Below are 144,179 nucleotides of genomic sequence, written 5' to 3'. Positions count from 1 at the left end.
GTGGCTGACCTCTGTCCAAGCTCACTCCTTTACAGGGACAGGCAGGATAATTTAACAGATATTGTTACAGAAGAGTGGGATAACATATTCGTGAGTGTCCAAGTGACTGAAGAGCTTAATGCGTAAGCGCTTGGGAGCAAAAATCTGTTTGGTACTTGCTTTTTCCTCCTGTTGACCAAGGGAGCGTATTTGACCCTGTTCTGTGACAGGTTCAAAGTCACTTTGAAAAAGGGGCAATGGAAGGTGTCGAAATGGTCCACGAAGGTTTTAACATTGTGATTTCTCTGAGAAGTACACAAGATTTCTCCTCAGTCCATGGATATACCATGACTGATTTGTTTTATCAACAGCTGGTCGAATTTTCCATTTTTCATCAGCTTTTTTCTTACTGCTTTAACTTTTGAACCTTCTTATCACCTCTAACTGACTGTGTTTTGGGGGATTTGAAATGAAATTTCAACACCACTCTTTTTCAAGAAAAAGCAGTGCTGTTATTTTAGCAGCCTTGAAGACATACAGTTATTACTGCCATAACACAGCAATGGAAAAATATGACTTTACTTGAACCCTTCTCTCTGTTTGTTTTTACTATCACTTTAAATCTTCTTGGGATTTAAGGATTTCTGAAAACCTTCCATGTGTGCAGCCACTGGTAGGAGCCTTTGCTCTGGTGTGGTAGAAAAATGATTTTTTTTCCAAATCAGGTTAGTAGCTGTGATAGGAAAACCAAGAAGTGGGAAAGGGGAGAGGTTGGCACACGCTCTTCTCCCTCTCCAGCTCCAGTGCGTCAGCCCCTGCCTTCAGCTTTGCAATGTGAACACATTTTGTTGTAGTGTGAAAGTGTTGCACGAAGCAAACCCGTTTGTTGGTATGAATATGCCTGGTGGTATTTTACATGAATCCTATGGTTTGTATTGCATTTGTAGGACGGAGGCTGGTTTCAATTCATTAGCCTTTCATTAAGACTATTCCATGGGGCTTTATTCACTGTTGCCTTTAAGCTGTGAGGGACTGAAATAAATGAGAATCCTGGAATATCAAAAGAAGGTTAACACAAGGATTAAGCATTTCCTTGTTTAGCAGAGAAGTGATAAAATCATTGTGAGAGTACGGAAAGAAAATTACAGAATGCAAATTGTAAGTCCTAAATGTCTAGCCTCGTTTGGGAGCCTGTATATAGAGGAGCCATGTGGTTATCCTGCTTTGAAGTCTCAAACACCTGAAAATTACTGCTGCAAGGGGGTCTACTGCTGTCCTGCTCAGTAACGCTGAGGCTGTGCGCACACAGTGGTAGGGAAAAAGAGTTTTATTCATGGGAGAGATATTAAAGATCAGACTCTGGCATTGCAAATTTAAGGTCTGCTGTTTGGTTTTTCAGAACACTTTAGACAAATAATGTCAGGATTGATTTAGCAGAGCTGATCCTGCCTTGGGGAAGGGAAGGGAGTAACTGACCTTGTAGGATCTCTTCCCGCTCTCCTTTCTACGATACTGTTATCATTCTGGTCCTCTGGGACCCAAAACTGCGCAGCATTTTGCATCTCAAAGTCAGCCTGAGAGAAGGTTACTAAAGGCAGAACGGGTTCAGCCAAGAGTATGAGAGATGCATTTGCAGAAGTTATTGATGTATTATTATTGGACATCATTAACTTGAGCTTTTAACCATAAGAAACGTACCTGAAAGGCTTCATGGCCTCTTTCTCTTCCCTGGTCAACAATGGCTTCAGAACATATACGGAAAATAACTCAATAAAGCCCTTTACTCCCCATCTCTGTAACAGGTGCAGTAGGGTAACGGGTTAACAATGCGACATGTACTTTACAGCCTCCCTTCACTTCCCACTGGCTGCCACGTGTTCCCCTGTCCCTGTATTACACGGAGAGGACAGCCCCTAGCTGCCACCTCTCCACTGCTACCAGAGCTATGCCAATTAAATAGACTTTTCTGTATTTATTATGGAAGAGCTTCTTATACCTAGTGACATTTCTGCTGACTGCTGTTAAAATCCCCTCTGCTTTAAAGTCAGAAGCTGCATCTTAGAGTGACAAACAAAACTGTTACTGAAGAAAATGTCTCCTGAAGTGTTGAATATAAAATTGTTTAATGGTAAAAAATACAGTCTGCAAAGGTATACTGGGAAAATGGACTAAAAGGAGAAATCAGATTTAATGTACTCTGTTTTTTGCTCTTTGCAGTTAAAGGCATTGATAATGCAGAGTTAGTGAGAAGGGTAAGAAAACTCAGGGGAGACACAAACACCAGCAGAAACACCTTGGGGAAAAAAAGAGCCGAAGGGTTTCAGAAAAATGTTCTTTCTCTTACTTTTTAATTCTGCTTATTGTTTGTTGTGGGGTTTTTTTTAGAAACAATACATTTCTTTCTTTTATCTCCTCCCCTTTCTTCTTTTTCATCTTCTTTCTTAAATTTCTCATTAGTTTCTGCTATAGAATTGTGGAAGATCAAATGTTGTCAGCCTGCACTGACAAATACCTATCTGCAAACGTTATATAATTCATCCCAGCCCCAAATCAGGTTAGTGCAGAAATAGCGCTTTACACCTTTGAACTGCCAATCATGCAGCAAAAAGCAGCCGCTGGCATCGTGTGCCATGCCAGGGTTTTGCCAGCACAGTCAGAAGACATAGCACTAAGTTGGGGATGTAGAAATGAGGCAAAGCTCGTGCCTAGATGTGTTGTTGCAGCCATGCTTATCCTATATCACGTTGAAAGTCCTATACCAATTTATCAACTCTGAATCCATTGCACCCGGAATCTCCTTTTTCATGATGACAGAGGTGGGGTTTTTGGTTTTTTTTTTTTTTGCATCTGAAATTCATTAGAATAAAACAGTGACTAAGCTTTGTAAGAGTGTATTGTTTCTGGGGCAGACTCGTGCTGGCAGGTCTCCTCTTCAGGCTCGCATTGCCCTGGCTTCTGTGGTGCTCTCAGGTAAAGGGACTGGCTCTGTAACGGTCCTTATAAACGAGGAGCATGAAGCTCCTTCCAAGCTCCATTCACTCAAGATATTGCTCTGCTCTCAAGCTACTCTCTTTTAATGAACTTGCCATGACTTCAGTAGATTTACCCATGGGTCAGAAAGGGCTAAATTATGTCCCTTTCTGACAGTCTGGTGCTATACTGGGAGATTTCATTTCAGAGTTTCAAAGATCACATCCAATAATTAGTCTTAACTTTTCTAGCTCTCCATTGAATCTGTCATTTTTCCTGGCTCGCACTGGGGCATAGCAGGGAGACTTCTCAGTCACAGATGTGTAATCTCATTAAATACGATGGGCCAGATTTTCAGCTACAGCTATCGGGTGCATTTGATTCGGGCGACAGGTTGCATTTGCAGCAGCATAGGGTGCAGTTTAGGCTGACTATGGAGATGCTCATCCTATGCGTTACATGCAGGAGCAGCTATGGTAGTTGGTGCATTCAAAACAGTCCACCTCAGTGAATGGGGGACCTGCCAACATTCAGCTTTTTAAATAATTCATGGGTCTACTGATAATTGCTATTTCAATATTTCTGTCTCATTTATTCTACAAGAAAGGCTGACAGGGCTGCAGCTTGATTTTTCTTGGTTAGACAAAAAAGCGTTTTCTGGTTACATAGCATCCCTAGGGAATCCCTCAAAACCAGACAGGGATGCTCATTATTTTCCACTGGCCAGGACCACTGGTCTGTGTTAAGACAGCTTATTGTTTCTGTGTTTACTGTCAGAGAAGAGTTTGTTTTGTCTTATTTTAAATCTCCTTGAAGCCCATGCATAAACATTTACCTGTTGCTAGGTGTAACCTAAATAAGAATTGAGCCTCTGGTATGCTATGGGAATAAGATGGAAATACCGCACTGAGGATGCAAGCAAACAAAAATAGGATTATTGATCTCTTGAATGTATGTGTTTGTCTACTGGACCTCCTACCGTGAAATAAGGAAATCTGAGCAAATGCACACACCTGAATCTGTCCCCATTGCTACTTATCTTTGATAATTTGGTTTCTAATATGGTAGGGTAGCAGCAGTAAAATATATTAGAAAACAAAAATATAAGTGAGAGCTGCAATGAATTCAAAACTCTTGGAGATGATGTAATCTGCAGAACGAAATGTGTAAAAGTAAAAGGTCATCTCCCAAAATGGGAGTCTAGTTGCAACTGAGGAGTTAGAGAGAAAATAAGAAAAGTGTTTTCTACAGAAGTAATCCAGGGAAAACATACGCTACAACTTTTTTGGAGGCCAAGCACTAATTTAATCACAGGAGATGAAATTTCTCCTTTTTCACTGCAGGACATGGAAAGATTACTGGCTCATTTATTTCAGGGTTTAAGTGCATATGCATAGATCATATTTTATTTTCCAGATGCTTCCTACAAGCGGGATATTTCCACCTGCTGCATGGTAGAGGCCTGAAGATGGTTCAGGAAAGCAGCCATCTCCAGTCTGAAACAAGAGGAGGCCTTGGCGGGGCTGGTTTGGTGAAGGTCTAGATTTCCAAATATTTCAGTTTTGCTTGCTCTGTTACATACCGAGTGCAGAGCAAAGGGGACCTGCTTTTCTCTTTCCTGTTTCTGTGTGTTTGGTGCCCTTGCTTCTCGGGAGTCACTAGAGAATTATTAGGTAACAAATACATATATATATATACACACACATATATATACGCACACGCACACATATAGAGATATAGCCTCATTAAATGAAGAGGGACTAAGTAATTGCACATTATTGGCTTAGCTGGCTTCTGAACATAGAGCTGTATTGCTTTCAGATCTGGGGGAAACCCAGCTTTGGACGTATGCTTTGCCTGCAGGTCTTCTCCAACATGAAGGAGCTGCCTTTACCGTGGGGTTACAATTTGGTGCTTCTGGTCTGGTCAAAGCACATTTATGAGAATAAAAAACATGGCGCAAGTGCTGTTTTATGAGGTACCCATAAGCTCCTTAGTGCAGAAAGCAGGAGGAAGCTGATGGACACCATTGGGATACTCAGAAGTAAAAAACCAGTGACATGTATTTAAGACTGAAGAGTGCTAAAGGGAGACAGGAGAAAAGAGAGAGAAAGAGCGAACGTGGCTGATTCCTCAGTGCTAATCTTCCTCAGATAGTGTAAAGGAGTTAAAGGGAAATTCAACCACTTGAAAAGGAAGTTTCAAATAGGGTTACCAAAGGCTGTTCAGGAGGCAGATGAAAGAAAGTGAGAACCGGCAGAGCAACGCCCCAGTCCATGCTCCACTCAAGGGGATGCTAATGTGGCTCTCAGCTATTCAAAGCCAAAGAAGCAATAGATGGAGGGGGCTGTATTCCTGGGGGAGGGATCTTCATGAAGAAGAGAAAATGTCTCTATATTACTCATGAAACCAACCACTTTGTGCAATTTATTCAAGCAAAAGGCATAGAGGAAGGAAACTGGAAATTAGAATATGCAGCCATAAAGAGCAAAGAACAGGTCAAATCTATTTTTAGTTTCCATAAAATTATGGTCCTATTTAATGGAGGAAAAAGTGGTAAATTCCTTCTCGCCATCAGGGATGAAGGAAAGCTCGAACCTTTCTCTCTTGCTTCTCATTTTCTGACTAAAATCTCTTTTTTCCTCCTGTTTTCCGCTGTCTCTGTTTGTCCAGTCCCGATCTAAGAAATGAGTACCTGCTGGCTTTTTGTTATGTGCTAATGGTGTTTTCTCTACTGTTTATAAGAAAAGGTGGAAATGGCCCTTCCTGCAGACAGTTTACAGTCTGTGGGACAGGCAGCACAAGACACAGCACCCACCTGGAATAACTAGGGAGCTCATTTCTTCTTTTCATCCTCGTTATTGAGTGCTTGGGTCGGTTTATTGCAGGTGTCAGGAATTAGGCCATTTTCAACGTGGGGTAAGGAACAGACTGACACAAAAACCATGAGGGAGGTTTAGATTGGACATTAGGAGAAATTTCTTTACTGAAAGAGTGGTCAGGCCTTGGAACGGCTGCCCAGGGAAGTGGTGGAGTCACCATCCCTGGGGGTATTTAAAAGACGTGTAGATGAGGCGCTTAGGGACATGGTGTAGTGGGCATGGTGTGTTGGGTTGACGGTTGGACTCGATGATCTTAGAGGTCTTTTCCAACTTGAATGATTCTATGATTCTATTCTATGATGGGCATATAGCAGGAAACAGAATTGTGAGAAAAGTGGGAGTGTGACTCTGAAATATCCATAGGGCGTTTAGCAGAGGGGATGGAAGGAGGAGTCTGCAAGACAGCACTGCTGCTGCCCTGGACATGCACCCCTTGGGGACCAGAAGAGGCTTCCTGGGGATGGAAAGAGCTGAGGTGGCTTCAGGACTCCTTACCTCTTGCTTCTGTGCAATCATCTCTCTTAGCACTATGCTGCTGCATTTGGCTTTTCAACACAGTAACTTTGTAATTTTTTTTGAATTTTGATATGAGAACATCTCTTCATATGACTCAAATGCCTGTCCCGCAAAGATTGTGTCAAAATCTAATTAAGAATAATTACCCTATCAAATGTCTGCATCATTCATTCCTGTAATTTGGTTTGCAAGGCTCAAAGATTTCTGCTGAAAGACGTGTAAAATGATCTAGGTTTTTGATATTTGCCTTCAAAATCTTTACTGTGATGTTTTGAATACAGAATCTCTGCAGTCAAAATCTATAACGGTAATTGACTCTGAACGGTTGTACTATTAGTAGCACTATCAGCATTACAGAAACATTTACATGCCCTGCCTATGGGGACTACTATGTTATGCACCATAATAAAATCTGGTGAGGAGATACCTGCAGGAGCTGTGTGCATCCAGCACTGGTTGCAGCCCGTGGCATTGGCAGCTCAGATGGGGCAAAACCCCTCCGGGTTTGGGCAAGGCAAGCGGGATCGCAAAGCTCGTGGCCACATGGGGTCCCTCCTTTGCTGCTTCTCATTCCCATTTTTGCTTCAATTCCTGCCGAGCCCCTGAGTCGTTTTGCTTGAATGCATCTGGGTCAGCTTTTGCCCTCAATTAGATGTTGGTTCAATTCTTGGTTTAAGCAGGTTTTCATGAGAACAGCTGAGGGCAGAAACTGGCCCCAGAAAGCTGCTGGAAGAACATTTACTTGTGTATTATATAAGCAGAGGGGGCAGAAAGGACAGTAATCACAAGAGCAACTCTCTTCCCTGCCTTGGTGAAACAAACATCTTTTCTTCTAGGACAAAACCATTACTTTTTATGTAGCAAATGGGGCTGTTTTGTTGTTTTAATGGATTTATAAATTGAATTTGTTATTAGCAGTGACTCCACTATTGTGATGTTAAATGGCAGGAAATTGGCCTGCTGTGTTGCAGCCACCTCTCATTATAAGTACCTTTCCCCCTCTTCTAAGAGGGTGAGTTTTGAAAACCCATGAACAAGGATGTCATAGAGAATCTGATTCAGTTCAGTTTAAAAGCTAAATTAGAGCAATTGATCATTTCATTCTGGTGATCAGAGACTCCCAGTGGAAAATTCTGAAACATCTGTAATAGCCAGACTTGCAGAATTAACAGTAAGTGAATCAGAACTCTTTGGAAACTTATTTTTCAGCTCACTGGCAGTTATGAATGTCATAATAATAATTTCAAAAATTTTCAAAAATAGCTTCAAGTCAAACTAAAATGGAAGGTCTCGGTTTGATTGCAAGAACATTTTTTAAAAATAAAAGAAAAAGGACATTTCTAAGTGAAAAGCCACATGGAATTGAAAGACAAATCCAAGTCTTTATTGAAGAACATTGATAGAGGTGTTTAGACTACTCAAAAGAGTTTTTTGCTTCTATTTTCAACATGGGACTTGGCGCTATAGGCACACTTCTGTGACATGATTTGAAGTACCTTTATACTTCACAAACCAGACAACTTGCCAAAATATGTTATTTCACGAAGATAATGTTTCCTGAAGTCCAGCAGAGATCACTGATTCACTTTGTTATTATTAGTCATTATTTCTTGAAAGGAAACACTTGTGAACGGATAGATGCTCTGCATAGGTTGAATCTTGAAGACTTTTTTAGACAAAGTTTCCGCGGCGTTGCCCCACTGCAAAAGAGCCATGCATTTACTGAGCCCAGAGAGCTACTTAATGGCATTATCAGAGCAACGGGCTCCTCTGTGAGAGACGTACATTATGGCAAGGACAGCAGTAAGGTCGGTCTAGAAAACTCTGTGAGCCAAAATCTCCTTTAGGCAAGGAACATATTGCAGAAAAGTCAGGGGCAAACTTCAATGAAAATATCAGCAGAACAGTTGAAAAACCAAAAACTAGTGAGGAAATCTTCCATAATGGATTCATCTGGAATTGCAACTAATGTATTGTTCTGGTACTCAGTAAAAGAAACCTCAACTTCATATTTATTATATTTTCCTTTGCACATATGGTTTTCATAGGTGCTGGAATGAAAATATGAAGACAAGCCTATAAACCCCTCTATATTTAAAGTTAATAAAAGAAATCTCACTGGCTTGCCATGAAAAAAAAAATCATGTCCTGCTAATCTTTACTTTTTGTCCTTTTTTATATTATTTTACTTTCTTGGGCAGTTTTTGTTTTAAACCAGTTCCCAGTAAATGGCTATTCATCATACCAAAACTGCACGTGGTTTCAGCTGACACTGACATTAACAGTCTCAGACTCCATAGCGCTAAGACATGAAAAAAACAGAAATAAAACTTACCTCTTAGCTGAGCAAGCTTGCGGCTACTATATTAGATATGCACAAATGCTACCAGGATGACACTTATTTCAGTGTTAATAATGAGCTCAAACATTTTGTAGCTTCTTGCTACATGCCTCAAAGGCTTTTGAATCTAAGATGGCATTTTTTAAAAGAAAAAAAATAACAAGTCTTCATGTTGAAAACAAATTGATAACATGACCTGAGTACTTTCTAACAGCTCTGAAACTGGAGGACACAGAAGTCATAGCGTGCATTTATCTTAGCCACCTTTTCTCTAAAGAAAACTCTTTTTACCTCTCTCTTGCTCTTCCATAGGTTTATAACTTTAAAACTCATTGGCCAATTCCAACCAAAGTTTACGAGGAAGAAGAGCAGAAGTCTCACAAATGGTTATGTTGATAGAAAGTTCATAAAACTAAGCACATGAAAGTAAGTGACCCGCTAGAAAAGTCCAACCCAAATTCAAGACTCCAGTAAGTATTTTTACTAGATACCAAAAATCCTGTTTTGGCAAGCTTGATCAATGGAGCTGGGGAAGAGGCTCCACTGATATCTCTGTCAATCCACCACAAGATACAAATCAGTATGAAACAAAACTTTATTGGGTCTTCAAACAGTGTGGCCCTGAAAACAGTATGTATTACTGTTCTGCAGGTCTTGTGGGTTTTTTCCTTTTTTTTCCTCTTTTTTTTTTTGAAGTAGATAATCTCATTATATTTCTGGGTATTGTGAATGTTTAGGATTGGAATGTTTTCTGATTAAAATCACAAAACAATTTCAATCTACCAAGCTTTCCATCCAACAAGCTTCTCAGGAAATACGCCTGCAATTAGAATTAATTTACCGAATGAAATCAGCTCTGTAGCAAGCAGGGCTTTCACAGCCATGGGCCATCCATCTCAAACACAAAATGCAGCCATATCGTCATAACGTGATGCAGGTTTGGAGAGAAAAATATTTACTAAGGAGAAGGGAAATTATAGCATTTCTCTGAGTTAAAAGAAATGTATGTAAATAAAGATACCCTCTGCTTCCATAACCCAATTATAATATTGATGTGCATGATCTGAAAATTATATGCTGTGAAAATAACATATTGTCACAGATAGGCATCTGACTGACTCTCCTTGATTTCAGACACATGTAGGATAATTACATTCTCCAACATAGATCTTAATTTGAATTGTTCCAGAAGAAAAGCCTTTATTTCTAGAAAGCTATTTTAATCCTAGGGCACAATATAAACAAAGCCTGTGAGAGGGCGATAGCAGCAGCTCCACTGGGTGAAAATGAACCTGCAGAGGAAGGACTGAGACCTGTTCTTGTGCCTCAGAGCACGGTCCAAGAGGCAGCGCCTGGCCCGTTTCCTCACGCGGTGGGGAGCACCAGTATTTGCACTGGTAGAAGCCACATGGTATGAATAAGATTTGGGGAAGAACGGTCTGTATCATATTGTTCGACGCTAACCTGCAAGGTGAAAACGCCGTGATAGAAGGCATGAGTGTGCTTTTCACCAGGCCATCTGTGAGATAACCTGCGCGAGCTCAGTCACAGGGGCATTGCTAGGAAGTTTTTGTGGGTCTGAACATGCTGACGGCCTGTGCACCCATCGGTAAACATCAGGCCCAGTTGCAAGGAGTGAGTTTCCATGCAAAAAAATGCACACAATAAATACATTAACTCTAATTTTAACGAATTGCCATTATCAGTTCTTTGTGTTTGGGGCGAGGGAAAGCTTTCCTTTCAGATTTTGTATTCACACCCTGGAAACATGGGCCAAATACTGCTGTTACTTTGTTAAAAAATCTTTTTAGTGGAAAGCAGAAATAGTTGCAAACATTCCCAAACAAACTAACCTGACAAATGGTGATGTAAATAACAGGATTTCTGACTTCCAGTGCATCTATCAGCTGCCTGCAGCCCCACGGAGGGGCCAGCTCCCCGCTGCCACATGTCTGGCAACTGATACCTTGAAGACTGCCACTGTTTAGACAGATTTTGTTGAAGGTAAGCACTGAGCTCAAAATTTAGTGAGAAAAAGAAATGGGTCTATGCAATGTATTTCATCTCATTTCATTTCATCTTCTATGCAATGTATTTCATTAACATTATTTCTTTAGGATAAGGGGCTAAAAAAGAAGCGATGGTAATATACTGTCATTATCCCTTGTGTGCATGCATCCTCAGACACACAGGCAATGGAGGAAGTGAGGATTAAACCAAAATACTGTCACCCACAATTATGGGGATATTCTGATTTTTATCAAAGCCCGGTGCTTGTGTGGGAATTCAGTCTGTCAGGCTGTATTTCGGTCTTAGTGGTTTCAGCTCGCCAGCTTGCTAAGGCTGAAGAGGTTTTTTTAAATGGAGGAATAAGAAAATTAGTTTGTGCTATTACTATCAGACATCACAGTAAAGCTGAGAAAGTGTCTTCTGTAGGCTTATTCAGTTTTTGTGGTAATTTTGCAGACAGCTTTATATAAGCATATCTGAGCTACTATTTTATTTGCAAGGCTGGATAGGACTGTGTATTTTCTGACTATGGCAAAGAAAACCTTGAGAAATTAAATGTGTTAACCTGACTTTTTCTGAACATTGTTGATATTGCCAAATTATACCTTTTGGTGAACAAGCTGAAAGTTCAGCATGTCCCCTGAGTTTTTCTAAAGCTCTTTTAAAGCACCACCTTTCTGTTCCCCAGAGGCGACTGGCTGTGAAGTTAATGTATGACAAATTTGGGAATGACTCATCAGCTGTTTGTTATTGTGCATATATTGTATATTCATTACCCTCGCCATACAAGCAGTTTCCAGATCTAGCATGCAGTTGTGAGTCAAGCTGATATTTTGAAACGAGGGAGTTTTGTTCGGAAAATGAGCGTGCCGGTGGTACCGTGCACTGACAAAAGGCTGATTCTTCCAGCAGCTCAGGAGAGAAGCTGCCGCATAATAAGTTGCCACTGTTTGAACTCAGGAGAAAAAAGCATCCCAAGAACCTAATAAGAATATTCAATTCACCGCTTTTATAGACAGGCCTGACTCATATGCACGTTCAAGCCTTAAAAGTGCAGGTTGAGCTCAGTTATTTGAAAGATTCAATTGTAATTCAAATCAAAAGAATAATTTGAATAAATAACTCCAAAGTTGTTGCCCGCTCAAGCACTACGGCAGGACTTGTGGCTGCCTGAATCTCTCTACATAGGATGTGTCTTTCCATCTCCTCTGAGAATTTTACTTCCTTCCTATGTGGAAAACCACTCGATAGTTAACATAGCTGTGGCAGAGAGTATCGGTTTGGTTGGTTCGCTCTACGTTAAAGCAGAGGTCATGTGGACCTCATGGCAGGAGGGGGAGACCTCCTTCCCTTGGAGAGTTACGGGACTTGCTCAAGAGTGAGCAAGAAAATGGGAGATTGCGGCGAGGTGCAGGTAGCAGCTGGGCCTATTTCATAAGGGATGGGTGAAATTTCCCATTAACGGGTGGGAATCATGTATATTTTTGTTGCAACTCAGATTATTATGGAGGTGGCTGGAAAGGACAAGCTGCCTGCACAGCTGCAGTGGGTGGGGAGCGGTGCTGTCCAGAGGGTACAGGGAAGTAATACAAAGCTCATGCACCAGGGTGCAGGACGAGGCCTGTGCTTTCTGATGTGTCACCTTATCTTGGAATTCAAGTGGTAATTTCCTACTTTCAGTTTCCCAAGAAAATGTTCTGTGATCAAGGTTGGACTCAAATGCTGAAGTCCTTTTTGAACTCAGTCCTCTTTGAACTGTGTGACCTCTAATGAAAGCTGGGGAAGTTTAGATAGGAAAACAGCTTATCTTTTCCTTCTCCTTGCTGGATGGATGCCTTTATTTTGTTTCGGATCATCCAGCTTTATTTTTGCTAGGGAAATTTTATTTATTCAGCTTTCAAATGTTTGGTCAGCTTATTAATTTTTCATATGCAGGAGCTTTGAATATTTCTCTTTGAAATGCCATAAATAACCTCCTGTTTTTCTCTGGGCAATGTACTCGGCTCTTCAATTATGACCTTCTCCCAAAAGTTGCCTAGAAAAATTCTCCGGCTCGTGGGTGTCAGGTGGGACTGCTGCAATTTGTGAAGTTCCCATTACAAATACAAAGGGATGGACACGCAATATTTAGCGTGTGAAGGATGTGTGCCTGGGAGAGCACCCAAGACCACAGTGGTCAGAGGGGAAAACCTCCTCTGCTCTAATGTCTTCCTTCTTGTCTAGCCTTGCTGTCCTTGCAAATCTGCCCTCATCAGTGCCACGCTAAATTGAAAATAATCCACTTGAACCCATGGAGCTGCAGAGACGGTAACATAAGGAAAGTGGATCTCCTTCTCCTTTGGCTGAGGATGAACTGTCTCTACTGTCGCTTTAGTTCGGTTATCGTTTTGTTTCCTACTGTTACTATTGCTTTATCCTCTGGTGTTGCTTTAACAGGCACAGGCATTTTGCTCTTTAGGGCAAATTCTCTGTGATGCTGAAAGTGAACTAAATGTGGAGGTTTTTTGCTTTGTTTCTTGTATATAGTATTTTTCTTGCTTTGCTTCAGGCTTGCTTCCAGTTTTTTTCCGGTATGAAGAATGTAGAAACAGCACCAGCATGGACTTGCTCTCCTTGCTTTCCATCAGACCACATACTGCCCCCTCCTTACAAACTTTTTTGGCTGAATTTACCTTTTCCATCTTCTCTAGCCTTCATTTAATATTAATCCTGAATTATTTTTTTCTTTAGTTGTTCTCTAACCGGAGTAATTTTATTTCACCCAACACCTTCCATTATACTGCTATTTTCTAAGTTTCATATCCTCCTTTTTGAGTTCAAATCTGCTGGCTGCAGGCTCCAGCTGCCTCATATAGTGAAAAAATGAAGGTTCTCTCTCGTTACATGGTATGAGTCGCCATTTCCTCCACTCCCCATAACCTGTTCCTCCAGGCAATTCATTTCACACATCTTTACCTTTGGAAGTTGGGAACTGTGTTATAGATCAGCGATTATTTATTGACTTGTGTCCTGTTATTATTTTGATAGACGTGTTTCAATGTATTGCACACCCACCCCAGGTATTTTCTCTTACCGGTTTATTACCTCTGTGAGCTTTCTCTTCGGTGTTTTACAGCACTCCTCTCCAGGTGGTGGCTGAGCTGCAAGTGCGGGGGAAACCATGCCTCGTAGAAAGCAGTAGGATATTGGTGGTTGATGTTCAGGCAGCAGAATACCAAGGGCATCTTCGTACAGGAACAAGATGACTAATAAGCTTTTTAAAAGTGCCTGCGTGACTTAATGTACCAGCTCATGTCTGTGTTCAAAAGTATTTGGAAGCCTCGAGTCCCCTGACTTTCAACTGCTTATGTCATTTATGTGCTTTTGTTGCTTGTACTTGGTTATTCTTAAAAATTAGACAAGACCAGAGGCTCATGATCCACAGTTGAAGGAGCTGATGTAAGCCTGAAAGTGTTCCCTGATTTTACCATTAACGCTTTTTCACATCATCGGCATAGAAACTGAGGAAGCGGAGACAAAGCTGCAGCTCCAAGCACCTAGACAGAGCAGAGGGAGTCCAAGCTGGTGAGCTTTTTTAGGTGTGAGACATTGCAATAGCGGTTGCCAGCCCTAAAAATAAATCCCTTGATATTTTGTGGGTTTTTTTTGTTTTTGTTTTTTTGTTTTTTTTTTTAAAATGCTGGTTCCTGAGTTCTCCTGCATCAATGCAGCTCTGCAGAGCAGGCTGTGCTTTCCTTGTGCGTGGTGAAGGAGAAGGGAGTGTGCAAACATCCTCCTCTGAGGCTCCAACACACCGCAAAAATATGTTTTGGTCACTGTGTCAGAATTTCTAGATAATATCTGCAAATTTTGGCAATATACCAGTAAATTCAGTACCATCCCACCACAACAGAAATTTTGTATGCAGACATAGACTTTACTAGGATATAATTGGTACCTATTGCTCTACTTTCAAAATACTGCATTCAAATACATTTTCATGGAAAAAGAAACTGATGAATCTTCAATACCAGGAGAGTCTGAGACCATCGACAGACTTTTAATGGGCTGCATTTCTTCTCTTGCAGTGCTGCTAAAACATGGTCTTGCCCAGGGGGGCACTCAGGAGCCAATACATCCATTTAGAAAAATGAGTTTGTGGTACCAGTGGAGCAAAGTATGGAAGAAAGAAAAAACTGGTGCTTAAAAACCCTGCTGTGTATTCAGAAAACAGACTGAAGGAGGTAGGCAATGATACAGCACAGGAAAATTAGGCGTTCAAAACTGAGCACTGTGTGTGTGCTGGAGCTGGTGAGCTGGAGCCTCCTACTTAGGGGGGCCTGTAGCTTCAAAGCTTTGTGAAGGGATCGTGAGGGCAGAGGTAGAAATATTAGCTGATATGTTGTTCCAGAAGGGCTACATTATTCTTACAGGACATATCAGTTAATGGCACTTAACTATGCATTGACAAATACAAGGGCAAAAATATTAAGTCTGTATTTATTAAAAATATTAAGTCTGTGTTTATCACCTTGCAGCCAAAGATCTCAGATGCTATGGCAATATAAATGAATTCAGTCCAACAATACCAGATGTGAGATACAGTACTTGTGGCCCAGTTTAGTACTTTACAACACTTCTTTAGTAAAATGTTTAGCTCATAGAAAAATGGCCTTAAAAATCTGGAAAGATATGGTTGACATAAACTTGATTCTATGATTTTAAGGCCCTATCTTTAATTTTAGTTTTTCTAATAATTTTAAATAGCTCTTACATTATATTTAATCTCTCTGTATCTTGCTGTTTTGTGGGGCTTTGTGGTGTTTTTCAATTTGTACATATGTTTGGAACCGAAGGAAGGGTTGGAAAAATTCCCCAGCACAGAAATGTTTTGGACACATTTTGAGGTTCTCTTTCTCTCCTGACTACCATACACACCTCAGCGTCTTCTTTTGGCTTTCCAGATACCGAGACATTCTTGCAATTCATTTTGTACATTTGTCCACAGCCTAAAAAAAATTCCATGCATTCTTTTTTTACAACCCAAACCATACAGGTGGCTGGTAGCTTGGTTAGACACTTTGGATCGACAAAGTAAGTCAGCTCACAAAAGGTGCTGCATTAACCATAGCTACAGAGCTGTTCTCACATAGTGTCCATGTAAAGCTGGTCTGTCTAGACAGCAAACATGCCTTGAATCTCAGTAAATGATATCATCATTCAAAGAAAAAAAATCCTGAATAATTTTGCTGCTCTTTTATTAATTCAGATGTCATTCCTGTTTTAATTCACATATTCCCAGCTAATGTTTAATTAAAACAGGTATTCTGGGGTAGCTGGTTTTAATTTTCTTCTAGCTGTGCTTCAATTTCTGTTGTTGCTTCACTGCTGATTTTACTTTCACAATTGATTGGAAAGGTTTATTCTTCCTTTAATGTTAATCTTTAAATACTTGCTCGCAATAGGAGCTCTCAAATGCTTATTATATTGGACTACGTGATGAGAAACAGTCTGCAGTGCTGGATCTGGTGGATGATCTCCTTCCGCTATATATATCTCCACACAGACACATATGCTGTCAATATTTTTGCTACCTGTTGTACGTTATCATTTTTATAATTGTTTCTTTCATCACAAAACTACCAGATATCACAGGAGCCGCACGAAGTAGCCATCAAGAAGAGATTGTTTCCTTGGTAGCTGTATCAAACGGTCATCTGTCTTTGGCGCAGTAAGTCACTGAACAACGCCACCACTCAGAAGGCTCTTTTTCCTGTGAATATGGATTAGGAATGAATTTAGGCACATGGAAGCTGTATTATTAAGCTGCCGTGTCATCATAGTCCAGTGATTTCCTATTTTCTGTCAGCAAATTTAATGTGCGTCATGCTGACTAAAATACAAATTGGAAAGCATAACACAAGCAACACACAAAAGTTACCTGGAACTAGTTAAAAAACAAAGGGAAATAAGAATGGGTGCCATGATTAAGACTACTGCAACATTGTTCACTTGTGATAATATGGCATATTTTTTCATTTTATCTTCATTAGAATGCCTACCATAATTTATTATGAATACCCACGATAAAGTTGGATGAAGAAGCAACTGAAATTCATCAAGATATTTTTTCCTTTCAAACCACTTCGTTTAATAACACATGCATCTAAGTCACCCTCAGTTTAGGGCCAAATTGCCCCGATCCTTAAAAATCACAATTGAGGGGGCCTTGCCCCCCCTTTCCCCCAGGAAGGACAGTGGGGCTTAAACAGTGCTGGGCACCAGTTAATGACGCTCCAGCTCAAGGCCAGGGGTTCGCCCTGGTTTGCAGTGGTTCAGTGAGGGGAAGACCTATTAGGCTGTGAAACTGCGATACTTGCAGTAAAACTGCAAAAAATCCCCACGGGGATAGATAACATATTTTCAAAACTTAGTTATAATAGCTTTATTTTTAACAGAACTTGGGGTAGGAAAAGCAAGACATTTATTAAGAATTGTTGTCTTGGCATTTTTTTAGCGTTTTACCTTAATTGTGGTGTCTCAAATGGCAAATTCAAAGGCAAAAATGTCATTTTATATTAAAATCTTGATCAGCCAACAGTCCAAACTCCTCCCCAGGGTGACTTTCATAGCGTTATGCCAGGAGCAGATTTGATTAGTCTCAAGAAAGGATAAAAAACCCCAAAGGTCTGATTACCTCAGTGTTATACTCATTTGCAACTCTTTCAAAGTCTCCCCTTCCTTAACAGTGGTTTGGAAAGTTCAGACCTGGGATGAAGGTGACAGCTCCCTGCTCCGAGAAGGTCTTTTTGTTTGTCACTTCGATGGCCAGTTCATCATCTTTTTCCCTGGGTGTGAGATCACCAAGTGAAAGTTAAAAGCACTGTTTCCCCTTTAGTCTCCATAGCGCTGGATGGATACAAGCTTTTCCCATTCTTTAGTTTGAAAAATGGATAGCTTTGACATCTGAGTCTGAATTATACTAACTGTGGTAACGATTCAGCAATCTTGTTACTAATGCTCAGATCATTCACAGAAATGTCAATAGTCTCTCCGCGACTTCCCTTTCAGAAGGGTAAAAAAATGTTCTGATTAAATGAAACCCCAATGGCCCCACAACTAGTCCTTTGCACACTTTAACAGCCAAAATGGAGCGCTCTTGGTGTGTTTCTTGCACGCTTTGTGTTCCCAAATCTGACTGCAGCAGAAACATGGCACTTGACCTTTTGCTGTTTCATGCTTGTATCTATAAAGCTGCCAGGTTGTCCGGAGAGGAACCCAGGAAGCTGTTCGTGTTTTTCAGAGGTGGAGTGGCCAGAGGCAGCCGGGATGAGAGCTGAAGGACCGAGGAATATTTATGAATACTTGAGAGTCTGAGTTCTTCATTCCTGAAATCAACTGAAAAGAGCCTGGAGATAGTGGTATGTAGAAGAGAGTGGTTAGAAAACAGAAAATGTAAGCAGTAGGGAAGAAATGTAAAGCAAAACCTTTTGTTTGGTGCTCATGAAATATCGGAATAAATTCCGATACATTGTGTCTATGTGCTTAGGAAAATATAAACAGTATAAAGTCACACCAGGCAGCCCTCCTCATTGTTCTGATGGGGGACAAGGAAGGGAGTGGAGGGGGGGATACTTCAAGGTCATCACCTAAGACCTGCTCTACAAATGGGAACCTTCCTATTAAAGCAAACGTCAACCTGGATGTCAGATAACAATGAAGGTGAACTGCAAAACAGCTTCATTTCTCAAGCGAATTTTATCTCCTTCAGATTTTGTTTGGGGTGGATTGCTCCAAGTGAAAAGGATTGCCTACCCTGCAACTGAACCGAACTAACGAAGCAAAGTGCCAATGCAAATAGGAAGGCATTATCTCATAGCTGAGGCTTTACTAAACACCAAAGGGACTCAGGAACTTGCTCTTTAGGGTCATTGAAGAATTTATCTACAACCAGGAATGAATCAAATGGTTGCAAAATTCCTGTCCGAATTCCTACATGGATGTAGTTTGAGTAAGCTTGATCTTTATAACAAAAATCATGGAACCATCCAGCACGAACAGACCTCAGGATGTTACCGAGCCCCAGGGAAGCATTTATTTTACTTGTGTCATCCTGACAGACATCTTTCTAACCTGTTAAAGACACATAAAGACTTCACAGCTGTCTGTCTCGGTGATTCACTGTTCTTACAATTAGGAAGTTTTTTCCTAGTATCTCCCTCGAATTTTCTTTTCTGCAGTTTTAGTCTATTACTCTTCGGCCTCTGGGCTGACGAGTGCTGATGCCTACAGACCACTCCCTGGCAAGGCTGGAGTGGCTGCCTCTTTGAATTTTGGTGGTCTTTCCTTTGACTAAAGCATGTGATAAAGAGAGTGAGGTTAGCATCTAAATTTAATCTCTTTTAGGTGTGTAATGCACATAGGGAAAAGGCATTATTTAAGCAAGATAAGCTGTTGGCTGTTATTTAAGTGATCCTAGGAAAATCTTTGATTTCTGTAAAGAAGAATGAAAGCTCCAGCACAGTTAAATACAAGGACTGGTGAACACTGCACGAGTGAGCATCACTTACTGTAAATATTATAGCTTCTTCTAACAGCGTGAGATAGTTTATGTGTCTTTCATCCCTGCAGACGTACTTTAACTTATTACATGTTAAAAGGTCAAATATGCTTTTTTGTTTGTCATTATGTAGATCCTTGCAGTTCTTTTGTAAATGCAACAATCTAAATAATTCATAAAAGCAGAGACGCCAGCTGTCGGTGCCACAACCAGGTAAGTCCTAATTCATGACAGTCTTCTCTTTCTTGAAGACCACAAAGGATGTAGCTGTGCACTAACTACGCCAAGTTGTGGTACGTTGCTGGAGGCTTGTTTGAATTTCAGAGTAAATCTTGCAGTTGAAGACAAGAATAAAATAGGTAGAGAAAAAATATTGATCAAAGGGAATTTTCCTCTTGACATAATCTGGAAAGCGCACTTTAGATGCTTAATTAGGATCAAACCAGGCAGAAATTGTATTGGAAAAAAATTATTGACGGTGTATCTAAAAATGGGAAGACTGTGCCTCTTGTAGGAGCAAGTTTGGGGATGTCAAGCATAGCAAAAATCAATGCCATAATAAGATAGACTGACGGCATATCAGAATAGCTGCTGTTATTCACTGCCTCACGTGGAACCTGACAGTCAGCACATATTTGAGAGTGTCAACTGTTCCTGAAGTTACAAACATTTTTATCTGAAATGACTGTTGTTTTTGAGAAGGAGCTTGGCCTCCTTCTCAGCAACGATGTTAAAGCAGCTGGGATTCACTCCTAGCCTGTCCCTGGCATTGTTTTATCTTTGGAGAAGCTGTTGTGGCAGAGAGTGCTTTTGCTGGAAATCCGTCTTGAAAGTTATGAGCTGCCTGGAGCTGTCTGTTCTAGAGTTTTGGACCTGTCTCCTAGAGCACAATCCAGTGACAAAAATCTGCAGAATCAAAAATTCTGGAGGTCAGTGGCAGTCTTTCACTCTCTTTACAGGAAGGCCTATATGCTCTTCAGCTGCAAGATCTTAATCTTAACACACTGAAAGACATAGTATTGCTGGATGAGCTAACTGACTGGGGCTTATCAGTCTGTGATTTTTCCTGCTCTCTCAAGTCTGTGCAGGTCTAACCATAAAGGAATCTGGAATAGCAATAGGAACAATGTAAATTCTATTTTTTACCTCCTCTGAATAATAGGGAAAAGGTAATTTCCAACTGCCAGGACTGATTAGCACAGTTTGACTGCAAACTTACAGCAGCTGTTATATTATCCAGGTTTTGTGTACTTCGTGTCTATTTGCATACAGATTTGACAATGTAATTGTATAGTGACATAAAGCACATTGAAAGAAAAAAACGTGAGTAAATCCAGAGAAAAGAGTTCTTGCAATCTGCTTCTGTATTTCAATCAAAATTAAAAATCTACCATTTTGCAGCAGAAGTTGACTTTTTTATTCCATAGAGCATACTTGGCCAGCTAGAAGCCTTGGAGCCAAATTTACTCTATCTCTTGTAACGTAGACCCCAAGTAAACCCAGGGTACTGAGTGAGTGAAGGTCACATCACCTGTAATTCAGCATTGAACGATATGCTTTACATAATAAAAAATAATCCCCAAGTGAGGAAAACATGAAGAAAATGAATGTAACTGCATCTACTGTTAGTGTGTTTTATTTAGAAAATTGTAACAACTTTTCACATTGTACAAGCCGACCCATTCTGCATCGGTATGAGACTCAAAACCGAGCGGGGCTTTGACTTTAAGATGGCAGCCCGTCTCTGCTAGCACTGGAAGCAACACACATTTTAATACTGACTGCAGTGGAACCAGGACTTACGGCAATCACGACTGCGTTTGAAAAATTTCCTCTCCCTGTCTGCCCTACTTTTCTATTTCATCATAATTTTAAAGCCTCAGCATCAGGCTGATTTTGGAGGCATTTAGCAGCCAAGGGACTATGTTTGATAGGAAAATATACTGGGGAGAGAGAAAAAGCTGACTGTTTCTCTTGAAATTCTGTCCTAAGTTATGATTTCTGTTAGAATCATAATATTAGTCTGAGATGAAGTAAAAAGAAATGGGTTAACAATCTTTGGAAAGATTAACACATCTGGAAGGGAGCATAATTTTTTTTTCTGCTTCATTTAAGGCTACCTGATTTAGAATTAAAAAAAGATACACCCACGAAAAATCATCATCCTTTCTGGTACATGTCTTATTTCCCTTTTTTTCTTATGTAAACAGTTTGGTGCTGAAAATGTCTCCCATGAATCCTGGTACCATTTCTTATGGTTAATGGCAAGGTTCGTCTAAGCTGGTGATCCCAGAAAGCAGATTTTGCAGGAATACTGGTGCATCCCTGCGGAGGTCGATGAGAACTGCCTGAGGCCAACTGTAACTGCAAGGTCAGGGTCAGCTGGTGGGAGTGTGCTGCCCAGGGGGAGCAGAAGTAAATTAATTTATGAAATTGTGTCAAGTGCTGTTAACAACAGCTTTCCACACATACAACTGAAGTAGGGAGAACCAAATTTAAAGATGAATTAGATGCTTTGAACCTGTCTCTTATTTAAAATTAATGACCCATCTGTTCCTTGGCTAACACCCTGACAAGCGTTTTGACCAGTTACATGACAAAGATGCTAATATGAATCAGCAGAATCTCTTCAACCAGGCAGAGTATTGGAAACGGTTTCTTTTTCTGTGTTTCCCATTCATTTTAAATATCACTCCCACCACACTAGAGATGTCAAATAAGTGACAGGCAGGAGATGAAAAGAAAAAAATAAAGCCAGACTAGGAGTAAGTGTTAATTAAAACAGGATTTGGAATAATCAGAATGTTCTCCTTTCATATCTGTTGCATATAAACCTTCATTTAAGACCCATTTTGATTTGATTTACGTGGCTATTCATAATGATTTCTGGTGGATATTTCACTGTGATAAAGTGTCTGTAGTGTAATCTATCCTCGATAAAACTTTGTCACTTGTCGTAAGTCACTGACGGCACTTCTGCGCTGCCATCGATGTTCTGATCTCACAAACTTGACATTAACATATGTATGCTGAGAATTATGGCTTATGACTTGGAAATAAGTGTGTTGTACACTACCTATCTGTTGACAATCGTGGGAATGAAAGTAACTGATGCCCCCCAAACCACGTTTCTTTTCCTTTGAATTAGCTAGCAGTTTTCAGAAGTGGTTGACAGTCTTAACTTTTAGGAAAAAGAAACCACATTAATATTTACGGTATTGCTCAGGAGAAAAATATCTAATTGGTTACTGAGTAGAATTTGATCTCAAATTGATATGACTTTTAGTTTCTCTGTCTACAAACATACATACACGTTTGTGTGTACATATAGATATGTAGAGATATAGCTATAGATATTTTGGAGTGATGTGCACGTGTACGTATAGATATCTAGATGTGTGTGTTTGTGTGTATGTATGCCTGTGTACACATACCTCCAGGATGCATTCCTATTTATCATTTAAATATTTAATAGAAAGAGTTATGCAATTTCCCATCAGTCTAGAAGCCTCCTTTGATCTGAGATAGTTGCTGCCAGTTGTTGCAAATTATTTTGGAAGCTTTGTGAGCTATACATATCAAGCTATGATAACTCTAGCTTATTTTTATATCATTAAAATGTTTAAGCCCTCAAGATCTGTTAAGCTGGTGTTTTGTTTTTGTTTCCACAAATTAAATCCCCCTTGAAAAAGCTAATTTATCAACCGAAGTGGATCATCACACAGAGCATTAAGACCGTAAGTGGTAATAGCAAACAACAATGTTAAAATTTAGTCACCAGTTTCCCTTGTGATTTGTTTTATTTTACAGCTTCCGCGTAACTTCATCTCACTCGACACACAGCCTTGTGAAGGACCGGATTTACTTCCTCGCCGACACCTGCTGTGGCAGCAGCAGCAGCGATGGGGAAGACAAAATTACCATCATCCACTAGTGACTCTTCAGTGGAAGGTGCTGACTGGAGTCTTCCGGCAAGTGGCTTCTGGTGAGATTAATTTTTTTCCCTGACCCCCTCCCCGCCCCCCATCTGAGATCCAAATCCAAATTGTAGTGACTATAAAGTGTGTTTTCTATAGTTCATCTTCAGTTTTACAGCTAGTGCTGTGGTTCAACAGCAAGTTGGGAGCTAGAATGTAAATATTGGCTTTTTCTTCCTGGGACACGTGTACTTTGATAGAGTAATTTATTTTTATAGGATTCTAGTTTGACGTACTCTTTTAAAAAGGAGTGAACTGACTGAATGATTCCCTTTCTCCTATTCAGGAAGGCCTCACAGTACCAATTCTGGGTTGAACAACGTGCTCCAGTGAGCAGCATCCCACCACGGGCACGTCTGGAGTGAAAAGCTTTACCTAGGTAGGAAAAAAGCCTAAAACCCTTACCAAGGTTAGGAAAGGAAGGGAGACAGTAGTACGTCATTCTCATTTTACCAGGAGTTCAGCCAGGACGGGAAAGGAAGCAGCCAAACAAGTATGAAACACTGTAATAATCTAATATTTAGGGTTTGGGAAAAAAAATATTGCAAGTTTTCACTGAAATTTTTTACCAAGCAACTCTCCAAAGTGTTTGTTGGGTGGCGTTAGCAGAATTATATCCTTTGGTGTTCTCAGTATTGGGAGGACTGAACAGAAGGCATGTGAGATTCTTGGCAGGGAAATTTCCTAGAGTATTTACAAACCCATCTAATTTTTCAGCATTTCTATTCGCATATTTTTTGGAAAATTGTTGGTGCTCCCCAAAGCATTGCATTGGCTCTTCACTTGCAGAATAACAACATTGCACAAAATGAGGTAAGCCCAGAAAAACGTATTAACAGTCTTAAAAATGGCAGATTTTCCCATTCGCTGTGATTGATCTACCTGAAGTGGATGAACTGAAGAGTCAAGGTGGGAGGTTTTAGTAAATATTAGAAACATTAAAATGCACAAATAACTTTTGCTGTAATGCAAACTTGGTACGCTGTGCCTGAATGACAGAAATCAGGGGAATGAATCCAGTGGGTTTTCTCTCTTTTTTTAAAATAGCCAGTCATTGGTGGCGGTGGTGAACTTTTAACTCCCAGGCAAAGATTAAAAAAATCCAATCTTCTTTTAGATGCATTCCAACATCAAACACTTTGGTTACTTCCATCCTGCTTTTCTCAGTCTAAAACTTAGAAGACCTTTGTGCTTCCAACATATCTGGTATTATCTCAGTCTCGTTTGAGCTGGTGAAACTCTCGAGGAGAGTCTTGGTGCCATTTTTTGCCTACTCTGGGGTCCTGCTTTGGGTTCTGGTGCGATTTTTATTATCAAAGGAAAGGAAAACACATTTGTTTAGCAAACTGTGACAGAGAACAGACTCACTGTTTCCTGATCTCTGAAATACAAATTTAAACATGACAAATGTGTCCCTTCTTATTGCCTTTACCCAGGGATGAGGGACAGTAAGGTAAATGCAAGGTAAGTAAAGGCAAATGTAACTGAACCCAAATATCAGCTGTCTGTTGTTTCTGCAGCACTTTGCAAATTCGTATCTATCTAGATTTATTTATTTGTATAAAATAAAAATTGTGAACTCAGCCTCAACCCAACCCAATTCTAAAAATACTCATTTGGGTTTTTCCTTAGAAAGCCCTGTATGTAATTTTGAACTTAGGCTATTTTCCACTCCCTTTCCTGTTATCCTTCTTCTAAATGATGCCTGTTAAACTGATGAAGGTCCTCGATTGTAATGACTGCCTTGCTGAAAAGGAAAATTTTCTCCTATTACTTGCGATGGGGATTCAGTTGTCATCCGTGAGTCACTGTCAGTGCAGTCTTCCCTCTTTGTAGCCCCCTTATTCCCGTGGGCAGAATCCAGCATCTCTTCATCACATTTTATTATATTCTGTTGCACTCGCTGGAGCCCACTTCAGGAGGTGTGGCCCTAGTTTCTTTAAAGGATCTAGATTTTCATTATATTGTAAGAAGTTGCAGACAATTTTTACAGCATTTCAATGCAGCCTTAATTGGATGTGCAAAATGCAAGTGTAATTACAGTCGTGGAGGAAGCTCTACACAAATAGTTTGGCTATTTAGGGGCATAATTATCCAGATTGTATTCACAAGAATAGTAGCTATATATACAAATCAGTCCAAATGCTTTCTAAATAGCTTCTTCTAGTCCTCCTAACCTTTTTCATTACGGAGCTGCAATGAAAAACATCTTGAATGGCATCCACGGATGCAACTTGCCTTGCTGAGACTTTGTGCAGGAAACTTAGAAGCAGCACACAGTCTTTTGAGACAAAAAAAAAAGACTGAAAATCCACCAAAGCTTTTTGTGTGTGGAGACTTGAACTTTGAGAAGGTCCTCTGTGACCGCAGGAGGCCCCCATTCGGATGCAGGTGCAAGGAGGTGGCACAGCACTGACCAAGCCTGTGGGGTGGATGTGCCTAGTGACGCAGGGCAATGGAAGTTTTTAGATCCATTCCATTTTCCTGTATTGATGGAAATGACAGTTTGAGGTTAAGGCATGGTCCACTTACCTAAGTGAAATACATTTCTTTAAGTCTTAATTATGTCGTCTTCTGCAAGTACACTAAAACGCTCACAAAAAAATTAGACTATTTTCAAACTTATACCACAATATCTCTTTGAAAGCTCTAGACCAAAGAGTATCATTCAAATACAATTTCTACCTCAGGACACAATTGGAAAATACATATAATTTACATGGTTTGACCAGCTCCTTTTCATAAAGCAGCCCACCCAAAAAAGGATTATTTTATTTAAAGAGGAGAAAAAAGGATCCAAGAAATCCAGAATAAATACCAAACACAGACTGACAGGGCAGGCATGAGCTTATCTATGCAAAGCCACAGATGTCCCCCTGGTTCTGCTCAAACAAGCTTTCCCCTGGACACGTGTGGAGCCAGTGCTTCACACGAGGGTTTTAATGGCAAGAAGATGAAACCTTTTCAAGGCTTTGGGATATGAAATGGTTATATGACTGGTTTTTGTCAGTATTATTAGCTGGGGGAAGAAGGGCTGGAAATGACTGAGGAAAAAATAAAAGAAAGAAAGGAGGCATTAAAAGAAGATGCAAAATATGGAAAAAAGAAAAAAAAGGGTAAAAAAGGTTCTTATAGGAAAAGATTGGTCAGAAGGAGCCAGAGGGCTGTGGGTGTATGGCTGCGGGTGGGAATGTGCACACACCTGTGTGTTTTACTTGTCTTGTTAGTTAAATGACAGCCCAGCTTTTATGTTAAGACCATAAACAGAAAAATTAAGTCTGGAAGACAAAATTTTGGAGCAGTGGAAATTTCTTCCTTGGTAGCGTTTTACCTCCAAATATGTATAAAAATGGTGGTAAAGAAGTTAGAGTTGTCATGCAATCCGTTATTCTGAAATCTTCACTCACTTCCACTGATGGATTGACTGTGCTTCTCTCGGGCTTTATGCAAGAAAGCGCACACTATCGCAGTTGCGCTAAGTGTCTGGGTTTTCTGTTTGTATAAGCCTTAGCTATAACATTATCAAATAGTACTAAAAATAGGAGAAGAACCTTCCTGACTGTAATGTTCATCAGTTAAATCAGAGGATGTAGTGACTGTGAGTTGTAAGAACATTTTGAATATGTCTATTTTTTAATGTTTATTTTCTGTGGGCCTTATTCTGATATGGCAGTGATGTAAATTAATTGACTCCAACAGCCAGATTTATAATAAGAATAGTGCAATTAGGTGAACGCCTTCTGATAGCCAAAAAAGTGTTAAAACCTTCAGAGAATGACTAAATGATCCATTATGTTTTGGCAACTGGAAACTCATTTCCTACCTGCTGTTCATTTTGTGGTCGCTATGAACCAATTATTTCAGATAATGTGGGAAACAGTCCATTTATGAGAATCCATCAAGAAATCATTATTCCACTAGAAGCAATGTACTGTTTTCTAAACAGAATTGGAGGGTATGGATTCAAAAATATGTTCTGGCTTTCTTTAGCCTCTTTTTTGAGGGGGAGGGATAAGGAGGAAGGGGCTGGAGGGCTGTCACCACGCTCTCCAGAACCTTTATGGACCAGTTGTCTTGGCTAAGACACGGTGGCTGAGGGTGTAGTACAGCATAGAGCATTTTATACTACCCCCAGCCAGAGGTTACAGCAGCACGGTCAAGAGACCGAAAGTGCTGACACCGGAGCAGAAGTTCTGCTCCTCAACAGCAGCTTGGGCTGTTACATATGATATATATATTTAGCTAGCTACAACATCTACATCTATCTCATCTATTTACAAAATACACCCCATTTGTTGTTACTGTTGCATGCTGGGGGAAAAAAAAAAGACCTGGCTCTGAAAACCAGAAATAGGAAACCTATCAAGTCTAAATTGCTAAGAAGGAGGGCAAAACCACGCTGTGCTCCAGCCCAGGCACGACTCGGCTGGGCGAACTGGATTATCATCTAAATGACAAGGTCACCAAGAAACTAATGCTGTCATATTTCTTTCGCTGTACTATGCTGTAGTAATTTTTTTGAATTGTTGCTTTATTGTGATGGATATCTCATGATTTAGTATCGGCGAGCTGTGTGGCAGAAATAGCTGGTCAGGTGTATAGGGATGCATGGGACAGGACCTGGGCACCCCCTGCTTCCTAGCCAAATTCCTGCTCTGATTTTGGATACCACTTTCTATCATTGTTTATTTATTTTTACAAACAAGTTATGAACCAAAATATTCCAGATGCATTTTCTTTCTAGAAAGCTGTAACTCTTATTGACTTCCCCCCTTCAGTCCAATTGATTTCTTTAAGTCAAAGTATCTCCCTGGTAACATGGTGGCTAACAGTAATGTGGATCCCGTGTCATTTGTTAGCGGAGTGTCTCCTCTGTGTGGAGCTGACCATTAAAACTCGTGGTTAATAGGATGGGGTGACAGTACATAAAAAGAAGTGATAGTTATCTTTTCCTCATCTCTTCAACATTGCCAAAGAACAAGTAAAGTAGGAAATTTTTGCCTCAAACCAAAAACAGACTCTGAAAAAAAAGGATTACAGAAAAAAGTTACATAGGTTAAAGCTCCCGCTCTTATTAGCTGCTACTTCAAGAAGCTCGACACATTGCTGTAAAAATCACAGAAAATCTCCTCATTATTGCCGTTTCTCATTTTTGTTGCTGTAGCTCGGAGAGGCCTCTGCCAGAAGTTGGTCGTCGTTCCTGCATATGAGCACAGCAGATGAGTATTTCTTCCCGGTTTCCTCATCGAGTGGAAGAACAAGTGAGGAAGCAAACAAACCCCAAACTTACACCTGGGCTTTAGTTTACCCATAAGAGAGCTCCTGTTCGAACTGTGCATCTATCCCTTGGGTGTAAAACAGAGCTGTGCATGGGACAAAGGTCAAAAGCTCGTGTTGGTACAACCGGGCACTGAAACTGGACGAGTGCTTATGCAAAACCAGCGAGAGCCGGCAGGTTTGTCTTCTCTGCTCTCGGATTTGTTCCTTTGTGCTGCGTGCTTTCTGTCTCTCAGGCTTTAAACTGAAGGAGCTGCATGCTGTAATGTTTTTTTACCCAAGATCCATTGCTTGCTGGGGCCAATGCTCCAAACGTGTCCCTCTCACACTTTCAGCAAAGTGTGCCCCAGGCTGCGTTGCCAGGGTGGATCTGGTACCCTCCTGCTCTCACATGAGTGCATGTAGTGAATACTTACCGACTGTTTTTTCCCGTATCTTGATACAGGGATGAATACACTGGTTTGCTGCTGGAGGGACTCCTCGCTAAACTTCGCTAAACCATGACCAGAATGATTACAGGCCTCCCTGTGCCACCGAGGGCTTTAATCAGTACAAAGTGGCACTGCTAGAAACCTTCCCGAAGGTAAATCAAGGCAATGCAGCAACTCAGTCATTCACTACCTCTGTTATTAACTGAAAGCTCACTGAATTGTTTTTTTTTTTAGGCTACTGCTTCGTGATTCTGCTATTTTAACAGCCTGAGAAGTCGGCTGTGCCCTGGGGCTGTGGCGACGGGATCGCAGCAGCTGACCTCTGGATGTGTGCAAGGTATCGGGTACAGCTGAACAAAACACTGTGGTTTTGAGACCTTGGGATTTAACTTTGACTGAAGAGGATTAGGGATCTGCTTCATTCTAGTGCAAGCCCTGAATAAAAGCGAGTGCAGGTAAAGCCTCTGTAGAGTCACATGGGAAACCAAATAATTATACAGTAAGAAATGTGCTGGAATACCTTTTTTCTAGAGAAATCCACTGCTAAGCATAAATACCTCTAATGATACTCAGAACAGGATTATGTTGTCTGCCATCCTGGAAGAAGTGCAACAGCCAGGCTGAGACAAAAAAATAAAATGAAAAATTCAGTGATGAACGCATGCCTTCCTGAAAGTGTTTTCTCAGAAGAGGCAACACACTCAGGTACAGGCCACAGCCGACAGCCCCTCAAGGGCAACGCATAACCCCCTAAAGGCTCCTTTCACTCATGGCAACAGGACTCCGGTGAGGCCCTTGAAAACAGGGTTAATGTGTTTATCCATGTGCTGACCCAGAAAGTACTAATCTTAGTAGCTGGAATACAGTGTTTCCTCATACATTTGTTTCTCCTCCTAATAAATTGGTTCTTTTAACAGAAGAAAAAAAGATGAACCTACATACCATGCTTTCCTCAGAAATCAAACCCAATTGCTGTTAGGGTTTCCTGTCTGAATCCATAGTTTGCACACACATACTCAGCTAGAACAAGAAATGCATGCACAAATAAAACAAGAAATTAAACCTTTTTTAGGATGTTCCCCCTTCCCTTTGAATAATTTTTGTCTTTAATTTGGTAAAATAAATGTATAGTGCCTTACCACTTCATTTTTCTCCAAGAAAACTTCATTTTCGTGTGGATGTGAATTATGTGTTGTTGTAGGGAAGCTCCTTGATAAAAGCCAGTTGTTTAAAGGTCACAATTACTGCTGAAGAAATCCTATAGAACCTAAAGAACGGTTTTGTGCAGATTAAGAGAGTATTTCCTGAAGAAATAGGCTACAGTTCCAAATGAAGCAGATTTTGGTGCTTTTAAATTTTTTTTTTTATTTTAGAGTACCAGTAACTTCTATCTGCAAAAGCAGGTAAGGAAACAGAGTGGCGAGGAACATATGTCACCAGTGCATACGTTCAGCACAAGATTTACAGCACTTTCAAGCTGTGAACACAGTCCAGGTCAGTAACAAAAATTTCCCAAAGCTCTTACCAAATCCAGGCGCTGGGACTGCCACCTGAGAGCAGGTATCACAAAAATTTCCTTTTCAGCCCAACACAGAACAAACCCAAGGTGTTGGAACCAGCAATACCCGCAAAACAAAAATGGTCCTTCCTGGTCCTAGAGTGTCTCTCTTAGGGCATACGCGTGGTGCTTTTCCCCTTTGGGTGGTGCGCGTTGATTTTGTGTCACTCTAGAAGTGCTGAATTTGGTTGTTAGCAAGGCAAGGAGAGGAGCGTAACTTCCCAGGACATCTTAGCCCAAAACCATTATGGGGAGCTAATGCAACATCTGGAGCAAAAATGCATTAACCTCAGGTCTATCACTGCGTACAGGCTGAAGTGTCCTCACCAGCCGGTTCCTACCAGCTGGCTGCCCTTTCCCGGCAGAAGACACTATCTTTATTGATAACAGGCAAATGTATGGATTGGGTATTGCAGTTGTATCCTAAAGAAAAGGGAAGAAACTGTCTATAAATGCTTCAAGTTATCACTCAGGATGAGCAGAAGGGAACAAAACTTTATTTTGAAAGCGGTCCAGAGAAGACAGCGTAGCTCACGCTGCTTCAGCTGCGAGGTAAGTTATACTGGGCCCTACATCACCTCTGAATATGTGATGGGTGCCCAGCTCACCTAAATACTTCCATTTTGGGAGAAAAATACTACTCTCAGTCTGTTGGGGCCTCACAGTGGGGATACCAGCATCTCTAGCTTGCGGAGATGAATGCAATGGCTTGTTTAGTCAGAGGGATTAAGCAATCTCTGAATTTGGCCTTTGCTGTCAGGACTTCATAGGCCAGCGTCCTTTTCTTTCAGGAAGAACATTCCTCATAAATCAGTCCTCTCCTAAAGGACGTAGGAAAAATACAATATTATCTCAATTAAACAAAAGTGTTTTTCTGCAGATCTATCACTCCAAATGGAACAGAATGACAGCCAGATCGATGTATGTCCTGTAATTCAGAAACAGCATTCAAAAATGTTTCATCTAGATTAAAGCCCTATTCCTCCTGCCAGTGTCATTTTCAATTTACGGCTGGGGAAGAGTGGCTGAGGTGGGGGGGGTGCGTGTGTTGCAATTAACTATTACTGATTAGTCACCCATGTTCTTTTCTTTGTTTATCTCGCACGAACAATGTCAGGTATCTGATCCAAACAGAATCCAAACAAACAGATCCGTTCCAGAATCGCTGGAATGCTGCACAAAACGTTGGTGTGTTGATAAATGCCTGGGTTTTTTCCTTCTTGGCAAGTCAGGCTAGTACAAAGATGGGTGAAGGAAAGGATAACCATATATAACGTGATTTCAGAGAGCAGGTGGATGGGCAATTCTCAACACAGATTGTAAACCCCGTGCCATTTTAATGTGTCGTTATAGTAATGGGAGATTTATGCTAGCAGTACTTGCTGTTTTTTTGCCAAAAGCACACATTGCCTGAATTGAGACTATTGATGTAGTGCTCTCATCATTTAAGGTGCATTAGAGAGACTGTAAGAAGAGAAATGTGGAGAGGGACATTGGGATGCTATTAGTGAATTGCATATGAAATTAAATGGGAAATGAGCAAAAGGCCATCTCATTGTAGCACAAAACTTGTGTCTCTGCATGAAAATAAAATCCTTATTCCATTTGCACTTTGCATGTTGGTAATTTGCACAGCACCGAGTGGCATTATTCATTCAGCGTGGCTAATATTATTTATGGCGTTTTGAAAAAGGCTATTTAATTGCCCATAGATATCATAATCTCTCTATTAAATATCCCCCAAATGGCGACCCAAACAGCATGAACGGTGTAACGTTCTGCTGATGGCCTCTGCTATTGGCTTTCTCCACTTCATTTTTATATATTATAAAAATGTATTTTTTAATATGCAATGTTTACATATATAAATATAAGGACGGATGGAAGGAAGAAATGACAGAGGGAAGGAAGGCAGGATGGACAGGATGGAATGAAATAAGGTCTGAAGGACAGAAGGAAGGCAGGATGGACAGATGGAAGGATGGAAAAACAGAAGGAAGGTAGAATGGACAGACAGAAGGATGGAAGGTTTGAAAGAAGGATAGAACGAGGGAAGGAAAGAGACAGAGGGAATGACAGACAGAGGGATGGAAGCATGGACAGAATGATCGAGGGAAGGAAAGAAGGATGGAAGCAAAGCAGGACCGATGGAAGGACAGCTAGAAGGACAGACAGACAAAAGGTTGAAGGAATAACAGACAGAAGGTCAGATGATGGAAAGGAGAGAAGGAAGGATGGATGAAAGGATGGAGGAACAGAGGGACAAACCTAGGAACAGGTGGATGAAAGGAAGGAAGGCCAGGAGGGATGGAAGGACAGGTGGATGGAAGGCTGAAAGGAAGGAACAAAGGACGGACGGATAGAAGAAAAGAAGCATGGATGGAAGGAGGGAAGAAGGGCAGGATGGATGGGAAGAAGGACACTGAAGGGCAGACAGAAGGAAGACTCAGAAGGGCAGATGATAGGAAGAGCAGACAGAAGGTAAGCACGTGTGGAAGGATGGAAGAATGGATGTAAGGATGGATGGAAGGCTGGAAGCAAAGGAGGAGGACAGAAGGAAGTACAGATGTATGGACACACCGAAGGATGGATGCAAGGAACAAAGGATGGAAGAAAGGAAGGAAAGATGGATAGGCAGCCAGACAGAAGGAAGAAAGGACAGAAGGTGGAATGGAAGGATGGATGGATGGAAGGAAAGGACAGACAGGACAGGCAGAAGGCTAGAAGGAAGGATGCATGTATGGAAGGACGAACAGAAGGAAGACAGACAAAAGGAAAGAATGAAGCTGGAAGCATGGAAGGCAGGCTGGATGAAAAGCCGGAAGGAAGGACAGAAGAAAAGAATACTGGATGGACAGATGGATGGGAAAGAATGACAGATGGCAGGAAAGATGGACGGATGGAAGGACGAACATAGGGACAGAAGCAAGGAATGCCAGCAGGGTGGATGAAAGGAAGGCAGGCAGGAGAGAAGGAAGTTAAGACAGACAAAAGAAAGGAAGGACGGATGGAAGGACTGAAGGAAGGAAGGACAGACGAAGGATGGATGGAAGGATAAATGGAAAAGATGGAAGGATGACTGACGGTAGGAAAGATGGATAGAAGGAAGGACAGGGGAAGTAACAGGCAGAAGGATGGAACACAGGATGAAAGGATAGAAGGGAAGGCTGGACGGAAAAGAAGGATGGAAGTACAGACAGAAGGATGAAAGGAAGTGGAAGGAATGACAGACAGAAAGAAGAACAGGAAGGACAGGTGAATGGAAGGATGGATGGTAGGAAGGGCAAAGTACAGATGGAATGAAGGATGGAAGGATGGACAGCTGAACAGAAGAACAGGAGGGACGGAAGAGAAGAGGGAAGGACGGATTGGAAAAAAGGACATACAGATGGACGGAAGGGTGTAAGGAAGGAAAGAAGTATGGATGTACAAAAGGACAGATGGAAGGAAGGAAGGAAAGAATGCCTGATAGACAGATGGATAGAAAGAATGAGATAGAAGGAAGGAAGCACAGGTGGAAGGATGGAAAGAGATAAGATGACTGGAAGGATGGCAGGAGGGAAGGACACACGGAAGTAAGGAAGGAAAGATGTATGGACGGATGGAAGGATTGAAGGAAGGACAGATGGAGGGATGGATGGAAGAGCAGAAGCAAGGGTGGATGAACGAAGGAGAGATACATGGAATGATGGACACAGATGCAAGGAAGGAAAGACAGGCAAAAGGAAGGATGGAAGGAAGGAAGAAGGACAGAAGGAAGGATGGATGGATGGAACAAAGGAACGTCAGACAAATGGAAGGAGAAATGGTGGGGGGGAAGAAGGATGGACGGATGTACAGAAAGACAAATGGAAGGAGAAATGGTGGGGGGGAAGAAGGATGGACGGATGTACAGAAAGACAAATGGAAGGAAGTACAGAAGGATGGATAGAAGGACAGAAAGAAGGAAGGAAGGATGAATGGAAAATGGAATGAAAAGTGGTAAGAAGGAAAGATGGAAAATAAATGGAAGGATGGCAGGATGGATGGACAGACAGACAGAAGAACAGAAGTCAGGATGGAAGGACAGAAGTATGAGTGCAAGGAATAAAGGACAGAAAAAAGGAAGTAGGAATGGACAAACAGAAGGACGGAAGATTGGAAGGAGAGAAGGAAGGAAGGACAGGTGGGAAATAAGTACAGATGGAAGGAAGGAGAGAGATGTAAGGGTGGAAGAAAGGACAGAAGGACGGAGTAAGGGAATGATGGATGGAAAGAAGGAATGAATGAAGGCCAGAAGGAAGAACAGAAGGATGGAATGATGCATGAACAGAAGGACGGATGGTAGGAAGAGCAGAAGGATGTAAGGAAGGTAGAATGGATGGAAAGAAGGATGGATGGACAGAAGGATGAATGGAATGATGGACAAAAGAACACACAGGCGGATGGAAAGAACAACAGATAAAGGGAAGGATGAGCGGAAGGAAAAAAGGACAGAGGGAAAGCATGGATGGAAGGGTGGAAAGACAGATGAAGGAAGGATGGAAGTATCAATGGATGAAGGAAGGATGGAGGGAAGGACAGAAGGAAGGACAGACAGATGGAAGGTTTGGAAGGAAGGAAGGATGGAAAGAAGGATAGAAAAGAAGAATGATCGACAGATGGGAAGGAAAAAAAGATGGACGGCAATAAGGACATATGGAAGAAAGATGGAAAGGCGGGCGGATGGAGGAACAGAAGGAATGACTGAGAGACAGATGGAAGACAGAAGGATGGATGTAAGAATGGTAGAACAAAGGGATGGAACAACGGAGGAATGTAAGGATGGACAGACAGATGGAAGCATGGACAAAAAAGGATGGAAGGATAGAAGAACTGACATAAGGACAGAAGGATGGACAGATGGAAGGAAAGATGAAGGGAAGAATGGAAGGAAGGATGGAAGGACAGAAGACCCGAGAGAAGGACAAAAGGATGGTTGGAAGCAGGGAAGAAAAATAGAAGAAAAATGAAAGTAGGGAAGATGAAGACCTGTTGTTCAGCGGGTTCCTCAGCCCTGTAGGTCCTGCACCACTCCAGTCTGATGACAGCATGGAAGACGTGCTCATTCTTCTTGTGATACTTCAAATGACTTAAAAGGAGCATGTGCTCTGAGCTACGAGTAGGCAAGATGAATCACCTGAACTTTTCTCATCTTTCTTCTGTGCTGTATTCACAAGTATTCTCACAAATTAACAAAGCCACATTATCACAAAGCGTTAATGGGAAGGTTGTGCAAAGTGTTTCAGCACTGAGTAGTTTCAGTACCGTATCTGTCATACGAGAGGCATTTCCTCTTGTATAGTGCAACACAAAAATGGTTTCAGCAGAGAATAAGCCAGAAAAAATACTTGCTGTCTATGCCACAAGCATTACTTCCCCCCAACAAAACCAGAACTTTGGCAATCGTTATAACAGGTCAAAGCCGCCCATGAGAGCTGGTGTCAGAGTTTGCAAAGGAAAACTTGGATCCTGGCCTAAAGAACCTGAACGTGCTTTTTAAATGTACATTGTAATTCATCTGATGGATGGTCTAGTGAGAGCGAGAATGACCTAGTTGCTTCGGCACTGAACCTGGCTCTGGAGAGCTGGGTTTAGTTCACAGCTCAGCCATAGGCTAAAATATTGGACATGACGTGTGCCCTCTTTTCCCTTCTGTAACAAGAGATTATTAGTTCAGTACTTCACACTGCTGAGAAAAGACAGAATTCATTAACCTCCGTGTGTTCTCAGATACTCTGATCACGAAGGTCACATATAAATTACTGTATAAAAGTAACTAGCTATTTTAGTGGGTTAGTCTAGAAGTTAACACACCACAAAATATTCACATTAAAATGAGTAGCTGGCATTAGATCTGGTATTAGTACCTTGGAGAAATTAAAGAACTACCCCCTTTCCTTCACAAGCACCTTCATTTGACATTTGCTCTTTTGCATTTGGCTATGTCAAAGATGCACTGTAGTTATAAGTCCTGATCCATAGTTCTCTATAATCACAATTTATTGTGATTTTAATCGCACCCAATTCCTGCAGAGATCTTGCTACCTGTCAACAAACACAACAGAAAAGTGCTTTTGAACCCGAATGCCAAGTTCACAGTTGTCAGAAACTAGCCGACCTGCTGAAGCGAGAAATGTTCCGCACTCTGTTAGAGGGGGCACTTGTCCCCCTGGAAGTACACCGAGATACACAAACCCCTCTAGCAACAGTTTTGTGGGGCTTTCCTCTAAATAGGTGTTTAAGCAGATAAAACAGATTGTTTCCCGGCAAATGGCAGTACCGACTCAGGCTAAAGTTTATCCAATACTAAAAGGTGAACCAACATTTTCCACCCCAGCAGAGTTTCTCCCCAGTCTCCCTCCTCTTTACAGAGTGTTGAAATCCAAAACTCTTAATCTAATTAAACCTTGAACTTTGGTTAGCTTGTTTCTACCTCTGCTTTACATTTTACAGTTAGGCAATTTCTGTGAATGGGTCAAATCAAAACATGAAGCAGCATGCAGCGTGTCCAAACATGAACAGAATTATGTCCATTTTTATTTCAAGTACCACAGAGAGGAAAGGCAAGGAAAGTGCTAGCATTAAAGAATGTTTTTTAAACATTTTTATTCCAATAATGGTATCTCGACTTTTTTTCCTCCCATTAATGACCGTCCTCCCAGTTCTGTCTTTTTGCTGTGCTGTTGTTTGAAAAAGTAAGAATGAGTCCCCAAATCAAAAATAAAACAAGAAGACAAAAAACATCCAGAGGGATGGTCCTCGACATGTTGCTGCTAATCGCTCTGCCTCACGCCCAGAGAGCAGTGGCTATTATAACCTTCAACTGTCTGCGGAAGCTTATGCTGAATCAAACATAATCATATAGTTTTCGCATAAAAATACCATCCTTCACTGAAGAAAAACACGGCAGTGCTCCCCAAAGTCTGAAGAAGTTCTAAAGACATTCTGAGCATTGCATGAGAAATCTGAAAAGATTTTTGTATAAATACAAAAGATTGTATTTATATCCATTGAGATGTAAGGCACATACATGTTCAATTTCACACACATTTGTACTCTTTTAGGTTAAACACCCTGTGGTGGTGTCCTCATCTCATTATAACCATTAGCCACTCTCCATGTGACCTGCAGTATGTTTAGCTACATTTGTTTTTTTCCAGCAGATGATTTTCCAATTAAAGCCAATTAAGTCTCTAACCTGACTTCATTGCAATTTTTAATGTCTTGCAATTTTACTTTCTTACTGAAAGCACCACTCATGGGATTGCATGTTATGGGATTGCAGAGCAATTCCATTTTTATGAAAAAGAAAATCTTTGAAGACATCATTGTGCAAAGATTGAAATGATGAATGCAAAAAGCTAAACATCCCAACACTTCTTATTTTTTAAAACCTCATGAGTTTTTGATGCTTCTCATGATTTAATGCTTGAAGTAGAGGGATTGATGAAGACATCAGACCAGAGCCTAGTTGTAGGGATTGCTATATCCAAAACGCTGAAGGAAAGCACTTTTCTACCTGTTTTTTGAACTGTTTTTGGTCTATATTGGGGTGGGGAGACATTTTTAACCAAAAACTCTTCTGCTGTGAGTAACTATTCAATTAACATAATTTAACAATCATTCCATGTACAGGAGTTTCCCAAGAGGAAAAAATGACCACACAGGAGACAAGGCAAATTAGTGATGTATTCTGGCCGTAGGTGCTGCAGGACGAGCACCTGGGGCTGGACTTCCCTTTCCGTGTGTCCCACGCACCGGTGCAGTTGCTCAGCCATCAGTCTTTCTGTTTTCCCCAAACCCAGAAGAGTTAGAGCGTGAAACACAGCTGCTGCCGAAGGCACAGCGAGCAGCACCTTGCGATCGTATAAAATGGTTATGATTTACTTTAACAACAGCGGCAAATGCATCCATAGCACTTAACTGTGCAATACCCACCTCATGCCCGTGCAAACAATGACACAGAAAGAGTTCAACGGGAAAAACAAAAAAATACACGTAAAAGAGATTTGATCAAAAGTTTCTCACTGGTCTCACTCAAAAGCACTTTAACCTCAAGTAAGGACCTACTGCCCACTTGCTTACACGTACAATCTCAGTGAAACACAGACTGCACACTAGAAGTTGCCACGGAAACTGGATTCATTTATGATGCTACATGTTGATTATTGCAATCTGTTTATTTTTCTCCACCCACATATACCTTAGAATTAGCGTTGTCCTTTGTGGTCTAATTACCACTATGGCATTACCATTCAGGACATGGAAGTGGATTTGCTACCTGAATCAAAGCTTGAGCCCCTCTCATTTTTAAAGCAAGACATCAAAACATCTTCAAAACTACTTCGTTGGTAGCTTACTTCAAATTTCTTTTTTCCATGCTGATAGCCAAAATATTCAGTAGCAGATCTAGTTGAAGTGCATAAATACAACATTCCTAAACTGTGCTCTCTCTTCAAAACTGGAAGAATGCAAGGAAAAATTTTGAAAGCAATTAATTCCCCTTGCTGTTTTCTTGATTCATGAGTCTCAACATATAGGGCACTGGCTACACAATCCCAGTCCCTTTAAATTCAGTGGGAGTTTTTATTATTGACCTCAGTAAAGCTGAGATTTCAACTGCATTTTAGGGAGGTCACCAGCTCCCTATTTACAGTCAACTGGAGTTGGATTACAGTGTCCCAGAGCAGCTGAACTGCTGAGATGCCTTCAGTCTGTGCTAGCCCGATTGATAGCTCATGTTTTTGGCTAAGTCTCCAGGCTACACAGATTAGAACTGCTCCATAGTTTGTAAATGGACAGCTTTTGAATCTTGGGTTTTGGTGAGTATTACCAAAGAGTTCCAGATTTAAATCTTATTCCTGATTTTTTTTCCCCTAGTTTGGTCATAGCTCTATGCATAATTTGCAATGACCTTTGAATGAGATAGCCAAATGAGCTAGCACAGCTGAGAGTGATTATTTTTCCCTTCAGTGTAGCTGTCAGAATGGTTTTTTTGATCTCTGGGTGTGTTTTCATTTCTCCACTTGTTTTCCAAATGATACGAGAAATGTACCACATGACAGAATGATGGAGGAAATTAAATTAATAGAAAATGAAAAGCATGAGCTGTTTTACCTCAAGAAGGAGACTACCTTGCATTTATTTTAACTGCAACTTGGAGTGTTTTGAATGTATGAAATCCTCCCCTGCGTCTCCTCCCCTCTCCTCCCCTCCTTTCTTCGGAAAATCTAAGTCTAGAAAATCTTGGATATCTGATCTACCTGTAAAACTTGAGATATGTCCAAATAAATACCATGGATCTCAGCAAACCTGAACCTTCTGATGAATTTTGACAAACATCCTATCCTGCACCTCATGATGTTGGTCGAAATTAAACTGTAGGTTGGTTTTTCCAAACTTTGAGAGAGTTTTACCTGACTGGTAAACAGCAGTAGTTCCTTCCAAGCCATGTGATGCGTCTTGGTCGAGATGGATTGTGGCTTCAAGAGTAATCTTGTGGCTGGGGCTGATCTTAATAAAGAACAATTAAATAGAATCTGGCAAAGCAGCAAAAAAAGACACTCTCTTAGAGAAATGGGTGTGTCATCAGCTCAAAAATTCCACAGAGGCTCAGAAATATTCCCAGGATAACAAATGTGAAAGATACTCTAAATATACTCAAAAGTTTAAGTACAGGGAGATACAGGACACAAAATGAAAGGCCACAAGAGCAGGGGCTGACAGAACTTGGTTGCATTTGTGACCTCCTCTTCTTGCATTTTAAAGCTGAAAGATACCGAGATACTTACCTGTGTCTTCAAAAGCACAAGTCTGCATCTGGACCTCACTAGAACCAATGGCAACAATTGGTTTTACTGCAACGGCACAAAATAGATACAAGGAAAGTATTTTTTCCTGATGAGCTACTGGGGAGCAAAGGATCCACTGCTGAAAATGGATTTTACATCTGATAATGATCAATAGCTAGTGAGAGCACTCAGATAAAGAGCGAGCTTAAAACCAGTCTCAGGGTGGCACAGCATGCAGCCAGACAAAAAGCATGCCTGCCCATGAGGAGCAGAGACACCTCCAAAACCAGCAAACACACACAGAGAGGTAGATCTGCAATAAAAAAAAAAGGCTTTTTTTTTTCCCCTCAATTCCTCCCAGGTTCAAAAATGGCTCAACCAAAAATGAAACTATATAGTATAGCTCGAATTCTGCTGTCCCATCCGGGATCGTGACAGATGAACCTGGAAAAAACCAGCATGATCATTTTGGCAACACGAGCGCGATGAAGCAAACGAACCATCCCTTTGCTTTGCATGCAGAAATAAATACTGTTGGCAGAAAAAAGAAAATGTAACTGAACGTGGTGGTGCAGTCTGTCCTGGAGGTGTATTTCCCGCGGTCCCACCGAGCCTCTGAGTACATATTAAGGAATAGCGGCAGGTGCGTGCAGGTCATTTGACCTGCTGTAACGATTCTGGCAGCTGGAGAGCTACGCAAGGACTGAAAAAGTGAATTCTGTAACAGTAAGGCACAGTTGACTAAAGTGCATAGTTTTGTGGAATTGAGCTAGTTTATCGGATTTTAAGTGGTTTTAAAAATTGAATATTAGCAGGTGATCATTATACAGATACAAGTTCAATTAACTAGCTGGAGAGCTGACAGTTTTTAGTACAGATATTCTTATACTTCTATTTTTTTCCTACTGCTGCTTAAACCTAACAAAAATGATTGAAGCCTACTTGTTCCAACCCACACAAGTAACTTTTTTTAAACTGATTTTGTAGAGCCACTTAGATCAAATTTCTTACTTCTATACACACCGATAACCCTCTCAGGAGACTAATTAGCATGGGAAGAAAGATCAGCAGTGACATCGTTCATACAGTGGATCCGAACTCTGAAGTCAGTGAGGTGCAGCCAGGGTTTTTGACAGAGGACTCCTCTAAGATCTTGCATAAAGTTGCAGAGGTGAGAGGTGAAGGGAGGCGTAGGGTGTTGCAGCAGAGCTGACCTGCTCTCAGGAGGCAATGCTCACCGAGGACACCCACCTGAGCAAGACAGTGATAACTAAAAGTACGAAGTGCCTGAATCACATATCGTGATATGGTGACAGGAGATTAATAAGCACTATGACTTAGATTTGTTCCCTGTCCCCTTTACGCTAGTAAAAAGTACAAATTCATTTAAATCAGAACAACGGCACAGAGATCAATGTTCTGAGGTGTTTTCAAAGCTAAATATTTATTTCAGAGACTTTCCCCTCCTGAATGAGGGTACTGGTTCCCTGGTCCTCTTTAGAAATTGGATTAATTCCATCCCAAGCAAAGAATTTACCCCAAAACCTTTATTTAATCTCATAGGAAAATCTCAGCCAATGTCTTCCACAAGGTTCTATGAGCTCACTCTGTCATCTCTCTAGCAGCCTTCTAGAAAATATTAGAAAGCACATCCACGCATACCCTTCAAAACTCAAACCTGATGGTCGATTAAAAAAGGAAAAAAGAGGAGTTTGCAGAAAAAGAAAGAATATCTTTGCTTGTTGACAGCAATAAAATGTAGCTTGTCACCAGAGTTGATATGTTGTATTAATGGCTCTTTTGTGAAAACACAGAGCTGAATGTTATAAATATTGATGTGAGCACACTGCTTTTGGAAGTGTGTGATAGATGAAACTTTTTAAGGTTAATACAAAATTGTCTTCAGTGTTTCTCCAACTTGAAATTCAAATGTTCCCTTTTAATTGGAAGCCATTACACTTACCAGGAACAGTTTTTGCAGCTGATGCAGCGGATAGAGCAGGGAAAAATATTCCTACCTACATGTGATAGCCAGAGCTGTCACCATGCATAAGGAACAAAACTGAGGGACAGATCGCCAAATGAGCTGGAGTGTTAATGTATGTTGTAGTGTATTTGGGCTTTTTTATTTTTTGGTATGGAACTATCTTGATGCTCACAGTGACAGCTTGGTTGCCGTGGTTACCTGTGAGCCAGCCTCTACCTCTGTCTGAGGAGCCAGTGTACGGTTTCTCCTCTATACTGGATGTGTCCACATGGGCATTCCCTTCAACAACTCAGCAGAGGCTGTGGGATCAAGTATCACAAATCAGCATCCAACACTTCGTACGTGTTTACAGGGAAAAGGATGTAACAGCACTCCCAATACAGAAACAAAAAAATACATCACCCCACCCTCACCAGCCTTTAAAAGTTGTTCAGAATTTCCTTCTACATGGAAAATGTTAGTTCTTTTGTGGAAGGTGAGGCTAGACAGACTCTCTCTGATGTAAATATCGAAGTCTCCCTTAAGAGCTCCCAAGCCTATGTGCCACTTCCCGTGCCCATCAAATTGCTGCTCCCCTACTCAGGGAGCTGCAGTTGGTCCATTCCGGCACATGCTCTGGGGTGACAGGTAAATAGGGCTCGCTGAAAAAAATGCATGTGCCAAAAAAGTAATTTAAATCCAGGAGAGAGGGAGCTAAAAAGGTAGTGCATGTCCACAAATAACACCAGCTGCTGCCATAAAGGGGCCAAATTAAAAAATAAATAAAATTAGTTTTAGTTAGGATATAAAGCAATGAGGGATTTTCAGCAACCCACCGTGTAGGGACTGCATTAGGATAAAGTAAGGGAGTCCCTCTCCTCCAGTCCTGTATGGGCACAAGCCTCTTTCAAGGTCAGTGAAAGTGTCGCAAGCAAAAAAAACCCAGAAAAACAGAAACCCCACCCCACTTCAAACATTTGCGATACTGTCAAAGAATAGGGGGGGAAGAAACAATTTTCTATTCGCTTTGCAGACGGGAACCACGGCACAGGTAGCTGGTCATGACTCACCTTGCGTCCTGACACCACCACATTCTGATCAGCACACCCGCGAATTGAACGGGGGGGAACAGAGATGTACAGCACCATCCAGCGAAGCTGCAGTGTGGCGGCAGCGGCAGCAATACTGCTCCACAGAACGCCCCCATATGATTTGCGTTAGTTCTATCATTCATGAAAAATAAAAGAAAGAAAATCAAAATAACCCAAGGAAGTGAATGAGAGACACAAATTTGCAGGAAATTCTACAAAACCAATGAGCAGTTTTGACTTGTCCCACTGCACTGCATTACACTAGAATTTGAAGGTCACAAGCAATTTTAGGCTATGATTACTGGTTTTTAACAGATAAATTCTACCTTATAATTTAGCAAAGGTAATGCATGTTGTTTTGAAAAGGTGAAAAGCACAACGGTAAAAAGGAGTCTTCCATTTGTCAGATGCCATTTCACAGCTCACAAATGGGACACTGAAAGATGGAGTGATTTGGCCAAGTTCGTAGAGGAATCTGTAACAGAGCGGGAGACTGAGACCACACCATATGATTCCTTTGCTGATATTTGAGCTGCAAGAGCCAAAGCTCCACCTGAAGTGACTTGGAGAAGAGGATGAATAGCAGATCTGTAGTGGAACAAGCACACTGGAAAAATAAATGGCAAAATAGCTTTAAAAAGTACTTATAACTGAAGAAAGAAGGGCAACATGTTTCAGGTGTTGATGGGCATCGGCTTTATACAGGGGATTGCTCCAGGATTTCTGAGCAAGATATATATTAGGGAGTACAGCCAGCAGAAATAACAGATCACACAGATTGAACAGGCTTGGGGTGTGAGGGGATTCTCAACATCCAAACAAAAGGAAAAAATGCAGAACCTAAGCCAGAAGTACTTGACAGACAGGGAAAGATTGTGTATAAAAGGTTTTAGCTTTTCTACATTTAGGACAGAGGAATGTGAGGAACACCAGTACTCCTTCTCATGCTTCAGTTATAGTAACTCACATAACTTATGCTTAATGCTAATATAATGCTATACATTATACAGCATGTATATGGCATGGGAGAGACACGAGCAAATAAACACTCTTACTTACATCACACAAGAATTTGGAGACCGTGACCAAGATTAGGAACCATGGTCTAGACTGTTCCAAGAAAGACTATAAACTGGTGTCAAGCAGGTTTGAAAGAGCCAGTGTCATAATTTCACTGAAATGTAGAATATAATCTCCCTCTGAGAAAAATATATTTAGAATACTGGGAGGCAAAATCCAGCCCTAGTATATAAATGGGAAAATCCAGTTATTTTATCCTCTCCGTGGGTATGACAAAACGTTTGTTGGCTAGATTAGGTGAATTTGTCTAAGAATCTGCTATTACTAGTATAAATGGTAAGGTTTTGTTTAACTGCAAGACACAAGTAAAAAAACCAGCATTTCCAGAACAACAGCAGTAAAGAAAAAGGCACTCCAGGTCCGGAAAAACATGAGTTTTCTGAAGTTTGTCTTCAAGCGACATTATTGAAATACACATTCAGGACTTAATCCCAAAACTCTGTTTTCCAAATGGTGGTGTAGTGTAAGAACAAAAGACCTGAATTTTAAATTGGCATGTACTTTAAAGAAAAGTTTGACTGCAAAGATATAACAGATAAATACAGAGGGGAAAATGCCAGAAAACAAACTCCTTGACCTAATTCCATAACAGAGGAAACAGGCACAATGCAGTGTTTTAAAAATGCAGGAATATTCCAACAAGGACTTACTCCTACCTGCAACTATCCTCAATCCAGCTATCGAGCTAGGTGCTGTAAATCTTGGCAGTGTCGTATTGTACTTTTCTACGGTACTCAGATAAAGAAATCAATACATTTTATTCAAACAAAAGCCACGCCACACGTTTATAGGACTGTTGCAGATTTGAGAATTGGACCCAGAGGCAAATAAATAACATAGCCCAGGATGTTACTTGTGCAGCGTAACTCCATGAGCAGACCAACGCTTTTAGCCAACTGCAGTAAGGACAGGAAGCCAGGCAGAGATAAGCAAATCTTTATTTCTTAGATTTCCTCTGCCTTGCAGGTTGAAACAGCACCCAGGAGCTAGAATTAACTTTAAAGGCAATCCCTACTGCCCCAGGATTTTATCACTTGGTTTGTCAGACTCCAGGACATGCATTTTAATCACATTTGTAAGGGGCAAGGACCAAGCTTACTGAGTGGTAAAGTAAACCAGCAGCTTTCACAGTTGGAACCACTAACTTAGCTGTGTCAAATTATTTAAAACCTAAATGTTTGCTTCCCCTAATTTTAACAGTTTGGGGGAGAGGCTGATCCCTGTAAATGTTCATTAGGAGACAGGAGGCTCAGTCCAGCAAGGCCCCCTCCCTTGTCCTGACTTTCAGTCCCTGATTCAAGGATTATTTCTCGAAACACCCCCACAATTCTTCTTTCAGCCATCATTTCTTTTGCTTTTTCTGGTCCACAAAACTTGGATTTCTTTAAATAGCCCTGCTTCCCAGCACTCTTCTAGGTACGTGAGTCCAAACCACATGGGCTCAAGAGGAAGCCAAATCCTGCCTTCCTGTGGTTTGAGTGGTTGCTCTAACCACTGCTCACTGCAGAGAAACCTGAGCAACCATCAACCTCCTCCCATCTTTAAAAAACTAAACCCAAAATAATTATACAAGTTTTAAAAAGTGAGGCAGAATTCCTTTCATGTAACACTGAGGAAGCTGGCAGAAGTGAGCGAGCGTGTGAACTGTGTGGCGAGGAGAGCTCAGATGGTTACTGGTTCAGCCTCTTCAGCTTTGAAATTTATGGCTATAGACATCATAAAGATCCTTGTGGCCATCATTCTGCAAACTTCTTGTTCAGCTCTGATTTATAGGTTGACTAAATCCAAGCAAAACAGCAAAACAGTAAACGGAATCTGTGGGGGAATTTACTGCTTCAGTTTAGGTTAGGGTTTTTAATAGTTATTTACCTTTATACTTTAGATAAAGATTTGTGAGTAGCCAATTACCCAAGGCAGCATGAGTAGCTTTGAAAGCTGAGTTCAATGCATGAGCTACCCTTAGAAAGTACTGCCTTATTTTCTGATAGAAGATGCTACAGTTAAATATAGAGGCCAGGGCCCATATTTTAAAGTGGGGAAAAAACGATCAAGATAATCCACATAGAACATAGCTTTTGAGGATAAAAGCTTCCCAAAAGAAGAGCGAGAGAGCATTACTGTATATTTGTATAAAGCCAGGGCTAGGTTTTTTGCGGACTCCATTGAAGCTGTGCCAATTTACACCAGCTGAAAAACCACCTCTAAAGAGTTCATTAAACCTCTGTCTCACTAGCGTATTGCTGCAGGTTTTGAACATTTGTTCATCTGAAGGATTCATTATTCTCTTAATCCAAAATGGTACCTTGGATTTTAAGACTGGGTGTGAAATGTTGATGTTACCTGCACCAGCTCTTTTCCCCACATTTAAACGCACCGCCGTATTCCCTGCAGAGCCTGGAAAATTGCAAATGTCTATCCAGCAGGGATGTGGCTAGAGCAAAGGGACCCAAGATACAAACTGGAGGAGGCTGCTCAGCAGGGCTTTCTACAGCCCCATCTGTTTTTTGGGCTCCTGAGCTGGGCTCAGCTGCCCCTCAGAACAAAGGGCTTTTTATCGCTGCCAGGTTGGGTTTTTTGCTAAACTCATAGTAAAGTCAGGTGAATAATTTACACTGAGTTTTGATTGATTTTGTGTCTTTTTCAGTTTGTCAGGGAGCAAGGAACCAATTGTAGTTCCTCATTAGAAATCACTTCTGCTTAATTCCTGCAACTACTTTGAAAGCAACTCAAATTCAAGACACTAAATTTCAAACAAACCTTGTTGATGAGATGCTCCAGTCACAAGATATATATCCAGCTGGGTGAGCATAACTTTGCATTTTCCTCGTGGTTGGTGCCTGAGCAGTTATGAACTAGGAAACAATTGTCTAAATAATCTGCAATACTCCAACGTTTGTTGCTTTTAGGTCACTGATAAAAAAGGGTTTGCCATTACAATTTAATAGCCCTCACAAAGTAACCAGAAAAGGGACATGAACCCTTAGCACTAGAAAGGACCATGAATTTCCCAGGTTCTAGTCACTTACCTTTCTTCAGCCCCTCTTGTCTCCTTAGACCAGTGCCTAACACTCTCCTGTTGCTGCCACGGTATGTCTTGTCAGCCTGCAGTAGCTATAGAAAATAAAAGGTTTAAAACCTTTTAGGATCAAAGCATTAGGCATTTATATGTTAGCATACATTAACATTAGGCATCAAGCATATGTAGCTGATGACACAGAAACTCCCAGAGTTATACTGAAATTAGCCTCAATTATTTTGCAGATTATTGTCATGACAATATACATTTGCTGAGCAGACAGTCACAGTTTGTAGGGAACGGTACAGTCTAGCACTTACATTCACACATCTTGCTTGAAGATCCACAGCCACACTAATGCTTTACTGGTGGATATTTAGTATCCCAGTCATAGCTAAGGTTATTATATATCCACACCCACAGCCTGACTTTTCATCCACACTCTAAAGGAATTTTTCTACTTTTGATTTCACATATGGGCCACATCCAGAAATAACATTATGATAAAGTTAGGGAGATTTTGGAGATTTGGGACATGGTGAGACAGCACATAAATATTAAGCCTGCGTTTATAAAATACAGGTAACAGTAAACTATTACAGTAATCCCTTCTAGTCTTAAACTCTCCTATTTCTTCCAAGAAATTTAAAAATATACTTCAAGTCAGAGTAATTAAAGGTTGAATATTCTTTGTCATATTTTTCTCTCCACTTTCAGAAGAGGCTATCCTGCAAGCAAGTTGGATGAGATTTTTTGCCACACTTCTGTCCCCTCCTTGATCTCAGCGAGTGCTGCAGGAATTCTGCATCTCTGTACATTTTGAAATCTGGACTTACATTTTGTCTTCTCTGTCGCTGGAAGAGGATCTCCCATCTCTGTAGCAAAACCCAGTGCGATGCTTCAAAAGCAGTGCCTGTGCTGCCACCCTTGCAGTGCAGCTACCCCGGCACGTTCTTCCTTCAACATCACACAGCAGTTCAGCCCGGGGATTAAAGGGGCTGTATGTCTACTCTGTCCTGGAGGAAATTTCCTCCCAAACACTTGAAGTTCACACTTGAAGTTCAAGCTGATATTATCCATTTTTTGTCTGTCAGTTAACCGTGCAAAGTATCTTCTGATCACCTGCTGTAGAGATTAATACATTAATGAACAATTGTATTCCTCTGCAGATGTCAAACTGAGTTTCAAGTATTTATGACATATTATATGCAATATTGCCCAGCCTCAGAAGTCAAGAATTTGTGCTACCGTAAGGTAATAAGCTATTGAATTCCACTCGGGGAAAGCTCTGCTGTGCTGAAGTAGAGAGAGGAAAAAGAAAAAAATAAAAAAAAAATAGAAATCATGCTTTTCAAACAAAAAAGAGTTTGATAGATATCCACCAGAAAGCTTTTAGTCTTTCATATATATTATGACTTGGTATTTTGCTTGTCTTTTCTTTCATTATCTACAATATATTATTCAGGGAAAGGCTGTTCATTTTGGAAAAGTGAAATGCAATATTGAAAAGGTTAGAGACTTCGTCTAACTGTGCCATCCCCATTAGCTTACTATCTGAGTGCTAAGCATATGTTATAAATAATGCATAACTTAATCCCTCTGCATTTTTTGAAAAAAACCCAAGGTACTACAAAATAACAGGAGGGAAGAGAAACACATTTCCGTAAATACATCCAACTACTATAAACTACCCAATCAATAACTTTTGTAATACACTGAGCTGAACAAATGATGGTTAGTGAATAATTTAATGAGTTTTGGCAGTTTCTACTCCAGAACGGACTGTGAACAGTTTAGATTTTCCCCAGCACATTTGTTCTACTAAATTTCTTCTAAATAATTTGTACGAACAATTATTGGTCTTTAGAGCATTTGTGAGCACTTCACAGTGTCCATGATTAAATTTGAGCTCTTTCAGACAGTTTTAATTGCGTGCATCAATCAAATAGCATAATTTCCTCTTCTTGACATAACCCTACAGACTAAGTATCTTTTTTTCTAATTTGTAATCCACCACCTAATCCAGAGTGTTGATTACTAATCTCTATGATTTGTATACTTGGGTTTGCACCAACATTTAGGGACATGCTAATCTCTAAACTAGTTAATTGCTTTCCTGAATAAAGATAGGTACAATAATAGCTTTATGAGTCTCTGAATTAGTTTTTTTAGGTCATTCGAAAGTTATAGTGTTAATTTAAAAAGTTACTGCCCCCATCTGTCCACTTTCTTCACTCCAATTAAAAAACAAGGGACTCGGTACAAACTGGCACTGATCATTGGTTTAAGGTAATATATGCGTAAGTGAAGCTGCTGATGTATAGGCACATACCTGATTCTGCCATCCAAATACAGCACCTACAATAACTACTTTGTTATGATTCATGGTAGCATAGACAGTGAGGGATGCAGAGTTTTAACTCACTATAGCTAAACAGGAGAGAAGTCTCTCATACAAATAACCCCTCTGAAATATTCAACCTGATTCAAAACCTCCCTCTCTCATTTCTCCGTTACTCTAGTAAGGTCCCATTCATCAGGGACAACAGCAGGTCAACAGCTTTTCAAGTGGGTGGGAAGTACTCAAACCCCCTTAAATCACGTTTTAGGAATCTAACAGTCTTTGTGCCTGTCCATAGGGTACTAAATCCATTTTAAATCTGAACAAAGTCTCTATGGCAAAGGCTCAACAGCTGGGAAGCCAGCTGAGCATTGCTCATTGCCGTATTACTTTTTCATCAAGTTGCCTTACAGAGCTCTCCCAGAGATGCCATGACAATCTAGTCCAAAATGTGACAGTATGATAGGTTGAAGGACTGCAAGATAACACAGAACTCAGCTTTTATCAATACAAATAATATAAGATGAAAAAACATTCCTTTCCTAACACAATGGACATTCAATTTGATAAAGACAGTGTGGGGTAACGGGTCAAGGAAGATGCTTCAGGAAAAGAAGGAACAAATATTAAGTATAAAAGCTGAAATATCAAGATGAATATTCACAGAAAATGTGGCATTGAATATCTGAAGATGAGAATGGATGTTGTAATAATAGCTTTTTAGAGGAGGAGAAATATTTGTTGATATTGTCAATGTGTATTTCACAAAAATATGCTACACTCCAACTGGCAAATTCAAACTAAAGTTACATTTCTAAAACTAGGCAGGTTTTGGCCAGTTATTGCAATACTTCTAATCTTCCTTCCCCCAGATTCACCATTAATAAATCAAGAATATTCGGATTATGTAGGACAACAGTGATAGGAAAGGAAAAGGAAGTCAAGGGTTTTTTTGTCTTTGGAAATCTTGTGCTCTTTAATTCAGTAACTTTGTGAGTCAACACTGAACACACAAAATTCGGAACAGAGCTAAACAGTAGCAGGATTTTCTCCTTTTAGGTATGAATTCTGTTAAGGTCAGCAATGATGAAAAATTCTTCAAAGTGTTGCTTAAGTGTGGTAGGCAGAGAGAAACGAGGCAGCAAATGGATACCCACATCAATATTGACTTCTTTGTTGGCAGCCTCAGCCATGTGACAGCCCTTGAGACTGAACTAAGATAGCAGAGATATCTATACACATACACACATATACGTTGGCATTACTTTGCAAGTTTCTTGAAGCCAAAGCCAACATCAATTGATGGGCCAGCACAGGTCAGCTTGCAATACCCCTCTCTGATAGGCGAGAAGAACGAGTATTTCTTGACCTGTGACCCTGGATATTTTACTGAATATAGCACTCACATTCAAGACATTTTCATCTAACCAGATTTACAGATCCTCTTCTCAGTTCTACAGAACATGGACAAGTCGAGTGATGTTAATGATGTTACATAGGTGTAACACAATATAAACAAAATGGTGCAAAAAAAGGAATAAAGACTGTTTTGAGAGTGGCCCCTCTTGAAAAATTCCATTATATTTAAAGTCTTAATGGTAATAGAAATTTATAGATGACTATTGCCCATTATCAACAGCTAAGAAAATTACTCAGACATGCACATTAATAGGATCTCAATTTTAGTTGACTTTGGACAATTGTCTCATTGCTCCTTTCAGCGTACGTTTTAGTGCATTAGTACATCAAGTGTTTCTTATCTGCTGTATGTTCGCTATTGTTTCCAATGATGTGTGAAATTGGAGACTGACTGACATTTTCTTCAGTAAACTTGCATTCTTGGAGGATCAAAATACTGACAGCCTGATTTTATAATTGTAACTCCATCTTGTTTCGTGCCTTAGGGCTGTCATTTAAATTTTACTTCAGGATTATGTTATACCACTTATAGCTTTTCTTCAGTAATACATTGAGTGAAGTTGCCTTTGGACCCTGTTCACTAGAGCTGGCTGAAGCTTTTCAGATTAAATGTTTTCCAACTTAATGTTTTTCACTGAAAAATGCCCCTGTCTCTAAATCTAAATTTTCCCCAGATTTATGCATTTTTGATGAACTCTTGCAAGAGACAAAACTTACATTCAGGTGTTTTGTTTAGGGAAAAAAATTCCTGTTTCTGTCTTACGGGAATGAAAATTAAATGGCTCAATTATTCATTTCAAAGCAGCCCTTCCTTCTAAAGCTTGTAAACTACTTTTCAGTGGAGGAGAGGAAAAAAATGGAATATATTTATTGAACTAAAGCAACTGAAAGAAATTAGTATCGTAGGGAGGGGTTTTGTTTGTTTGTTTTCTGCCCAATTCAGAGCAGATACAATTTTTCAACAAGCTTTGCTGTTCACGCACCAGATGGCTTTATTTTTCCAATACTTTATTTTCCTCACACACATTTTCACTGCAAGTATTTTGCACACAGCAGCAGGATATGTATGCTTTTTATTAATCTGCAAGATATTCAACTATACACTAAGTCATCTTGGCATCTGATCAAAATAGTAGGGAATAGCAGGAACAGCCAGATTATCCCTATTCAGCAATTATTATAGCTACAAAAAGATCTATTTGCCAACTAAATACTTTAAAGAGAAGTAAATTCAATTAATAAATTAAAAATGGGTATCAGCATCTTACTGAATTCCTGGAGCGTTTCCCCATTTAGCGAGCAGTTGATTGTCATACTTCTAAGAACGCAGTAAGTTTGTAGGTTAGACAGATCACTTTGGCCGAATTAAGCATGCGGAGAAAATACTCAGCTTTTGCAATGGAGACAGGTATGTGCTATCAAATAGCATAATATCCATACGTTTGTGTATTTAGTTAACATTTTCAGAACTCTCTGGGCTTGCTGGTTTTTGCTGCAATCTACTTCTGTTGCAGCAAAGATAGCCAACACAGAGCGCTCAAAAATTCCTCTCATATTTTTCTTGCATTTTGCTTTCTAAATCCATCCAGGGCCAGCAGCAGAAATGCTGCGAGAATTGGTATCCTTTGGGTCTTCATTTTCAACCTTTATATGGAGAAACTGTTTGAAAATAGCTGCAGGAAAGCAAATGCTCTTAAGGTCTTGCGGGCATTCTTAGGATTTATAATATATAAAGTTATGAGAAACCATCATATATACATGAACCCTTTCACGTATATTGTGTTTATCTGAAATCTATTAAACCCCATTTAAATTAAAGGAGAGAAGAAGGCAGTATATGTAGAGAAACTCATGGCACTCACCTAGGAAAACTTCTTCTAGGAGGTAGCCTACCAGTTTTAAAAATAGTTTGCAGCCTTTATTTTGGTCTTCACAGCGAATTAAAAGCTTAATTGCCACTTGAAATACTTTTCTCTCCAGAGCCAGTGCTCATTAAAAAACTCTACTGAAATTCAGTAGATTACTGAAGGTAATCTGAAGCTGGGATGCTACAGTACCCAACCCACTCCTGGCATAGCTCTTTTTTTTTTTCCTCCACGGAAATTATCCTGAAGGGGCTAAAATAAGTTTCCCAGTTTCCAAAATGGGCTTTTATTCACCACCACAGCCACAAGTACATTTTGCTGTAGAACCCGATTTTAAGAAGAGTTTATCTTCTTCCAGTTTGTTTTAAAGAGAATACTTCCTTTCTCTCTCTCATACTTCTCCTTCCTTCTCTTCTTTCTCTTTTGCACCTTTGAACTAAGATTTCTGTGTGTGCAGACTCCTTTTGTCCTGACAGGGAAGCTCTGATCCTCAGCCATGAGAGCTGCCAATCTGTCAGATTAAAACTGATACTGGGGAAGTCAAGAACCCCACTCCCAAAAGAGTCAACCAAAAGAAATGGATAAAAGCAGACCTAGCAAGAAAGATCGATACGACTCTACGCAATGGGGAAAAAAAAATCAAGGGGAAGCAAAACCAAAACGCACATGTGCCTGTCTGCTCCTTTTGGGGAGTGATTTCGGGGAGAGGCAGGCTCAGGCGCAGCTCGGTGGCTCTTCAGGAATGTCTCCATACTGCTGTGAGGGTGGCTGAGCTGAAGGGCTGCCGATGGCCACCTCAGACAAGGACAAGAGCTGGGGCTGGATGGAGCAGCTGAGGGCATCTTATCTTACACTCTTTCAGTTTTAGGATTTCAGACTCCCAAGCAGGGAGACTGGACTGCTGACACCAGCAAATGTAGAAATATTAAGTACATCTTTCTGCAAAGTCCCAGCGCTACTCAGATATTCTGTTTTCTGCACACAGTTTGAACAAAATCTACTTTAACAGTTAGCTTTTCAACAGTATTTGGGACAACTTCCAAGCTCCAAAGTGAAAATATCAGACGCTCGTATGATTCTTTTTTCCCCTACAAGGTTGAGGCTTTCAGAGATCCCACCCCTCTGCTGCTTCTATTATTTAACCCCCTTCTGAGACTTCAATAGATGGTATCCTTTGATTTCCGTCGCATTTCTAAAGGATGTTTTGTTTTGAAGATTTGTTCCTTCAACCACTGGGAAGGGGAAACCAAGAAAATTTTTTTTTTTTTTTTCATTTTTCCAAGCTATGTTTATTATAGTCTGGCCAATACTTTTATGAGTCATCTAAAATTATCCTCTTGATTAAGCCAAAACATTACTTACTCTCCACTTAAAATTGTTTCTACATCCTACTTGCAGGATACATTTCAGAATAGATTTTTACAGGAGTAGTAACTATTAACGCAATATATTGGAAGACGCAATTATGTTCATAACCACAGAAGTTAAATAATGTTCTTCCTTTGAGGATTTTTCATTGAAATGTTTCGGAGGGAAGTTACAGTTCTGTCGATTTCCCAAGAGAAGTTTTAATTTCCTCTAAATACTTCTGTCTAAGACGGAAAGGGGAGAAGAAAAAAAAAAATTCATAGGGTTCAATAGACTCACTTCATTTTAATTTGCCAGACCCCCTTGACACAGCTTTGGTCAGTCTGGCGTGCCATGGCACCGTCAGGCTGTGCACTGCCTCTAGTTTCTTTGATATAGTCTAGCAATGGACCTTAAACTGCGAGAAGATTTTTGACTCCTTGTAAAAAAAGACACTTCATAACATGCCTTGAATGTCCTTATTTCTTTAACATTTTAACCTTTCAAAAATAATCCTATTTGAGGAAAAAAATGTTGGTTTTTTTTTCCTGCTGGAATGGAAAAAAATAGTCACACACTTGTACGTTTCCAGGCACAAATCCTAATTCTCTCTGTATGCTTGCTACATGAAAACTAAATAACTTCTAATTCTTTAGTAATGAAGACAAAGTCTTTAAACTGATTACGAGCTAGTTTTCTTCCTTTACATCTATTATCTTTGCATTACCATAATTATGATTGTGTGGAGCCCTAATCACAGACTGAAGGCCCACCATATTTCACATTGAAGAGCAAGATAGTTTTTTCCACATCAAAGAGCAGAGAGTTTTTAACAGAAGGAAGTATTATAATCAATCATCTAACCCCAAAATCCACATCCCAGGATTTGCCTCTGGCTTTGCAGAAACGTTGCATACATTTTCCCTTGACATACAGAGTTTTAATATAACCCCACAAACTATAAAGCTAGTCATACACAAAGTCTCACGTAAAGGAGATCAGTTAGAGTAACCTACTGATAACTGATTTTCCAAAAAGCTTCAGGGTAGCAACACAATCGTGTGAAAAAACTCCCCAAGCTGCACAAATTAAGACAGCTTTTCCAGAGATCTCCATTAGTGTAGGCAAAAGCTGCTGTGCCTCAGCTTTCCATGCCTAGAAAGACTATTTTCTCTTCCATCTACCCAACATGCTCTAAGCCATTTAAGGTGCAGGTTTCTAGACACAGGTGCCTCTTCCTTAAGCCAGTTGAGAGTTCGCTCCTGGTACAAACAAGCCCTGACCTTTGACAGAGCCTTTTGAGCACTACTTCAGCTCAAACTGAATTAAGACAAGACGTCTTAATGGCATCTCCCATCCCATTACTGGATAAGGGCTTGGTTTCAAGTCCTTACAGCATTGCCACATCATTTAAATATGGACCTGGGGAAGAGGGTGGTTTCGAAGAAGGAGACTCGAATTTTGCTGCTTCAGCATTTCTAACCCTACTTGCCATAAACAAAGGAGAAACTGACTTTAATGAGAACACTTAATGCCAAAACTGTCACAAGTGCTAATGTTTAACTATCTGATTACATTATTAAGAATCTACTCTATTTTGGAACCACAGTTTAACATTCTCAGAAGATGTACCACCTTCATTAAGAGGCAGAGAAAGGCAGAAACCAAGCTTGCAAATGAAATTTAATTTGTCACGGATATGTTAATATAGTAGCAAATACTTAAATTATGTCATCTGCCTGCTTGCTCTATGACTTCGAGAAAGCTTTTTAATGCATGTGAACTATGATTTGCTTTAGTCTTCCCTTGGCCTGTGGTACAGGAGTTTGTTGCTGTAGTAGCTGATTCATATCAGCATAAAAGAGCATTTATGTAGTATGGTGAAATATAAGGAGAGCTGGATTTTTTAAAAAAAAAAAAAAAAAAAAATCACAAAAGCAGAATTGGCCTTGCAAAAATTAATGTTGCTACATTAACAAGGGTATAAATACACCGAACATAAAAACCACCATAGTGAACCGAATACTTCTCTGTCTCTCGAATGCCCAGTAAAGAGGGATCGCTTTTGCTCTTATTTTTAAGGTCTCTGGTTTCTAGTTTCTTGTTTTGAACAGATATTGCACAAGACTACATCACAGGACAAAAATGTGCCTCAAATCTCATTTTAATTTTGTGGTCACTCTTTTTCACTTTTTTCATATGTTCTCCATCTCAGAGAACTCATTTCCCCAGCCTGGTGCTGGAGATTGCCTGTCTATAATGAGGCTCAGCCTTCAAAATGTCAAACATAATGAAAAAGAAAAAAGCCATAACGAAATTAGCCGTAGGGACTTGAGAGGGCCTTCTGGTTAAACTTCAGCGAGTCTGCCAGTTCTCCAGCTACAAAGACAAATAGGATCTCTGCCTACATCAGAAGGGCAATTCAACACTACCACAGGATGTGAATAACCCCAGCTGACAGCACGTACGCAGCGGAGAGTGCCATATCTCCAGGTTACTGTCACTCATGCAGAATGAGCAATGCCAGCTTGTCAGACTTGGCACCAAAAAAAGGAAGAGCCCAAACTGTGAAAATCATGCTGCACAGGGCATGCATTTCTGATTTGGGCATTACAGACTACCTATATTGAAAAAAAGCAAGAAAAAACAGAGTTGTCCTCACGAATAAGTTTGTGGAAATTCCGTAAATTTTCTTCCTCTTCCTTCGTATTACTTTCTCTCTCTCTCTCCACAGACACACACCAAAGAGATAGTTCAAAAGAAACACACGCCGCAGTCCTTTGCTGGTATTGGGCTTCACACTCCTGGGGCAGAGCAGCCCAGGGAGCTCAGAGCTGGAGCAGGTGACGGGAAGCCAGGAGACACCAGATGTCCCATGCACCCACTGCTTCAACTTCAGGGCTGGCAGCCCACACCCTGGGCTCCTTGGAGGACGGTGCTGCCATCCAGCTGGAAAATATGTAGAGCCCAAATTACAAGTTCATAAGGATATTTAGGACAGAGAAGGAACGGGTAATAATGTCTTGTGAAAGATGCTAAGAACTTGACAATTAATGCTGGTGGTACATAGGCTGACTGCAGAACCTCCCACTTTCTCAGTTCTATGGAGCATGAACACGTCCAGTGTAAAGTCTTACACTTCTTGGCCCTAGCAGGCGGTTTTGATGAGGACTGAAACAAACAGTCTGGTATGGTTACTTTTCTTTCCATCATCTCCTTCATACCTGTGTGCCATGAACAAAAATGCGAATGGAAAGTAAATGGCTCATTAATGAACATGCTTATGTTTGGGCAGAATACTGAAGATTATCCAGCAATACAATCAACTTCAAATACCCACGAGTATCTTGTCGCCTCCAGTACAGAATGTCCTTGTGCGAGTGCCGTGCTTTTTAATACATAAGAACTAATTTGCCAAGAAATACATGGGTACTGAGTGGAATACAAAGCCTCTGAGAGAGGCGGAGATGCTGAGGAGCTGCGCGGTTGCAAGGGACTTCAGGTGTGAGCACGGAAGTGGCTTTGGCTGGTGAAAGTGGCTGAGCGGGATGAAAACACAGTGAACACACCAAAACACAGGCTGACGGAAGAGAAGCCCACCGCTTAATAGGATGAGATGTACACTTGATTGATGTTAGTGCATATTTAGTGCACTTTTCACAGATGACTTATCTTAATTTTATATTAATCATCAATATATTCAGCTTGACCAGAAAAGTATTATTTGTATTACTCATCACAAAGGAGGAATTTTTCCAAAGGAAAGTTAATTTTACATATAATCCATTATTTGCAATTAGCCCAGCATCCCCGCCTTTTGCGGATATAATTAGTGGTAAACTGCAAGGAAAGCCTCCTCTTGCATCCCCTAGCATCAGCTACAAATGCTAAGCAACACCGACTTCCTAACTCTTTGCTGGCTACCTAGCTGCTAACCGCTCGCTTATTGAAAGTTAGTCTGTGCTTATGCATTAGCAAATGAAAACAGTGTCTTGAACTTAGTTTCAAGCACTGTGGGCAGACTTCACATGAAAAATAATTTAACTGGGAGTTGAGAAAGAACCCATTGATACAAAAACTCCCTTGAAAACCAGTATCTATTAGCACTGTGTAAAATACCCCTGCTTCCCTCCTGATGTTCCTGTACTCAGTTAATGACCTGGATCAATGATTTATAAGAAGCTGAACTGTGCTAACATTTCCTTCTCTATAATGTAAAAAAAAAAAAAAAAAAAAGAAAAGTTGTGTGGCTCAGTAGGACTAGCACATCTGGCAAGTGCTAAAACTGCTCTAGGGAGAGAAAGCGATCTTACTGTTTGTCTAATTGCGAACAGAGAAGAACTGCAGAAGTGCAGGGAGGTTCCTAGAATGTTCACTTTAACAAAAAATAAAACAAAACAAAAAAAAAAAAAAAGAAAAAAGAAAGAAAATGAAAGCTAGTATCACAGAAAAAGGGGAAAAAATCCAAATGAGTCAATTATACTGATGTTAAAATGGTCAATATTGTAACTGCAGTTAAATCACAACTGACGGCTTATCTGGTCTAAACAAAAATTGAAAAGATGCTGTGGTGGAGAGAGATGATAATTACTTTTAGCCACAGTGGTGTTCTATAGCCTGGCTGTGAGTGTCTCACATCAGAGATTCAGATAGTCGAAGACTGTGCAATACAGCATGAATGGAAATGTCTCCACATCCAGATGAAAGGAGCGTTCCCCCGGACAGAGCTGCGGCACACAGGAACACAACCGAAGTGCTGGCTGCCCTGCCAGGTCAGACAACCGGGAGGTGGAGACGGGACATCCCCACACCAAGCCCTGTGGGTCTGGTGCACTCTGACCCACTCGGGGGATCCCAGGGCAGATACCTGTTGCTGCTGAACTCTGCAATTTAAATGGAAAGAAAAAGTGCCAATCTAATGCTAGTGAGCATGCAAAAGATTGGTTTCTGGATTCAGCAGGGCCAAGATTTCATGGCATTTTTCCCACTAGAGAATAAATGCGCTCAAAGCTCCAGCATTTTCTGGGTATGCTGATAATTTTCTGGGTACTCTGATATTTTAACCACCACTTCTGGAACCACTTACAGCTGAGGTAATTCAGAGGACAATAAACCTACACCTATTCACGCCGGCTGAAGAGCTAGTCCCATAAACAACAACAAGCTAGATTGCTGCTTGCAGTGAATTATGTATTCAGTGGATATATTTAAAATATTAAGAATAAAATGGTGTGGTTTTTTCCAATAATTAAAATTACATAAAGGATATTTTTGCTGCAATTGCTTGCATTTGTTCCTGGAACCAGTAAACAGATAGTGTTTGATCCTCCATTAAGGAGCAAAACAAGAGACTAGAAAGCTTTTCAGGCTGTAGCACAAGAGTTTCAAGCAGTTTTTTAATATTAAAAATTATTCAGTTTAATATGCAAGGTTTCTTCCCCCCCGCCCAGTAATTAAGCCCACAGAGACTGCCGATAGCTTCTAATGCATATAAGTAGTAGCAACGGTACAAAATTGAAAGATAAAAGGTCATTTTACTCTCTGTGAGATACACTGTGGTTTATTAATAATGTCAAAGGAGAGCAAGTTCAGGCGATGTCACTCTCTACTCATAGTCAAACATCTCCACTTTACAGAGTTGGAAACCTTACTTTAGAATAACATGCCCCTGGAATATTTAACATGTTTATACTGTCAAACGATAACAGCTCACTCTTCAGGTGATTTGCCAGTGTCTTCAGCGCTGCCTTGCAGTAACTTTAAACCTTAGCTAATCAAATGAAGTGTTATGTATTGATCCCGCTATGGTTTTACCCGAATCCAGTTCAATGGCTTTAATTTCATTTAGCAGATGATGTTAATAGATGTTAATATTCAGAAGTGAACAAATTTGTTACTTCTGGGGGGAAGAAAAAAAAAATTCTTTAAAATGGAGGAAAACATTAAGCAGGAAAGTAACTTTCCTGTTTGAAAATAGTTATTTCCAGATGGGAAAAAGGCAAACCGATACGTATGTATGCAAATTTTAAAAAGGCTCTCAGAGGAGAATCAGGTTCAGGTTAAAAATAAGTGAAAAACTTAGAGAAGGTTCCTATTTTCAGAAGAATATTTCTGATTTTTTACTTGTACGAATTACCAGAACCATTGCATGTCAGACTGGCCTTTAATTTTGAGAAACCAACCTTCGCATTCAAAATTTCCCTGCTGTAAGGGGAATCCTTCCTGATTCTCACTGGTTAAAGAGTACCACAATACCTGTTGATGATTATATTGTGCAACGACAGCAATTAATGAGTAACTGTATTCATCCTATGATATGAACATTTTAATTTAAAAAAATTATTTGCAGCTCAGGAGTATCAAACAAATATGAATGACAGAGTGACAGGAAAAGGAATGGAACTAAAGTTGAAGTGAAAAACGGCTGAGAAGGGGCTTTTCAAGACTTGAGGTTTTCAAACTGATGTTATTTCCTTTTTTTTTTTAACCTCTGAGATAACCTACTAGTAACTCCTGCTCAATAAAGATGCCCCAAAGGACTTCACTGCTCTTGTACATGGCGAAATACGTTTTACCATACTTCTCAAGACCAAAACTAATTTCTTTCATGTCATATAATCACAATGAGGGAAGTAAATAGACATGAGAAGTTATTTTATGTGTAACTGCATGTGTGACATACATACCAACACTGGCAATTTCACTGGCAACAGTAAAATTTCAGATTGGAGAGACTGCTGAATTCATACATCTACTTCAGATACGGATGGTTAAATTAAACCCTCAGCTTCCAGTGACCATGCCTCCGTCTCAAGTAACAGCCGTAGTATTCCCACGGTAAACTTTTCCAATAGTCAGCTAGCTGTCTTCTTACTACACAACGTACAGTTTCACCCTGGAAATAAGTTTGCTGACTTCAACTTCTAGGCAGTCCTTTGCTAGTTAGAGATTGGAGCATTCTAGTATGAGTTATCTCCCGCTCAGGAAGGTGCTCCCATATCGAGGTTAAGGTATCTCTTAATCTCTTATTAACTCTTATGATAACATACTCTGAGACTTTTTAAATTTATTTTTAGATATGTATTTTCTATGTCAGCAAGATATATCCTGACCACTGTTTTTAGTTTGCATTTTTTTTCCTATATTTTTAATGAAAATTTGTTCACCTACCATTGCATTTATTATAATTTGCCGTAGTTTGTTGGCATCACAAAATCAACAACAACAACAAGAACAAAAAGAATATTGAATAAATTTGTTTTGACTAGTGTTTTGAAGCACTCTGGAATAAAAGCAACAAACACTTGGGGCTCATGTACAGCAGGTGGGGAACGCCACAGTGAAAAATGTAACAGATGTTCGATTACATATAACCATGGATGAGAAAAAGGATATTGTATTCTTATCATTTTAATGTTTTCACAAATCTCTGCACTGAATTTATTCATGCACTTCTGCATGAATAAAAGCTTCTTTATTTCTGTCCTCTGAAATACATCTTTGTCACTGCTTAGTGAAGAAGAATGGTCCCCCTACGGAATTGCTTAGTCACAAACTTCTTATACATTTGATTCTAATTTTTTGTCTCTACCCACTGCACACAAACAGCAACTAAAAAGATTATTCGATAGAGAGTTTTTTGGAAGAGATTTAGTAAATCTGTAAACGACACTGATCTGTGAGCTTTATTATTTTAACTGCAACACGAGGCCTAGTTTTATGGAAAATACACCTGCTGTGTCGCACAGCCCAACATACTGGTTGGAGGGACGCATGATTTATAAACGCTGGAGATAGCAGGTGATATTAGATTGGACCTCCACTGAAGATGCAATTCTGCTTTAAGTTTTGCAAAACTGAGGCAATGAAGTACAAAAGAAGTGTACTTAGAAAAGCTCGATGAAGAACAAATCTCTCAAAATTCAGCTCTGTGTGTAAACATCAGTATTTTAAGCTAAACATTTCCAAAACTAATTTCAACTACTTTTTAAGTAGTTCATCTCCTTGGTGCAATTTGATTAGGTCTTAAATGCACTGCAAAATCTGTGCATGACATTTTTTGAATATTCCTGTGACCTTTACCAAGAAAAGTATGCTTAAGAATAGTTTCCTGTAGCTAGTCCAACACTGCGTACAAAGTAGGTTGATAAGAAAAGCTGGTCAGCATTCCTTAAGGAAAAATCCTATTCTAACATACTCTTTTTTTTTTTTTTTTTGAACAGCAGCAACACGTCTGACAGCAGCACAGGTAGTTAGGCCCTTGCAAGAGGATTTTCAGTATGCACCATATAACTTCTGTAAATTGTCCAGCATAACATATTGTTCTGCTTTGGTGTTTCAATATTTGTTTGCAGGAAGAAAGGAGGGGTTAGCCTGTCTAAGACTGAGGGAGGGAATTACTGTTTAGGTAGGAAAAGAAAGAAGTTGCTCAGAAAATCTGAACAATTTTGTATCTTTCGTTCTCTTCAACTGTATCTGCATTTAAGTGCCTTTAGCCCATAATAACAGTAATTAATTTCCTGACCTGCTCAGCTGAATTGGGAAAGAGAAGAAACACTTTCCAAAAGAGCGAGAGCGTGAGTGGAGGTGTTTAACAAAACAGGGAGGAAAATGCTATGAGAGTTTGAACTTCTAAGTGAAGCTTGTAAAATTTTAATTAATCTTTGTTGGCAATATAACAAAGAAACATAATTCAAGAGACCATGCAACATGGAGGGAAAAACTACTTTTTGTATCTAGCAACTATAATATTAAAAATATTTCTCATTCACCAGGTGGGGAGCAAGGGCTGCCTGGCTAGGTGCCTGCCACACATGGTACCCTCAGCAACACAAAATTCCAGTTTTCTCCATACATTTTTTACATTCCATCCTCAGTCAGGAATGCCTTGGTGATTTGGAGAGGCGATTAGGTTGCATTCCTGTTATTCCAAGTAACGGAATCAATACTAATTCACTTAGCTTTATTTTATAAGTGGCTAAAAAGATGTAACATCAGCCTCCAAAGAGGGAGAACGCTTCCTGCGTGTGTAAGAATACTAATAAGAACTGGCTCAAGGTAACCACCCAGCAATATCTGTTTGCTAAAGCAAATTAATTATTAATCAGGAACTTGCTCATTTTAAAATGTTTGACAATTTTAAAATAAAGGGAAAAATATAGCTTGGAGACCAATATCAAACCCAGACCCTATTGAAGTCACGTAGAAAATAAAAGTATAAAGCCTAGATTTTGTAACCTGAAACAGATAGTGAAGAGAAATTAATTCAAAACAGAACCTTCTCAAACTCTACTAGTTTAAATCCACTTTGCCAACAAAAAAGGAGTCACCAAGAGAGACAACCTGAACCACAGGAGAAGGTAAGCATTTATCTCCAATCTCTGAGTTAAGAGCTATCTTATTTCTAAATCCATCAGTTTGCTTATCTGTACAGCAAGTTCTTCTAGCATGAATATCCTCTAAAAGCAAACTTCTCTTCTGCTGCAGCCAGTGAGACCAGCATTTGGTCCCAAAAGAACTACAGACCAATCCAAGCCATGATTTTCAGGCTATTTTGCTTAGCATTAAGCAACACCTTGGTTGCGGTAATGTCCAGTCCTTCCCCTCCTCCCCCCTCTAAAGCTGTTCTACAATATTCTTTCTTCAAATCCCATCACTTCCAGTTTTGTCAAGGACTGAGTCTTTTATACAGAGGTTTCAGTTGGCTTAAACTATCGAGTTCCCCAGGATAAAAAATCAATAACCATTTAATATTTAAGCGGCTTACAAGCAACAATTGAGCTCTAGATGTGGCAAGCAGTGTTCCAACTACAGAGAATTTTTGAAAATCAAAATGCTAGAACTAGCAAGGTATTAGTGTGTATTATGCTTATCTCCATTTGAGGACCAAGTATCTCACTTAGAGGGTAAATACTGTTAATGATGCCTTCCAATGTTTACTTTCTCTCCCTGCCCCCGAGCGCATCCTACTTTGGTCTGGATGAGGTAAATCTGATGTGGGGCAGATCACGAACAATATGGCTTTAAGAGAAAGACAACTCAGAAGTCAAGCAAAGCCTAAGTGGCAAGTGCTTCAATTACCTCCTCTGGTAATGCAGGTATTTTTGATCAATTAATCCCCAGCAGGTGATCCGTATCTGCTTCGCTCTCTCAGGATACATTTTGCTGTGAGTCAGCTCCTGAGAGTATCTTTCATGACTCTGCTGAAACAGAGCACTTAAAAGAGAGTTTATGTGCCAACCGTCTAAATGCAGCAAGATGTTACGGACAGGTTGGTGAACCCCCGTTCAGCACTAAGAAACCACATACTACATAATAATATAATCCAGAGAGAGAAAGAGACTATATACAATATGCCTTCAGACACAGATACATCCTTTGGTCTCAGAGGTATCACTAGCAGAAAAGACAGCTCAAAGTGCAAGCTAGGCAGGAAAAAGAGCTCAAGCAAACCCCTATACTGACCCCAACTTAAGGGCCTTCCTCCGCATCTACATATATGCATTGACACATAGTGATATGAATAAGTGGTTTCCAAATACGTTTTTACTTCCAGTCAGTAGCTGAGAAGTAATCCCTGTAGGAACATGTTAAATAAGTATAAATATATATATATATAAAATTCCTGTCTGAAATCTTTAAGATCATGGACAACTTTGGCAGAATAGGTATTTTTTTCACATTGATACAGGAAGGCTTAAAAGCAAAATAATCCCTGTTCTTTTATAAGTAGTGTGAATACTTCAACAGTGAACATATTCTTAAGTTTTAAGGGAAATCAATATGTTATTTATTCCAAGCCTTTAAGAAGAGGTAAGAAACCTGAAACAAGGATTATCTGGAGATAAAGAGCGTGGGTACTTGTAATCCTCAGCTTGCCTTTTTATCCTGAGAAAATGTACTTATTTGTTGTGGATAGTGGGCTGCTCCACGAACATCACTAATCTGTTGACCATGTGAATGATCAGTAATGTCTGAGTTTGCACACAATGCTGTTTCCCTGAAAACTCTCATTACAAATGATTTTTGTCATCTACCAGTGCAATAAAGATATTGCTGCAACACAATGTACTAATCAATTGGCATTGTCCTTTCCTGGGTGATAATTTTGTTTATTTTCCTGTAGTCTCCTCATGGCGAAAAACAATTGAATTGAGAGTAAAGAAAACAGTCAACTATGATTCCTTGACGATTTCTGCGTGTCTCCCCAGTTTGCTTTTTCTGTAATTTCTCACTACCTAGCTACTTGGGAGTGAGCTACTCAGAGCATGTTGTCCAAGATGCACTCTGCTTGATATTTGCCTATAAAAAAACTTTAATTCTTATGAACTTTTGGTTTTTAAAATTGCTTGACGACTTTGAGCAAGTATTTGTCAGCTTTGATTAGCTCCAGAACCTATTATGTTGCTCATGATCTGCAGAGGATTGGGCACTCCCTACTGACTCTGCAACAGGATGGATTTTCCCAGTTGTAAAAGTAACCCCAGTGATTCCTCTGGGGCTCTGAGGATGCGGTATGATCTTCCCAGGCAGGTGAAATGGCAGCTTTATTTAGCATTTACAGGAATTGAACAAAAAGTAGGTATCAGCAGTCTTTTACATGAGCAAATACACAATGACAAATAGTTCCTGATAGTATCCAGCCTCTAACATACATTCTTCGAGGAAGCCAAGCCTGACAGGTCATCTTTAACCTGGTATCAATCAACAGAACAGCAACAGCAGCTAATCACACTGAAAAACAGCAGCATTACTGAAAAACACTGGGGAACAAAATTTGGAGTCAGAGGGACCTAACCATTAAGATGCTTGTTTGGGCATCAGAAGTCTTCTGCTCGTAGACACTCTTTGTCTGATACCCCTTCTGCGCATGCCAGCATATGATGGGAGTAACAATGCTGTATGCAGAGCCACCAGCAGTCTCCCAGAAGGAAAAGCCCTGCGCGCAGCTGTTTGGTACCTTGAGCAACACACTCCAATTTCCAACTACCCTAGACGTAGAAAACAGAGATCCAGACCCTATTTTATGTTTCTTGCAGAGCAGCCGAAGTCACAATAAAAAGAGATTAGATGAGAAATACCAATAAAAATTTGCTTCCTTGATAATATTGCCGGCTCTCACTGAGGATTTGAGGGGTGTTACTTCTGAGTGTGTGTCTGTCTATTACATCTGTATCGGCAGGAGACAGGGGACTGACTGCTACTCGCACTATGTCTAAGCAGGGATGAGCATTTGCGCTCTGATGAGTAATCCCGGGTATGCGAAGCATCTGCCTTGCTGCTGAACTATGTAGGCTGCCAGCTCTCAAAACTACATGTAAAGAAAGAGTAAAGCTCTGGATTTTTTTTTAAAAAAAGGACACTACGGCAGCTGACTGTGTACCTCTGCTCTGGACATACTTGTGTCTCTAAGCATTTAGTACCTGCACTCATGGCATTATCAGCAGAAATATTTCCTCTAGGCACTTGCTGACTCAAGAGGCACAGGTGAAAGATACTTGCAAGCAGGATGATCTATGCTATTTTTTTTCAAATTTAGAGCACAACTTACATAAATAAACCTTCTCCAGTTGCTGGGGTGTTATAAAGATGTCTAAGCAGAGCTTGGGGAGTGCATTTCTGAGCTAACACTTGGATCTCTGCAACCTACAGCATTAAGATACCAACCCACATGGACCCGCAGTTTATAATTAGTAACGGATGCATTATGTTAAGGATAGCTAGTCTCAGGGAGGATACATTTGAGATCCACTCCGCACAGTATTTTTCATCACAGCTCTTAACTACAGAGACTTACTAGTAGAGTTTTCCAAGAGAAAATATGTTACCATCATGTTTACTGGTCAATTACTGCTAATGAAAACAAATAACTTGCTTACTTAAAGTAATTATAAACCTCGTGCTAAGAAACAAAAATTAAGTTAAGGAAGCACAACTCATTTCTTCACCATTTCCCCACTGGCAAAATAATTAAATTACGTTTTGCAATTTTTAAGTATGCTTAGCATAAATTATTGATTTTATTATATCATTATTGAATAGTCTACAATTTTGTAAGAGTTGCAAAAGCTTTCACAACTCCAGATTCTCACCACACCTGATTTAAATGCAGATGAACATATGAAAATGGTTTAACTTGGAACTTCCTTTGGGAACAGTTTTACTTGAAACTTCCTTCGTATCCCCACTAGCTACAGAAGCATTTTGCAGACGTTTTCTTTTACACAGGTATTTGACAGCTATGTCAGGAGCAAAATGACAACAAGGAATGCAAACCTACCTCATCATGGTGGACAATTTTATTTTATTTTTCTCTGACCGTGACTGCCTTTCCAGAGGAACATAAAAGAGCAGATTTTTTTAACGGAGAGCTTCCTTTTTGCAAAGCCATTCTTTTCCTGTTAGCATTAAAAGAACTTGATGACCAGACTGTACCTTCTGAAACTCTATCTTTATTTCCTTTAATTTGATTTCTTTCAGATTTTTCCGAAATCTTTCAGATTTCTTTCTACGCTTTTTTCCTTTGATGCCCACCTGGCACTTAAAATGCTTTTTATACTGTTAACGACTCTCTTCAGAAGTTTCTGGGTCCCGAGGAAAGCACAAAGCTGTGTACATACAGATTACATAAACTCCTGTCAATTAAGCTCCCCACTCTCCCAACAGATTTGTGTTAATTCAGTGCTAAAAGAATGATACAGCTGCATGCGTTTAACCTCTCTTTTCTTACCTTCTTCCTCCTTCTCCTCAAATGATTTAACTGCTGGGTCATCTAAATGATTAACTCCAGCTATATTCCTGTAATCAAACTTTAAATCAGAGCCTATGACCATTTGCACTTGGGTTGGATTTACTGCTGTTTGGATTTGTATTGTTGTATTTAGCTTTTCAAAAATAACTGTGTTGTTTTATGTTTTTGATATAACACAGACACTGAGATGTCTTTTTTCATCATCTCTCAAGTATGTCAACTAATCAGCATTTCTATTTCATGGTTACAGTCTCCTAGCAACAAAACTTTATCTTAAACTGACCTGTTTTGGAGACCCTGTGCCCAGAGCATGTTACGTCTCTTCTATTTCTCAAACACATTTAGTACTTTTCCTTGTTCTCGTTTTGATTACCTATCACGTTTATGTTCATCATCTTGCCTGAAATAAAGCATCAGGAATATGCCAACAATTAAACTCACACTACTCCTACTTCTGGTTGTTCCCTTGCAAATGATCCACAAGTCTGTCACTTAGCAAACCCTTCCCTTAAAGAAAAAATAAACCCAAACAAAACCAAAAAATGGCTTTGGAGGCTCAGTTGCACTTTTCTGAGTGCGTCACAGAGAGCATTCACATGTCCCAGCTGTCCCAAACTTATGAGCCCGCAGGAAGAGGCTTATAAACTGCCATAACTGGAGTACTGGTTTCCTGAGGACAAGGGGTCCTTTGCCCCGCGGGAACTTGCAGCCTCTTGTGCTTCCACCGACCAAGTGACCAAGGGAGAGAGAAACACCCAAAGGACAGCCTGACGATCACTGCGCAAGGAAACAGCAGCAGCCGAAAGCTGCTTTGGGCACACGCCTCTAGACCACAGGACTCACAAAAAACCCTGTACACACACTCACAGGCCCTGCCCGAGTTACACGTGAAGGACCACCGCAGCTGAAACTCTCTTCTGGTCAAGTTAATAGTCCTTCTGGGCAACCCTGACAGTGAAGTCAAACTCTTAAGAACTCACAGAGGTACAAAGACATGGAAATGATTATTTAGGGGAGTCTGGTTCCAGCAGACTTCAGTGAATATGACATATGTACGGCTTGATACTAGCTCACAATTTCTCTTTGATTTTAATGATGTGCATGGAAACTTTTACAGCATTCTGTCACAGAGACCTCTCTGTCCCTCCGGTCCCTTCACCTCCTTTTTTCTAGCCGGGCAAAGAGAAAGGCAGATCCACCTGCTTTGCATCCAGTGAGAAAATCAGATGCTGAAGAGATGGGGAGGCTTTGCAAATATCACAATTAGGGCAAAGGAAAAATGGGCAGGAACCAAAAAAAAAAAAAAAAAAAAAATTAAACTGTATAATGCTGACAGCTTTGTGGAGCATACCTGCACCTCACAGTAAGTCAGAGCAGCCTACTTCACTTGATCATTTGTAGCCCTGATTGCCAGGACTTCAGATCTTGTCAGTTCAGTCAAAACTAGAGAATAGCTTTGACCTGCCTCTCTCTCAGTCCAAGGCATATAACACACACATGCTATTTGACTGGGGGGGGAGAGCGTTAGCTTCACCTGGGATGCTACACACACACCCCCCCACACACATAGTTAAGCTTACAGATGTTTCTTGAGCCCTGTTTCTTCAGACTCTCATGCAAAAAAAATGTTGTTTGTGTAAAAGCTAGAGAGATAAAGTGAAAGACTTGTACGGTACCAGGAAAGTGGCTTAGGTAGTCATGACAACCACGTCAATGCTTATAAAACTTCCCTTCTTCATAATCTTTTTTTGCAGTTTAGATAACACACATGCGAGCTGTAAAAAACGAATATCTGATCTACAGCAATAAAATGAAAAGTAAAATGTTCATAACATCCAAAATAGTGGAGGCTGAGACATTGACAATTGTTCGGTGTCATTAACAACACTGGTTTTGTCCAGTTTCTGTAGGGACTCCTCAATGTGTCCAGGCTTAAGACAGACTAAGAGCCTTACCCCAGATTTGGGGGTGAGCAGAGAAGGGAAGGAGGGAGAGGGTTAACACTGCTTTTAAGGGAAGAAGATCAGACACTAAACACACATAAGCATATTATAGATATATTCAAATTCTCATGTACTTATTATTTCCTTCAGCACCATCAGAAGGGCTCTGCTGTTGCAGTCCCAACACAAGGGACACCTTCTGCATGACTTGTGGGCTCCCAAAAACCATCCTTACTTTAGCAAGAATCGATATCCGTATTTTTCTTTCAATCTTCTATGTTCATTACTTTCTCACTTGGTTTTCAATGTGGAAATTTAAAATCCCTCTCAGTCTTATCATTTACAGGTGGAAACAGAAGCACACCACAAATAAATACCCCTCTCTACCCCAGAGAGGAGTTAATGGATCTGCTTCCAGCAAAAAGGGAGTGATTGCTGTCAATAAGACAGATCACCATCTTTCTAATCAAGTGATAAACTCAAGAAAATTGCAAAGCTTTATATACCCAATTCTGCCAAGGAGTCATATGTTGCTTCAGAGGGAAAAAAAAAAAGTTTGCATCTGGACTCTTTGATAGCTGAATTTACTTTCATGTACTATTATTATAGTTAAGTATCCTTTACTGAGGAAAAAAATAAATAAGACTTTTCTTTTATAATAAAATATCTATGGTCAACATGTTCATTTTCTCTTCTTTTTCTCAGCTAAGAATAATAATTCACTGACATCCATAAGAATTCCCAGATTTTATATTATACTGAACTTACAAGGTCTCCATCACCAGTCTCGAGGAAAGAGCTCCATCTTCTGGGAAACAGCCCTTCAGTGGTCAGGGAGGGACGGGTTCTGATGGATCATCCTGTCTCTTCTCCAGAATCACACGGTGAATATCAGGGTTTTATCAGAGATGTTTATTGGTGCAGGGTAGTTCATCTCAGAAATCAATCTCCTGTGAGCTGGTTTGGAGATGGCAGGACTGTTAATGCAAAGAAGAGGGGCTGAGTAAACAGAGATTACCAGCTAATCCACTGCAATAAAAGCATCTCAAAAAAAATCAGTGGGCGCAGCAAAAGGAGCATTTTACGATCCATGACCAAGCTTTTATAACATACAAATACCACCCTTACGATGATCTCTGTCACAAGCAAATTCCACAGTTCACATAATGGAAACGATGAGAAATTACTGAAATGGCTCTAAATCTCTAAAATTAGTGATACCAAATATAAAAATATTTATCAAGTTTAATACAGCATAGCAAATACCTGAGAAGGCATCTTCTCCAATAGGTAAAGCCTGGAAGTTAGCTACTAGTTCTGCATATTGGAAAAAATTGTCTCATGATTTGGGGTACTGTATTTAACAACGTATATAAATGGCAGTTTTGGATGGAAGCTTTGCATTTCTTTTCAACTCAAAGGCATCCACGTAGTGAATTTTCTTGTTCCCATTAATCACAAATACCATATTACACAAAGGCTGTGCATATGTTCCACACACTAATGATGCTAAGGAAACTTGTTAGGTAGAAATCAGTGACTTAAAGTTGTGTTATTTCATCAGATGTGATTCTGCTTCAGCCATGTAAAATTTTACTGAAGTCAAATAAGCAAATAAACAGCCAAATCATCTTCCTATGAACATTAATACCAATTGTTGAGAATTTTCTGTTAATTATATAAAATACAGTTACTTTTAGTGTCAGACATACAGTCACTTTTATGTAGCTTTCAACAGCAGTGGGATAACTAGCTTCATCTTTAGATTCCTGTCTACTTGCTCATTAGCTGCAGAAAGATGATCTTAAAATACCTTCAAGGGTAACTGATCTTATTAAATGTCTCCACTTTTTTTCCAGAAAATAATGGGCCTGGAATTAATACAATGAAAAGTAAGTTCCCTGGTTGATCCCAGGGAACTGTGCATCATGCTCCTGGACTGACCTGTAGGGAAGGGCACTTCTATCAGGCAACAAATGAGGACAAATAATCATTCTTAGAGGATGTTCATGATAAAAACCTGTCTGTACCACCACCTAGTATCATTTAGAGGTGGGAGTTCTCCAAGGACACCAATAAGAGTACATTTACCCTTACTTCTGGGGGGTTTTGGTGGGATTTTGGGGTTGGGGGGGCGTGTTTTGGTTTCTTTGCTCTTTTTCTTTAATGATACTGATTTTAAGGCTTTGATGTGTAGTTTCACTTTCAGCACACTGATTTACCTCATGGTGGGAAAAAAACCCCAAGTTGCTTGTCCAGCAAAGAACCTATCTGAAGATGTTAGCTTTTTTTCCGATTGCAGAATGTCTGTGAGCAGAACGTAATGTCACCAGATTGATTTAATTGCAGGTGATGCATAGCTTCTTCTGCTATGTGAATTGAATGAATTGTGTTGATCTCCTAAAATCACGTAGAATATTTTCTCTCAGTTGAAGCCAGAAGACAAATACTTCAAGAGCAACTATAAACCCTAGTTGGACTGAGACAGTCATAAAGAGAGGGTCTGTGACAGGCATTGTCTAGAGTCCCTACTCAAAGCAAGACATGAACAACAGAGCAGCTTCACTCTACAAAGGAATTTCCAGTCTTCGTAAAATGCTTTCACCCTCTTTTTTGTCCCTCTCCTTGTCTGCCCCTCCAGCTTATAGACAGAATCAGTGTCAGAGATTTATGTTTAGTTTAAAGGTTTTCCCTCCTAGTTCCTACAGGAAACGTTATTCTCAACTTTTGCTGAACTTAGTACAACGCATCCAACTTTTGCAGCAGCTGGCACCAGCTTTTTACACCTGTGAATTTCAGACAGATTCTGCCTTTCTACAAAAGCTCTCCAGTTTCTCTTTTACCATAGCAACCACACTGTCCATGAAGTCTAACAGAGCCCAATTTATTAAATCACGTTTTTTTTCCCCACCATTGCTTTACCCAGGGGCTTCAAAAAGAGGGAGAGCAAAAGGGAGATCTACTCAGGTGCCTGCACAGACTTCCCTCCCCATTTCTCCTCCTGATATTTGGTTATGGGAAGGTCAATCTCAACGACTGTTCAGGAAGAATATGGGAGCTGCTCCCTCTGTCCAGAGCTGTAGCAAGGGCAAGAAGGAAAAGGGCATCGAATATCTGCCAGCCCCCTTGGAAACTGCAGCCCAATGTGAAAGCCTGCTGGTTCGTCGTTGTTGAGATGCATGCCAAGTCATAAGAAATTGCCCTGGAGAGGAGAGAGAGGACAAGAGAGAAGGGTAAGGGAAGGAGACACCCGGACAGTACATGCTGCGAGTGCCAAAGAACCTCCTTCCAGCACTGCCTGCGCTGGCTGAGATGCGGCCTCCCTCTGTGAGGTGCTGGGAGCCTGTTGTTCCTGCAGACAACACCAAGGCACATCTTTGCTCCAGAAATAGTTGCCCGGTAATTGCAACAGAACTGTTTCACCCAGTGTCCTCCCTGCCCGCCATCCCAGCCTTACCTGGGAGGCAAAACACCGTCCTCATTTGCCATTTGTTACAAAATCAAGTGCTGTGTCACGCAAAAGCTTTGGGTTTCTTTATGCTTTCTCCGCAAAGTCAGGGAGAGGTCGGAACTGCCTAGGCTTACCATCCGAAAATAACTTTTTGCCGAGCTTTAATCAATGAACTTGAAAAGATTTGCTGATCCAGACTATAAAATACCATTTTAGCTCCTCATCTCGTGGTGCAAGCAGTTCTTTGTAACACAGATCAACAGGGAAACCCCCGCTCCAACTCCAACATAATGTACATAAATAGCAAAACCCACTAACAAGTATTTTATGAGTACTCCATAGTAACGCTAAAGTGTTTTTGCTGTTTCTAGAAGTCATATATTTGCATGAGGAGGCAACAGTTTGCTTTCTCTATGTTTATTATCCATGTGGGCAAAGAAGATAAAGAAGAAAAAAGAAAGATATCTCCGTCATTACTAGAGCAGCTACATTACTGTGTTACAGGTTGAGTTGCAATGTTTTCCTGTACCTTTTTATGACACAACTTCTTGGACAACACAACTCCTGAGATGTCACATTTAATTTAACAGCCTGCGTAATGGTTGGGACGGTGTCGCATAAATAACGATCAGAAATAGAACTTTTAAAATGACAAATCACCCTATTCCTAGGGATTTAGGGCAGAATTCTTTTCCTCTCTCAGAGGCAAAAATCACTTTAATTAACTTTTTCTCCCTACCTGTTAATGTAATTTGTTCTTGGTTAAGCGTATTATGGCTGAGGTCGGTGTTACCTCCAGCCTACAGCCATCACACACACGCACAATCACATTTACAACAGTGTGTACCAAGCCTGATTTTGAGTCTCCCCTTTTCCAGGGATGTCCCAAGGGAAACTTCCACCTGCCCTGTGCCTGCTGGAGCCACGTCCGTTCTCTGCCAAGAGAATTACTCAGGGGCCTCTCAGCAAGCTTTGCTGCCTATTTTCTAGATGGTGTAAATGATTTGGAGCGTACCGAAGCACTCGGCAGCCATGGGCTTGATGCCGCCAGGGAGTAAGCGCCCGTATGTTCAGCACCGAACACGTCAGGAGAAAATATTTGAGGAGAGCTGAGCCAATGCCCTGCTGAGAACAGCCATACATTTTTTTCCGTCAGCTCCTGCATCTCCTATACTCAGCAGATGCTAAAGTCAGGCGATCAATTATGAAAAATAAAAATCCAAATATTTACCCTGCAATTGCAAGCTCTGTAAGGGCCCGAGCATATAATTGTAAAGTAAGAAATTAATGCTAAAACGAAAAAGGCAGTACAGTATTGTTACTGTTGTGTCAGACGCCCACCAAATGCCGGGCCTTTGCCGTGGGAAGCGCAAGGTGTCCTGTAATACCTCACCAAAAATACCACATTGAGGAAAACAAAGGCGGCACCCCATTGGCTTCAAGGTGCAAGTTGACATATGGTACATTTTGCCTCGTCTGCGAGTAATTTTATTGCCTGTTTTTGCCTAGCTGTTCTTTTTTCAACATGACTTCAGAAAAACAATAATTAATTTTAAAATAACCATGGGCTCCTTTTCAACTTCTCCAGACTAACATGAGAGGCCCAGACTGAAGTACATCCACTAGAGTCAAATATAATTAGGCACATTTTACCACCTCCCCTTCCCAACCTCTAAAAAGAGTTTTGCTCAGAGGATGAAAAATTTAATGAAATGAAAGGTCCCACGTCACATGTAGGTTATTATTTCTTTTATACCACCGCCTCTGCATTTCACATCCCACAGGCTAAAGGCACTCACGCTTCCCAGAGCTTCCTTTTTATAGAGACAGAGACATGCTGAAAGGGGAAACTGAGGCACGGAGAGGCGACTTGACCTGCCCAAAATGTAGCAACGGAACAGAACAAAGTACAGATTATAAACCTTCTGGCCCCAGCACCCTGCTAACTTGCTTTCTCTGAATCTCTAAGCATCTGAAGAGGGTGTAATAAATTGTTTTCCACTTTATTGAGGAAATACTTGACTTTAAACCTCTGCTAGTGTAAGATACATATCCCATGGCATTGCTCCCATCAGGAAGATTTGCCTGACCAAAACCTGAAGTGCGTGAAATACTAGGATTTGGAATTGAAGTCTGAAGGCCCAAATGCTCTGGGCCATGCCCTGACCACTGGGAAATACTGGAGAATTCATACCTATGACAGGGCTATTTTATTGTCAACTTTGCAAAATCTAGGCTTACAAAATGTTCAGGAACACAACAGACCAATTTATCTTTTTTTAAAGACTCTTAGAAAATTAGCTCCCTAAGCCACTGCCCTCTAAAACCAGGCATCCTTTTTAGATCTTCTACCATCGGACAGGGGTTCCTCAGTGGGAATTCAAATACAGAGGCAGAAGTGCACCACAATCTGCAACCCCAACATCGGGTATTTAAGCTTCGCAGGAGTTTGAGGCAGTGGTGCTTCCTATCCAAGAATTCAAGGGGAGCAGAGACACCGAGCAGGGGCTTCTTCTGAAAGAGACCACCAGGTGAACAAGGCACCATACCAAATGACACCGGCACTCAGTGCAGAGCAGCTGAGTTGTCCGTGTCCAAGGAAATCTCAGCAACTGGGGAAGACGATGTGTCAGCCAGGCTGATCAAAACAGGGCAGATGCTGCTGCTACCACACGGGTAGCAAATTTTTAGGAATGCACGTGGAAATATCCTCAATCTTTTCTCCCAATTCCTGCAATCCAGTAATCATTTACGTACATTCTCTCAAAATATTTCTGCTGGCCCTTAAGCTACTTCTTGCCGGAGACATTACGCAAGGAATGTTAAAACAGAGATGATGATCACACTGAAGTTCCTGAAAATTCTTCCAGTGCCACCTTGCAAGAGCTAGATGTTAAAAACCCCTCCTTTCCTGCTCACAGAAAGACATACCACTCCGATTTAAAAATTCAGATCGTGGTGTGATTTAAAGTTAGAGGCACATACAAGGTACTACATTTCCAGAAAGACCTATGGCTAGGATCATCCACCTCTCAGCACCCAGAATAGAATCAGGCGTTTCCAGTGCCAACCTGTGTACAGTGGTCTGACAGCTCTCACTGCAACACCGGTGACTCTGCTTCGAAGGGTTTGCTTGCAGGATCAGATGCTGTACTTTTAGATTGAGCATTATAGACTGAATCATGCGCCTCTGAGATTGGTAAAAATGTTGTTATTGACTCTAAGGGCCACAAGGTCAGACCTTATATTCAGTATCACATATGGATGGAACCTTACCTTGCAACCACAGGAATCAACAGTAAGCTTTTCCCTTTCTCCTCTACCCCATTTCCCCATAAAAATTGATGACTATAGAATGATGGCTTTAGAATTCAAAATACAGGATCTTCTTTGGTGTCAGATAGAGAATGACAACACAAAAATGAGAGAAGCTATCACTTAAATTTACCAAAAGGCTGTTTATAATCATTTGAGGTTGTTAGCAGGTTGGCATGACTGACTCATACAGACTGCACTGCAGCTATCCCTCCATGCTCATTAAAATTATCTCATTTTGACAGAATTTCAACAAACTCTGGCCCAAACAATTACATGCTTTCCCATAGCAATTTTGAAATTCTGAAACACGTGGAGATAAGCGGAAAAACTGTTAGCCGTCCATCAGCAGAGCTCTTCCAGAGATGGAATAGCACCGTCTTTCTTGCCATTTCTTTGAGATAAACTACGGATGTACAATAATACAAAGTGCATGGTATTAGAAAGAACGAAAGCAAAGACTTCATACCGAATGACTGCTTTTGGGCTATTGAAGTTCTGCAGGCTACTCAGGCTCCATGAAGTTTAAATACCCACGGATTTTTGCAGTTAAGAAAGTAGGTATTGTGTTTCTGAGGAAAATGCTCTCAGTGGCTATAAGTGACGCACCAGAGGAAAAAATTAATCATGCACAGTTGAATGCATTTCTTTAAAGGAAAAGGACGGCCATTGTACAACCGCAGGCAGCCCAGCTCTGTGGCTCCTTTTGTGCTCCTCTAATGAAATGAAGAACAGAAATGCCGTTGGCTTTCTGAGGGCAGTGGGGAGATAACATCGTTCCCTGCCTCGCAGTAGGTCTCAGGAGAAGTTACCTGGGCACAGTCCCCTATATGTTATCCTCAGCATTTTCCCCCCTGCCTTTCCAACTTTTGAATCTACAGAATGTTTAAGTAAAGCCTCAGGAGAATTTGCTGCCGAGCCCCAGGTATTTCTTTGCAAATGTATTTGGGGCACTTCCCATAAAATGTTGCTGTGGAGACTAACCAATAACGGATACCAAACCCTTCTTAAAAGGTAGTGGCCAAAGGATCTGAAAGCCACTGACACCACAATAATATTTGGAAAAGGGAAGGAAAAAATGAAGAACATTGCAGTTTGGTCACATCCACCTGCTTAATATTCTTACCTGCTTGCTAAGCCAAACTGAAGAGAAGCAGGAACCATGTTTTACAATAAGATGTCATAAATAAAGCACTTTCAAATATGGGTTGTTTCACTACCGTTTTGTTTATGTGGAAATAAATAGCTTGTAAAAAGTACCTTCACTACCTTCATTCTGGATGTATGTAAACAAACTGCAGAGTGGCATGCTCTGAAGACTTCTGTAACAGGTTTTATTGCTATCCTAGTCAACATTTTAAGGGAGAAGAGACTTTCTCTCACTTTTCAAAGGTAATACAATTTGAGGGCCGCTTACCTCCCTCTGTAACCTTTATCTGTACATACATTTCTCCAGGGAAGTATAAATCAAAATCTTTATGTGTCAAATAGCTTAGTGTCAAAAGACCAATGAGTCATATACTATAAACTATACAGAATCCCAGGAGCTTTGTGGAATTGGAGCAGCAGCAGCATGCAAACAATAAAGCATAAAAACACACAGAATGTGCTTTTCCTGTTCAACCAGTTCATTTCAATTATTAAATGGCCACGCTGCAGCCCTCGTCTCCTTTTTGCGTTCACTTCTTATGAGTGTTCTGACAGAGGAGCTTTATTGCCAGGCATGCAAGGCCATTAAGTGAATATTGAAACAGATTTAGAAAAATTTTGCATGGTTGCATGGTTGTAACATGTACCAGCACCAGACAGGCAATTCTGAAGACTTATATTTATGTGGTTCGTGTAGGAAACGTATCAAGTAACCTCTGTATTCAGGGAAACCAGCTGGACTGTTGAAATTCTTGACTGAACGACTTCTAAGTGATATGCCCCTTCTAGATGATTCTTGGTCCGTCTTTGGTGCATAATTCTGAACCACAAAACATTATTGCAGTAGTTAGCCACTTGCAAACAATTTACAGTAGAGAAGGGTAGATCTCAAAAGTCAGTGTTCCCCTATGCTTACTTATTTACCAAGTTCTGCTTAAAAGGAAGTACTTTGGATTTGCATGGTCTGTAGCACTCACTGAAGAGTCAACGAGGCTTTTAAGTTATTTTCACTCTTCATAGTGTTTTGGGTAAAAATGAGGAGACCCAGTACCATTGCCTTTGACTTGTCACAAGACAACAATGAAAACAGAAAGATGAGAATGGGATATGTTTCTCAGGTTACTATCTCTGCTTACTGAGTATGATTTTGACAAAGCATTTCCATCAGGAGAGCCCTGTGTACCATGAGCTGACTGCTACAGGTTGTAGGAATAAACCATGGGTGTTCACAATAGGTAAACCAAAATTCTGGCAGCAGCTATACCAGTAATTCAAAAGTCACTCTGGGTTTATAAAGATGTAAAAGGAACCATAACTAATGCTACATATAGCCTAGATAACCCTACAGACTTACAGCTGCTGTTTCCAGGGAAATGCTAATCACAAGGGATCTTTTCCAGACTACAGTACGGTTTGACTTCCATACATATGTAAATAGTCTACAAGAGCATCACAGACAAATTCAGCTCAAGAACGATGAGGAGTTACCTACAGGATTCAATGCAGTTTCTAAATGCTTTATTTTTTAAAAAAATATTATTGTCCTATTCTGATGTTCTATGTATCTTTTCATAATAATTTATCTTCTAAGAATAAATGGCACTGGAAACACGTAAAAGCTAAAAATATCAGTATACTACATTTCCCCAGGCAGTCTGAAAGGCCCTTGTCTTTCGAGACTGCTTGATTAACAGAAAGTTTTGATAGATATAACAACCAGAGACTTTGCATGAAAGCAAACAGAGAAATAAATGAATGCTGATCACAGTGGAAGCAGATAGTTAAGACTTGTTTCAACTTTTCAAAACCTTTTTTTTTTTTTTAAGAAAAAAAGACACATTTCAAAATGTTGCATTTCCACACTACACACACACCCCTCCCCAGTTTGTCTTGTACCAAAGTGCTGAGGTCAGTTACTTGTGCCACAAAAGCATATTAACTTGAGCAACGTGGGGAAATACCTGTGATCAATAATACAGACCCTGTAGGCACAAATCCAGAAACTCAGCACCAACAGACTGGCTGTACCTGAAGGAAAGAGGGAAGTGCCACATATACTTTCAGTAACTAGTAAAACATTCTCATCAGTATGAAAGTAATGTTACTTAATGCCATGATTTAGGTTAAGTCTTACGAAAGAGGGGGAGGAAAAAAAAAAAGCTGCCCAACACTCTCACATTAGTGACCTAAAAACCATGAAGTGCCAAATATGAGCTCCATATTAACAACACACCAGAAATGCAGATGACTTACCCAACTGAAAATTCAAAGTCAAATGCTAATTTGTCTTTAAATAAATCATAATTATATACTATTAAGTCAATTTGCAAACCAAGCTTAAAAGATGCATAATTAACAAGATGTCTGTTCCACATTTATCTGTAAGAAAATATTTTTAGCTCTCCTTTCCTATACCATGTCAGACATGCACTCCTTAACATCACCTCAAAGGTCCTCTGCTCTTATCCTACTTCCTATGATTCTATGATTCCTGAGCTCCCTGAACTATAAAGTTGACTCATGTCCTCTCCCAGCCAACAGTACTAGTCTTGAACACATACTACTACTCTATAGTAGTATAGTATAGTAGTAGAGAAGCTGGCGGCTCACGGCCTAGACAGGTCCACTCTTCGCTGGGTAAAAAACTGGCTGGACGGCCGAGCCCAGAGAGTTGTGGTGAACGGAGTTAAATCCAGTTGGCGGCCGGTCACGAGCGGTGTTCCCCAGGGCTCAGTATGGGGCCAGTCCTGTTCAATATCTTTATCAATGATCTGGACGAGGGGATCGAGTGCTCCCTCAGTAAGTTTGCAGACGACACCAAGCTGGGCGGGAGTGTTGATCTGCTGGAGGGTAGGAAGGCTCTGCAGAGGGACCTGGACAGGCTGGATCGATGGGCCGAGGCCAACTGTATGAGGTTCAACAAGGCCAAATGCCGGGTCCTGCACTTCGGCCACAACAACCCCAGGCAACGCTACAGGCTTGGGGAAGAGTGGCTGGAAAGCTGCCCAGAGGAAAAGGACCTGGGGGTGCTGGTTGACAGCCGGCTGAACATGAGCCAGCAGTGTGCTCAGGTGGCCAAGAAGGCCAACGGCATCCTGGCCTGTATCAGAAATAGTGTGGCCAGCAGGAGCAGGGAGGTGATCGTGCCCCTGTACTCGGCACTGGTGAGGCCGCACCTCGAATACTGTGTTCAGTTTTGGGCCCCGCACTACAAGAAGGACATGGAGGTGCTGGAGCGTGTCCAGAGGAGGGCAACGAAGCTGGTGAAGGGCCTGGAGCACAAGTCTTATGAGGAGCGGCTGAGGGAACTGGGGTTGTTTAGCCTGGAGAAGAGGAGGCTGAGGGGAGACCTCATCGCGCTCTACAACTACCTGAAAGGAGGGTGTAGCGAGGTGGGTGTTGGTCTCTTCTCCCAAGTAACTAGCGATAGGACAAGAGGAAATGGCCTCAAGTTGCGCCAAGGGAGGTTTAGATTGAACATTAGGAAAAATTTCTTTACTGAAAGAGTGGTCAGGCCTTGGAACAGGCTGCCCAGGGAAGTGGTGGAGTCACCATCCCTGGAGGTATTTAAAAGACGTGTAGATGAGGCCCTTAGGGACATGGTGTAGTGGGCATGGTGGTGTTGGGTTGACGGTTGGACACGATGATCTTAGAGGTCTTTTCCAACCTGTATGATTCTATGATTCTATGATTCTATATTTAGCCACAAACCCCTTTATCTACATTGGTAGGCTCACATTTAATACCCTTTTGGATGATAATGAAAAAAGCTGCTTTGGGTGTCCCTCTGATGATTTTCCCAGAAGATGACTAAGAAAAATAGAAGGCTTCTAGATGAGAAGCAAAAGAAGGCTTTTTGCTCATAACCCAGCCAGGTGCTGCGTGCTCACCGTTTGCAGTAGTAAGCAAAGACATTTCTTTGAGATGGACCATTATTGGAGGACACTGGAAATAACTTTATTTTGCACTAATCATTAAGTCAACGCCAGACAGACAAGCTGCCATTGCTCAGCTAGAAAAGACTAAAAGATGAGAAAGGCTGTTGGACTAGCGATGTTGGCTGTGCCAGGATATGCCTCCCCTCCCGCTTGCTCCTTTGGGAAACTCACTCTGACTTTTGCAAGCAGCAATGCCCCGATGGCAAGTCCATCCACTGAGGAAGAAACATGGATCCACTGAAAAGGTCAGGCTGGACAGGACCTCAACAGTCACTTGGTCCTATACCCTCCTCCTGAAAAATAGCCCCCCCACACCTTTACAGGCAAGGCCTGTGTTTGAAAAAGAGACAACACTTAAAAATAAGATGTAGCAGTTCTTGTTCTGCAATCTCTCAGTGTGGGTGTAAATCCAGATTAATTTCATCGACTTCAGCGAAATCCTTGCAAAACGTCACAGATGTAAGTAAAAAGCCTAATAGGGACAGTAATACGCTGCAATGCTGGAAGGAGAAAAAAAAAAAAAAAAAATCTAGCAATACCAGTGTTTTGGTTTTTTTAAAACCCTGATATGGAAAAGTACTTCAAAGAACAAACCCTTTATAAAAGCTTCAAGTATATGATTATGTCTCATGAAAACCAGCGCAACTAAGGATATACCTTATAATAGGCACGCTTTAAGGCACAAGAGTGAAGTTTTTTCCTGGAATTGGCTTTAATCCCTCTTACTACTTTTCCTGTCACAATTATCTACAATTTTCCAGCTGTTGTTATTTTAGCCGCCTCCCTTCCAGGGCTCGCCTTACGCATTCTCAGGAGCACTTCTTTATAACAGCACACTGGACAGTTATTTTTCCAGAAGTTTTCTTACGTCTAAAAACTTGCCTTTTTTTTCCCTGCGGAAAGTCAGAAAGACCCTGAAACCTCCCACATACGCTCACAGAAGTGACTTGTTAAGCCCCTCCTTGCACACTGATGTCTGCCAAGTATATGTGTGAGCTGTCAGCATAGGTGCTGGTGGGCTGGGGAGGCTCAGCAAGTCGCCCCAAGCGGCATGTGAAGAGCAGAATATGATGAAGGGGGAAAGCTTTGAATATTGTGTGAACACTGCATGATTGCACATGCCAAGCCCACGCTGAAGTTATCACAAGTGGATCCCTTGCTCTGCAAAGGCTTTTAAAAACTGGAATGATTTTTATGTTTGTGGGAGGAAGATGAAAAAAAAACCCTAGGAAATAAAGTGACGTTTTGTTAATGATATGAAGAGTTGCATCCCTCCTCTTGCGAGCTGAACGTGTCATGTTTGAGCCTAACGCTCTTACCACAGTGATGTTACACAGATGGTCAAGTCACCTACTATAGTCCGATTAATCTTAACATATCCTAGTAGAAATTAAAAGTCACCCAGATCCCACAGTTAACTCCCAAGATGTCCCAAGGCAGAATGGCTCTAGCAACTCCAGCAGCCCCTAAACACTTCAAGATATGGCTTAAACTGGATTTCAGTAGCATACAGTGCTGAACTCCTACATGCAGGTGTGGTGAACAGTTACACAGGCTGTTCACAGGCAGATCAGAAACAGAAAAACTATTCATTGCAAGTTATTCACCCAGTCTGTAAAACAGAGACGCATAAAACTCCTGAGGAGGCTGCAGTAGGTGATAACGAGTCCTCTGCCATACATATGTCTGTAATTGAGGGATATATCTTTACCTCTTTTACTGGAAAATATAATTCCCCACAGACAGGCGAATTCGATCTCAACAACAGCTTTTTGTCATCTCGGCCCAGTTATGCAACCTCCTCTCTCTGCAAGTAGAGCTCTCAGCTTTGCGCACATGTAATTTTCCTCTAATTCTTAACGGTCTTGAAAGTACAGTTTGTGACTAATAATTAAAAGCACAGTTCCCGAGGCTAATGTATGCCCTGTTCACAAACTAAACATTACAGCCACTTTCCCTGTTCTCATTCCTGTGAAGTCCGTTAAAGAAATAAGACCTAAAATCAGCAAGCTTCCCTATGTTCCACATTCTTTGGGATAAACAAGAGATGATGATGAAACATGAAAAGTGTATTTATCAGATTAAAAAAAAAAATAATACTTGCCAAGAAGTTGTCACTATTACTGCTGTTCTAAGCCCAAATGCTACAGAGTGTCTCCAAGAATCAAAATAATAAATTCCTCCAGTTTAAGTCCATTTCAAGTGTCACAGTTCCATCAGATTTGAATTCAGTCAAAATAGGTAAGCTGAGCTGTTGAGCAAGACACCAAAACACTGAGCTACCTGGAACTGAAGAAAAGAAAGAGCATGTTTTTCTCCCATCTAAAAACCCAATGACCCTCTATGCTCCCAGTTACTTTTCAAAACCTCTTTGAAAGGGCAGTACCTCTCTGGAGAAGGATGCTCCAGGCCTGGTGTGGATGATCACATCGGTGCAGTATCCCTGCCGTTTCTGCAGCTTGGTGTAGTTCTAGCTTGCTGACTGGTTGAAAAAGCTACAGCAAATATGCGTTTGCACCTTCCTCTCAAGCCTTCTCTACCATTTTCCTGACTCTGTCAAAATGAATATATATGAGGAGTATCAATAGGAAAAGTCCCAATTATTTCCTGCTGCTGCCCTTCCAGCCCTGGAAACCTGAGAGCTGCTGGAGCTGTGCGAGGTCCTGACGGCTCCCATGGCCACACGCTGGCAGAGATCGTAACTACTGTCATGTTTATGATAGCATCACGACCGTTACTATTTTAGAGATTGGATTATGGTTTATGCTACAGAAGTCCCACACTTCACCTGCTGGTAACTAGCTCCCCTGACACATCCACATAGTTTTCACGTTCTTAAATTTATTCCTTACCATCTGCTAGTCAGATGCTCCAACTAAATAAAAATTTACTGTTCCAGTTCTCTTTGAAATACGCTACTTCGCCCTTTTGTAGCTCCTCTGATCTGCTTCAGAGCATCTACTTTGCATGCAAACACCAGCCCGTTACTAAGAGCGGTTGCTCTGATTTAAGTGAATGCCACAGAAAAGTCAGTGCATCTTTGACCGTTGAAGGGGAAACCCAGGCAGTGCTCACACAGGCTGTCGATCAAGCGTCAGATTCACAGACTTCAAAACTGCTAATATAACTGGCATTTCCCCCCACACACTTGTTACTGAGCAAAGAAACACTCCTGGACGTCATCCTTTCTTCTTCAGATTTACTTTCGCAGTGCAAAGAGAAACCTAATTTACCTAATTTGGGAGAGAACTATCAACTGCTGCAGCATCAGGGTTATCATTGCAACGTATATAACACTGACACGTGAATTTAGCCCTTAGCTAGTGGGTGCTACTCTTGCTCCTTTGATTTCAGTGGCCTGCACTGGTAAGTCACATTCTTGCCAGAAGTACGTCCCAAAGAGCAGAACTGGCTCTCAGCTACGAGGACCACATCTGAAGCCCTTTGTGGTTCATGGAGATTGCCCAGACACAAAGCAGCAGATTTTGGGGCTGACTGCAAATAAGGAATGCAACAGCATTTTCTTAAAATACAGGGCCAAATCCTGCTTTCGCATATGCTGCTGTCACCTTTGTGCCATGAGAAGGTTCTAGACTCGGACCACTGCGGGTAAAGGTCTGATTTAATAGACAGAGCAGCCCTTTAAAACCATCCACTGAGGATCTTAATATTCAACATTCCTGAAAGGTGCCCATTCATGCTGCACCTCAGATGAAGCATGAACTGAAGCAACCAAAACATTAGCAACTGTCACAACTCCTCTGCCAAATCTTTAGGTTTCTCATGCAATTAATTTTCATGTACTCATTTCTATGCCATCAGCAAACTGAACCTAAAGCCCACCCAGGAATATTTACATTTTGCATCTTTGCTTGATATATTCACTTCAAGTGATTCAAAATAGCACTTTGCAAAATGACAGCTTATGCCATCATCTAAAAACCCTCTGCAAACCAAGAAAGGGTTGGGGCCACAAAGTTTTCTAACGTGGGTTTGTCTAAGCGGCATCACCTATCAATGTTCATCTGTCAAATCTGGCTGCACGTAAGCGCTAGCTTAGCACGGGTAGGACACGTAGTACAGCTCTGGGCTCCAGCCTTCCAGGGGGTTGGGAAATAAACCAAACAAGAAACCAAACAAAACCAAGGCTGTTAGCCTCACCGGAACCAGGCAGGCAAATGTTTCTTAAGCGAGAACATCCCGCTGTTTCCTGAAGGGCCCTTGATATATTTTCCCCAAAAGCCTCTTTTATCACTAGTTGCTGCTTCATTTCCTGCTTGCTGTCCTGAACAGACTTTTCTTGGTGTAATTCAATAGCAAAAGACTAAAACCAAGCAGGTAAATCAAAGGCACATGACATTCATTATAGTAATCTTTCTCTCATACCCTCACATATAACAAATAACTTTACAAAGTTTGAAAGAAAAACTCCACTCTGCAGTTGTTTAATTTCCTTTTCTTTCTTTTTTTCCAATAGTTGTGATATGTCTCAGTTAGGAAAAAACCTTTAAATACCATAGTATTCCCAGAGTTTCAGGAGAGTAACTGGTTTATGGGGAACTTGTATTGTGGGCTTCAGATCAGCATGATGGATGCACACAGGAATGGCAGAATGGTGTCAGAAGTGGAGCGTGATGCCAGACTTGGATGAATTGGACACAGCAACTTAGAGATACCAGACTGTAAAATTTTCAAAAGCTTCTGTAATCAAAGAGTTATTGTAGCACGGTTTTTAATCCCATCAAATCTGCATAAAGGTGAGAGCTGGTGCCTCTGAAAGCAGCTTGTTGCATTCTGGCAACCCAGCGTGTCCTTTGGTATTTTCAAGAGATAGGATACTGTATTTTAAAAAGGTTTTAATTTCTGAAAAATGAATTTTTTTAAAAAAAAAAAAGCTTTCATGGATATTTTGCAGGCTCTGAAGGCCTGGTATCAAGTCTGGTGTAGCACAGACATATCCCTATACTGAGTGACCTTTGCCAGGTCTGTAAAACTGCTGTTTTCTTTCAGAAATAAGCAGTTTCTAGCATACAGGGGAGAAGTAGACAAGTCTTCAATGCCAAACTAATTTACAACCAGCCTCCATTATGAAGTCCAGGTTTTGCGACATCCCTATGTAATATCATTTGGGTCAAATCCATTCATCTCGAATTTCCCATGCATGTCTCTAGCTTGACTGAAAATATTTAAATCAAATTTGATATTTAGGCAAATCATTTGTTAAACAGCACTTGGAAACATGTCGACTTTTCAATTTTAATGCCATTAAAAAAGCTCATTGCAACAGCAGCTTGTATTAGCCTCTCTAAGTGTACTTCATAGGACGGAGATGAATTTATATAATTGAGATTAAGCACCTTTAGACAATTGGATCACTTACTATGAAAAACTGTATTTTCTCAACCAATGCTTATTAATTAATGTTCCTACTGCAAGGGGACGGAATGTGGGGTCAATATCCGCTCACAGGCAGATCCCAGGTGATCCTCTTCCTGCAACTCCCCAAATTAAGTTCCCACAAATGCAAAAGTTAATATCCACGGAAATAATTGTGTGCATACAGGGCTAAAGAGGGGTTACTTAGAAACGTAAACATACGGCTCAACTACATTAATTAGTGGCGCTATTAAATAGGGTTTCCAGATCTCTTTCTCTCTACTGCAGTTGTACAGCCTGTCATGACAGCAGTTTGGGAACTTGGTCTCTCTGCAAGGGTATAACTAACTATTCATTCCTCCTTCGTATTAATCTGACCAGTTGGAAAATGGTTATGTATTTCCTGAGCCACAGAGCTGACCAAGATTGTAAAGAGCTTTGAGAATGCACAATCACAATTGCTTTTACTATTATTATATTATTCCTAGACTGGATTGTAAGATGTATCAACCTTCTCTTCTCATTTATAAACTGAGGATGTACGAGCAGAAATCTTACAGTCTAGCTAATTGGTTTGCATGGGCAAAGGTGGTTCTCCAGAAGAAAAGGCCATGAGAAATTCAGAGGGATGTCTGGAAAAACGAGGATGCCTCATACAAAATTTTGGTCTCAGAGACAGTGCTGTCAGCAAGTCAGCCATACGCATATGGAAAGTGGTTTCTGGGTGACAGATACCAGCAGGCAGGTGTGTGCAGCTTTGTTTAAAGATTTAATTAGTGTCTGCAACACATCCAATTACTCACTATTAATTTAAAGGTTGCTTGATTCTGGTATTAATTCAATGGCCTTGAATGATTTTCAGAAGTATTAATCTGGATATACACGCAACGTGAAAATAATACAAAGCAAACTTAACCTATTGCCTTCAGAAAGGCACACAAGTCTATCTGAACATCCTGGTTTGCACGCAATTCAATAGCAAAAGGTACTGCTTGGGAATTTCACATTACGTGCAGGCAGCACTGACTCGTGCAGTTCCGTGTTCGGGCAGAAGAGAGAGAAAACGGTCTGGAGGTTTTACAAAAACACTTCAGGTAAAGTTCAGTCAATTTATTTAATCTTAAATTACTCAAACTCACAGATCCATAAAATTCACTCCTAAAAGTTAATCTGATATTTGCATTGCTGTATGGGGAGTAATTACCAGAACACATTTATCTGAAGTTAATTGGTCATCTAGACCATACCCTGCTGCATGTTAATTATCCCGCCTATGTTGAATATGGTAAAAATAAATAAATAATCAGAAAGGATTCGTTTCTTCATGTGAATGCAACACGTCTTCCTCTGCCAGGAAACAAGCAGTCATTACAGAATATCAAGGGCACCATTTATGTGCTTGAGCATGATGGAAGTGAGATGCACGACAAATCTGCTGTATTAATGAAGCTGAATTATACTTTAAGACTTACTGTTAGCACAAAGATATTAATTCGTCATTACGGTGAAATGCGTTATGCAGACCTCTTGAAAACAGACTTTTCACATGTCAGGAAACATCTTTAGCCATAAAAAAATTGATCAAAAAAACCTGGCTCTCAAAAATTGCTCCGAAATAACTGTTTTTCCAACCCCAGTTGAGGACCTGCTTCCTATTTTTGGTATTTCTTGTTTAAAAAGCTACAGCTTAGACTTAACATGTACTTACGGATGCAAAGACGACTTTTTACTCAGAAAGTTCCACTGCAATTAACACACTGAGTGCTCACTGAGAACCTGGTCTAAAGTCATCCAAAATTAATAACCACTTATGATAATGGCAGGTCTTAAATTATACTGGGCTTTGTGATCCAGATACATGTCATTTGTAACCAGCTAAGTAATAAGTCTTTGCAGCGCCATCATCTACAAGGACCTTCTTTCTCAAAGCGACTTTAGGCGTCACACACAACCAATTTTATTCAGAGCTGTAATTGTAATTCTAATTGTGCTGTGGGGAAGCATGGCTAGAGCCCATCTCCGATGGGCAGTCGGCTCCTCCTTAGCTCTGAGCTTACATCAGCAACCTCAGGGCCATGTTTTCCAATTCTGCCGTTGCTCATGTCAGGAGTCAGGTACTGGTGAACTCCCGGGGTGGAAGGGGGATGAGAAATGGAGAGGTGAAAAACAGAACAATAGATTACCGAGGAGGAAAAGACAATGATATTATATCATATGTAGCCTAGGGGAGACTTTTGGGATGAGGCCAGGAGGTAGTGTTAGGGGATATCTGTAATAGTATTCCCCCAACCTTCCTCAGAAGAAGTTAAGAACAAATTTTAAATGCTGAAGTTTCTCAACAAATATTTTTTTCCTTAAAAAATAAAGTTAGTTACCTCTAATATGAGTAGATGGAGTTTTGGAAGAGAAAGGGTTCGCTGCTTGGTTTGTGGGGTTTTTTTTCCTGCCCTGCACAATGGAAACATTCCCCCCCTCCCTTGACTTTTTTTCCCCCCTCTCCCTTTAAATAGAGCCACACTTTCAATTAAAAAGTACCTGTGACAGAAATAAGGCTAAAAAAAAAAAGTATCTTTGAGACAGTCTCAGTTACTCTAAATAAGAATAGCCTATAGAAGTCAAAGTTATGTCTATTTATACCAACCCAGCACCTAGGAGGAAATTTTATTTTCTTTTCTGTATTATCAAATCAGATAGTCCAAAAGGATTTTGCTCAAGTGCAAAGTTTTGTTATCCCTTTTGCACTCTGTTGGCTGTACAACACATCTAGAAATTAAATTTGAAGTTATCTCCTGCAACATCTATGCTGTGCAGAAGACAAAACAGGAGTATATGGTTTACTGCTCTTTTATCTAAAGCGAATTTATGTAAAGAGAACCTCAACTGCTGGATACTGTGGTTAAGTACAAGTTCAGCTCCCCCTATTAAATTCACTCACTTTTCTCAGCAGAATTATTTCTTCCAATATTTATTTTATTTGGCTGACATGCAAGAAGAATCAAGGTCTCAGCAGACATATCACAACCTGTATATTGCTTAACATGCTGGTTTTGGCTGGGATAGAGTTAATTTTCTTCACAGTAGCTAGTATGGGGCTATGTTTTGGATTTGTGCTGGAAACAGTGTTGATAATACAGGGATGTTTTCGTTATTGCTGAGCAGTGCTTACACAGAGTCAAGGCCTTTTCTGCTTCTCACCCCACCCCACCAGCGAGGAGGCTGGAGGTGCACAAGAAGTTGGGAGGGGACACAGCCGGGACAGCTGACCCCAACTGACCAAAGGGATATTCTATACCATATGGCATCATGCTCAGCACATAAAGCTGGGGGAAAAAGAAGGGAGGGGGGGACGTTTGGAGTGATGGCGTTTGTCTTCCCAAGTCACCGTTACGCGTGATGGAGCTCTGCTTCCCCAGAGATGGCTGAATACCTGCCTGCCGATGGGAAGCAGTGAATGAGTTCGTTTGGCTTTGCTTGTGCGTGCGGCTTTTGCTTTATCTATTAAACTGTCTTTACCTCAACCCATGAGTTTTCTCACTTTTACTCTTCTGATCCTCCCCCCCATCCCATCGCGGGGGGGGGGGGGGGGGGGGGGGAGGGGAGTGAGCAAGCGGCTGGGTGGTGTTTAGTTGCCAGCTGGGGTTAAACCACAACACTTAAGTAGCTTATAAATACCAGGATTTTCTTCTGCACATACTCTGCTCACTCCCATATCTTTCTGACAATAAATCAAGTTTGGAGATTATTTACTTTAAAACAAAAATATATGGGATTTATTAAAAACAATGACATGCAGTTTTGCTGATATATGCCACAGTAAAAGTGTCTCATGTCTTCTTCTCAGCAGCACCTGAGTTCAAGTATTTTGCTTTGGGCACCTTGTCTGAGTTGTAGCAGTAACTACCAAATTTTGGATTTCAATCTGCAGGCTATGTTTTGGGATGAATTCTGTCTCAGAGCGAATTCCACGGGAAGCTCAGGTAAAGCTGGCAGAAAAGGGGCAAAGCCAAACCCTGAACGTGAAAAAACTCCAAGCTTGTGAGACAAATCTCAAAAGTATTACTTGATTAAGTGTAGTTACAGAATTCTGGGTTATCACTGAGGTTTTAAAATGATGCCTATGGGAGTTAACTATGTAGATGATTAAAGTCTAATACCAAATTTCAACCAGAGTGCTGAAGTGCGAGAAAACATTTTGGATTTATTTTGTGCAAACCAACCCAACCCACAAAAACCCTCAAAACAAACAAACCAACCCAAAAAACCAAACCAAAACACATCCACAGGAAAAAAACCTCACCCCAAACAACCAAAACCAACTGAACAAAAAGAAATAACAACCACCCAAAACACCCCAGCAATTCTCCTTTCTTGTTACACACCTTATGCAGTCCTACCTAGAATAATTCATTTCATACTTCTCAGAATGTTTGAGCAAATAGCTGGTCCTAAAGCATCTATTCAGGGCAATAAATAACCGTATGGATTTCACTACTAGAGAAACTGCTGGGACCTTTACTGTGTTTAAAGTTTAGTTGATTTGCAGGGTGGAAGCCGAAGTGTTATTATTCCTAAATCAGTTTGGAAAGGTGGCTTTTTATATATGGTTAATGTAGTTCAGGAGCTTGATTTTTTTGCCCCCCCCCCCCCCCCCCGCCCCTTCCCCCTATAAGTGTAAAATAATCTCAGAAAATGTTTTTCAAAATAAAATATAAAAATCTACTCTCAGATTTATCTGCTTTATTTATTTTTGTTACCCTGAATGATTGAAAGAGTCCTCTTTTCTGACCTACTCTCAACATGCTTTTATTAGCAATGTTTGTCAACTGCCGATTTTCTTTATGCAAACCCAAGCGCTTACGAGTGATGAAGGAAACCACAATGGGGTAAAACTCAGCAGTATGAGATCCCAACTCAGGCTAAGGAAGTAACAAAGTTTTCCGATGTAAGCTTGTCAAATGGAAAACTAGTTGAAGAACAACCAAGGTGATCTCAGACTGACTTTAAGCTGCCATGCAGTGACAAAAAAGGAAAAATTGAATCTATGAGAATTGTTTTCAACATTCAAGCTGCTGTACAAGGGCCTAATCACATCATTTGAAATGCTGAACAAAGGCTACCAGAGCTGTATAAAAATCAGAAACTAAAACTGGTTTGAAAAGGACTACCAGGGTAATTGGGGAACAGAAGGAAATTGGGAACTGAGAGACTTTGACTTGATTAGCAACAATAAAAAGTGAATGGGATTGCTGCTGTAAGTGTGACTGAGGTAAGCCTCAAGGAGGGAAAACAGCTCCATAAGCTAAAGTATGAGAGCTACAAAACTTCCCAAGAGTAATGCTCCATGAATGAAACCACCATTACAGCAATCAGATTGTGAAATGGCCTCCTGGGGGGGCTATATAGGAAGAAAGGAGGAAAAAAAGGAAAGGGGGGGGGGGGGAAGAGAAGAAAAGAAACCCCAACCCACCCAATCCACCCGAAAACACAACCTCCTCCCATTAACTGCTTTTAAAAAGCCGGCCATTTAAATGGGACGCTAGCTGCAGCAGCAGGAAATTGAACATGCTGATCCACCAAGTCCCTCGAATGCAGCATATTGCTAACAGCTCCAAGCTCATTCCCAGAAACACAACTGAAACACACGAAGTTCAGGGTGAGAGCATCAGACACTCGGCTCTACACTGTCAAAATGCCTTCAATGTCATTAATCAGAGGTTGGCATTTTTCATTTTTGCCCATGACCGGGCATATATTTGCAGAGTATTTAAATCTCCTCAGTTTCAATATTTCAGGATGACAAAGGCTGAGCTTGCACTAGGAAACTATTGCATGGTTGATTAATGCTCTGATAAATGATTCAGCAGCCAGCATCCTCCTACCTGCTGCACAGTATAAGCTCTTCAGAAAACCCATTCTGTGTATGTGCCATCACAGTTCACACGGATTTGCTGAGAAGAGGCTCTTTTTTGGTAGGATGAATATAGAAGTAAGAAGTCAAGATCAATGAAATTAATTCATGGTTTCTGAATTATCTAAAAGAGTAGATGTGCCCCTGAAGTAGTAGCTAAGTCGGTAACATAATGATTAAGAAAGCACACCACGGAGCATGCACGTGGTGAGGCTGCACAGGCGCTTGCAGGCAGCAGTTGCTCATGAAGCAGGAGATCTCAAGGTGGGTGTTGTGCAAGACACGCAGCGTTTGTAGTTGGTGTTAAGCATGTGCCCACGAAAAAACTCTGGCAGGACATGACATTGATTTTTTACTGACACTAGAAAAGCCATGAAAATGCTGGTAGATGAGACTGAAGACCGTGTAACGTGTAAGTTTTATAAAGGCATTCGCAGGCACTTCTTTGTGCCCACCCTAGCAGTTGCTATCTTCAACATCCTCTTGCTATCTTCTTAAGGGTTTTGAGCATTATTTTCCATAAAACTACCGTTCCCAAGGTCACTTCAGGCACTACCCTCCCAGGTCAAAGTGACCGATATCCGATTTGGCGGTCCTTTGCTTTGGCCTCAGGTGTTAGCTCACACAAATTAAACATGCATCTTTGTTCTTGTTTTCCAAAGAAGCAGAATGGATTTTTCCCATGAAAAAATATCTTTAATCAATTTTCCCCTGTTTCGAACACGCTGGCAGCCAGAGGGTGAGGCCCTATTAGGCTAGCAAATACAGCTTTCAGGCATACAAGTCTTTCTTCTGTCTGACAAAGCAATAGCAAACTTCAAGCAAAATGCAGGTTAGAGACAGTTACTCCTAGCTAATGATGTCAACAAATTATACAACTGCTACTAAAAAAAAAAAAAGACAGTAACAACAATACCAGTTACAAATGTCCAATAGCAATCACTGGCCTGTCACAGGCTTCCTTTCTGCCAGAACTTCCTACCCACTCTAGGGCTGGGCAAACCAAACCAAACCAAAGAGCACTTTTGCTTCTTTCTTTTCTGCCAAGAGACCCTCATTGCATGCCCACCCTTGCAAAGGTGGAATCCATTAGTACAAAACATTACCATTATTAATTACCATAATAATTACTAATAATTATGCTGACTCTAGTGACTACATTTCTCAGTCCTTTATAATGTAAATTGCTTGCTCACAATCCCACCAGATTAAGGGAAAACCCACAAAACTAGCATCATTGTGAATTACCTAGGAACAATTTCTATAGCTGTCTAAATCAGTCCTTGAGGGATGCATCTAATTATTCATTACATTTATCATGTATTTATAATGCAAGCACTCCCCCCTCCCCGATGTATTGGGTTCCACCAAGTGCCAATCCACTATATGCTCTAATGTAAATCCATACAGCTCACATCACTGCTGTTTGTGACACTCACACCAGTCTGGTTCATGCCTGGAGGGAGTACCACTCGTTTTCAACCGTAAGTGGTTAGGAAGGTGCAATACTCCCTGGTTGCTCACAGTTGACATTTTTTTAATCTCACTGAAGTCCCGGAATGTATTTCATGTCTAACGTCAAAATAAGCACATTTGTTTTACCAGCTGGATGACCAGGGCCTATGGGGACACCATTACTGAAGACAATTACAAGATTACAGTAGTCTCAGAGTAATATTAAAGAGTCATAATTGATCATCTCCAAACCAATTTTACTTCCAAAGTGAAATGAAAATAATTTTGAGGGGGAGACAGACTTCTTTGATAGAAAAATAAGTGTTTAGTTTTGGCATAAAGAGCCTGTGGTTACATTTTAAGAACTCTTTTTTAAGTGAAAAAAAACCCTTAAACTCATATCAACAGAGTCTAGACTCTCTCATCTTTTTTTTTTTTTTTTAATTGTTTTGTTTTTAATCATCATGCAAGGATTAAATTGTGAACACCGAATTCAGTTTCCTCAGATTGGTGCCAAAAGGGTTTCTGAAATATGGCACCATGAAGATTTACTCAGTAAACAACAAATAAAGCTTCACTTCTTCATAGTTATTTCAGAGTATGTGATCTAATTACCATAGATTAAGACACAACGCAAAACATCTCTCTAAAGCATTATCAAGCCAATAGCTTAAACAGAAAGAACGAAGTTAAAAAGGTCTTTGACTTGTTGTCAGGCAAATGCCATTAATTTTCACTGTCCCATTTACAGAGAACAACTATAATTGGCAAGAACCCCCCTTGTTATATTCTGGAAGAATGCACGGCTGGAAAGCAACAGAGTCTAACGTGGCTCTTGGGACTCGACCCATATGCAATTAAGGAGGTCTGAAACCAATCACTGGTGACACTACGGGAGTCTCATTGGTGAATCCTTTGGTCAGCTTATGACAAGTACCATGTAACAAATGCGTATCATATAGACTTGCGCACAAAACTGAACTAAGGAGGGATGCAAACAAGATGGGAATTGGGGAAAAAAAAAAAGAATCATCTGAGAAGCCTTCAGCATATTTATGTCTTTATAAAAAAAAGTAATGCAGTTTTAAGATCCATGAGATACGCTGACATTCCTCAATACAGAATATATTATTTTCTGCTCCTGTATCTGTAGTTACATGTTGCATGGTTAATGCTTATTAAAATAAGAATTTACTTCATAAATAGTCAGTTATTTTGGCAACAAAACCAGAGGAATGAACCAGAGAATGGGATGAAGGGGTGGACACCAGGCCAACAATTCTGCTGTCAGATCACATTTCCCTTTTCCAACTTTTATCAACTTGAGAAGTCTCTATCTGATCTCCAGGTTAGGTTTATCTTGAAGAGCAACAGAGACAATAAGCAAAAATTAGATTAAGAGTTTAGTTTTTGACCAGATTAAAAAAAAAATTGTCTCCTCCTAGGAATCATAAATTGCCTAAAAATGACACCATAAAAGCAGCGAGACCCTATACTCAGGGCCAGATTGAAGAGGGACAGCAGACTTGGATTTGCAAACTCAAGCTTGAAACTGTATGCTGGCAAACTCACTGCAGGAGAGTGTGCATTGAGAGGCACCTGGTAAGCAGCTAAGAGCTTTACAAATTGGCTTAGACACTAAATGCCTGAATAAAACTAGAGAGAAAAAAAACAATGTAAAAAAAAAAAAATCATACCACACCTTTTAGATATCCCTTTTAGAAATTCAGGGAGAATTACTTGAGGGCTGGATTATGAGAAGCGTGTTGAGCCGTTGAATCCTGCTTCCTTCTCATATATTTGTCCATCTAATCCCATCTATGATATTCCTAACTGTGCATTGCTGTGAAGTAGGTGGAACTGCTTGATTGAATCAGGCGAGCAGGGTTTGGCTGCAGTCATTGCTATGGATTAGCTCAGATGCAAGAGGGGGGAAACTGCTGAAGGTTAATGAAAGGATTTAACACAGCTGCTTTCAAAAAAAAGAACAAAATGGGAGGAAATAGAGCTAACGATGCAACTTAAGACAATAAAACCTTTAGGAAAAGTTTAGTCTTTTTTCTACAAAGACAGTATCGGGGTATTGGATCCATTATTTTACCACAATTATTCAACAGTATTCGTCCTGTAAAGGGACCCTGTTGGATCTGCCCATAGTTTCCTCAGAGATTGGCATTAAACAGAGCTATGGCTGTGCTGTTTAGCTGTGAGTCTTCAAAGACAGGTTAGCCTATACTGTTTTCTACCTCTGGTTGGGACGACTGAAGAATATCCAAATATGTGCAGTAAAGTTTGTTTCCATGGATACTTCTATCTGCTCACACTTCTTCTGTGAACCTGTGTTCCAGTTGAAGTCCCTCTTGTGTTTGGCAGAAGCTGAACATTTTTGTAAAAATAAATCAATAGCAGGAGATAATTTGTGGAAGTATTTTGCAGTGCTGAATCCTGAATAATGTAAGTTCAAAGAGAAGCAACTGTGGCAAAAACCCAAATAGCTTTATTTGGAAAAAAAACCCCAAAACAAAACAAATGAGGAAAAAAATAGCTTGATAGGACAGAGGAGAAAGAGGGAGAAGGAGAAAGATGCTCTTAATTTGACTAAAATTTAAGCAGCTGCTTATAACCATGAAATTTTAAGGTAAGAAATCTGGCAAGATGATACCTGATCAATGCATTAGTATATTGTAGAAAAACATATGGAAATTTTTAATTAAAAAGGAAAAAAGGGTGTAAACTTTAAGTGGGAAGAATAGATACAACAATGTTTGTTGTCATGTTGACTGATACAATTTAATATCTTTAATAATGAACTGGAGAATAAATCAAATTGTATATTGATGAAACATACAGATGATCCCAAACTACAAAGCATGGAAAAATTGATCAGAAAGTGGATAATCATTCTCAGATAAAAAAAAAAAAAAGATGTGCATTAACTAGAGCTGAGACTATAGACAAGAATTAGTGCTTTAAGAGGAACAACTTGCTATGTCGGACCTATTGCTAAAATACTGACCAAAATACAGGTAACTGCCCTGAGGTAAGTTACATTTATACCTTGCACAGGTGCTGGAAATGTGAGGAGGGACCATACAAGCAATTCTACTGCACTATGCAAGCTAGCTTTTCAGATTCGGAACTCCCAGACTCTCCCCCAGCTCACTACACGGTCGCTGGCAAAGCGACAGACCTAATATTCAAGCATTTGCTGACTTTGTGAGTCAGGTGATGTCATATTTAATGGTGAAGAGAACACAAAGAAAGATACCTGCCTCCAAATTTTTGCCAGTTTGGTAGTCTGCCCAGTTGATGAGCTTCCCAACACACAGTGTAGCAGGAAAACACGCAGCATTTCAGCTCAGGGGAAGCCCAGAGCAGTGAGACAGAAAGGCAGTGACTATGAAGAGAATGACAGCTGTGAAATGTTATTTTAGGCCACTGTAAAAGCTAAAGAATGCCTTTGCCAGAAATAAGTGCTTGAGGAGCCCTGCAGTATATGCACACATCATCATCACTATTCAGCCTTTGTACCTCACTATATGCACTCTCAGGATACCCTCCATCCCACATAGTATTTTATCTGTGCATTAGACTGAGCACTGCAGTTTTGATCACCTCTATGTATGTGGGATATTCCCAGGTGATTTAAGTAATTAGATCTAAACTTTAAGGCAATATTTATTATGAAAATTAAGGGGTAGAGGAAACAAAGATTAGACACTAAGCCTGCTTAAAATACAGGTAATGAAATAAAGTAAAGAGGTTTTTTTGGGGTAAAGAAGGGCATGGAACTTGGAGAAATGGCTGTTAGACAAAAGTAGTAACTTTTACTGGCAGCAATTAACAATAAAATCACTGCATGGAAATTTAAGCAAAAAAGTGGAAAGTCTAGCTTACAAGAAAAGCTTCTTCCATAAAGCATGTGACTGTCTCTAGTCTTCTATTCAAGGGACATTTCAAGCCTCATATCAACCATTTAGAACTTTAATTTTACTGTCTGTCTAGTTCAAAGATGCCATTTAAGATATTTTGTTTTCTTTTCATTCTCATGCAATGGATCTTTTTAACATTAAGTGGAACAAACTTGCCAGAAACAGCTACAAGAGAAATCAGCTCTTCAGCCACTGTAAAGAAAAGCATAAACCAACTACAATTAATTTCAGCCTACCACTGAAGTTATTCAAAAAGGCATCCCATCTGATTTGGTTTTTTTTTTAAAAAAAAAAAAGACAATCGGCCACCTTTATTTGTTCAAAAGCATTGGATCAGCTCCCAAACCGTGGAATATATAAGACTGTCTCATTGTTGCTAGGTGTTAAAACAGAGAATTGCTATATGAGGGTCTGAAATGCAGCGAGACTTTCAAATCCTCATCCTACTGGCAGGCGCCTCACTAACATGAAGCTGCCTTTCCACAGAATGTTAACAACAGTAAATATATAGACATACATAGACAAGAAATGCGGTAAAAAGCATTTCATCCCCTGCAAAGTTTTCCAGAAGCAAACACCCATCTTTCCGTAGAGTGGGATGATAAATCCTATGAGAAGACAAATATTGTGGGAGCCTTACCCACTGCTTAGGAGTATCAGTAACAAGTGTAGATACTGGAGGAGATGGTCCATGGCTCTCAGGACCTCTGTTAGCTGACTTAAAACGTATGAAAATAGAGACAGTACGCGGCTCCATGTCAGATCTGGAGGTTCAAAGCTAACGGCTCTCTCTGTGAGAGCCAAGAGGATGAAATCTGCAATTTTACCTTATAAAGTGTAATACAAAGTGCAATTTTTATGACGGTCACGACTCAAACGAAGCCAAGGTGCTTTTTTTTTTTTAGAAAAAAAATTGCATAAAACTAGGTAATAAAACCCAAGAAATCGGCTTTGGGCATAGATCAAAACAGAAAACCCTATGCTGACAGTGAAAGTTTTGAGTGTTTGAAAACAGAAAAGTTTAATAGAAACCATTTTGTGACTTTAACTATTGCTACAAGGCATTCATTAAAATACATTAGCCTTAAATTACTGCTGTATTGAAATATCACATAAGGTGTAAAAATTCATACAAGTATCAAAACGTTTAAAAACCACTGCCTGCTACCTTTTGTGGTCACTTCCAACCATGCAGATTGGGCTCACATCTACGCCACTCTAACCTGATACCATCCTATTTCCAGGTCACTTTTAAAAAAAAAAAAAAACGAGCAAAAAAATATAAATTACTTTATGCAAAGTGAAAGAGAATTGAGCCCAGATGCATTGGTTCACCCAGTTTTAGATAGCTAATATAACCAGTTTGACTCATGCTACAGTCAGTGGGGGGTGGGAAGACAGAAAAATGATAGACTTGTGTTTTAAGTCCGACCATGGATGAACTCTTCTCCCCAGTACTGCAGGGAGAATTGGGAGGGAGAGGTGCCAGGGCTGTGCCTCTTGTTTGCCAGGATCAGGCTGACCGGAGACACAGGTTTGTGCAACAGGGGACAGCAGCAACTTATTCTTACACAACAGAGGGATGAAAAGGAAAATGGAAACCTTTTCTAGGAAAAGATGAATGAGAAAAAATTCCAGCCTTGTTTAAAAAACAAGCTTTGAAATTAGAATGTTTTATTCTGACATCTGAAATTAATTTCGTTTAAAAATACTCCATTAAAAGTGATGTTAAAGATGCAAAATGCAAGCAATAAATGACTGATCCTGTCTGCATTTTTCTCTTCAGTTTATGATAGTATTGGAGATGCCAGCATTTTGTTGGAATTCAGGATAGAAGAAAATGTGGGGAACCAGGGGGAAAAAACCCCACCAAAACAACAACCACAGCCTCTCACTAGACAGGAAAATTGACTCCCATCCCAATCCATCAGCTGCAGAGCTATTTTACTCTGCAGACGCAGATTTGAAGTTGGCAGGTGAACCTCAGCATGAGCACAGCAGGGAGGACAGACAAGCAGCCCAAGGTTTTGTGGACAACGTGGCACTGAAGTTGAGTGGTGAATGTCATGGAAATCAAGTTTTTACTCCCATCCCCACCCTCCAAGACTGTTAACAGGCAAGACCCTACAGTACTCATTTGAGAAGTGCATATACTCCATTTCCAGGTGAGCTTACAAGAAATCAGCCTTGGGGACCCACAGGAAGAAAAGGAGGGGAAAGATGTGGGGGGGATTATAACAGCACCCTTTAAAGCCAATTACCACTTATTCTGAAATGTATTAAACTGCATCTAAGTGAACACTGACACTGCCACCTCCAAAAATGGTCATCGAAAACAGTGGTAACTGAACAGCTGAAATAAAAGAAACACTTCCTAATAATAAAGTGTTATTACAAACCTGGCAAAATGTTGGCACTTTGAATAGTTAGACCTGACAGCAAAACAGGCAGAGCAGAAAGTGCCTTCAGTAGTTCTGAGGAGATGTGTATAGGAAGAGATCTTCCTTGTTATTTTGCAGGATTTTCAGAAAGCAAATTCCAAATCCTGCTATCTAATGAATCTTAGTTTTCAAATATCTTACTGTAGGCCGTATGTAACTCTGAATTGCATGGTTATGCTTTTTCAAGTTGCCATATTAATTTGACTAGACCCTTTGGGGTTTTTTTCCTTTGTTTTTCCACCTTAATTGCCTTAAATTTATTTATTTTGCTTTATTACATTGTGCTTCTCATTGCTATTTCTGAGACAAGAAAACATACTGATTTTATATTTTTCCAGAGAATTTAGTGAGATGAAACACATCAGCCAGGAGCATATCGAACAAAATTGCCAGTGAGATGATGGATATCTACTGAAGAGCTAAAAAGCAGATGGCTTTTGTTTCTATTCCAAGCGTAACAGCAGATAAAACTCAAATTATAATATTCTACAATGCTAAGGTTATTCTAAAAAAATGTGATCTCCATTTGGATGATTAGCCTCTAAAATCAGACCCTTTTTAAAACTGGGTTCATCTAGTAACCAGACAACTAGATGACACCAATCTAAAATTTAGCCGGTATAAAAAAGGAGACTCAGTACTACCCCGGCCCTGGGCTGCGCTGACAATTTGTTACAGTTTTATGGTCACAGGACTCACATGAACAAGCTGCAAAAAATTCTTCCAGTAGTCCCCAGAACACAAAGCTCATAATGCATCTTTGAAAATAAATATACTGTAGCATTTTAATTGAAAGGAATCAAAAGTATATGCTAGCCAAACACCCCCCCCCCCTTTTTTCTTTTAAAAAACAAACAACAACAACAACATCTATCAAGGAATCCTTAACTAAGAGCTGACCTCTCACCTCTTAAATCCCACTTCTAAATAGGACGACTATGGTCTCAAACATTTTCTTAACAATTTCTTGTATTGAAGAACGCTAAAGTTTTCAAATAATAAGTTTAAAGGACTTTGAACAACAAATGACAACATGCCATAAAAAACGGGGAAAAATTACTGAAGTGCCTATTTTGTATATAAAGGTCAGTGCTTCTGATGTTTGGAGACTGAAAGACACTGTTGTACCCAAACAAATCAAGAAATTAATGAGGATTTCAAGGGAATGGAATGTATCTGCTCATGCCCAGTTAGAGTAGCAGGGAACTATACTATTTGCCTTCCATCTTTCTTTCAGCAACTACTGAATTAGTATACTGGTCCACTAATAGCTCTTGAAGATTTATATGCCTCAGATATGGAAGGAATGTGGTGGTGTTGTCCAGAAAGCTAACAGTATGAATAAGCTTCAGAAAAATCTCTGGAGCAGACTAAGATTACTTCTTTTGTATATTCAAAGACAAACGTGAAAACAGAGCAGTTTGTGCCGTTTTCTAAATAAAATGGTAAAGAGCTTACTCCTGACGCCATACGAATTCGCTCTCTCTACAACACAAGGCTTCTGGTAGACACAATTTAGATGCCAGCCTGGGAGATACCCACGCTTACGTAACTCCCCTTCTGCATCTTTGTTTCCATCCAGTGCAGCTCCGAGTCCGTCTCTGCACATTGGTGTTTGCGGTATGGGAGCTCTATGCTGTTCCTATTCACTACAGAGGCAGACAAGAAGTGGTGAAGAAAGACTAGTCTGGCAAGTTTTCAGTTGCTTTATGATTCATACTCCTTTTTTTCTGCAGCACAATATTATTGATCTGATCTCTTTGCCCATCGAGCAGAAAGCATTTGGATCTGATTGCACATCTGTTTTCTAATCAGTCTTTGTTCTAATTTGCTTGATTATTTGCAGCCCTTGAACTCTTAAATTCAACACGTTCGAATTCAACTTGGCAAAAATTATTATTTTTGTATCACTCCAAAGACAACTGCTGGCAGCCAAGCAGATATCACTTGTTTATAAAATGCCTCCAAAACCCTGAAGAAAGAGTGGCTGGAGGGTGCTTCTACATTACTACAAATAGTAAGGGATATCTTCCTAGACAGTTACAATTAGGGAAAGCTGGAAATTATTTGTGTGCTCCCTTGCAGTCACCCCCTGCTCCAAGCTTTGCAACTCTGCCTTAATTTGCACATGACCTAACCCTGCAAGCTTTCCGGATGAAACTTCCAATACTGTTTGACTTCGAGTCAAGTTCAACCCGAGAGAATTGCCTTCAGGATAAATTTGGCCATACCGCTCTACTGCAGCAGCAATGCTGGCAGCCTGCAAAGACAGACGAGAGAAGAGATTCCCCACCAGCAGTGAGACCAGGCAATAACCCAGTGCTTACGGTCTTGTGCAAAGGGAGAACGTTTTCATCTCCTTTCCAGCCTCAGCACCAAAGGAGGACAGGATTTTTCTTTCTTCACACTTGCAGAAATTGGTTTTGCTCTTGAAAAAAAAAGTGAGTTTGCTACCTTCAAAAGTTAAACTTATACAACATTTTGAACCCACCTATGATGGAAACCATTTCTTAGTATCTCTCATAAAAGCTATAGGTAGAAGTTGTGTCTTTACATATGCAAATACAACATCCTTGAAGAAATCTGAGAGCCGATTGGCTTTTTTTTCCCCTCTAGATGATCGCAGTTTTATCATAGGATGAAAGCAACTGCAAAGCAATTACATTTACAATGTACATATTCTTTGGTAGATACTTTCAAAAAATAAGCTGGGATTTTTGCTCCTAAACTCATACATAACCATTTTATCAGAAGCACCCAAATCACTTCAAATGTATAAATATCACTGAAACTATTAATGCACCCTGTGTCCTTGTACATTTGTTTGTTCTACAGGAGTTCTGTGTTTAAACAGGTGAGCACACAGGAAAGCTGTGCATTATGCACCGAGTAGTGACAACGCTGGGAACTCTGGGGTTTGATACAGTATGAGTAATGAAACTGGAAAGCTAATGTGACTGATTCATCTATTATTGCCACTTGATATATGAAGTACTTTTCATATTAGAAATCCATGCATCTTAACTATATTGCAATTACACCATACACTATAATAATTCTCAGCTACGTGTTAAACTCTTTAGCTACGTGAATAAGTAGTTATCACACCTTTTCCACACTTAATTGAGGTAATTGCAGTTACATCACCCTTTTCACAAAAGGCTTTTTTTTGAGTAATTAATGACCTCGATTAAAGTATGACCATGCTGCCTAGATTGGCCATTTTATTGACAGATGAGGACTAAAGTGTGTGCCAAAAATCTATGGCACAGGCAGTCATAAAAATATGAAACCATACGGCACTATAAGAATGCTTACAAAGTAACACAAATGAAGTACTAAACACTTGTATACGAATGGGGCTGATGCAGAACAGAGACTGGCCTTTCTAATAACTCCAGATGCAACATACGTTTTTGATAATCTCTCAAATACAAAATGAAGTAATTAACAAGACCATTTCCTGTATGCTCTATACAATCTACATTATGGTTCTTCAATTTTTCTTAAGAAAGTTCCACACAAACAAGATAAATAACTGCTTTACATCATTTTTTCTAATCAGCTTGAATAAATTGTGTGGAAATTAAACTGACTGTTTATGATTAGTGAATGTCAATCAGAAAGTCACCTAGGGTTAGCACTCATGGTCCTAATGGCTCCCTAAGTCCTTGGCATTAACCACTCGCACATGCTTAGCTCGCGTGTACTGACTGTTCCACTGATTTATTATTTGGGCAAAGCTGCATTTATTCTGTACATAAATACATCTCCATCTTTACTGATATAGGAACCATTCAATATCTGGCTGATTTTAATCCCTCTTAGAAAAGTAATAACGAAAAGAACCAGACCAATCAAGAATAACAATAATTGAGATATCTATAGATAAATAATGGATCTATTTTATCAGTACAATGATTGGCTGACCAGAGGGGATTTCAGCGTAGAAGTAAGGAAAGAGGCTGCCTTTTTGAGAACAACAGCTATGCAGCACTGGGGTATAAATAAAGGGGGAAACCAATTTACTGAACTCTGCTCGGAGAATTCGACTGCCCTTACACAAAATACTGCATTTCACCATCACAGCAGAAAGACACTTGTTCTGGCATATCAAAGGGAATTGCAGGAGGATCAATCTAGTGGCATCATTCATCAGAACACAGTGATGGGAACACGACCTCCTTAGAATTAAGGCTAAGTGCCCCGTAGGAAGAGTCACTCAGTGACGCACCAGCCATTTCCCTTCTCTGCTGGACCCCTGTCTACCCACAGGTACCTTATCTAACCCCCGAAGCAAGTCCTACACCAGAAGGGAGTTGTAGGCTCTCAAGTCGTAATTTACGAGCAGGGTTTCTCTTAGACAAGTTGAGATTAATTCCATCCTGTAGTTCTGATTACACCATATTTCTAGGCAAGAGACAAAACACAAATACCCTTTGAAGCTGTAAAATACCTGCTCCTGGTGTTTTACTCACAGACTTACTGTTCATTCTGTTGAGATTGTGTAATCTCTATGACTTCCATGACTACATCTCACTGATTTTCAAAAAGGTTTGGAAAAAGTCACCCTTAATTTAAGTGCAGTGTCAGAACTAGCTCCTCTTAGGGAAAGTTCAGCAGATACACTTACAGCTATCTTTCCTGAATTACTTCAGAGAAAGTAGAATATGACCCTTCTAGAGAAGGCTTGTGATTGCAGTACCTAGATAATGTTACCTCTCTTCTTTGTAAGTGGTGAAAAATCAATGAGCTTGACTAAATTAATTTACTTCAACCTCAGTACTTGTCAATAGCAAACAAATTATTCTAGCTGGAGCTCTATTCAGTTTGGTATAGATACAGTCAATAACTCATCAGTAAATGCTAGCTCAAAAATGAAGCTTCTTAGTTGTCTAAATCACTGTCTCAAATTAGGCGTATTTTGTATGTAATACAAATGTCCCTTTTGGGTCAGTTTTCCAGAGTTGCTAGCATCCACATAAATTTACCTCCACTCCTGTTATTCCGGTTTTAACACAGGTTTCTCTGTAAGTACACTTAAGCCAATGCTAGCTATTATGAGTCCAGAACCCAGAACTGCTTCCCCCTTGGCAAGTACCACTGGAATATAGAGTTCTATTCCTGTATTCTTAGTCCAGCGCTCTCATTTGTCCTCTTTACTCTTGTACTCCTTGCAGCATGGTGGCAAGAGGTGATTTATTATGGTGCCTGTAAGTCACGCTTCTGGAGATGCAAAAAAGAGAGAGAGTTTCAAGTCTCCCACTTTCTCAGTGCATCCTTTAGGTCATTATATAAAAGTAGTCAATGCCATTGTCTGCTTTAAGAGAGCATAATCCAATTGCCCATAACCAGAAAGACAAATGAGGTGTTAAGAAGCAATAGCTCTAGACTCCAACACACCTAAGTCAAGCTGTAGGTAAGCACTTCTCCCTGGGAGAGAGGTAAGACTTCATACATCCTCTTTCTGGAGTACTTTCTTTTGGTTAATGAAAGAATGCTGGTATTTGCATCATCCTGCATGCTTAGGACACACCTCATGCCTCTGGATTTTAAACACATTTACGGGTCTTATTGCCACCAAAAACAACTTTTGGAAGTCAGGAAACATAGGTGCCCAACTTGGTATTGTGACTACGATACCAAGGGCTGAGTCAGTGGCACTGGCCGATATAGAAAGAAGTGGACTGCGGATCTCCCAAGACCCTGCGTGGTTCTTGGACACCACCACTGCCCTCCTACTCAGCCCTGGGGCTGGGGGCTGTGCTCTCAGCAGCTCACGGGCCGCTGACTGTGCCAGAGACATAACTCGGCCTCTGCTGTTCCCATTGGTCGCTTCTGGGAACAGTAAGATGCAAAGGGGCAGGCGAAGATTCAAAGATTATCTTGCCCTTCAGCAAACTGGCACAGACCCATCGAAATCAATGAAACAAAGCTCATTTACAGCACCAAAGGCTCTTACCTACTGTTTGCTGAATGAGTATTTGTAACCTTCTAAGATACCATAAACTACAAAAATTCTCTTCCCTCCCAATAGTTCAGACTGTAGATAAATCTCTCCACGTACACACCAATTTACAACACAAAGTACGCTTCTTCCAATGCAATACATTTAGGCTGCTGTTTGGCGAGGAATGCTAGCGCGTTCAATGGATGATATACTGCCTGTGCTGAAGGAACCAGAGCTCAATTATATTGACTTCTGTGGAGTAATGATTTTGTCCAAGGTGTTTAAGGTTAGTCACGTGTGCAAGTGCCTTGCTGAAGCAAAGCGTCAGAGATGAAAATCATCCATCATTTATGTGTCGCAGACTTTCAGATCAACTAATCTTTCTCTGCAGCTCATGTCCCACAAACAGACAAACCTACGTGCCAGCCACCTTATGCTATTTTCCTCTTATGAAAATGGCAGCAAAAGCAATGGTTTTGTTTGGTTTGTTGCCATTTAATTATTAAAATGAGGGAGCTCTATTTCCTGAGATCTCCACACCAAGTTTAACATTTTAGCAAATGCTGAGGAATTGCTATAAAATAATGTGATGTAAAACCCAAGCCTAGTAACCCAAACAAAACACAATCATTAAGTTATGGGTTTTGGCAAATTACACAGCTGCTTTTTTTTTTTTTTTTAAATCCTTTCCTTCTAGCTGACGAGAGAGAGCAAAATGGAGGGCAGGGGAAAGATGAGGAGAAAGAGTGTATCCTTTTATTTTCAGCATTAGAAAAGAATGAAAGGATAGTGGTGGCACGGGGCTGCCAGACAAAGCAGAGCAAGTTCTGCCCATCTCTGCCCTGCAGTTGTGGGACGTCGATGAAGAAGGGTGAATCACTACCAAACTGCAAAGAGTCTGAATACTTCTATTTTCTGCCTGTCCTAGTACAAGAATGGAAATTATTACCTCAACGTCAGCCAGATTCAAATGACACTAAATCTCACTGTCAGATGTTATTTTTTTCCTTGCCAGAAATATGCCCAATTTACATAAAAATCAGACATTTAACATGTAGATGAATTAAATAATTAGCTAGCTAATGCAAATATCATCTTGACACTATTAACCCTGCAGCAACTAGATACTGGTTTGTACCACAAAATTTAGACCCGCTCCCCCCTTTCAGATTAGGGCTTTCTGATAATTTATATTTAGAGGTGTTGATCACAAATTTCTGACCTGTTCCAAACACATTCTCTGCCATCACTTGTCTAAAACAACCCCCCCTTTTCCTAGGGTCTCTGGTCCCCATAGAGGCTATGAGTAAGCATCTCCTGAACTGACTGCAGCTCTATAGCTATATAAATCACAGCTGCAAAGTCGTGACCTCATTCAGATCAGACACTCAGGATGGGACAGTTTGCAAAGAAGATAACAAGTTTAGCAAGAAGTTAAGGAGAAGGCAAGGGAGCTACCAAGAATAAACTCTTCTTGTATGAAACCTCTTCTTTTTCTTCCTGAAAAATTGAAATTATACCTTATTCCAAGAGTGGCTTGCTTTTTACTGCCAACTGAAACAACTTCATTGCCTAGGCAGAAGGGGTCACATCCTATTAAAAGCTGTCCTGAACACCCTGCAGATGCATCTGTAATTGATAGTGTTCAAGCCTTGTTTACTGTGAACAAACCACAGTAGATACTGGACCTAGCAATCGCTGTGTGATTTGCTAGGTCTGTGCTTAGGCTCCTGCTGATGGTAGTCTCTCTCCTAAATAATTAAAGATGAAGAATGGGTCTCTGATATAGGTTCTCTGTTGGTAATTACTTTTAAAAAATGGAAGATTTGGAAGTCTAGTCCTTGAAAGTCTTCCTTATTACTTGAGAAAAGATGACACTGGATGGAGTCTGAAGCATTGTGAAGTACTCATTCTTGCTACAATTTCCTTAAAAAGATGCTACCTAAGGATTTTGAAAGTTACCTAGGAGCTGAAAGATGGCTGAAATTGAACTTTTGTTTAAGGCAGCACAAATGTGTCCACATAAATTAGTACAAGATGGAAAAATAAGTATTTAGAAATTGAACCAATTTCTTTGGGGGCTGTTTTTGTTTGGTTTTGTCCTGACATGGAAAACCTGAATACCATGCACTAAAGAGCTGCTATATTTAGGTAGAACCCTGCCTAGATATCTCTGCCAGTTATTAATGTTGTCGGGCATGATAAAGTGCTGTATCAGACTTGTCTACGTTTGCTATTCTCCTCATTTAAGCCATTTGGGCTGAAAATTCTCACATGGAGTTTCTGCCTCAAGCTCAATCAGTTAGAAATATTTAGGCAAGAGGGAAGCAGCTGTTGCCAATGAAAGAGCTCAGTGACTATAAGCTGCTTCCAACTCCTGCCCCAGCTTCTCTCCCAGAATAAACTTGAATTTTTTCTCTTACTTCTCTTACACCTATTTTGGGGCAAGAACTTCAGGTTTAGCATGGAGGATCAGTGGCTATCCAGAATGCTATTCCCTTGAAAAACCCATCCAAATTTTGCCTTTGATTTTTTTTTATTTTGCAAACATAAGGGCAAGTTATTAGCTTCATTAGCCTGATCTTACTCTTACTAATGCCAACAGAAAGACTTCCATTCATTTCCATGGGAGCAGACTCTCAGGTTTCATTGATACTCTCATCTCACGTCCAAAATAGTCTTTCATTTGAAATAATTTACTGTAAAGAGATCACAGCCACAGGTATTTCATACTGAAGACAATGGAAATCTTCCTTTTGTTTCAATGCATTTTAACAAGCCAAGATTGCCCTGTTAGTTTCCCAAGATGCAAGGACCAGAAGTTTTAAGAGAACCTTAAGATCAACAACGCCTTTAACGAAAGCTGCTACAATCTACCCACCCTTTATGTTGCTGTCTCCCTCTCTTCTGCAAAGGGCCTTGAGTTCGAGACTACACATTCCCAGAAATCCCAAGCCAACAAGCCACTTTCATTAAACACTTACAAGTAAGACTTTTCCCATCTGCTGCATTTCCCCTGTTTTATAAAGCCACAGGATTGTTATGAAGATTCATAACTTAGATTTTTTGCAGCTCCAAACGTGAAGGGGTGTTTATGACTCTGTGAGTTAACCTGTAAAATCCCAATCTGCTAATGACTTCTTTTTAACACCCCAAACCCCCTCAAGCTTTAAGATGAAAGCTACCCCTTTGCCCGGTACATCCTTCCAAGAGCAGGGAAGGAAATCGGCCGCTTTGCTGTTTCAGAGCCATGAGGCCAAGTCCTCCTGCTAAAAAACCATCTCCATGGAAACAAGTAGCCACTCTACCTCTCCAGCCTGAGGCAAGCAGGACTAGGAAAAAAAGCTGTAGTCCTGCTGTTCCTCAATTAGGAAGAAAATCAGCCATGGCTTCACAATGTTTGATTACTCCCTGCATTGTTGTTCTTGTACCACAGACAGAAATTCCATCTACGTTTTTGAGGAAGAGGTTGTGGAGACGGCAATGCTCTCGCCCCCCCTAACTTTTGGGATTTTCTAACGGTTGCCAGGATGAGCTCAGCTGCTCCAGCCAGACTTCATATTTCTCCCTGATGTTCTGGCAGTTCAATGGTAGACAAGGTTGAATATTAAACATGATTAGCTATTCCACATAGAAATTAATGCCAGCTATCTTCCATTTAGTGGAAGCCCCTCACAATTAAAAAGCACTTCTGAATGAAGGGACTTGCAGCCAGGAATAAAAATTTCCCTTATTGTTGTTATTAAGGGACACATACTCATTCAAATCTAGTACTATGTGGACAAAATGTGAACAGCAGGAATTTAAAAGCTATTCACAAAACAAATCAAAGTAATTTTTACCACCACCACACACAAAAAAAAACCCACACCAAAAAAAAGCCCCAAAAACCCACAACCAACCAAAACCACAAACCAAAACCAAGCCAAACCTGGCATTTCAATTCAGAGCAACTGTTTGGAAAATACCAAAAAAAAAAAGCCAAATGCTTTTGTGGGTTAGGGGCAAGCAAGTCTCTGCTAAAGTTAATCACAATCCCCTCCACTCCATGGAAAATTGCATTAATTTTTTCCCTGATTTAAGGAACATTAGAAGATATTTCTAGCTAGAGAAAACCAACCAACCAGTCCTCAGAAGTTTCAGGTTTCCAGCTCAACATATACTGGTTTTGCATTGACAAGGTTTCTAAAGAAAAGTTGAAGGTTTGGGGGTTTTTTTTGGAGCCTCTGGGCAACCCACCTCAAAACTGTATTTTTGGCTGTAAACCTTACTCCACTCAAGCACAGATTATATAGAAGCGTTTGGTTCAACTTTTATCTCTACCAACATCTGATAAGATTTGGGGGCTAGATTATGGCTTGACTTCGTTCAGCCATCTGAGTTGAAAGTTGTTGCGAGTTCCTGGCAGGATGCCTTTCTGTATCGTTTACCACACGTAGCTGATTGATTTTTCTTCCCCCCCCTCTATGAACACATTCATTAACTACCGTTGAATGATTTTTATAAAGCATACTTGCATGTTCCTTGATCTGCTTCCTGTTTAGAGGAAAACAGTTATTCTTTTAAAAACATTCTTTAATCAATTCATTTCTATATAGGCAATGTGATAGCTGCCTTTAAAAATAAATAAAGCTCCTGCTCTCCATGGAAAGGCAGAGGGGTAGAGAGAGAATTTATGATGAGATTTTGTGAGGGGAAAAAACCCTGAAACTGGAAATGGGAAGTAAAAAAACCCAGATACTTCAGCAGCGTATCTTGATCAGAAGACAGGTATTTGTTTGTTTAAAATCTAAGGCCAGGTATCAGTTTGCAGACATCTGTAGAGTCCTTGTGAAATAAATGTAGCTGAATCAAGTGATACCAGCTGATGATAAAAATCTCAGGGGCTAACACAGCACAACACCCTCTGAATGCTACAGCTCAGCTGCAATAACCCTGAAGGCCTCTTTAGCCTGGACATCCATGCTCCAGGCCTTCATTATACCAGGTAGTTCATTCACATCTTTTATGTAGAAATAGAAGTAAGTGAATCAGCCTGCAAATCACAAGGTGAGCTCAACGAGTAGTTGCCCCACTCTTAGACAGAAATACACTGAAAATGTGTCCTGTCTGTGTGGTTTTAAAAAAAAAAAAAGGAAGCAGCATCATTCATTCACTGGCTCTTGATGGGACACAGGGAAAGGTGGCCTGCCTCTGACCAGGTGCAGAGTGACCCGATGCTCATTGCAGTTCATGTTACTGTCTCAGGGGGGAAGATAACACCTTGCAGGCTCAGGTTGGTGCTTGCAGGCACGGTGTAGTGCTGTTGTCAGGCGAGATGCTGCTTTGTGCTCATTTTGCTTTTCAGTTATCATGTCTGGTGCATTCAGGGGGAATATTAAAACAGGTAACAAGCAATACAGATCACTCTGATGGTGCTGCTGTAATCCAATACTAAAGATCTTTTCCTTTCACATTCATGAGAGCTGCTCTTGCTACTGTTAGTGCTATGCAGAGCTGTCACATATGCCTTGCCTTGCAAAGCCTGAGATTTGTTAGTATTTGGGGGGAGGAGGGGGGGGGGAATCAAAAACCCCAAACACAAAACCCAAAAACCATTTTGATTTAAGATTTAAACGTGACAGCCTATCAGAAAGCTTGACAAATGATTAAATGTCTAGCTGTTCTTTGCATGGTGTTTTGACTGGACCACATTCTGCCACACTGTATTGTGCAACCCTCCTCAAGGAAACAGCTGAGAAACAACGGCATTACTCAGAAGGGAAATGAACCCGACTTATTTGGATATGAACCCACACGTGCTGGATGTGCCATATGAGAGTACAAGCTAGAAGTATGGGTTTGGGAGAAAAGATGGCATGGCATGGATGATAGCGCATGATATAATTCGTATTACTTGAAGTATTTTCTCCTGCATTTGCTTTAAAGTTAAGTGGTTGAAAAACCCTCTTCTGAGCAACTTTAGAAGGAAGGAGCGCATGCATTTTCCTCCCAGAAGTGGCTTTCTTCCCACTCCACACCCGCAAGATAAACGTACAGTATAGTAGAGTCCCTTTGAGCAAAGCTCTGCAATTTTAGCTTCTGCCGGAGTGAGGGGTCTCATTCAATGAGAGAGAAGGAAAGGCAAATCCTACGGCCCCAAGCTTTAAGGGGATTCATTACCATGCAAAATGGCTGATGAAGCAAGTCTTCAAAATGGCTTTCACTCCCAATAGCACCTCATTAGTAGCACAAACTGTCATGATGAAGAATTGAAATGCATTCAAGCCAACCAACCTTCTTAATGGTGCCAGGCATAGTTTCTTATGTTAAACAACATATTTTCTCAGCCACAGCAGCAGATCATCTCACCTACTTTCAAGCTTTTATAAAAATCACAGGATTTGTGTAATCCCCATCATATCAAAGCACATATTTAATATCAGCTGGAGAAAAGGGGGCACTCTCATTGCTGGTAGTTTCTACCATAAAAGTGGATATAATTTGATTGTACATAAACCACGCAGTGCAACTCTTCTGAAAATACAGATCTCCAAATTTGACACAAAACACTCAACAGAATCCACAAAAACACTCGTGTATCATTTTTAAATGAATTACTTGAAGCCATGCACCAACTGCTTTATCTCTAAAAACACTATTTTACACACACTTTTACCTTGAACACAATCCTCAGGTTAACAGTACTCACCCAAATAATTGATTTTAAGCTCATAACCAAGAAATTCCCTACACTGCAAAGTGTGCTTCTAGCTAAAGATTACAGGGAGGGTATTTCAAGATTTCAGATTGTAGCTGCTCTTACTTGATGGGAAATGGGACAAATATAAACATCAGTAGCACGCAAACACACTGACACTAAACACACTGAAATGCAGGAATATGATTTACATCACAGAAGAACAATGGATACAGTTTAATCACGAAAAACATTCTTAGTCCTCATTCTGAAATATTTAACTCCTTTAGTTTGGAGACTTCAGGAATCTGACAGGTTTTTTTTATACCTCCTCCTATACTACTACATCTGGAAGTCTACATTTGTACCACGCGTAATTGGGAAAGTGTCAGCAGGGTGCAATCTCGAAACCTATTGGCTGCAGCCTTGGAGCACTGTGAAAGCAAGCAATCCATACAAAGGACTTGCAGTATCAGTTTTGCTCTGTAGGGTTACAAGAAGGTCTTTAAGAGCCTAAGACTACTGTTACTAACAATAGCATGATTCTTTGCAAGGCCCAAGACATCTACTTTGTTCTGGGGACATCTATTAAATCCCCAGGGTAAACTCAAATCAGCAGAACTCTTTCATTTATAAAGGTACTTGCACTGCATACACAATTCTTGCTCCTTGGATAACAGCTACTGCAGCTACTGTTAATAGTAGACTGCAGTCTAGGAGCTAATACCTTGAGGATCCTAAAATGATTTAATCTGAAAAGAATTGCCATGCATGGAAAAATAAAGGCTCGATCAATCCACTGTCCCTGTGACGCAAGAGGAGAAAGGTGATGCCACGTACCGCATACTGGTCTCCACCTTTTTCAGTGGATGTACCATCATTTTGGGGGAGAAAGGCTTCCAGTCAGAAGGCCTATTCCTCCTCCCTCCAGGATTGCAAGGCCCTGTTCAGCCAGCCAGAGCCCCAGTCCTCCCTGATCCCAGAGCTATAAAACACCAACGCTTCAGCTCAGCCAGAGCTGGGAACACTTCCCTCCTCGGAGAGGAGGATGGAATAGACCTTCTTGTAACTGCTCTTTAGAAATCCTCAGGAGCACGATTAAAGTGACTTCACTTCAAAGCCCTTCTGCATTGCTGGAGAGACTAAAGAAGCTCACTGTACTGGTAAAACCTGGACAGCAATCACCTGCACAGAATTCTTCTGATCTAACTAAAAGCTTTGAGGAAATAAACCCTACAAGGTCCCATGGTATAGTTACAGATCCAAGAGGAAATATTGCTATTATTGCAACAAAGTTCATACTAATCTATGTTCAATTATTTGGCAACAAAGCAACCAAACTCAAATAGTTTTACAGAATATGAAGTATTTAAATCTAAACCTAGCTACTCAAACTATCAGATTCAAACAGGGTAACAAAATCAAGGAGTAAGCTGTGAGACTGGGCAAGGATGATCCAGGTGTGAAAACTGCTAATCAAAGCATAGTTTCTCTAAGTTACAGTCATGGTTATGTGAATCAAAGATAAGTTCCACAAGGCCAGGGATTTACAAGCTGCTTGCTACTTCATTAATCCAGTAACTGCCTACTAGAAAATAAATCAGTCAAACAGCTAAAAATCTGAGCTAATGATTCTCTAATTGTCTTTCCAAACTGCCATCGCATTTGGATCAAACAGCTTTTGCTGCCATGCCACAGAAGTAGATATTCTCCAAATTCCACATAACAGCTGGCTTCAGCACCTTTGATGCAAAAATTTCTCTTGTGATTTACTCCTTCCATCTGACAATAACTTCTGAGGGAAGGCAGAAATATTGGCCTTCCATCAAAGAAAGCTAACATAGCAGTAATGATTTCAGAAAGAAAGATTATGTAGATCACTAGCCACACTTGCAAGTCCGTGTCTCAAATCACTGGTGTGATTGATGCTGAAGGGGCCCGGCCTCCTGCATCTCAGCATATAACATGGAAACCGCAATTTCAGGGAGCAGAAAGGCTGATTTCAAGGATACTGGCCCTTAATCACTGACTTGTTTTGGGTTGCAGGTGAAGAGCTTCGGTACAACCCTCTTACTGGCTGGGCACAAAGGAGACTGCCCGCAATTAACACAACTAGATAATCAGGCTAGCTAAGATTTTTCTAACCTGGAAAAGAATGTTAGCCAAGGTAATTAGCCTGGATTTTAAAAAAGAAAGAAAGAAAAAAAAAATACTAGTGAGGACAATAGCCCAGAATTAATTTTGTGAGAAAGAGCCTAGAGACAGCTAAACTTCAGCTACCAGATCTAATTGAAACAGAGCACCATCAACACCAGAGAGAAGCACATTTTATCCTCTTAGGACAGGCATATTCCTAAGATCAAGTGTGAACTGCTCTTTAAGCGCTGAGGTGGAGCTTCAAACTCAAGGCTGAGCCAAGCTCCTGCAGAACTGCGTGTTACATTAGGTGAAGCGAGTTAAGTCCTCAAGCCTGGGATGGGGAGGTAGTGGTGGAAATTAAGGTGAGCTGAGAAGCAAGCTCCCCTTTGGGAAATGCTGGGCTTGAAGAAAAGTAAGCCTCTTGTACACCTTAAATCTCTTGTGCAAGTAATGGGCAACACCATACTGGATCCTGATCCAGTACAAATTCAAGTACTTCATTAACTCAGTTCCTGAAAGTCACTACTCATACCTGCAATACAAAGTTCTTTTTTGAGGAAAAAAGTACGTCTATATTATCATCTCCGTATTCACAAATAATGTCTCTTACATTTCTAAGTACATGATCAAGGCCTGGGATTTACTGTAAAAGTAAAGGCCACTATTATAATGACTTCAGTAAGAATCATGAAATATTGTGGAAATGAAGAACTGCAGAGTCCTCTGGCACATTTCACTCGGCAATGGGCACTACATTTGCAAGAAAGATCAGTTTAAGATATTATATAATTGGATGAATAATCAAAAAATACTCATTAAAGCATCAAAGGATGCCGATATAGCAAAATGTTCTCCTCTGACCTTCACTGTTTTGCATTGTCCATTTTGACTGTTTCTTGTCTCCTGCCAAACAGAATAAATTCAGCCCTTGAAATTATTCGCCAGCAAACCCCCCCCTTTCAGCTATTTCCACCATCCATTACAATGTTCTTTTATCCTTCTTTAAGTGGTGCCTGCGCAGTGGGGGGGATCCTGCGAGTTAACCCTGTCCTACTGTCATAAGAGGTCATCAAGACAAAGATGAAACTATTTTTTCGAGCAATTATGTAAAAGCAAGGGAAAGCACTGCATTAGTTTGCCCTTTTATCTGTATCACAGACATCAATTGCATGGTTGTCCATAATTTTTAGGGCCTGAGATCAGTGATCCAGATGATCCCTGCTTAGTCCCACGTATCCCTTCTCTGCACGTACAAACACTGAATCGCAGGCAGGCTCCCTAAAACAAATACCTCCTGGTGCAACCCGGCTGGCTGCTGCTGGAGGTAGGACTGGCACCACTTACCAGGTATGTCCTGAAGCCTTCATTGAGCCTTAATAGAGTTGGCTATGTTAACACGCTGGCATGTTACTGACATCCAAAGCAAAGTGTGAACAAGGATTAACAATTTTGGGGCAGAAGCCAAAACATTTGGTGCCCTGGTAACAAGATAACAAAACTATTATGAATCATAACACAGCTGTCAGCATCTAAATGCATTCTTCTGTGCTTTGGTAGGCACTCTAAAGCCCAATTCTACCAAAGAAATAAAGAAAGAGAGAGAGACACAACCAAAGCTTCATCAACCCCCCAAAACACAAAAAGGCACTTACAACACAATGCAGCCAAAGAAAGGTACATCACTAAAGTAAGTTTTAAGCAGCATTTGAGCACTGATGTCTAAAATAGCATCGTAGGGATTTCCAGGATCACTAAGTGTTGAGGACATCTCAGTTCCTGATACTGCACCTTACTGCATCTCTTGAAAGTGCTACAAATACCTACAGCTGTGTCCCACACAAGCTCACCTTGCCGCCTCCCCCCAGGGTATTGCTCAAATAGTCACCATCTGTCCACGCTCTCAGCTTTCTCTCTCTATTTTTGGTTTAAGTGAGGCTCAACAGTAAAAGAACTACAAGGTATTAGGAGGATACCATTGAGTTTGAGAGGGGCTGGAGAGAAGTCCCTGAGCATGTGAGAGACAGCAGGGAGCATCTGTAACACACTCCTGTTCAGAGAAACTCAACATTGGTTCTTACATAAGATAGTGAAAAATAGCACTAGTTTTTACTTATTTTGCTTATATGTAAATTAATTTCTTTTCCTTAGTATTTCCATTAGGTTTCTCTTCAATTTGGGTGCTAGGAAAAAAAGATTAGGAATTAATGGTTAGATATGGGGCAATTAATCTTAAAAGATTGTTGTTACAAATGTTTTTCCCAAAATATCACGAGACTTCATCATACACAATTATCACCAAGAAACTGAATTGCTGTGGTCAGTTAAACGCATATCTTATACTTGATTACATGAGATGACAACCTAAATAAGTACATGTAACAGCTATTATTCTGTTAGTCATAATTTCAATCAGCAGGCATCAAACATCATTAGCTGTGATAGCTTTGGGATTTTGAGATATTTTTTAATGAAATATAGTCTTAATGGAATACTGCGAGGCATATATGTAATTATGTATCAGCTTGGCATTTGGCTTTTCCTCCGGGGAAAAAAAAGGTGGTAGATATTTATGTTAAGAAAAATGACAAAGAGGAAGCTCTACAATAATTCTCAACAGAAAGGAAAGAATAGGAAACAACAGAACCACAGATCTTGAACTAGCACAAGGTGGTAGGAGTATATTTTAAGTCTGATATTTGTTTATTTTTGTAGTTTATTTTTCAGAACAGAAGTAGCTTAGATTTGTGATTTCTATAGTATAGGAGGAGGGGGAAGTTAAAGTGCTAATGAGGAATATTTTTATTATGCTAGATCTTTGTTATAAAGAAGCCTCAGTTTATAATTAAAAAGCCCATTTTATAGGTTAAATGCTAAAGTTTAAAACTCAAATGTTACCTAACCATGCATCTACCAATTCCCTTTTATAACATATTATTTTTGATAGGTGTCTTAAAGTAAGCTTTTAATACAAATCCACATTAGCACTAGTTTTGTGCCAAAGCTTTAGCTGTTCTGACTTGAATCCCCACAAGCCATTAAACATATTCTGTTCATTCAAACAGCTTCACTAAAGTTATTATTAATTTTCAGACTAGCGAAATGATTTTCGTATAAAAAATGAACACAAACACAAACCAGTAATGGTCCCTTTCATAAGCAATACGTACAGATGAAGAAAATATTAACAAGCACTTGCATATATTTACTCACTATTTATTTACAAACAACATATGATAAGTGTTTGAGGAACATTTAAAAAATTTTGCCAAGAATGCCATTAACACAATTCAAAAACTTCCCCTAGACACCCATCCACCATCATACCTAGCTCAGCTCCTTAGACTGGAATTGCCACTGCCTAGTACTTTTGCAAAGTAGAGTATACAAGCAATAGATGATGCAAACTGTTCATATTTTGTTTTCATAGCAAGTTAAGTGACTTTAAATTCTGTTTATGGTTACTATGCAAGAAAAAACCTTCAGATAGAACCCAGGAATAGTAAGAATAACCGACAACTAGGTTTTGAGCTATAATGCTTCCATACTCATGCAATTAGACAAGAGAGGCCTTTCTGCCCAAACCACAGCTAACTTGCACTGCAAACACATCTCTTTCCTTCAGCCCTCCATTATTAACGTTTGGGGAAAAAAAAAAAACAACAAACAAACGCAACACCTCCCCCCCAATACATGTTAAAGAGCCACCCTTCTCAGGGGTACTGTCGTGGTTTAACCCCAGCCAGCGAATAAACCCCACGCAACCGGAACCAGGACAGGTACTCCAAAAGAAGGCAAGTTTTTCACACAAGTTGTTCATTGGGACATACTGATTTGGGTTTGAGACACCACAACTGCAGCTCAGCTGAAAGCAGTCTTTTGTAGTTCCTCTAAAGACATTTAAATATTTTAATAGATCACACAATTACAAGCCTGATAGCATAGGGTATAACCCGCAGCACGTCCAAATACATAGCATATTAAATTAAACCTCATAAAGCATAAACATATGCAGTCAACATAACCTTTCTTATGTCTAAGTCAAAGATACAGCACCATTTTCCTGCCCTCCCCCCAAACCCAACCGCATACACGAAGGCTGGCTCAGCCTGCTGGCTCCTACCTGGCTCCTGCCCTGACAGAGAAGCAATTGCAATCCTGCAGCCATGAGAGAGTAGAGCTCGTGAGGGCCAAGAACACAAGTATCCCACAGGCAGAGCAGGAGAAAAGCTCTCTTCAGCTGCTGACGGGTGAGTGCAGCCAGACGAGGGCAAGCCGGAGGTGGGCAGGACCCCCAGCTGCAGGTGATTACAACCTCATCAGCACACCCAGGTGATGCACACCTGTGTGGCTCCCCAGGGGATGCCTTAGCAGTGCTCTTAGTGGGTTATGCTACAGCTGAGGTTATTTATTTGATTGGAAATGCTGGATGGCCCTCACAAAAAACATCAGCCCCTCGGTTTTGTTCACCTGTTCTTACACTGTAGTTTTATAAAGTCTTTGTACCATTTTCCATATGTTGGGTCTAGTCCAGACTATGTGAGGAAGTCCTGTTATGCTGAATGTTTCCTATGCGCATGAGGAAGATAACATTCTGTTTTCTATAGTATGATCCTTGTACCAAATGTCAGAGGAGTTGCACAGTATTACTGAGCAGGAATGAAGGATTGCTTTATTCTCCATTTCCATTTCGATTCAGTTTGGCCTGGACTAAAATTAGCTCTAACAATGCACGCAGTGCTGCATCCTCTTAGACCCAACAGAGCTTTTTCAAGTCTTTGTCATGACTTCAAGTTATTTGTCTTTCACATCACTGTAGACAAAAGATTTACCAGCTGACTTCACCAAATACAGGACAAAATCCCTTGTCTGCAGGCTTATGAAGGTACCTGCAAAAAAGCAGTGAGTCTAGAAAGATGAGAATGCCCCAAAGACTGCTCTATCCTCTTAGCCATTCGCTGAAGGCTGATCAGACATTCAAATACTCTTGCAATGACTAATGGCAGGTAAGGGAGCAATTGTCCGTATCTGAGGATTGTCATAATGTAAATTAACAGAAATTATTAAATAGAAATGGGAAAAAGATCGATGAAGCACTGCAAGGATTTTATGGAGTTCTTCATGCATATATCCCAAATGGACTGGGCAGGACTGTGGCCAGGTGAGACAACTAAGCATAGGTTTATTAAATTCACATAGAGCCACATGTGCCAAACAACCATAAAACCACCTGAATTTGGGGGTGGGGGAGTTTATGCCTTCTCTGCACTTTCTGTAATTTCTAGTAGAAAACCACACAAAATAAAATCTACAGGCTTTGGTGGTTTCTATCGTTGCAAACCCATTCTCCGTGTAAGTCATTGTTTCCCTTTCATCCTTCAATACAGAAAGCTCATTCAGGCTACAGCTAATATTTCCTGTCATTAGTTTGAAAATATTTCATTGACCGGCTCCTGAACACAGCACAAACCTTAGACATTGATCTACTTTGCTTAAGTCAGTGGGAGTTTTTTCAGTCCTTCAGTATGGCTCAGGAGAAATAAACTTGTCTTCGCTGAGCCATCTCGGATGAGTTTTCTCTGCCCTTACTGATGTGTAGTATTGTGGCTGCTGCATTCTCAGTGATTTAGGGAGAAAACCACATGAAGATATGACTCAGTGAAAGCAAAAATGGTACAGGGTTTTGGAAATGCAATGCCAAGCATCATTGCTGAACTCTGTATTGTCGTCTTTTTTAATTCTGTCTTGGGGGGAAAAAAGTCCATTCAGTGCCTTACCCATAAACAGGGACGATATTGTGAACAGGAGAAACTTCTGTGTAATGGTTTGAATACATATGTTTCCACAGAACAAAATGAAAAAGAAAAATAGGCCTTAAAAGCCAAATGAGTTAAAAAAATAGTTCTCTTGGGCCAGAATTTATTATGAATAGATCTTTTCAGCCCCAACCTGTGCTAAGAAAGTAAATGCTTCACTGAAGCCAGGTTTCAGCCAAAAAAAGTTATTCCTTTGTTTCTCCTTCTCTGGCATGAGCTCTAACTCCTTTCTGTTGACACTACCTCTTTCTTCCTATGTTAAGGAAAGTGAAAAAAAGATGAGTGGAGCTGGGCAAGTTTAATAGTTGGGCTCAATTCCTATATTTACAAACAGTTTCTTTATCTGAATGACATCTGCAAATTGAGAAAACGAACTGGAAATCTAACCAAAACAAACTTCGTGGTATTATCTGACAGATTAAAAAAGGCATGAAAACAGCCTGTCTCACTAACATCCCTTTCCCCTGTGAACTCATGTGAAAAAAAAAGATCCTTATATCTCATACTAAATAAAATTTACCTTATGGAATGTATTCTGAAGTAATTTTCCTATATTTAAAACCGATTGCCTTCTCCTGTGTCATGCTGAAGTCACATCAAACATGGATTTGACTTGAATCATATTAGAGGGCTGGGGGCAGTTTCAGTGTTTGCTCTGCCAAACTAGATTTATCTGGAATCATAAATTCTTGATGGTACAATCCGAGAAAAACACTTTTGTTGCCCTGATGCTTACAGGCTAGAAAATCCATTCAGCAAATTCATGCAATAATAATAATAATAATAATAATAACAACAGTAACAGAATGAAAGTAAGTTAGTGCTTCCCTAAAACACTAGGATCACTTTCCACTAGATAAACAAGACTGAGCTGGAGAATTCTGCTCCGATTTCCATCATTACTGATCGTGTGGGATGTTTCACTTATTCTTGAAATATCTGGCTGTACACTCAGTATAACTTATGTAACCTATTAATCACTGTGCTGTTTCCAATTTTTGTCAATACACTACTAATCAATATGTTACAGAAGTTGACTGCAGCTGCAACAATCCCAAACATTTATTAATACCATTAGAAGAAAGGTTGAGTATAAAAGCTGGAAGCTCATCCAGAACACCCACAGGCTTACAGACTTTATCCAGTTTAATTTTGTATGCACGGGCATTACCGCAGAACTAAGGATTTATACACTGGCTACTTGCTTGGAATGAATTACTGACAAAAGTTCAATTCTGCTTAGAAAGTCAATGAAATTCACAGCCACAAAACTGATGCCCTGTTCTTAAAGACTCAAAGTATTGCATCTGTATATCAAGCTTTATTGACAGGAACTCTGCGCTCAAGCCCAGGGCTGAAATAATTGGTAAGGGTCTATGAATGAGGATGCTAGTTCACTTCAACAGATTAGAGAGGTCTGTGAGGGTCCCTAATTTTACAAATGCAATCAGCAGAATTCCTAAGGGCCAGCAGCTCTGGTGTGCCACGGAGCTGGAGGCAGTCTCTATGGGGAGAAGGATCACAGCTGCTTCCACTTAGCTCTTTCTGATATTGTCTATACAGCTACTGACAGAAAAAACTAGCATGTCAAGCACTTTATAGCACAACCAGAGACGACATGGCCGGACAGATGCCTGTGAGCATGTTTGAGTGACAGCCCACCTACAGAGCTGTAAAGCAACACCTTTTAAAATTAAGGTGATTTCTCTCCGTCCTTAGGGGCTGCCTAATACAGCCACTGCCTTTAAAGACTGCAGAGTTCAGCCTCTGAAGAGCTGTTCTTCTAGATACATGCTGGAAATCCAACCCTGCAGCAAAATACGGAAAGTTGAGTGCAAAGATAATAATGCCTCAATGCCTCCTGTCCTTCAGGGGATTCTCCCAGGAATTATGTTCATGTGAGGTTCAGAGGCTTTAGTACACCCCTCCTTGAACTTATGAGTACAGCCACCAAAATCATCTGAGGACAGACTGCCTTTTATGTCATCAGAGTAAGTGTTAGTACTATGGTTCACTGTGCCAAATCATGGTAATGTTTTTAGCCCCAGCCTTCTTCCCTGCTGGCTCGTCTTTTGGCACATGGGGAAGGCCTACTCCTGCGCCTTTAAGATTTCCTTCTTGAAGAATGTCCAGCTTTCCTGGGCTCCTTTGCCCTTCAGGACTGCCTCCCAAGGGACTCTGTCAACCAGCCTCCTAAACTGATTTTGATGCAAACCACCAGGATCTGTACCACTACTTAGAAAAGATAACCTGTGTTTGGAATTGTAAAAAGCCATTAAAAGAAGCTGGGTAGACTGAACAGGAAGGAATAGATTAATAGATCTCCATGTGAGCATAATTGATTTTGGGCATGTACTCCAAAACCCCTGCACCAATGATTTATCTTCATTTGGTGGGTATAACACTGAGTTCAATCAGATCCTCAGAGAGCCATCCATCAAACGCATCATCAGCAAAAAGAAGTGCTGCCTTCTCTTTCTATTTTATCTTTCCTTTTTCTTTCATATGTGACTTAAACAAAACAAGAGACCATTTTTCTTTTAAAAATAAATAAATCACTGCTAGTTACTGAAATATTTCTAGGTCAGGTAACCCACCAGTATACATAACAATTGAATTTTTCCCTGAACCATGAATTTTCCCTTTCTCTGGGTTTATAGCAACACACTAGCCAAGAAAGTTTGGAAAGACATGAAGAAAAGAATGGTTTGGACAGCTGAGCAGAATTATTAACAACTTTGCCCCTTGCACCCATGCACACACTCCAACAAGTTACCCACTGTATACAGAAAATCATCAGGCAATTTTAGTATCCCCACTCCTATCAGTCAGCAGTGAGACCCAGCACAATCACACATTGAGCTGTTACTGTCTAAGTCAACTCCAAAGCTGATAATGCATCTCCCACCTGCTGCAATTCCAGCTCTGCTCAGCCTCTGCACACCACGAAGGGAGACCTAATGCCATACTTAAACTGCCGATGATAAAGCTTAAACTATCTTTTCTGCTGTAGCTATTTTTGTGCAAGGAACATTTTCTTTAAGGATTTATACTTGGTGCTTTTAACAGGGCTCATCATTCTTGTAATGAACAAAATAGGAGAGACAGCTATTAATAAGAGGAGAACGCCTGAATGCCTCCAGCATGCTCCTTCTGACTTCAACGGGAAGGAAGCTCCAGGCCAGGCTATCTTCATTTTCCTCCAGGAAAAATTGCTGAGGAAGACTGTAAAAAGCAGTTTCTGCAAGGGGTCCCTTGCAGACATTTTACCCAGAATTGCCAGCATAGCATGGCTTCACTCCTGGTACCACAGCCTTCCGCCTCCAGTTTAGCCCTGCTTAAAACCCACACCAATACACTTAGCTGCCCATTGCAACAGGCTGGACCTACGTTTTGCCTTCAGTTGCACTCTGCTTCTTGCCTATGATTGATTTTCTTAGATAGAGGGAAGTTTGTATAACCTCTATTCCTTTCACTCAGGCTGCAGTAAGAGGCTTCAACAGAGTATGGAAAAGGTGGGGAGAAGGAATGTGTGTCACACATTAAAGAAAAAGAACTAGGGGGGAAATACCAGTAAGCTGCAGCCAGGGTTAAAATCATCTCAAACGTTAAATGATGACAAAGGAGGATGGAATAAAAACATAACAGTCCGGCATAAAATTTGAAAAATAAATGTCATACTATGACCCGACCATCCCCTTTTTGGATTATCTATTTTTTCTGCACTTAACTTTATTGTAAATTCTGAGGAAGAGCAATACAATTCTTTCAAATCTCATTTAAGAAATGAATGGACAGCAGTATTTGCTTTTAGGTGTGTAAGCTCATTGAAATGGGTCACCTCTCTCATGTTTATCATATTCTACACATTATTTTTTGTGACATTTAAATAACACTGAAGTCCGTCTGGAGAAAGCACATGGTAATTTTGGGAACATTTTCTCAAGTTCTTCCCTGGTTTTTCATCATTTTTGGCTAATCAGGCCAGGATGCAGATGATACATGTGGTAAACACACAGTTTGGACATTCACAGTCCCATACCTTCTTCCTGATGATATTTTCGTATACACGTGGAAAAGTTGAGGTAGGAAGGTATCTTTGGTGATCATACAGTCCAACCGCCACTCAGAGCACAGTCAATTACAGCAGGTTGCTCAGGACTGCGTCCAGTTGGGTTTTGAATATCTCCAAGGATGGAGACTCCAAACCATCTCTGGGCAACCTGTTCCAGTGTTTGATCATCCCCAAAGTTTAAAAAAAAAAAACCAAACCAACAAAAAACCTCCAACAATCCCTTAATTGGAATTCCCTGAAAATCAATTTATGTCTATTGCTTCTTGCCCTGTCAAGATTTTGCATTCAGAGCAACACAGGGCAGGAAAGGAAAAATCTTTTCCTCTTTTTCACTCAAGACAATTTTATTTCAGAAACCCTCAGCTGCAGGTATAACTGTCAGTAAAGTCCGAAGTCATACTGCCAGCCCCTATGCTTAATCTGCAAAACTGTAATGAAATGCGATTAGTTAAAATGAAATACAGTCCCCAAGTAATTGAGACGGATTCAGACTTAATTCATCTTTTGCAAAAGAGTCGGAAAAGTTGATGGGAAAAAGGTAATTTTTCTTTTATAAAACAGCTCCTCGCATGAGAAAGCCCTTTTTTCTGTAAAAAAAAAAGTCCTGAACTGAAAAGAAATACCTCTCTACAATGGGAAACCTGATCCTTCATGAAAATGTAAGTAGTATAGGAATTAAATTAGTACAGTATTTTCAGCTTTTTGAGGACTAAAAATTGGGAATCCTTCTGAGGTATTCTCATGGAAAGCTTAACCACACTAGTGAAGGGCAAGGTTTTCCTGAAGTTTTGTTAAAGCACCCTAGAACAAACAATAGAATTAAAGCAGCTAACCTATTCCTGTATTGTGTTATTTCTTAGATTTGATCGATTAAAGTGCTTATTGCTTCTAGCTGAAATATGTCTGGAATAACAAAAGAAACAACATGTCTTTGAATGTTACTGATCACAAAGAAACACTTGCGAAGGAGAATTTCCTCTTTCCACTGGGTATATTTCTTTACTAATTCTGGGGCACATCTCTTAGAAGCTGATACCAATAGCCCAGCTTCCGTGAACATTATATACACAAGGCATGGATTTTGATGCCAATGTGGCACTGCTTCCCCCCCCCATTTTTGGGGCCTAAAAGCAAAAGTCTGTTTAATCATCAAAATGAATTCTTTTGGAAGAAAGCAGAAACCAATCTAATTTCTAAACCAGAAATTCTCCTGTTTATGATCATCCAAAGAGTTTGTTGAAGAGACCATAGACCAAATGTTTTGCTCTAATGGAGATTATCCATGGAGAATAATTGCATTCAACCTTTAATCTGCAATTTTGTACAGACCAATACATTTCAAATTGACAATTTCAAAAGGCCAAACACCACTGTCAAAACCTGCAAACTATTAAACTTAAAAAAAAATAAAATAAACTATTTCTTCAAGGCAGTTACCATGAACTGATCACTTAACTGTCTTCTGTATGTGTAGGGGTCCCCAGCTACACAGCGCCCTGTTAGTACTCTACAAAGAGGCAGTAAAATATCAGTTTTATTCACTATACAAAATCTTCTATTAAAAATTATGGTTCCTGCCTTCTATTTTATGAATATTTAAAAACTGTAAGTGCATTTTTTATGTTCATCATTGAATACTACAATTCCCTTAGTGTTCAATGTGCTGATTATCCCTGAAACCAGTAATAGATAATAGAAGAGACCCCACAGCATTATTAATTACCACAGGTGTTAATTAGATGTTACACATGGGAACAAGACAGATGGCAAGACAAACAGCAGTAAGACAGACAGGTATGGCTGAGTACCTCACAGTGTCCCAGAAAGATAGATAATGCATCACTATTTGTGTAAGCCAACAGGGAATGACCTTCTTTGTCATAGAAGACACATTGTGGTAAGAAATATTAATGATGAGACAAGTATCAGAAACTAAAAATACAGTAGAAAAAAATACAGTAGAAATGTAAAAACAAGAAGAAAGAAACAAGCAAATACTTCCTCAGCTCAACGGAGTCCATTAATTGAAATAAATGAAACATCCCAACTGAAGAACGGAACGGCATCTGCAATCTGACAATGATTGCCATTTTGAAAGATGGCTAGTTGGCTTCCCACAGTTCCTGTTCACTTTGGTTAATTGTCTCCCAGCAGCAAAGAATGATAACATGTCAAAGTTTTCACATGCCTTTTTTTTTCTTCCCCCTTTAATTGCTATTTCATTTTTAAATAATTGGCAGATGTGTAGCCTAGTTATGCATTTTGTATTAACCAGTCAGCAGAGAAGAAAAACCAAAATAGCTGTGGGAATGGGGAACAAAACCCAAGCCCTTCCATCCCAGCTGCTGTCCAAACACATGGGCTGTAGGATCAGACTCCATCTCACTCCTTTGCCAGCCCTCTGCTCGTTGCCGTCTTTGCCATGTGGGAGCCCAGCGTCAAAGGAGATGGGCAGGATGGCACTGGTCAGCAACCTGCTGGTCAGGTTTGCTCCTCAAAACAAGGTAGCAACACGTACCTTAAGGCAAAGGTCAGATGAAATGGAACTATTTCAAGGGTTTGTTAACATATATATCAAACCCAAAGAGTTTTGAAGGAACTGAATTTTCCTTTCAGGTCTTTTTCTTAGGATTTGGCCAAATCCTAAGAAAACCAAGGAAGGGAACAAGAACAATACCCATGATGGAGGTTTTTTTGAATCTTGCTAATGATGCCGTTTCTGAGAACTTGCACTTACCTGAATGGTCTTGTTATACCACAGTTTGTAACTGAGACACTGTAAATTTCAAATGAAAAATATAATGAAGCGATTCAACTGGGTCACCAAGTCAATTGTTACTAAAATTTTCGAAGGAGACAATGACATACTACCTGGAGAAGTTATGTCAAACTTTAATGAGATTACTGGAAGCTTAACATGCAGTGATGCGAGTTAGGTGAAAAATGTTTCAAATGAGAAAGGCAAGTATTTTGCCTCTTTGTGCAACTGCACACTTGGGTTTGCAGGAATAAAATGAAACGATTTAATGGAGTTCCAGAATGTCATAAAAGTGGCAAGATATCAAGTATCCAGAGAGCCTTCATGCTAAGATAAACAAATCACTTCCAAAACAAGACTTTCTGATGCGAGAAAAGCCAAAAAGAAAGAAAGAAGAGAAGAAAAAAGGCAACTATTCATAAATTATAAAAAAAAAAGCTTTCATCTGGTGTGATTAAATTTATGGCCAGGTGTGTGTGCAGATATCCCAGTTTCTGCTTTTATCATGTCATTTGGTCAGTCTCCTAAAATATTCTGCAGTTGAACAGCATTTTATAAGGAATCGTATCGATACAGGGGAACTGCACTAACCCAGAACTCATTAAACTGCACCACTCGGGCAAGGGCTGAGCTGCAGTTGCTTCTGCTCTTCCTTCAAGAGTTTGCCTGGAGTGCACGTGCTGAAGTTAGTATTTCTTGTGCTTTCTCTTAGAGACCACAGTAGAGTAACACAGCTCCTGGCACAAAGAGGAAATTGAAACAGATCTAGCAAACACTTCATGTGATAGCATAAATCCCCAAAGCAGAGCTTGACTGCATCTCTTGGATGATAGCATTGTAATATACAGCAGGAAAACCCTGTATCATTTCCCCCCGTTGCTGCCATCCTGGCACACCTACTTGCAATCCTCTCACTAAGAAATAGGAGAAAAGCAGTTTTCCCTACCAAATCTTTAAAAGGGAATTCTTATTTCCCATGGAAATAAACTGAGGACTCAGTGCTCCTCCCTCCTGGCCATCCCATTACCATGACCTCAGTCCCTGCTAGTGAAAAGACAGAAACAAGAAAGAGCAGAGGAAATAATGCCCTCGAACTCCTTGCCACAAAATACATCTCCTAATCACAAAACCAGGAATTTCTTTATTTCATACTCACATAATATAGTAGATGAAGCTCAATTTTTAGTTACACCCAAGTGAAGATGTTGCCCCTTTCTAACACGAAGGGATGTGTAGTAATGAGCTGTGTGGCAACAGCTGCATCATGTGATATTCACATCACACCAACAGATGCTGTCCAAGAGATAGGAACAAACTAGTTTCCAGAGATGCCCTGTCCTCCATCCATGCTCCTTCCCCCCTCAGATAAGCATGATTTAGCCCACTGGGTTTGGTAATCACGTGTTCACAAGACACAAGTGTCCTTGGCTTTATGAGCCTCCCCTCACTTATTGCCTGAATTGCCACTTATAATCTTAAATTTAAAATTGATACAAACTGTGTCAGACAGCAGAGAGCTCTGCAAATTACAGCAAAAGCTTGTGATTTTTTTTTTTTTTTTCTCAGTGCTCCACTAAGTATGAAAGGCCCACGCATACTGCACACCAGCTTCAGTTCCCACCTACAGCACTGCATCCACGAAGGGGCTACTCCACACTTACCAAGGTGCTGGGACAGACTTTGTTGTGGCAATCAGTTTTAGGATTCCTATCATGGGACAAAGAAATCTTGTGGTGGACTGCGTTACCTTCCAGTTAAGGCTGACAAGAGCCTATCTCTGTGTCCCGGTTTCGGCTGGGATAGGGTTAAATTTCTTCCTAGTGCTGTGTTTTGGATTTAGTACCAGGAGAATGTTGATAACACACTGATGTTTTCAGTTGTTGCTAAGTGCCCTCCTAGTCCAAGGACAGCTCCTGTGCCTACTGACTGAGCTAGGTACACAAGGTGGGAGGGAACATAATCAGGACAGCCAGCCCAGCTGGCTAATGGGGTATTCCATACCATGTGACGTCATGCTCAGTATATGAAGGGTAGGCGTGATCCAGGAAGTACCGATCGCTACTTGGTTATCGGTCAGCGCGGGTGGTGAGCAATTGCATTGTGCATCACTCATTTTGTATATTTTATCATTATCATTATTATTTTCCCTTTTTTTTCCCTGTTCTATTAAACTGTCTTTATCTCAACCCACGAGTTTTTCTCACTCTTACCCTTCCGATTCTCTCCCCGTCCCGCTGGGGGTGGGGGGAGTGAGTGAGCGGCTGCGTGGTATTTGGCTGCCTGCCAGGTTAAACCACGACACTCTGTCTGTCCACCTGTGCTATGTGTGTAGTTGATGGAGTATATAACAAATGCCTAACTTCTGCCTCAGCTGAAAAATACCATGTGAACTGGATATTATAGCAAGCAGCTTACTGCAGGGATTTCTTTGCTTCCTTTTTTGCCTTCACAGCCAGAGAAAAGTGATCACAGCTTTTCCTTCTACCCCAGCGGTATTTTAGCACTCCATTTATTAGGTACCAAGTACCTGTTTAAGCAAAGTATGGCATGTTGCTTCCTAACTTAACTGTTTGGATAAGGAAGCACTGCATTTGATAGAAAACCAAAGAAGACAGAGTCAGTCTCCCATTACAACACAGTTAACCCACATCTTTATTCCTACATTAATCTGGACGTGGCAGGGCTAATACGTAATTAAGCAAGCAACCTTGGCAGGTATCAGTAAATAAATACTATTGTGCTCCAGAAACTTTCTTCATATTCTAAAAAAGATAAGGTTTTCCACATTACCTCCAATGATTTGCTTTCAAGGTTTTCTGTGCAATTGACTTCCACTGGGCCAGAAAGCTGCTAATCAGCTGAAGACTCTACAGTGTACAACTTGACAGACATGTAATGGTTTTAAAAATACTTTTTCTATTATGTGCCAATGTTATTTAGATTTTCTTCAAGGTTTGTAACAGCTCTATGTGCCGATTTATTTAAATTATTTTCCAATATACCTTGAAAATCACAGAAAATAGAAATAAATGGATATAAAGCATGGAGTGCAAGAGTGTGTTGTTCCAGACTATCTGTCTCCTTGGCTTCATCTTAACGTAAGCACAGAAACAATATGAGTCGAATGTAAAGAAATTGGAAAAACATCAGCTTAAGCGAAACAAATTACTGTATAACTGAATAACATGAAGAACAACAATACATGTGCAGTTCAGAGAGAAATCTGGAATTTTTCATAGATCTTCTATAAATATGTGATCATTATCAACTCCAATATTTTAGGTTAACTGTTATCATCTGTAAGGTCTTACAAAAATCTCACATTAATTTCTCTAATTTCATTCTCTGAGTTTTGAGGGAAAACCCCTGCCTCCTACCCAGCAAAGAAAGCTGAGGAAACTTAAAATGGAAATCTCCAGCTGTTATATTTGAGGTATAAAGCTTACCACTTAAATTGTTTCATGGATTCTTATACATTTCTTGCAGCAATCATAGGATCTCTATGACAACAATTCTAACAAATGCTCTCTGAACACTGGTGCTGCACAACACATTTACCATGCTTCAAATGATAAAACCATTACGCTGATTCCCATAAATTATTTTTGGAGTGAGAAATTACTCGTTATGGTGTTTTACTAAGAATAGGGAGAGAGGGCTAGCACTGAAACACATACAAAGATCTAAAATCTGGGATATCTGAGTACAGAAACAAATGCAAGAGTTCATGGTGATGCCAGTGTTTTTCTGTCTCTCCCGTTTTAGGGTGATAGGCACCTTCCTGGCCTTCTGGATAAGCCTGACTACATCAGCCAAGAAATCAGCTAGCGCACAAACAACTGGGACTCAGAAGAATTCGTTCTCTGGAAGTTTCTCAGTGCATTTTACCTATTTTTAAAATAAGAAATAACAATAATAGCGCAAGCAACTTCCATTCAGATCTTCTGGCGCACTACCAATCCTGTGCTCAGGGTTGTTACGTCTTAGCATTGTTAAAATGATCAGTTCTGCAGGAGTGTAACTAATCAGTGCCTATTGAAATGCTCTCCTGCCTCCTCCTCGTCTCCTATAGAAGATCATCAGGATTTGACTGTTGCGACCCAAGAGACGTAGATCCAGCAAGCCCAAACTGCAGTCCAAGCTGCATCACGGAGAAAGTACCAGGGTAGAATTACAGAAATCTCCCTTGGCTTTCACTGTACCAGCTGAGCTGCATAAACAGCCGTATCATTTAACAAGGATCCCCACAGCTGAAAATCTCAATGGAGAAGGTGAAGGATGTATGAACCACTCATAATGTCTGCATTATTCCTTACCAGTAATAGGTATAGTTTTGTATGTGCCAGCATTGTGACACAGGCTATGAAATAGGACCAAACATGCCACAAGATGCATTAACCTTCTCAGTTTGTTCATACAGCGTGAACGGGAAAAGAATACACAAATGTCTGCCACTAGTAGAGAAGCATGAAGAGGTGCTAAAGCCCTCTCTAAGCATGTTTGATTTGCCCATTTATTTATGATTAGCAATAATGGTGTCATTGTACAGCTATTACGTTTTTCCTTCGTTAGTCTGAAAGCACTTTAGAGGTGTTTGTCAGTATTTACAGTATCACTTTGAAACAGATTTTAAGTATCCCTCTTTGCATATGCTGTAAGCAACCCCGGAGGAGTGGCCACGGAGGAAGTCTGAAGGCTCAAAGCAGTAACCTCTGCATGACGGAGGTCACTTGCCACCAGAGGAATGCGCCCTGTAAGCCGCAGACATGCCGCAGGCACCAGCAGCTCGGGGGAACTGGGGTGGGTGAAAAGCCGAGCCGAGCAGCCTTGGCATCGCTCTCTGCCAAATGAGGCACTTAAGTCAGATTTCCAGAACTCCAGTGCAATGCTTCAACCACGAGAGCATTCTCTGATGAGATTAGCACTTAATTTAAAAATACCCTCTACTACCTGATACTTAACTCTCTCATAAATTAAGAGGCCAGAAGCTCAAAAATCCCCCAAAAGAGTACTGTCAGCATTCCATCTCTTGCAGATGCCCATCAGTCCTGTGACACCTCTCAGTCCCTCTGCCAGGGTGATGGCCACATGCACTGCTAAAAGATAGGGGCAAAGTCCTTTACACGAGTCATCCCACAAAAGCCTATTTTCTTTTCTTTTTTTCCTTTTTCTGAAATGGAATGAGTTGAAAGCAGCCTCCCCTGTTTGCAGCAATGCTTGTTTCCATGGCACCCAGAGCAGCAGCCGACGGCCTTGTTATCACAAGAACTCTAATAAATGTCAGCAGATTGCTGGGAATTGCCTTTTTCTTTTTTAAACCCAGATGACCCTCCAGTCCTGGAACCTCCAATATAGTCCAAAAGTCTATGGCGAAGTTAAACTCTTTATAGTGACAATAGTTTGGGTGGAAGTTTTTTTAATCAAGAAATAAAGCAGAACTTGCATCCCTCACAGAGACAGAAGAAAAAAAAACAAACCCTATCAATTTTTCCCAGTTGACAGAGCTCTCAATATGGTTGTCTGATAAATCCTACCTGAGCAGCATCAGTCTTGCACTGACCAAAGAGCAACCATGGATGGCCTCGGAGACAGAACATCTTCTCCCTTTAACTGTGTTCCCAAAAAGCTGATATGCTGATGTGCTGCCCTGTGAATTTTTGAAAAGAGATTAATGAACATGGGCATTTTACACTCCAATATACTTTTCATCACTCTGATATTCATTTCTGTAAAACCTCATGAATATGTAGAAGTGTCTTTTACTTCTCTTTAGGATCTTCCAGGCTCAGTGATTTTTAGATGCCTTTTGTTTCTAAGGTATTGATTCTGTGGTTTCCACTTTGATTTTACGTACAATCATAACTGATTGAATAGCGTTTCCGAAACCGTGAAAAGCAATGGAAGAAAACTAGCTTTTCACAAACTCAAAGGTAACTGAAAAAATCTGTACATTGTCTCTTGTGCTATGTTAATTATTCCAGTGTCAGCCTGTATTACACTGGCCTGTAATGCAAAACGTGCGTTTATCCCTGTGGTAACAATCAGACTTCAAAACTAAGGAGAAAACAGCAGTATTCAAATGCCTGTAAGAAGGAAAAAAAAAAAAAAGGAAGCAGTAGTCACCACTGCATTTGAGAATTCAGTATTAATACAAGATTTTGGGCTAAATCCTAAGTACCTGTTTGCCAGAGATGTCCTTAATATTCAGCATTACCAAGTTATTACATTGAAGGGAATCAATAAACATTGGGCCCGAGCTAGTACATTTTCCGGTTGCCATCAAATGCACAGTATTTGCATTTGCATGTGGAGAAACTATGGAGCAAAGCGGCCATTTCCTTCTTTTGCCACAGCAGAGGAAATGGCGGTTCTCCACGTCCTGTTCTCAGTTCAACTCTGTGTTCCAACACCTTACAGATGTGCCTTGTGACCCAAACTCAGTAAATAACTGCTCAAAATATGCATCTTCGCCCAAAGAACCTGTAATTCAGTTAATGAATAATAAAAATAATAGATCCTGCAGAACCATAGGACTACATATTCCTAAAAACATGGCTTCTTGGTACACCGTGAAAAATAAAACTGAAAAGCCTCAATTGAATTTCAAAGAGAAAAACTACTCTTCCCCACATTTAGATATTAACATTTCCGTATGTAAAAAACTTGCTAAAAGTTAATTACAGATAAAAATATACAGAAGTAAAATCACATAACCTTAAACAAAGTATCAAACTTCACCCCAAAGGAAATGGCCTTTTTTTTGGGAGCCACAGGAAGGATTACATGTATGTGCAAGAAAAGAATATGTGGACAGGGAATAACGGTGGCAGAGTGAGGACGCTGTTCTTTGGCAACAATAATTTAATCACTAGAGTTACTGACAGATCATTTAAATGTGAGAAATAACATACAATAAAACTACAGAAGATTTTCTCAGCGTTTTGGGATACACTGCTGTAACATGTCTATATCATCACTAACAGGTTAAAAATCCACTCTGGCATCCCAGGCTATACCATATGGTTTGCATCCCCATTTCTTGAGGAGCTGCACACATGTTCTGCAGAGGCACAGGGAGTGTATTCAAAGAAAATACAGCACCAGCAATCTCCACTTCATTCACAAAGTGCTTAAGAAAATGACTGAGATTACTCCAGTTTAGCACATCATTATAATTCATTTTACAGCCATAATATTCTCAGGTTCAGACATTAAAAGGACAATAAAAATGCTTAGGAGGTATTCTCTCCAGTTAATAAGCACGATGCAATTCAGCAAACTTACTTCAACTTCTGGGGAACCGCCAGGAATATTAATAAACTAAAGTGGTTGCGGAGTCTATTAATTTTGGACGGTGTAATTTATTCAGATACTCTCTAGAAAGAGTTGCCTAGACAAAAATCCTCATTGACTGGTATTTTGCACTGCTCCCAGCACTCCAGTAGTTTTCTTTCCACTCCCTGCCCTTGAATGGACTTTTTCCCCAGATGCAAAGCCCTCTGCACATCCTTACAAGACTGTGCCCTGCCTGCAGCCACTGGAAGGGTCCAAGCAAACATGCCATTTATGAAGCATTTTCCTCCAAATATATGGAAGGAATGACCAAGCAGCTTCCTCCAAGGCCTTTTTGTTCGGATAATCCTAGACAGACTGCTCACAGGTGGTGTAGGTGTAAAGATCCTGCCTTTGAGCCATGTAAAAGTTGCCCCCCTGCTGACCAAGCTTCAGCTCCATGTTATGGATTGTTTTTTTTTCTTTCGTGTTTGTTTGACAGACTGGAGGATTGAAACAACCAAGGGATTAATATTTTTCTGTTTTAAAACATTTTGCTAGCGTAGCACACCATTCACCCTGCGGGCTGCTCTGTCCTCCAGGGAGTGACACCACACCGCTGCCACCAGCCAGGACTTGCTGCCATTTTTGTCATGACACCTTTACTACTGGCTGAGCAGGATCGCATCTAACACCTCATTTTCCACATAGCACAGCCCTTACCCACCCCACTGAAAGTATCACAGCCATCCTCTTGATCTGTGCTTAGCTAAATGACAAAAAACTGTATTGTGTGTCCCCTCCATCAGGTTGCTCGCTGTTCCCTGGTGCCATGAGGGCTTTAGGTGAAAACCACACCATATAGTTTGCCCTGGAAATATATGCATTGAATCTTTCAAAATGTGTTACTGTAGCAAAATGTATTAAATACCATTGAGGGAATATTGAGCAACTTCAGAAGAAAACTAGCATTCTACCCAATTTCTTTCTTTGTGTCTCAAGCAGGTAAATTATTAGGAATTTGGTATCACAGACCAAAACATTTCAATCTTCTACAAGATAATAGTAATAAGATGTGACAACAACCACAATTTCTGCATTAGAATAGATGAAAAGAGCTGTTTTAAAGGTGTGATAGTGGCTCATTTGGAATGGCAGATGCGTGACATTTTGCAAGTCTGCAACATGGTTCTGATTGTTTTGCATTGCAATTGCTCCGGCCAGGGCTCTGTCAGCTGCTAATGCACTCGATCGTTGACATTAGGAACGTATTTATTGAATGGGGCAAATATTTAAGGGCCTAAAATGATTATAAAAGAGGCTGTGGGGTTTGAGGCAAGGAGAAAGAGCAGGAAAAAAGCCAAATAGTGAGAGTATGAGAGTTCCCCCACCAGTCTAAGTCTGATATGGCCAGTAGCTACACCATCGCCAACAGAACCACAAGCTTGGCTTTAACCGGAGATCTCAAAGACGACAGAGCAGAGGTAGCCTGACAATCTCAGCTAAGGTTAGGAACGAGGGAAAAGGGCTGGGAGCTAATTGTAAATAACAGTAAATCTTCCCCATCTCTGTTCCCTATACATCACCTTTTTTTTTTTTTTCTTTTTTCTCTCTCATGAAGATTGGGCAAAGGCCAACTTATCTTTGCTGCATCCTACAGATGCATGAAATGTAATCTCACTAGTATGCTTCCTGTGCAATATTCAGTTAACTGAGTGCACATCGACGGATCCTGTGCAGGTTAGGTAGGGCACCCAGTTCCTGCGGTGCATGTCCAGTTTCCCACCTGCACACCCTCCTTTCCTCCTTTTCTCAATCTTGGTAGGGGAAACTAGTTCCTACACCTACAACTATAAACAAAATAAATGCTTGAAAGAGAGAGAACTAATTATTTGTGTTCGATGTGTTCTGCTTCTCACCGCTATCTAATTTAATCCACTAGCACTGCTCCACACAACTCATGTGATGCATCATGATTCTCTAGCAGCTAATGTTTTTATTTTGAAATTGTCATCTTATTGATTAGTTTTCATATGCTTCATGTTTACTTGCTTGTATCTCCTCCAAAGCACTTTCCACACTTCATTTTGTCTATAGTGCAGTTCTACTTACTTATATAACACATAATTTTATATAATTACAATATACAACATAAAATGAATACAAGGTTCATGGTCAATTTGAAAGATCAAAAGCAAGACTTAAATTCTCCTGCCTGAAAGTGACTTCTGAAGAAGTTAATTATTCCTCTTTATCTCTGATTTACCTCTTAAAGCTTTCTGCTAAGTTACAAGAGATCTGAAAGGATTTTGCTTTTCAGTCCCGGCCACAGAATGGACAGCAGAACATGAAAAGCTCAAATAGTGTGTGAAATGTGAAGAGTTATTGCTACTATTTACGAAATACCAGGAACGAGTCCTGCTTTCAATTATTTCTGAAGTTACTCCACTGAGTCTGATCCCCTATTGCCCTGCGTAATACATACACTTAAACCTATACAAAGTGGGTTAGAAAGCACTCCTGGTCTGCTCTGCGCACATTTCAGCTTGACATGACACTGATAAAGAGCCACGAGAGAGCCACTTGTTTCTAAAAAAGATGCTTTAGGCTAATGGAAAATATTATCTATAAACCTTATGTGTATTTGAGGAGGGCTGGAGGGGAAAAATAAGCTGTATTTCTAACATGTCCTGTCAAGGCACCTGGTTACAGTTTTCATTGAGTTTAATGGGACGCACTTGGTTTCTGTTGAAGACAGCAGAAACGTACTATCGGTTTCACAGAACAGATTATTAACATCTCTTATAATACCATTTCTAGAACAGTATTAGCCCCAGAAAATCACATAAACACGTAGCAGCTCTCTGGCTAGAAGAGATTAAGCACAATTGCATCGCATGTACCCATACAAAGACGACAAAGTGGAGGAGAAGGTACCTGTTCAGGTGTGAGCCGCTTTGGCTGCCTGCAGAGCAAGTCATGCCACAGGTGGGCACGAGGGGAAGGAGAGGTCCTGAGAGCCACTCCGGGGGGTCACGGGCTGGAGCGGGGCCGGCCACTGCCCGCATCAGCTGGGGGGGTCAGGGTGGAAAGAAGCAGCGGCGCTGTCTGCTGAGGGTCCTTCCCCCCAGGCCGCCCGAGCAGCTCAGCCACGGGACTGTGGAGGGTGCCAGTGCCCGGGCGGCGGCCGCAGGAAGCTCTGAGGAGAGGCCGGGGCTGCCTACAGCCGGTTCTGGCTGGTTCCGGCCGGCTCCACGGGCCCCTGAGTGCCAGCAGAACTGAGCTCTTCTGGACGCCTGAGCTGGGGCGTCTCCTCCTGCAGCACATTGCGTCTCGTCGTTAGAAGGGAGTGATGTGAACTCAAACATGCAAGGAAGACCCCGTGTACCTGTACAGGAGGGAGGGCAAAACTCTCGTGGGATGTGTTGTGAGAATATCTCTAGCTCTTACATGCAGTAAAAAATACCAGGTTGATTTGGGGTTTTACAGCATTCTTGTAAGAAAACTTTGAAGGGAGGTGGAGGTTTGTGTCAGCTGTCCTCAGCAGCTTAATAATGCGACCTTTCGAGCAGCCGATGGGCTGATTAGCTCACAAGCTCATCAAAGAGTCACCACTGTCACTGCCTTCTCCACATCTTTCCCCCAGGGCTCTGCTGCTTATTGCCAGTGAGTTTTGCAGTAACTTGTGGCTTTCCACACGTCATTCAGAACGACCGAATCCAGAACCTCTTCTCCTTCCTCCTCTTACTCCCAGCAAGCCCGCAGAGCCTCACACACCCTTCACCACATGCCCCCCTCCTCCCCGCAGGGCTGAAGCTGATGGCTGCAAGTGAGGCCACCCAGCACCGATGGGCAGTTGCCAGCTGGGAGCGCAGGATGGATAACCGGGCACCCACCAGCCTCCCGCAGCAGAGGCAGAGCCAAAAAGCCAGGAGACCCTCCTGGCAGGAGGAAAGAGAGCACGAGGTGGCCGCTGAGTGCTCACATCAGTCATCTCCTTGCACTAACACCCGAGGCCACAGCAGAACAGAGGTTCCTTCGCACTGCACAGCATTAGGCAACATGATAACATTTCCACCAGGCTGAAATGTTTTCATGTTATCTAATTTGATGTGGCTTAATAAATAAGTTAGAGCAGTACAGGATGCTATAATGCAATCATGTTGCATTAACATGCCATAGCTAATGGCTTTTATCAACCCTATAGGAAAAGAGGTAGTGTTGAAAGTAAGTTGCATTCCCAGCATCAGCTGCTCCTCCCTCCCCGGCCCAAAAAACCAGAAAGCCGCCTTCTGCCAAGAGAAACGTAGTCAAATAACTCCAGATACCTATATGCCTAGTCATGGAGATTAGTTTCCCAGAAATAAGGCCATGGATTTCACAAAAAGTATTATGGCTTTTCACGTGATAGGATACCAACAATGTAAGGCTGAAATCATATAGACTAGAGTGGGTGAACGGCCTGCAATGGGGCATTTAATGGATTCATTTGGCCTCATTTGTTTTTCTTTGTTAATTCTTCATGAGCTGATTTGAACAAATCCTACTTATTTGACCACTAATTCATGCAAAGACATTTCTATCTATAGACTACTTGCAAATTATACACTGCTGTTGCTGTCTCACAGTGTAAACAACCACATAAATTATATAGTATGAACTCTATTTCCTGATCGAAGACTCACCGAGAAAAAACCAGACAAAGCGCACAGGAAGTGTCACATCACTCGTGACAAAACTGCTGACCCATCAATCGCAGTGAGAATCCTTATCTCAGTGCATTTTTGCTTATGTATTCACACATTCTTGGTGCAAACATGCTTTCCCATCTGTACAACAGCAGACCTGGAGAATGATGAAGCTTTTCAGACAACTCCTTTTAAATGATATTACATCGCTGGCATAAGAAAGGGCTCCAAGATATGGGGTAGCTTCAACTCTATTAAAATAACAAGAGCAACTTAACATAGTAACTTTACATTCTATCAGGGTAAATAAAAAGGGACACTAAGAAATTTTTAAATGCATGTGTCTACGTCTCTCGATTCGGATTCGTTGCTAATCAGTTTTTGGGTTAGCACCATGTGACATATAGAATCTACCTGGTTTGAAGATATATTGCCCTACTGTATTGTGAGGATGGTTTTAGACTGGAAGAAGAGCAAGGCTGAGGACCTTGTTGGAAGCGGGGGGCACAGGCACTTAACAGCAGTTTTCCTACGTTCTGCCAAGGGGTGGCTGGACCAACTCCCATTAACTTCCTGAATGGCAAGGTTTTGGAGCACCACTGTCAAATAATATTAAAACTGCAAATATAATGTGAAGTTTGTGGCTACAGAATAAGTTCTACTCCATTAAAATAATAAACAAAACTGACAGGATATTAAACTGAGTTTCCATGAAAACAATTCTCTGTGGTCTCCTGTGCAGGTTCTTCATCTCAGAGCTTGATTAGCCATTGCCATCGAGAGCAACCCACAGCTAAAAGCTAGCCCAGGGAGAACAGCAGGCAGTCCAATCCAATTTCACCCTGAAATGATTTTTTGTTTGCTTTTTGTTTTGGTTTTTTCCAACACTGCCGAACTCACATGACTTCAATACAAAACTGCCAGACGTGTTTAATGCCAGAGAGTTTTTAATCTATGAGAGAGAAGTAGGAAAACTTAGAACAGTAAAAAGCCACAAAATCAAATACCAGAGGTCAAGTACAACTCAAAAAGGACTGAAACAGTCAACCAGTTGATCCTGTGTAGATGACAAACTATTAGTAGCTCATCTACAATAATTTAAAAGCCCATCTCCTGTTGGTCCTGCCTAAGCTTGCAGTCGGTGGCTATTATGAGTACTTGCCGGCGCAAACATTCCTCCTCTTAGACCCCGCTGTTTGTGAATCCCATGGCTTGGCTGTTAAGGCCTTTCCACATTCATGCACTATGTCTATGCTCCTCTGCCCCCGACTTAGTGAAAAGATGATTCATACTCAAAAGGCAACCAAATGGTAAAGGAAGGCAGGAGCCTTGTATAGTACTGGGTACAGTCTTGTACCTGATGGTCTTTGATCTTTGTGAGGCTCTTCCAAGTCTTAATGTAGGACAAGTAAGAAATAATAAGCACACCAACATAGTAATGCTGTGAAGCTTAGGCAGTGCCTGTGTCAGTGAAGTTGCCTTTCAAGAGCTGGGATAGTGTTTTTGACGTTTTAGATGCATTAGGCAGATAAACCTAGCACTGCTGTTTCTTTGCAAGAAGTGGTGACATATTAGTGACAAGGGAGGAAAAAATTGAGCATATACAGAGAGGGCTGAAATCAGTTTGGTGGACTCTCATAATTAAAGTTGTGCCTCTTACACCATCCTTCATCACGTTTTGTCCCACAGAGCTCTTGCAGTCAGAAGGAATACTTGGTGAAATACATTCCCTGTGTGTATTCCATGTATATCTCTGTGTGCAGATGTAATGCTTTTGTCTCTCACTGTATGAGAATAAATATGTATGTAAAAAAGAAATCAGGGCAGTTCATGAAAGAATAATGAATGACCATGCTTTACACTGACACTTATTGTTCAGATCTATTATTAAATAGACTTTAAGGGTATGTGGGGACTTTGAATAACTGTAACGGCAATGTACAGTCTCCATAAAACCTAAGTCTACCATTTGAAGAGAAGACTGAACCTGGCAAACTGGGATGCATGTAATTGTACTGCTGGGTATAATTTATCCATCCTAATAATACAGTTACATCTATACTAGTCCCTAAGCAATAATCTATGTTGAGCTAGCAGATACCATAATCCCACATGCATAATTCAAGCAAATGATTAAGATGATTGTAGATTTCCTGTGGGTAATATTTAGATTTAGGTTTAGTATTACTAAACTTTGCAACATATAGCACTGGTTTCTACAGACATAAGAGTGACAGTGTATCTGGTGTACATCATTCCTAGCTACTCAGTTGGTCCTTATGCTGTTTGGTATCTCTGTTATTTTCCTTTTGTTGTTAGTAGAGAGCTTTTGAACTAGCGTGGCACAATAAAGTGAATTCAGAAACACATAAAGTAACAAATTTCAGATTTGTGAAGGGGGACATATTCATTGTAGCATGACAGTAAAGCATTTACTCCACAGCTGATTCCACAGCTGATTAGGTTCTTGACTCATTAGTGAATGAGTCAAATTTAAAATCTGATCCAAAGCAATTTTACTCTTCCTTATCCCTTTATGAGCACAGAAATTTTCCACTTATTTCCTGCTAGAGTTTTGATTATCTATCCCTGTATTGCAAAGAAAATCTGTCTGATCTTACCTTTGCATTTAAAAAAAAAAACATTTTGTCATCGTTCGTGTAAAGTTATCACTTATCCCATATTCAATATAAATGTAGCCAGAATTTCTTTTGAAATGTCCAAGAATTAAATCAAGTAGAAAATCTGGCCTGCCAGTAAATTCTTTAAAGATCTGATACAGAGAACTTAGCAAACATTCCAACAGTCTTGAAACTTCCTTAAGGAGGTATAAACAACAAACCCGAAACTTGCTGTTTTTGGCAACAGAGGATAGAGACCCTGACGGAGAATTTCACCAAAATGACATACTAAAAATTATTAGCAACCCTACTGAGGGAAGCACAAAGTTACTAGTATTTACTTTGCAAGAATAAACGTGTGAAAATACATATTCTCTCTGTGACTTTTCTTTTTGCCATCCACTATGGTGAAACAATATGAATTTCCCTCTTGTAGAGCCTATGAGCTATAGAAAGTGCAATTTCACAATAAGAATTTTTAAACTATCCCAGATTCAGGCAAGAATAGCACATCTGTTTAAGTATTTACTTATGAAAGTCAAAATAATTTATTTTTAGGACTGTAAACGTCTGCTCAGACATTCTTTTGGCGCACAGTTTCTGACTTAATCTTGAAGCATTCTTCTTTGATCTCTAGGAAAAGACAGAAGAGGACAGTCATACTGCATAAGCTGTGGGATGAAGCACTGCTCTAGCTTGAGGATGTCGCATACCCACTGCACTCCTGGCAGAAGCCGTTTGGCCACCTTGGGGTCTACAAGAGCTGACATATATACCTCTAGCTTATAAACTTACATAGCTTATAAACTCTGGTTGATATTAGTGACTCTCTACCTATGCAGGAATGTTGGATTGGGGATTTTTGGTTCATCGTTGGTTTAAATTATACACTCAACTAAATTTCCACAGCACAGTGACACACAGTTCTTCCTCTGACCAAGTCAAGTTTCAAAACTCTGTTGCTAAGTCAAAGGAAAGCTCTGATTGTATCCTTCACATTTCAATAAAAATGGCAATCCACTTGAAAATTTCAAAGGTGTAATGCTGATCCAAAACAATCCCTTTAAAATTTTGTAAGCATTTGCAGGACCCTGATTTGCCAGCATTTT

The sequence above is a fragment of the Calonectris borealis genome, chromosome 3 (genome assembly GCF_964195595.1).
Source record: "Calonectris borealis chromosome 3, bCalBor7.hap1.2, whole genome shotgun sequence".
In the NCBI taxonomy this organism is placed as follows: domain Eukaryota; kingdom Metazoa; phylum Chordata; class Aves; order Procellariiformes; family Procellariidae; genus Calonectris; species Calonectris borealis.
Note: the sequence above shows the minus strand (reverse complement) of the source record.